The sequence below is a fragment of the Eretmochelys imbricata genome, chromosome 7 (genome assembly GCF_965152235.1).
Source record: "Eretmochelys imbricata isolate rEreImb1 chromosome 7, rEreImb1.hap1, whole genome shotgun sequence".
NCBI lineage: Eukaryota > Metazoa > Chordata > Testudines > Cheloniidae > Eretmochelys > Eretmochelys imbricata.
The window spans coordinates 33336969-33476835 of record NC_135578.1 but is presented as its reverse complement, the minus strand read 5'-3'; the positions used below and the strand labels follow the sequence as shown (position 1 = coordinate 33476835).

The window sequence follows — 139867 nt, the reverse complement described above, 5'->3', positions numbered from 1 at the left end:
AAAAGTGCTAATGGAGTTGTGTAACCCACTGGCAAAGTGTATGCAAAGCCCTACTCTAGAGGCTAATTCATGCAGCAATTACTCCTATAGCTCAGGTGGCGAAGGTCTATGCTCAAGTCAGAAAGTTATGGGGTCAAGCTCTGTTCATGACTTATGGGGGAATGTGATGGTTGCAAGCAACAGGGGATTATTTTTCTTTTTAAACAGCTGGTTTGGGTAATTCACAAAATTAGGGCTTTTACAGGGATCCTTCACCCAGTGCTAAAATGCGGCTGCCTCTGGGATGGGACAGAGGGGGATGTTTATGCAGAGATCCCTCACCTGTCTCTGAGTTGTAGGCACCTCTGGGGTAGTGTGCAATGCTGTTTATACAGGGATCCAATGCCTAGCATTGAGATACCTGGGGGTTGGGGTGTGGGGGCTGTTTATACACCCTCACCCAGCACTCAGGTGCAGCTGCTTCTAGGGTGAGTAATTCCCACAGCGAGGAGTCCTTTCAAATAGGCTTTATAGTGAAAAGCTCTTCTAACGTGTAAGATATGGTGCAAGTTATCATTAAACACAGGTTTGCATTCCGAACATCTGCAGGTGTGTCGGTTGCAAGGGATCTTTTATCCTGTGTCCCATAGCGGTGGGGATGCAGCGAATAGCCAGTGTGCACTGCACCGCATCCATACACTGGGGTGGGGGGCTAGGAGCCCTATTACCAGATGCTCCCTTCAAGGGGAGTGGGAGTCTTAGGGGGCCATTCGCACCCACCTTAAGCCCCCTTTTGTGTTGTGCAGCTGAGGACACTCATTGAATACACGGAGGGGTTCTCAGACTTCATTGCACTGCGACCCCCTTCTGACAACAAAAATTACTACATGACCCCAGGAGAGGGGACCAAAGTGTAAGCCTGCCCAAACCCAGCCTCCCCGGGTGGAGTGGGGAGCAAAGTCAAAGCCCAAGGGCTTCAGCCCTAGGTGGGGGGCCTGTAACCTGAGCCCCGACACCCAGGGCTGATGCCATCGAGCTTTGGCCCTGGGTGGTAGGGGTTGGGCAGTGGGGCTCAGGCTTTGGCTTGGACCCTTAAGTCTAATGCCAGCCCTGGCGACCCCATTAAAACAGGTTCGCGACCCACTTTGCGGTCCTGACCCACAATTTGAGAACCGCTGGTGTACAGAGAGCAGTGTGCTCCAGGAGGGGGCGTTCTGAGTCGATACCATAGACTATGGTGCTAGGAGTGAGCTGGCTGTGATTGTGGCCTTTAGGTAGGAGTGGGAGACCATGTGGGAGGGGGGGCTTGGGGACGTCGACTGGAGCAAGGATCTATTTAAGATCATTACAGATACCAAGGACTGAGGGTGTCACTGTCCCTGGGATCCTCCCCTTTCACCCTTGTCCTAAACAGCTGTATAACATTACTACACTACTGTATATTGTTAAAAAGCCCTTCTCCCAACCCAAAAACAGCTGCATCTAGGGCTGGGGTGAAAAATTCCTGTATAAACAGGCCCTGCTCCCAGCCCAGAGGTGGCTTCATCTCAGCACTGGGGCAATGGATCCCTGTATAAATAGCCCCCACTCCCTACCCCTGGGGCAGCTGCAGCTCAGGGCCAGGCAATGGATTCCTGTATAAACAGCCCCCCACACCTCACCCCAGAGGTGGCTGCATCCGGGTGCTGGATGAGCACCACATGGCTTTTACCCATCCCTGTCTAGGCCCCATGTCCAGCCTTTCCTCCCCGCTCCCTCCCACTGTGCAGCTGGGAAAAGCCCCTTCCTTTTGTCCTCTCCCCCAACCCCCCGACCCCGCCGTGGCAGGACCAGCTGGCTGGCTGGGGAGGGCTGGCAGAGTCCTGCGGGAGCCCCGGTGGGCGCCAGAGGATGCTATTGTGATTTTTTTTTTCCTGCCGGCTCCCTATTGCGGGTGACGCGCGCTCACACACGCAGATCCATGCGCTCACAGCACCGCAGCCAGCAGCCACAGCCAGCCCTTCCCCGCCGGTCCCCGAGCTTGCCCGCGTGGTGCTGGGGGCCTCCCTGGCTGTGGAATCTGGACGCGAGCGAGGGGAAGGAGCCCTGGGTGTCCCCCGGAGGGAGGTGAGCCGGGCTCCTGGGAGATGGAGGGGCTTGCTATTGTCTCTGCATCCCTGGCAGCAGGAGGAGGAGAGGGGTTCCCGGCTGCTCCTGGCGCTTCGGGGTGGGGAAAAGAGGCGGGCTGGGGATGCCCAGGTGGGGCAGGGATGTGGGGGCACCCGGATGCAGGCACCTGGGAAGTGAGGGGCATGTAGGCTAGAGCCGGTCTCTGCGCCTGACGCGAGGCCGGGCTGTGGGGGAGGGAGAGGCAGGCCAGCATGCTCCTCGGGGAATGGCAGGGGGAGCAGCCGGTCTGAGATGCCGGGTGTGCGCGCACATTGAGCTGGATTCCCTCTGGTGTGTGCATGGCTCTTTGTGTGTCTCTGGGTGCCTTTGTTTGGCAATAGCTCTCTGTGTTTGCACCTCTGTGTATCTGGGTGCGTGAACCTGTCTCCCTATTTGTTGGAGTATGTGTCTCTGCCTGCATGCATATCTGGCTGTGAGTGTTTGTATGTGTGTGTGGATGTGGAGCTGGCTGTGTGTGCAGCTCTGCTGGGGTGTTTCAGTGTGCATACATAAATTTGTGTCTCTATCCCTGCCTATCTGTCTTGGTGTGTGCCTCTCTCTGTACGTGTGGGCTTGTTTTTGGCCGTGCTGTGCCCCGGCACTGGGCGGCCATTGCCAACACTGGGAGCTGCTGGGTACAAGTTCTTTTGGAAGTCTGGCCACCTGACTCAGGAACTGAAATCTGCACTGTGGGGCAGAACTGGAAGCCCCTGTTTTGAAATGTTTGGCATGTGTGTGCGTGCAAGATGGCTCTGCCAGCTAGTGCCACATGGCAGGGCCCTGCGCTGCATTTAGGGTCCGGGTTGAGCTGGCTAGTAGGTCAATAGTGGGATCTGAGTTTTATTCAGAAAGAACTGATGCAAGTGGTGCAATGGGAACAATCTGGTTAGCCCTGTCTGCAGCATGGAGAGGGGGCTGGCAGGGGAAAGTCAAGAATAGCTTGATTGGGCTGAATAGTTTTCCAATCCCTGATACAGGGGGTGCAAGCCGCCCAGCTTCTGGGGCGGCGGTGTCATAAGTTGGGTGCACAATTCAAATGTGTGTTGGGAAGAACTCCACAGTGCAGGGAGCCCCGGGGTGGGGATGAGTATCTTGGGGGCTGAATCCAGATTATCAGGCCTGCCTGGGACTGAGTGGTTCAAAGCCTTTATGGTGGCATTAGTGATACGCAGGTGCCATTGTGCTAATGCAGTGATCACACTTCCCCATGGAGATCTGGGCATGTTAACACAGAACATGGGGCAAATAGTGAGGCTTCCAATTCAGCCCAGAGGTGCTGGGCTGGGTGGTACCAACCTATTCCTGAATGTAGGGATGCAAGCCATGGTATTTCGGTCACAGATCCAGGGGAGCAGAGCCAATACAGTACTGGGGTGGTTTGCAGTGAGGGGAGTGGGAGTTCAGTAGGCGGTACTTTTCTCTCACAGTCAGTGCTGACCCTGGTGCCCCAGTTCAGCACTACAGGGCACTGTACTGCAGGGGACAGGGTGGGGGCTCAGTAAGGAATGCTCGCCCTGTGGAGTCAGTGCTGGCTCCGGTGCCTTGATGCAGTGCTGGGTGTGTGTGTATGTTATGCAGTGGTGTAGGAGCTGAATAGGTGGTCCTTTTCTTTGATAGTATTGGCACCAGTGCCTCAGTATAGCAGTAGGGGGCCTATGATGGGGTGAGGTAAGGCTTGGGCTACTGCAGGGGAGTGGGAGCAGCTGTCTGGTTAGACCCATCTCCTCTCTACTTGCACTCCCTCCCCTCCTACCCTCTGTCTGGGGAATGAGGGAGCAGAGGACCCCAATGGTTTTGAGATCAGAAGTCATGGGGAGCAGGGGCTGGGCCTGCTGGGGGAGAGGGTTCACAAGTCACAGGGGAGGGATGGCTAAAGATGACGGTGTGTGTGGGGGGAAGTGGAGCAAAGAGAGGACATTGTGTGGGAGTGAGGGGGCTGGTAAGAGACATTGGTCTCAGGGTTAAAGAACCCACCTCACAGACAGCTGCATCTCAGTGCAAGGCGAGGCAGTGCACCACCCCAGAGATGGTTGCATCTCAGGTCTGAGTGAGGGATCATCGGTACTATTAAAGTAGTACCCAGCATCCCCAGCTGAGATCAAAGCCCCCCATTGTGCAAGGCACAGCAGACACACAGTGGAAGTCCCCGCCTTGAAGAACATACAATCTCACTAGGCCAAGGATGGGAGGGAAAACTGAGGTACAGAGTGTGCAGTACCTGGCATAACAGGCCCACTGCTATATTTATACTACAAAACTATACAGCAGGGCTGTGGAAGAGCCTGGAATAGAACCCAGGAGTCCTGACCTTCTCCAACTACCCTGGCTTTAAGCCATGAGGCCCCACTCCTCTCCCAGAGCTGGGGAACCTAGAAGTCCTGGTTCTCAGGCTAGTGCTCTATCCACTGGCCCATGCTTCCTCCCCTACAAACATCCTCCTTGAGGTCTCTTTATCCAGCACAGAGGAGGCCCAATTCCTGTCTCCCCTCATTTGTTTCTGGAAAGGCTGGTCCCTGAGTGCCAGCAATGGCAGTGCTGATTGGATTTTGCAGGAACACTTGCTGGCATAATTACCTCAGTCTGGCATTGGCGCCGGCTGTGGGGGGAGGATGCCGTTATCGGGGAGGTGGCCTGGCTGCTGTCAGGGAGTTGGGCTATTTATCCTTCGGCCTTAAGAGCATAAGCCTCCTTGGGGCTGTGCAGCTAAGAATAAGATGCCCAATCAGCAGTGTAATCTGGGGATGATCTGCAGTGAGATGCCGGCCTTTGGCATGGGTCCTCTGTGTGGGCGGGTGGGGCTGCCGCAATGTGGCACTGGGACCTGTACGGTCAGAGCCGGTCGCTTGCTAGGCCAGGGCCTGTGTGGGAGGCTGGGCCCAGCCGGGCTGTGCTGGGGATTCCCCCCAGATACTCGCTAGGCCAGGGCCTGTGAGGGAAGCTGGATCAAGCCAGGTGGGCAGCACCAGGGGTTCCCCTCAGACACTTACTAGGCCAGGGCCCACTGGGGAGGTTGGGCCCAACTGGGCAGCGCCAGGGGTTCCTCCCAGATGCTCGCTAGGCCAGGACTCACTGGGGAGGCTGGGCCCAGCTGGGCAGCATCAGAGGTTCCCCCCAGACACTCGCTAGGCCAGGGCCCACAGAGGAGGCTGGGCACAGGAGGTGGCTGGGTTTTACCTCATGCCCCATCCCTGGTTTCCCCTCTACAGCCTTGTGGTAGGCCAGGGTCCAGTCCTCTCAGCTCATGGAGAGAGGAAGCAGCCCAGAACCGCACTCCCCCTCAGAGTCCTTTCACTCTGTCTCATCTCCTCCCTCTGTGCCTTACACCCCTCTAACCCACTCCTCATTGCCCAGCTCTCCCAGTTAGGTCCCCCTCTCCTCAGGGGTTCCTGACATTGGGGTCACCCTGCCAGCCAGGCTAGGTTTCCTTGTCAGCTGCCTGTGCCCCAAAATCCCCATTGTCCCCAATTCTGGATACCCCCAAATCTGCATCAGCCCAATCCCCCAAATCTACATCACCCTTGAACCCAATTGCCCCAAATCCTCATTACCACCAATCCCAAATCACCAGTCCTCAAAATCCCCTTTGTTGAATTCCAAATTGCCCTAGTCCCTTATTACCCCAAGATTAATGTCACCCCAACCCCCAAAATACACCCATCCTGAAACCACATCACCACATCCCTCAAATCCCAATCGCCCCACATCTACATCACCACCAATCTAAATCCTTTTCACCCCTCTGATCCCAAACACCCACAAATATGCATGGCTCCAATCCTCCAAAAACACATTGTTCCAATCCCCCAATTACCTGACCTCCCAAAATCCCTGTTACCCCAATTGCCCCAAATTCTCCATTACTCCGAATCGTCACCCAATTCCCAGTTACCTCAACCTCACTATCTATTTTACCCACCCCAATTGCCAGACTGAATCTGTTTGTGCTGTCACTCTTACCTGGCCCTCATGTAAATCTGTGCATGCACTGCCCTTGTGCTGGAGGTAATTTGCATGTTGGCGGTCACACTAGCCAGTCCCTAGTCCCAGCACTCATGGCAGAGAGAATGTCTGTGTGATTGCACTAACTCACCCCTCATGTGAGCGGGAACCTGTGCATGTGTGACTGCACTAACCCAATCCTTGTGTCAATGGGAATCCGTGCACACACAATGGCACTAACCAACCCCTAGTGTCAGTAGGAATTTGTGTGTGCAGTTGCACTAATCCAGCCCTCATGCTGAAGTGATCTTGCTTGTGATTGTACAAGCCTGTCCATGCAGTTGCCTCCCCCCTGCTGGGCAGCAAAGTGGCATCACTCAGTCACCTGCCACCATCCACTGGCTCTCCTGCATGGCTGTCATTTGTCTGGGGCCCATATACACCTTGTAGAGGGTGCCGTCTCTGTGGGAGCAGCTGTTGATGTTAGATGGGAGTTGGTCTGGGATGCCCATGGACTTCAATGGCCTCCTGCCAGTGTTCCAGTGACTCCTGCCAAGTCAGCTGTGGTGGCCATTTGACATGGATTTGGTGCCATGTTGCTGGTGTCTTTCTGCATCTAAAGGATCAGCAGCCCTGTGACCCCAGTCTTACCCTGGGCATGCTGGCTGGCCATCTTGGCAACTTGCAGAGCTGGGTTAATGCCTCCCACTGCACTGGTCAACCCTCCCCTGCCCCCGTCACTTGGCACCAGGAGTGTTCTGGGCTTTATATCATGTAATCCTGTGCCCCTGCTCAGCTGTGCACATCGCTTTACAAACACTAACCCTGCATGCCCTCTCAGCTTCTGTTGTGGAAATTAGAGGGAAACTGAGGCACGAGTGAGTGAGTAAAATAGCTGAGAATAGCACTGAGGAGTCCTGGCTTTCGGCCCTCTTTCTCTAAGCTCTAGACCAGGGGTGGCCAACCTGTGGCTCCAGAGCCGCATGTGGCTCTTCAGAAGTTAATATCTGGCTCCTTGCTTAGGCACCAACTCTGGGGCTGGAGCTACAGACGCCAGCTTTCCAATGTGCCGGGGGAGGGTGCTCACTGCTCAACCCCTGACTCTGCCACAGGCCCTACCCCTTCACCCCTTCGCCCAAGGCCCCCACTCCTTCCTGCCCCCTTCCCTGAGCCTGCCATGCCCTCACTCCTCCCCCTCCCCCCAGAGCCTCCTGCATGCTGCAGGAGGCATGGGGAAGGAGGGGGAGGTGCTGATCATCAGGGCTGCTGGTAGGCATGGGAGAGCTGATGTGGGGCTGCTGAGGTATTACTGTGGCTCTTTGGCAATGTACATAGGTAAATTCTGGCTCCTTCTCAGGTGTAGGTTGGCCACCCCTGCTCTAGACCCTACTTCCCTCTCAGACCCAAGGATAGAATCCAGGAGTCCTCGCTCCCAGCCCTCCCTGATATAACTCACTGAACCCCACTTTCCTTCAAGGGACTGGGAGAGAATCCAGCATTCCCAACTCCAGGCCTCACTCTCCTCTAACCACTAGACCCCACTCCCTTTCTGTCAGGGCATACTTGTCAGCTGATACTCCAGTATCATGCAGTTGGAGCTACGCTTGTGTAGGTGGTGGTAGATGCATGTATGAATTATTTGACAGCATGGCTGTGCATATGCAGTGTGATTAGGCAGCAGTAAATATACATGCAGTGGGGAAGGGTGGTTTAGTGGGGAGGGCACTTGAGTGGGATGCAGGGTACCTGGATTCTATTCCTAGGACTGCCACTGATTCCTTGCGTGAGTCATGTCCATTGCCTCAGTTGTGAAATAGGACTGATGCTTCGCTGCCTCATAAAGCTAAGATCCATTGATTGTGAGGCACTTGGATACTATGGTGACAAGGGGAGCATAAGCTCTTTGTAGCAGAGCATTTTCATTGACCATGTGCCTGTACATCACCGATCATAGTGGGGCCCGGAGCCCAGTCATCTCTAGGAGTTACCTCACTGCAACAATTATTTTATATCCCAGAACACTACATCCAAAGAACTATGTTAAGATTTTAAAATACGGCCCTCAGAGTGCAACGTTAATTTGCACCCCCTTGTGTTTATGCATTATGATACGGTCTTTAATTACATGATCACATGTTGGTTTTTTTCCACAGGACCCCTGCCTTGTTCAATGCACAGGACGGACAGTAACATAAACTAGGTGTGGCGCCATGCATTATTCACTGCACACTATCCAAACCCCACACTTCATACAGAATTAGTAATTTCCCCCTGGGCTTTTCAGTATTGCTCTTATTGTACTATCTTAGTGCTTTACAGATGTGAATGAATTTATCTTTGCAACTTTCCTATGAGATGACTTGGCGGTTTATCCCCATTTTACAGATGGGAAACAGAGATTAAGGCCAAAAGTGTCAAAAGGGTCAGTTAATTTTGGGTGCCCAGTATGCATAGGGCCTTCTGTTTCAGGGAATTTAGCATTATATGGCACTTTTTATGGTCAGAGCACAGCTCCCCTTGACTTCAGTTACAGTTGTGAGTGCTCAGCACTTCTGCAAATCAGAACCCAAGATCTCAAATGGAATGCTCAGAAAATGAGGCCCACACAGTTAGTGCCCACCTGTGAAAAGTTTGATGTAAGTGATTTGCCCAGCATCACACAGGAACTTTGTAGCAGAGTCCAGTTCTATAGGGCAGCATTCAGCTGCCTTAACCATGCCAGACCTTCCTTTTTCTTCCTGCAGTCCCCTGCCTCATTCACTGCCCACCTTCCAGCTTCTACAACAAATGAAGGAGGGGTCTGACAATAGCTTTCTTCACTACCCTACCTTGATCCATGTCCAGAACATGTCTGTTCTGTACACTGACAAAGCAGAGGTCCTGTGAAAAAATAGTATGTGATCATGTAATTAAAGACTATATCATAATGGATACGCACAGGGGGACAAACTGAGGTTGCACAGGCAAAAAATGTCATCATGAGGAACCATACTCATCCCCCAGTTTGAGTCATCAGCAGTGCTGCAACCTTTAATTCTCTACCACTTGAGCTAACAGCATAACAGGTAGGAGTAGTAGGCTATTATCCTCTGTGGATTAGGCTCTAGAAGGAGTAAGGTACATACTTTTCAAGTGGGTTTTACGACTATTTGCTGTCAGCAGAGGAATGCAGAGACTCAGGATTCCTGGGTTCAGTTCCAGGTTTTATAGGTGATGTTTGCTAGTGGTTACAGACCATTCTGTCCCTTTCATCCTGCTCCCTAACTCCCCCAGTCGTCTCCCACTCCTGTCTCCCTGTATGTAGCTCCTGTCGCCAGCCCCTTCTGCTCTTTTCCCATCGTGGGGATGCCCACCCCAATGCCCCCCACCTGGCTCCTGCCCCCATTATCTTCCCTCTGTCCCTGTCTCCCCCACATCTCTTCCCCACATCTATTCTGCTCCCCTCTGCACTCTAGTGAGGCTGCATTCTCCTTCTTCTCCAGCATGGGGGAGCATTGAGAGCACAGGAGAGACCATTTTCCTGCTCTCACTTCTGATGTGAAGGTCTGGAGCATGCTCAGCGCAGTGGAATCTTTAGAAAATTTAGCTGCCAAACTTTAACAAGTCTCTACTTAGCATGTGAAAACTGAATTTTTTTCCCCCTGAGGCTCATAAATAGGCCAGATTTGGGTGGATCTTCATGGAAACAGCAAAAGGCATCTTCCTGACCCCAGAGTGGTCCCCCTGCCAAATTTCAACTCCCTGCTCCAATGGATTGAGGCCCTAGAGGAGGGGTAATCAATTATTTTTTGGCAAGGTCAAAATTTCTTGGTCAAGGTATGGTCAAGGTCCAGACTCCAGAGAAAATAATACAAAAACAATAACCAAAAACAACTACAACATTTGCTCAAGAAACTTCCTGAAAAAGCACAAGATCAAATCCGCACAGACACACCCCTGGAACCCCGACCTGGGATATTCTATCTACTACCCAAGATCCATAAACCTGGAAATCCTGGGCGCCCCATCGTCTCAGGCATTGGCACCCTGACAGCAGGATTGTCTGGCTATGTAGACTCCCTCCTCAGGCCCTACGCTACCAGCACTCCCAGCTACCTTCGAGACACCACTGACTTCCTGAGGAAACTACAATCCATCGGTGATCTTCCTGATAACACCATCTTGGCCACTATGGATGTAGAAGCCCTCTACACCAACATTCCACACAAAGATGGACTACAAGCCGTCAAGAACACTATCCCCGATAATGTCACGGCTAACCTGATGGCTGAACTTTGTGACTTTGTCCTTACCCATAACTATTTTACATTTGGGGACAATGTATACCTTCAGATCAGCGGCACTGCTATGCGTACCCACATGGCCCCACAGTATGCCAACATTTTTATGGCTGACTTAGAACAATGCTTCCTCAGCTCTCGTCCCCTAACGCCCCTACTCTACTTGCGCTATATTGATGACATCTTCATCATCTGGACCCATGGAAAAGAAGCCCTTGAGGAATTCCACCATGATTTCAACAATTTCCATCCACCATCAACCTCAGCCTGGTCCAGTCCACACAAGAGATCCACTTCCTGGACACTACAGTGCTAATAAACAATGGTCACATAAACACCACCCTATACCGGAAACCTACTGACTGCTATTCCTACCTACATGCCTCCAGCTTTCACCCTGACCACACCACACGATCCATCGTCTACAGCCAAGCTCTGCGATACGACCGCATTTGCTCCAACCCCTCAGACAGAGGCAAACACCTACAAGATCTCTATCAAGCATTCTTACAACTACAATACCCACCTGCGGAAGTGAAGAAACAGATTGATAGAGCCAGAAGAGTTCCCAGAAGTCACCTACTACAGGACAGGCCTAACAAAGAAAATAACAGAACGCCACTAGCCGTCACCTTCAGCCCCCAACTAAAACCCCTCCAACGCATTATTAAGGATCTACAACCTATCCTGAAGGATGACCCAACACTCTCACAAATCTTGGGAGACAGGCCAGTCCTTGCCTACAGACAGCCCCCCAACCTGAAGCAAATACTCACCAACAACCACATACCACACAACAGAACCACTAACCCAGGAACCTATCCTTGCAACAAAGCCCGCTGCCAACTGTGCCCACATATCTATTCAGGGGACACCATCACAGGGCCTAATAACATCAGCCACACTATCAGAGGCTCGTTCACCTGCACATCCACCAATGTGATATATGCCATCATGTGCCAGCAATGCCCCTCTGCCATGTACATTGGTCAAACTGGACAATCTCTACGTAAAAGAATAAATGGACACAAATCAGATGTCAAGAATTCTAACATTCATAAACCAGTTGGAGAACACTTCAATCTCTCTGGTCACGCAATCACAGACATGAAGGTCGCTATCTTACAACAAAAAAACTTCAAATCCAGACTCCAGCGAGAAACTGCTGAATTGGAATTCATTTGCAAATTGGATACTATTAATTTAGGCTTAAATAGAGACTGGGAGTGGCTAAGTCATTATGCAAGGTAGCCTATTTCCCCTTGTTTTTTTCTAAACCCCCCCCCCCCCCCCCCCACGTTCTGGTTAAACTTGGATTTATGCTGGAAATGGCCCACCTTGATTATCATGCACATTGTAAGGAGAGTGGTCAGTTTGGATGAGCTATTGCCAGCAGGAGAGTGAGTTTGTGTGTGTGTGTGGGGGGGGATAAAACCTGTATTTGTGCTGGAAATAGCCCACCTTGATTATCATGCACATTGTAGGGAGAGTGGTCGCTTTGGATAAGCTATTACCAGCAGGAGAGTGAGTTTGTGTGTGTGGTTTTTGGAGGGGGGTGGAGGGGTGAGAAAACCTGGATTTGTGCTGGAAATGGCCCACCTTGATTATCATACACATTTTAAAGAGAGGTTTCAGAGTAACAGCCGTGTTAGTCTGTACTCGCAAAAAGAAAAGGAGTTCTTGTGGCACCTTAGAGACTAACCAATTTATTTGAGCATGAGCTTTCGTGAGCTACAGCTCACTTCAAAGAGAGTGGTCACTTTGGATGGCTATTACCAGCAGGAGAGTGAGTTTGTGTGGGGGGGGGGGCGGAGGGTGAGAAAACCTGGATTTGTGCTGGAAATGGCCCAACTTGATGATCACTTTAGATAAGCTATTACCAGCAGGACAGTGGGGTGGGAGGAGGTATTGTTTCATGGTCTCTGTGTATATAATGTCTTCTGCAGTTTCCACGGTATGCATCCGATGAAGTGAGCTGTAGCTCACGAAAGCTCATGCTCAAATAAATTGGTTAGTCTCTAAGGTGCCACAAGTACTCCTTTTCTAATAACAATACTGATAATAATAAGTAAATAAAAAGATGTCACGGTCCATTCAAAAGCATCTGGCTGTCCAAATTTGGCCCGTGGTCTACGTATTGACTACCCCTGCCCTAGAGCTTCTCAGCAAAATGGATCTGAGATTTTTTTTAACATGGGCAAAACAGTTTTTCCCTAGTTTCGTCTTTGGAAACAGGTGAACCATTTTTGCTGAAACTTCCCAGAAAGTTTCAGCCTGAGGCAGAGTCCTGACCGGGAAAATTTCAGGACTGGACAACTGAAGTTTGGCAAAGTTATAAATAACCAAAACCAGGGTCTTCTAATGGCAACCTTACTTATAGATCAGTGGTTTTCAAACTTTTTAGGCTGTGTACCCTTTCCAAATAAGGTAGTCTGCCATGCACCCGGTCTGAGATAGGCAGAGGTGACACATGGGGGGTAGCAGGCGGGGTCATATGTCTCTTCCCCCCCCCCCCGATTTCTGCCTTTCATTTAGCAACAGCTTCTAGAGGTTTTCCAGCTGTGGGGTGCACCCCCTTAGGAACATTTGGAGAGGTGAGCGGTGACACCAAGCGGCTCAGGCCAGTCCCGCATGGCAGGGCTTGGGAAAGGAGCACCGCCTCCACGCCCTGACTCACCTCAGCGGGCCACCCAGTTTGAAAACCTCTCATTCTGAGTTGCACAGCAGAAAGAGAACGTACACCAATGCAGCTGCTGTTTTAATTGAAAGGAGATTAAATGCTGATTAGATTGCCAAGTCTTACTAAATGAAATGCGTTGTCTGGCGTTACAGGATTTTTCTTGCGTACACCCTTACGAGAGCTTGCATACCCCAGTCTGAAAACCACTGGGTGGTGCTGCCAGCTCTGTGTATAACCAGCAGTTAACACTGAGCTCCCGGGGTACCTGGGCCCTGAATTGCCCGGCCCTCACCCCCCAGAGATGTGTGGGCTGGACAGGGATTCTTTGTGAGCATTTTCCTGACTCTCCTTTTGGTCTGTAGGACAGAGTGATGCCCATGAAGGGAATCCAGCTATAGGAATAGAGACCATAGAGCCGAGCAATCCTGACCACGTGGCACTGCAGCAAGACACCCAGTTCAGCAGCAGCAGGTGGCCTTTAGCATTCATAGGGTGTGGTGTGTTGGCCAGAACACTGGGCTGGGAGTCAGGACTCCTGGGTTGTATTCCCAGCTGTGGGAAGGAAATGGGGTCTAACAGTTAGAAAAGTGGGGCTGGGAGTGAGAACTGCTGGGGTCTAAATCCTGGCTCTGGGCTAGGACCTGGGTCTAGTGGCCTAGAGAGAGGCGAGGCTGAGAGTCAGGACTCTTGGTTTCTATTCCTGGCTTTTCTCTTGGCCTCGAGCTAACCCCTTCCCCTTTCAATGCCTCTGTTTCTCCTCCCACCCCTTGTCTCTTTAGATTTTAAGCTCTTTGGGGCAGGGATTGTCTTTATGTATCTGTGCAGCACCTCACACAATGAGGCCCTGATCTTGGCCGGGCTGTGTACTGCGCTCAGCGCAATGGTGCCCTGATCTCAGTCTGTGCAGTGCCTCGCACGATGGGCCCTGATCTTGGTTAGGGTCTGTGCAGACAGGGCATCTGATACCATGGTGATGGGCCACACGTAAGAACCAGACAAAGCCATATGAGGAGCTGTCCTGGGATCCACTGCTGTCTGAATTCCACCCAGTTCTTGGGCCTAAGGGCCCAGAGCTGCATGTGGGGTACCAATGGAGTGAGGGGATAGAGTGGAGCTTTGCTCTCCCTGTTCTGGTATGGGATGCCTCTGGGACTCAGGGCTGGATCTGCTCAGCTGTTTCCTGCTTTTAGCTGCTGTTAGCACTTGGGGCTGGGTGGGGAATGTAGTGCACCAGCAGGGAGATGCAGAGGCCGGCTCTATTAGGAGGCCCAGCAGACTGAGATGAGGATATGCTCAGTTCCAGGCATTGCTGTGTTGATACAGCCATGGGCCTAGCTCTCAATCACTCTGAGCAAGAGCAGGACAGGAACCAAGATGGCGCTCGTACCCCCCCCACAACTCGGCAACAGCGTAAACAAAGGGCGCCAAGCGTCCTGGGGAAGGGAGATGATAGATGGGCCCTGTCAGCAGGCACCAGGCGGGGCAGGTTAGACACAGAACAGGGCAGGGACTGGTGGAGGCTGGAGGGGGAGAGAAACCAGCCCAAGGCTTGGACAACTTAGAGCAGCCCACCCCGAAGGCTCCCCTCAGTGCCACAGCGCCCCTTAGAGCCCTTTGCAGGTAGCCATTCATTTACCACAACCCTCTGTGATCGGGGGTAGACTGGTGTTGTTATCCCTCATAGAAAGATAGTGAAGACTGAGGTGCACAGAGGGCCTAAGGAAACATAGTGACCTGGGGCAAAACCCAGGTGGCCTGGTTGTCACCACCAGCCCACACTCTCCTACCGCAGCCAGGGATAGAACCCAGGAGTCCTAACCCCAGCCCTCCCTGTTCTAAACCACTAGACCCCACTCCTCTGCCAGAACTGTGACAGGACCCAGGAGTTCTGACTCCCAGCCCCCCTGCTCTGACCCCTAGACCTCCTCCCACCCTTGCTGAGGAACAGGACTGTGTCTCTGGGGCAGGAGCAGAGACAGGAGTGCTGGAACAATTTTTATAGTGGGGGTGCTGCTGATGGAAACCCTGTATTTGGTGTTTTGTTATTACCACTTCCAGCCAGGGGGAGTGACAGCACTCCCAGCAGCCCTAGTTCCAGCACCACTGGGCAGACCAGTGGGTTGTCAGGGTTCAGCTTTGGGCTGGAGGTCCCCATGGTCTCAAGGGCCATCATTTGGCTAGAGAAGGCTGCTTGTTACCAGATTCCAGCCTCTAATAGCAATGAGCCCAGCACAATGGGTCTCCCTCCCTAATGCCAGTGAGTGCTGACAGCCCCAGCCAGGTGTGACATGGACTGGATGTGTGCGCTAGCCTAGCCTGCATTGTTCTAATGCAATTACAGCCACTGCCATAGAGACACAGGCAGGCTGTGCTCCCAGCCCATCCCTAGGGCCCTGCTGCAAGCCTGGAGCATGAGGGAGCGTGTGGAATGGCTGGAGAAACATTGGGCCTGTAACTGGCTTCACAACAGTGCAGTCATGGAGCCTGGATGGTTCGTTACCCTGCCTAGAAATACAGGTCGTGCCCACACTGCTTTTCCTGGAAGACTATGGCCAGTGGACGAGCTAGCCAAAAGCAGCATGGTCCAGTGGGTAAGGCACGGCATGGGGAGTCAGGACACTTGGGTTCTCTTCCTGCCTCTGCTGTTGACCTGCTGTGTGATCTTGGACAAGTCTCTTCCCCTCTCAGTACCTCTGTTTCCCCTCCCACAACTTTGTCTATTTAGCTTATGAGCTCTTGGGGCAGGGACTGTGTCTGTGCAGTGCCTGGTGTGACAGGGCCCTGGTCTCAGACCCAGCTTTGTCTGGGAGCCAGAACTCCTGAGTTTTATTACTGGCTGTAGGAGGGTAGTTGGTCTAGTGGTTAGAGCCCAGGATTGGGGGCCAAGACTCCTGGGTTCTATCCCCAGCTCTGAGAGGGGAGTTGGGTCTTGTGGATTACAGTGGGTGTGGGGCTGGGAACAGGACTCCTGGGTTCTATCCCTGGGCCTGGGAGAGGAGTGGGCTCTAGCAGCTAGAGAACAGCCCCTTTATGGCTCTGGAGTTCCAGCCCTCCTGTAGTCACTGCTCATCTCAGAATCAGCAGCTTGAGAGTTTGGCTGCTCTTTGGCTCAGTCTCTCTTGCTCCTGTCCTCCAGGCTCAGTCCAGTGCTAAACCCTCTTGCCCTAGCTGATGGGGGTGGTGAGTGGGTCAGGAGTATCACAGCTCAGGTGGGAACGGGGCCTCCCTTGTAGCTGGGAGCACAGAGCAGTCGAGGGACCTGCAATGAGCCCAGCGAGGGATTGGCTCTGTGGGCATGGCTGGGGTACCCAGAGCCTGAGGGTGAGCCATGCTATGTACTGCCATGCACCAAGGACAGATGTGGCCTCCTGATTCAGTCAGTGTACTATACTAAAGGGCCGAGGGGGCACCACCCATCCACAGCAGCACCTGTCACCATGCACTGCAACCCTAATAACAGCCAGGAGGGTAGGAGGCTAAGGGTGGGGGCTGGTGAGTGAGCCCACCCCCTACTAACCCCACAGCGGCAGCTCCTGTCCTGCAGGGCTGGGCTCATGCAGCCTGGCATGTCGAATCGCAGCACCACGCAGCACCACGCTCTCAAATTTGGCCTGGCTGCCTCTCTCTGTCAGGGAGGGAGCAGCAGGAGGCCCCTCCCCCCAACCTGGCTGCCTCCATCCAGGGGAAAGTTGACCCAGGAGAGACCATTTGCCTTTGGTGGGTCCCAAGGCAGCGGTGGAGGTGTGGCCCTGGGGAAGGGACATGGCTGCAGTCCCCATGCCCAGAAGCACTGATAGCTCGGGCTGTGTGGGGAGTGGCCAGGGCAAGATCTATTGAGGAGTGGGCTGCCCTGGGTGCCAGGGGGTTGGATTGCACTGGGAGTGTGGGGTCATCCTGCTGCAGGGTGGGGGAAGCATTTCTTGCCTGTCTGGGGTCCTGGGGGTTGATGCAAGATGCAGACTCTCCCCTGGGGTGCTGCTGGGAGTGGGGTCCCCGCCGGGAGGCTCACATTGCTACCTCTTTGCTTTCAGGTTCTCGGGGGGAGAGTGGGCCATGCTGTAGCTCAGCAGAGGATTTGGCAGACAGAGCCCTGGCCACACAGGTAGGTACGCAGCCCCTGGGGGTGGGGACTGGGATGCAGGGCCCTTCCCCTCTAGGGGGCGCCGACTCTAATCCGGCCCCAGGGTAGGGGGATGTGTTGGCTGTGGGGTGGGGAACCGGCTGGAGGGGGGTCAGAGGATACTCACGGCTCTCTGGTCTTCCATAGGTGGATGCAGAGACCCTGTGGTAGGCACCATGAGCAGCACCCTATCCCCCACGGACTACGACAGCTTGGAGATCCAGCAACAGTACAACGACATCAACAACCGGTGGGAGCTGGCAGATGAGGACTGGGACAATGAGAACAGCTCAGCACGCCTCTTTGAGCGCTCCCGCATCAAGGCGCTGGCAGGTGAGGGGCACCATGTGGAGTGGTGTGGGTGTATCCTCCCGGTGTGGGCTGGGGGCTGGGTGCAGGAGACAGCACTGACTCTGGAAGGGGATGTGTAATTCAAAGGATGGCAGTGGTAGGGAATATGGGTGCCGGGTGTGGCTCCAGCAGGGAATTTGGAGTGCGGGGGACAGTTTGTTCCTGTCTCTGAGATGGGTGAAAGGTCTGAATGCCAATGGATACAGCGAGTTGAGTCCAAGCAGGGCTCTCTCATGCCCTGCTGCCCCGGGCATGCTGAGAGGCTCTGGACATCCTTGGGGAAGCTGCAGGCCAGGCATCCAGAGTGCAGGCTCCTGTCCTTGGCGTGGAGCTTTCCCTGTGAAGCTACAGGAGATGCCAGCTGGCCTGTGTGTCCACATCCACCCTCCCCACAAAAGGCAGGGCCAGCCCTGACTTGGACTGCCCTGGGGTGACCCTGCTGGGAGCAGAGAATGGGGTTCTCAGATGTCCCGCCTATTCCACCGCTCCCATTCAGCCGGTCCCCAATGCTCCTGTGGAATCCACCCCCACCAAGATCACAGTCACAAGAAGGGGCTGCAACTGGCCACAAGAGAGCAGCACAGGCCTGCAGAGGCAGCAGGTGCCCTGCCCAGCTGAGCCCCGCCCAGCCCCCTGTGCTCAGCTACCTTGTAGTGGGAGGGGGATATCCAGGTGGGGAATTCGGGGCAGCACAGGAAAGGGGCATTGCAGGAGGGCAGACTGATCCTCCTGAGACTCTGAACCCCAGAGATCCAAAGCCTCTGTCCGTCCATCCATCCCATACACACCCTACTCTCTGCCCCTGCCTTCTCCACCCCCCCCCCCCAACAGCACAAACAAACCAGTCTAACTGCGTTCCAGCCTGATAGCTCCCATAGCAACGCTTGCCTGGCAGCCACCTGACACCAGGGATGGGCTGGACTAGGCTCCCCTCCCCGTCCTGGGGATCCTCCCTCCCCAGCCCAGCCCCACTATCCCTTCCTGTCCTGGGGATCCTCCCTTCCCTTCCTAGCCCAGTCCAGTCCAGCCCCACTGTCCCTCCTGTCCTGCGGATCCTCCCTCCCCAGCCCAGCCCAGCCCAGCCCAGCTGTCCTTCCCCCTCCTGGGGATCCTCCCTCCAGCCTCTCTGTCCCAGGATCCTCCCCCCACCCCCCGCCCCCCATATAGCCCAGCCCTGCTGTCCCTCACCATTCCATGGATCCTCCCCTTCCCTCCCCTCTGCAGTCCCAGCCCATCTGGACCTACCATTAGGAGGCAGGGGGCATCCGTACGAAAACTGGGGCTGATAAACCCTCCCCTGTCCCATCCCACTTGGACACTACAACCCCAAGGCATAGTTCCCTTCCCTCCCTGCTCTGGGGGCCTTTGGGATTGAGGGGTACTAGGGGGAGTCTCGCCCCAGCCCTGCCCCTGCCCAGGTGGCTTTAGTCACACTGGTTCCTGCGGGGGGAGAGGGGTCAACAGTGGCTGGATCTGATCTTGGTGGGCAGCCAAGGCAGGACAGTAAACAGCTCCCCACACGCCCTTCACAGGCCAAACAGATCAATGCTTCAGGAGTAAACAGGGAGCGGGGACAGTGGGGCCCCAGGCAGTTCATGGATGGACAAAGTCCAATTGGCCTGGAGTCAGGGAAGATAATACAGCTAAAGCACATGCAAGTTGTGTGGGGTGGATGATCCCAGGAGGCTGGGAGCCAGGGGGCACCAGGACAGAAAGGTACTGGGTGCGGGGAGGGCAGGAGGAAGGTCAGTGAGATGAGGATCAGGCTGCAAAGCTGAGAGACACAGTGTAGTTTTGTGGGTAAAGCCCTGGGCTTAGAGTCTGGACTCCAGTGGTCTATCCCAGCTCTGGGAGGGGAGTAGGGGCTCATGTATTTGGGGGGGCTAGGAGCCAGGACTCCTGGATTCTATCGTGTGCTCTGCCACTGATCTTGGGCAAATCCCTTGCACTCTTGATGCCTTTCCCCTCCCCTCCTTTGTCTGTTTAGATTGTGAGCTCCTGGGACAAGGCGTGTGTCTCAGTGTGAGTCTATGCAGTGCCCAGAGCGATCGGGTCTGTCTCAGCCAGGGTCTCCTGGAATTACCATCTCACGCACTATCTCCAAACCCGCCAGTTCTGGCTCCATCCTGTACTTAGTCTTGACATCAAAGCCCTGATTCTTTCCCAGCAGGAAGCACTGTCTGCTGAAATAGCAGGAAAATAGCAGCTGCCAGTGCAGTGCTCCTGTAACCAGCCTTCACTGGGAAGGATCTGTAGGCTGAGCATGGTAGCATAGCTATTGGCATGTGTCCTACAGTTGAGTAAAGAGACTGACCAAGACTCAGGCTCCCGGTGTGCTGCACAGACCCCGACTGAGATTGGGGTCCCCATCATGCTAGGCGCCACACAGACACAGTCGCTGCCCCAAGGAACTCACTGTCTAAACCCATTCTACAGTTGGGGGAAACTGAGGTCTGGAGAGATTCAGTGGTAGAGCTAGGAATTGACCACCAGGCCTCCCAAGCAGGAGGTTAGTGGCTGTGTGTGGCAGGCGCACGGCAGTGCCATGGTATACCTACTCACTTGCAAAATCCTGCCTGTGGTAGAAATTTGGTTTGGCGGAGCTCTGGGAGTGGGCAACGGGCCCTGCCCAGCACAGCAGGGTCTCTGGGCCGGGCTGGAATACCAGTAGGGGAGACACAGCTAACAGCATGTAATGACATGATACCAGCATGGAGGAGTCACATCTAAGCCCTGGCAGGGGGTCAGGTAGTGAGACAGGGGCTTGCAGTGGGGCACCACATGGTGAAGGGCCAGCATCCAGACTGGGGGAGATATGGGAGGATGAAACACATAGAAATCACCCCGACGGACCTGGTCCTACCCACTGGGGAGGGGTGGGAGCTCCAGAGCTGGGCCTGCCTGAATCCAGGCAGAACAAAGCCCAGGGCTCTGTACAATAGGGTGTAAATCCTCCGTTGTCAGGGCGATGTGCTGCATGAGCTAATGGGCTTTATCCATGGCTGTGGCTCTAAGGGGGGGCAGGGGCCTCAGCTGCCGGGGACCCAGCTCAGAGCCTCCCTGCCTCCACCAGTGCAAATACCGTCTCCTGGCCCTGAGCACACACCCCTCCCTCGCAGGAAAGGGCTCCTGCTGCCCCGCGCCCAGTGAGAGGCACCCTTGCAGAGTGCAGTGCAAGTCCGAATGCATCCTCTAGGGGTCGGCACAAGGGGACCAGGAGTCAGAATCTTGCTCCAGAGGGGAGGGGAACCCCTCGTCATTGTTTGTATTGCCACCACACGTAGACACCTGCACTGAGATCAGGGCTCCATTGCGTTAGGCTCTGCTCAGATAAACAGTCCTGGATCCCAGCTGCCACTGCTCTAACCCACCAGACCCCACTCCCTCCCAGGGCTGGCAGTACAACCCAGGAGTCCTGGCTCCCAGCCTCTGACCCACCGGCCCCCACACCCCTCCCAGAGCTGGGAGTAGAACCCAGGAGTCCTGGCTCCCAGCCTCCCCAGCTCTAACCCACCAGACCGCAGAGTGGGATAGACCCCAGAAGTCCTGGCTTCAGTGTAATGCCCTATGCACTGAGTCGCTGCCACCTTTCCACTCGGCGTCGCCTTGGCCTGATCCCAGCTCTGGGATTTGTCCGCTCAGGCCTCTAACGCTGGAGCTGTTGCTCCCCTGGGCAGGCTGCCTGCACACTCACACACACACACACACACACACACCTTTCACAATAGAGCGGCCCAACCTGTTTTTATGTAAATTGCCCAGGACCGCCCTCCCATCCTGGCTGGGAGGAGGGCAGAGCCTCTGCACACTCAGCGCTGAGCTGATTCCCCCCCAGCACCTGGGCCCAGCTGTGCCTGCCGGCCTCCACTCCCCTAGGGAGAGAGAGGTGCCTTCCCCGCACTCCTCCCCAGGATGTTCCAGCATGAGCTGGGGCAGATGGAGGTACCCTGTGCCCCTCCATCGCCTGTGCTCTCCCCTGCCGCCTTCATCAATGCCGCGCAATACTCCAATGTGCTGGAAGGCAGGTTCAAGCAGCTGCAAGGTAAGATTGCAGGGGGCAGCGACCCCTGCAGTCTGGGGTTAAGGGGTGTTGGGAGCTGCCCAGGAGCCTGGCCAGCTCGCCTGGGGCGGGGCTGATCCAGGGAGTGACTGCAATAGGTAAAAGTTGAGGGGGATCAGGCGCCCTGAAATCTCCCTGCTTTATCCTGCTCAAGCGGCCACATCAAGGACCCTGAGCCCTAATCTCCAAGGTGCTGCTGGGAATTAGCTTCCCGCTCCACAGGGATTTGCAGGGGGGAAAGCGGCTGCATGTTTGAGATTCTTTTGTGCCTGCCCCATTCTCTTCAGTGATAGCCCCTTGCCCCCATAGGCGTCTCCAGGCCCCCCCAGCACTTGCTGCTCCTGTTTTTCCCCTTTAGATCTGGACTGAGGCGCGTTGACAGACAGTGACAGCTTGTGCCCCAATGAGGGCCACATGCTGGGGACAGGGGGATGAGGCACTGCACCCCAGATCTGACACTGAACTCCAACACTTCCCTCCTTGTCACCCCTAAACTCTGTCTAGGCACCTCCTCTCAAACTGTCACCCCAAGACTCTTAACCCCCCAAATATCCAGCCAACTTCACCCCAAGTCCCACTGACTCCCAACTATCAGCCCAAAACTCAATCCATCTTTGTCATCACCCCACAACTCCACTGATCCCACAATTACCTCAGACTCTGACCCCCTCATCTATCACTGCAGAAGCCTCCACCCAAACTTCACCCTGCCCCCTGAAACCATCACCCCAAACTGAAAACAACCCTCCAAACTCTCATCCCCAAACGGACTCCACCAGCCTTTCCACTCAATTTTCTATCCCCCACCCAAAACTGGGGCCTCATACTCCAGCTGACCCCTCCCATCTCCCCCAGTCCTTCCCCGTAAATTCCATGCAGGGGAGAGATCCAGGGCCACTCTGTGTGCTGGGGCTCAGGAACTACTCCTTTGCACAAGGGGTCGGCTGGCATGGGGTGGGTTTGGATGCCTGTGTCTGGGAAGGTTCTGCAGGTGGGCTGAGATGTAGCAGGACTTGGGATGCGTAGCTGCAATCTTGGCCTAGAATATGACTTACTCCAGGGGTCTTTTGTTGTATTGGGCCTCAGGGTGTTCTGGAGACTAGCAGCCAGGACTCCTGGGTTCTATCCCAGCTCTGGGAAGGGTGCAGGGTTGAGTGGGTTAGTTTAGGGAGAGCTGGGAGCCAGGACTAGATACCTGGCTGTGCTACTGCTCTGCTATGTGACCTTGGTTCCTCAGTTTCCCTTTCCGTAACAGGGGACCAGTGGCACTGCAACCTGAGGCTGTGGGGCTTGGATCATTGATGTCACTTTAGTGCAGTGGGGAAGAGCTCTCTGGAAATTCATACTGCCCTTATTGCCCAGCTATGGGTCCGGTTCAGAGCAGGGATGGCTTTGGGATACCACATCCAGGGTTGGCTGTGTTTTAGAGAAACCCCTCAGATTGAGAAATGGGAGTTGAAGCGGGGCCATATGTCCAGGTGCAATGAGGAGAGCAGCTCAGGTTCAGGAAGGGGATGGAGTGCGTCCCCGGGCACTGTGGCTCCACTCCCCGATCTGCCCTGCATGGGGCCAAGGGCTATGGGCCTTGGCAGAGGCAGCAGGACCAGAAATGGGTAAATACCAGGCACACGGGAGGCTGTGTAAATACCACACTGGGATGACAACATCCCCAAGATCGCACTCGGCCCAGTGGGCCTGCGACAAAGCAATGCCGGCCTGCCAGGGTAAAACCTTGGAACTATCCCTCATCCGAAAACAGCAGCAGAGGGTGGGGAATAGGTCACAGGGCCTTTCTCCTCTAAGGGGCCCAGCTCCAGTCAAGCCCCACAGCAGGGGACTGGCTGGCTCAGGGCGGCGGGGAACAGAACACTGGGCTTTCCCCATCTAGTGGGCGCTGGCTCTGCTCTGGCCAGGTCAATCCTGGTTGCCCCCATCACTTGCTTATTAATGGCAGGTATGGAATGAGCAGTGTTTGCCACTGGCCAGGTTCATTGTCCCAAGGAACAATGACAGCAGATGGCTGGGCTAGGTTTGGCTGGCTGCTCTCTGTGGGGCCTGGGCATCCAGGGTCTGCTGGGAGGGTCTGGGGGGCGCATGAGCCCTGTGTTGAGGGAGTGATGACAGGCTGTGGAGAGGAGTCCGTGTCAGGGGTAGCAGTGGGAGGCAGAGGGGATGTGTGGGTATTGGGCAAGGGGCAGTAGGAGAAAAGCTTTGGGCTTCCTACCCTGACCATCCCCTAATTTAGTGCCATGTGGGTCACCTTGCCCCCACCGGTGTCCATAGCAGGGACAGCAACAGCTGTGTTTCTGGGCAAAGCCCATGGGGCTCGGAGGGTGTTCTTCACAGGAGGGGACAGCAGCTGAAGATGGGGTGGGGATGTCTTGGGGTTTGCTGGTGGGAGCTGGGTGAGAGCTTCTGGATGCGGGGTTCTGGCAGCAGTGTTGGGGTGGCACGTCCCTGGTGGATGTGTCTGGATGGGGGAGCCAGTTGAAACATCTGTGGGTGGAGACCCGCAGGGGAGCTGTCAAGAGGGTCAAATGGGGACCTTGATGGTCAGAGTGAGACAGAGCTGGGAGGGATGCAGGGGGGCAAGAGGCAGGGATGAGACAGGCCCTGGAGCCTGCAATCCCTGTGGCCTTGCCCCCTTCTCATTGGGATTCAGGCTCCAGTCAGACCTTAACCATCCCCACTTCCCTCCTCAGGGTCCTACATTGCCCTGTGCAGGCAGCTCCTGGGGAACAGGTGAACCTCTTTTGCTGGTCGTCTCTGCACGTGGCCCCGCCTGCAGCCAGGAGAGCCCACAGGCTGAGGCTGCAGTCAGCACTGTTGGGGTTCAGGGTTTGGAGCAGAGGAGTGAATGAGGGGAAGGGACTGGGCTCAGAGGCAGAGCTGGGACTAGACCCAGGAGTCCTGACTCCCAGACCCCCTCGTCTAACCCATTAGGCCCCACTCCCCTCGCAGAACTGGAATAGAATCTAGGAGTCCTAGCACCCAGCCCCCTTCCTCTAACCAGTCTCGGGTGCTCCCCTCCCAGCCTGGCTGTGGATGGGTGACTCAGTCTGGCGCTCTCCCCCAGAGTGCTTTCTTGGAGCCTCCCTCCCCCAGCCTCCGGACTAAGACACCTGTTGTTTAGGTAGGTACAGCCCAGATCGCACATGCAAATAGGCTGAGTGTTGTGATCTGCAGCTGGGTGGGGGTGAGGGGATTCCCTAAACTCCTGTGCTCTCTCCACAGCTCCGGGAGGGGAGAGGGGGCTCATGGTTAAAGTGAGGGGGGTGCCAGAACTCTTGGGGTGTATTGCTGGCTCTGGGAGGGGAAATGGATCTAGTGGTTATAGATGGCGGGTGGGTTTGTCAGGACTCTGCCCTGACTTAACAGAGTGCCATGGGGGCGAGTCCCTCCCCTGATCCGTGGCTTGGTTTCGCCTTTGTAATGGAGTGGTTGCTGTGAACCTGCCTGCAGGTAGCATTTATAAGGTGCTTTCTGCCCTGAGATCTGGTCTCAGACTGTTCCGAAAGGAAAACGTCTCCATCCCTCACCCTCCTCGCCACCCAGTAACTGTGGGGCACCTGTCCAGGAGCCACCCCTCCTCCAATTACTGACGCTACCCTTCCCCCAGCCCAGATTATCTCACAGTCAGCCCTGACCCTTCCCAAGGCTGTGCTCTCAGACGGGATCCCCCACTCCTCTTCTTAAGGAGTCCCACCAGGCTCCGCCCGCACGAGACACTCTGTTTGCAGGGCAGAGGTTTCCTCATTGCCAGGACCCGCCCCCCCAGTATGAACCAGCCCCAGACCAGAAGCCAGCGGGGTAGGGTGGAGCACAGCCCAGAGCAGGAGTTCACAGCACTTTGCAGACAAACCCCATAGCAGGAGAAACAGGCACAGAGCGGGGAAGGGGCTCCCTGAGGCCACCCAGCCCAGTTGTGGGCAGGGCCAGGAATAGAACCCAGGAGTCCAGACTCCTTCCCTGCCTGCTCTAACCCACTAGACCCCACTTCTCTCCCAGAGCAGGAGATAGAACCCAGGAGTCCTGGCTCCCAGATCCCCCCCCCCCTTTGCTCTAACTACTAGACCCCATTCCCCTTCCAGAGCGAGGGATACAACCCAGGAGTCCCTCCCCAACAATGCAAAGGGATTCCCTGCAGCCAGCTTCTCTCATGCACCCTTAATCTTCACCCCCAATCTCCAGCCAATCCCCAGAACTGCCCCCACAAACACATCCACATGAGGCTAGAGCTCAGTGAGGGGAAAGGGCCTTTTAACATGACAGCGTTCAAGGCAACAAACAGAATCATGGCTGGAGATATGCTGCCTCCTGGACATAGACCTCCCATTCCCAAGTGTAAATGGGAGCAGCCCCAGGGCTTCTCTGCCTCCCAGCAGCATCCTTGGGTCCCCATGCAGTTCTAGGTGCAATGGCCCCATGCTTTACACTGGGGCCTGTGGGGTGAGGAGGTGGTGGAAGGCAGCTGATGCTTGCCCTGTGCTGTGCTTGCCCTAGGAAAAGGTCCCTCCCACTCCAGATCCCCCCATTTTCCCTTTTCTGGAGTTTTTCCCTGGGAAAACACTGAATAGTAAATGCAACAAACTCAGTGAATGTGGCACTAAGAGAGAGTTTCTGGTGGATTTCCCCCACCGTCTCCCAACCCAGGCCAAGTCCAGGGGAAAGTGGGGATGCCCCCACCCTAGGTGACTTGCTGAGTACCTGTGTGGGCTACTGGCCATCACTGTGGTCCTGGAAATGGGAGAGTTGGGCTCCTGGCTTTGAACATGCAGCTTCAAACAGGAAATGCTGGCACTTGCTTCTGGCTTAGGTGTGGGGTGGGTGGGCTCTGGCATCTGCCAGAACCTGGGGTGATAAACTAACATCCCACAGGCAGGCTCTGCCCACAGTGCCCAGCAAACGGCACAGGATTAAGCACTAAAGGGATTCTCAGAGGCAACAGAGAGAGAGAGACAGGCTTTGCAGCCGGGGTTAGGGCTGAGGGTCAGGATTGAGGGGCATTGGCAGAGCTGGGGACTGCAGACTGGGACTGAGGGTCATTGGCAGAGCCGGAGGACTGTGGGTTTTGAGTGAGGGACGCAGACAGGGCAGGGAGAGGAGCAGGAACTGGTGGAGGTGGGGGTTGGGGGGCAAGAGATCAGGGTGGGGTGGGGGCTGGAGTGAGGACCTGCAGTAGGTCTGGCCTGTTACACAAGGGCCCTGACAGGAGCAGCTGCTGACAAGTTGGGGCTGGAACCTGCATCCAAAGAAATGAGACTGATGAGACGCCTGAGGGGGGTCTGAGGGTTGCTCAGATGAGGGCAAAAACACACTGGAGAGCGCACGTGAACGCACCCGCCCCCCCCCCCCCCGCACTGTCCCCAGCAGGCATGCACCAGGACGCACTGCCTCTCGCCCTTGCACAAACACACTCTCCTCTCGCCTCAGTACATGACAACCCCCACCCCACCCCCACCCCCCCCACACACATGCTCCTGTGGCCGGTGCAGTCAGGGCAGGAGGGAGCTGGGCTTGGCTGGGCTGCCCAAGGCTGGGTCCGTGTTTGCTCAGAGCAGCAGCCCTGACAAGGAGTCATCAGACCAAATGGTGGCGGTGGGGGGTAATGTGCATTTCAGGGACAAACAGAGACACACCCCTCCAGAGAGGCTGGGATGCACAAACCCATCAGTAAATGCAGCCAGAGTCAAGCAAGGCTGTCTGGCTGGCTCTGGGAGGAGAGTGGTGTCTAGTAGTTAGAGCAAGGGGGCTGGGAGTCAGGACTCCTGGGTTCTATCCCCAGCTCAGTCACAGACTCCCTGTTTGACCTGCCCAGCTCAGTGCCTCAGTTTCCCAGTCTGTGGCTGACCATGCTGCTCCCCAGCCTCTGGTGGTGAATAGCTCAGTTAACATTTGGAGAAGCTTCTAATGATTGTCATTCGCTGGGCTGCCTGAGGGGAGCAGGGAATCCCCTTCTGGAGCAGGCAAGTCCCTCCTTGCCCTGCTGTCCTGGTGCCTCAGTGCTCTGTGGGGCTGGGGGCTCCTAGCCTCCATTTCCCCCCCGCTCCCAGACACTGGTCCATCACCATCCCATCACTGCGGGCATTGGCACCCACTGCCCACTGAGCCAGGCTGTGCAGAGCCGCCCACAAGTATGGCCTGGCCTTTCCCTGAACTGCACAGTCACTCTGGAGCCCAGCTGGGAGTGGGAGTCCCTAAGATCGCCCTACCCTCATGCTGCCTGCACTCCCAGCTAGGGCAGCTCCTCCCAGATTTCCTGGGCCACAGCCCTCCCTGGCCTGGACCAACTGAAACACCCAGTATCATATGCAAACAGTACTCCCCTACATCCCCTTCCCAGATCTCTGGTAGATACAAGCAGGACAGGGCCCAGCCTCATGGCACCTGCATTTCCCATTGTTGTTACGTGTATGACGGGGCTCAGATGAGACTGGGGTCCCCACTGGGCTTGGTGCTGCACAGACGTCCCCAACTGTGATCAGGGCCCCCTCGGGCTGGGCGCTGCCGAGACACAGTCTCTGTCTCAAATTGCTCACAGTCTAACAGTCAAAGGGCAGGAGGGAAAACAGAAGCACTAGGGGAGGACCTTGGGGTGGCTTGGAGCTGGTGCCCCTTAGAGGGGAAAGTTGCCCTGTCCCATCCCCCTCAGCTGATTCAAGGTGAAGGTAAATCCGGTTGTGCCTGGTGTGGGATGCCTGCAGGGAGCTCTGGCTCAGCCCGGTTCCCTCGCCATATTCCTGGCTTACGTCAGGTCTGGAAGAACAGATAGTATTGTGCCATCCCCGGGCTTCTGCCAGGACGACCCACCCAGCCGGGGCTGTGGATAAATAGGAGCCTTGGGAATAAGTATGCGGTTAGGGAGTGGAGTTATTCACAGGGCGGGGGAACCCCCAGGGCCTGTCAGCTGAGGAGGGGCTCAGGGCGCTTCTCCCAGACGCCTCTCATGGCACCTGGGGCTGGGAAGCTGTCAGCTACACCCTGCACTGTGCTGCAGGAAGCAGGCTGGGGCTCAGCAGGGGGCGCTCTCCCCTTGCAGACAGTGCTGACCCCATGCCCCCGTGCCTCCTGCCCCTTAGAATCAGACCTACTCCTCCCCTGCTGGTATCTCCCTCCCCAGCCCCAATGTTATTACAGGGGAGGAAGAAGGCATGTGTTGTAGTGGTGCTTGTTATTGTAGGGTCTTCTGTGAGCATTGTTGCTGGGCAAACTGGTTATTATTGTATTGTGTCTTGGGCAAACTGGGGCTGTACAGACCTGTTTGTTATTGTAGGATCTCTTGAGGCACTAGAGCTGAGTAGGGTGGATTGTTATTGTAGGGTCTCCCAGGAACTCGGGACTGCAGGTACTGTTTTATTACTGTAGGGTAGAGCTGACTGGTGTGAGCTGGCTGGGGAAGGAGGCAGTGGGGTTGGGGATCCAGTACTGAGTTGTGGGGGAGTGGAAGCATTGAGTATTAGGGGGCTAGGCTGGGATTGGATCCAGAATTGTAGGCATTGGTTGGGTCGATCCTGGTTTGGGGAGCCCCCACTCCGGTAATGGCGTGTTCTGTGGAGAGCAGGATTGGGGATAGACGCCAGGGCACCCGTTTCTAAGGAGCCTTCTGGTGGCTGCTTCTCTTGCAGATGAGCGCGAGGCCGTGCAGAAGAAAACCTTCACCAAATGGGTGAACTCTCACCTGGCACGTGTGACCTGCCGCATCGCAGACCTGTACAATGACCTGCGCGATGGGCGCATGCTCATCCGCCTGCTGGAGGTGCTGTCGGGTGAGCAGCTGGTGAGTGTGGGGCTGGGGGATGGGGCACCCTGGGAGCAGTGCCATGGGATATTTGGGCTCCTTCACCTCTGCTGGAGGCTTCTTATACCAGTGCGGTTAGGGCCGAATTCAGATCTTAATTACCTCAGGGAGAATCTGGAGTCACCTCAGTAGGCCCCACTCCCCTTCCAGAGCAAGGAGTGAACCCAGGAGTCCTGACCTCCAGCCAGCCTGCTCTGACCCACTACCCTCATCTGCAAGAGAAGTGGCCACCGGAGGGCACCTCAGAAACGGGCAGCCATGGTGCCTATCCCCAATTCTGCTCCCCCACAGAACATGCCACTACAGGGACGCTCCCCAAGCCAGGATTGACCCAACTGATGCCTACAGTTCTGAAGCCAGGAGTCCCAGCTCCCAGCCTCCTCTAGCCCACTGGACCCCACTTCTTTCCCAGAGCCAGCGTAAAACTCAGGAGTTTTGACTGCCAGCCCCCCTCTGCTGTAACCACTATGCTCTGCTCCCTCTCTGGTCGTCCCCACCTATGTGCAGACTTGAACCCAATAGTACCACAGCTCCCTGTGCCTGGCTTTGTAGCCCATTCTGTGTCTTCCTCTGTCAGGCTGGGCTTCTCCTGGTTCTGTGACTCATGCCCTGGCTGCCCTCTGAGCTCAGCACCTGCTCCCAGCGTGCAGTGCAGCTCCTTGCCTACATGCCAGGTGCTGGGCTGGGTGGGGCAGGCTGGCTACACGCCCAGCCCTGCTCTGGTGGTTTTTCTGGTTCTTGGGCAGGTCAGGTGCTGGAGCCACCTGGCTGTGTCTGTCTGAGCTGCCCCTGGCCCACCACCCTGTCTTCAGGGGGCACATCACTCCCTACGCCCCTGCCCTCACTGCCACAGGTGCTGCGGTCCAGGTCCTCTCTGCTTTGGAGCCCTGGCTTCCTGGCACCAGGGAGATGGCTCCCGCAGCACCCAGCCCCAGGGGGGGCGAGGGCAGCCAGAATCCTGGGGAGGGCAGGCATGGAAATTCCATGCTGAAGGGTGGACTCCAGTATGGCCCAGGGTGTAGGACACTGGGCTGGGAGCCAGGACTCCTGGTTTCTTTTGACAGCTCTGGGAGGGGAGTGGTGTGTAGTGTCTAGAACATTGGGCTGGGAGCCAGGATTCCTAACTTCTATTCCTGGCTCTGGGAAGAGCAGTGTCTAGGGACTCCAACCAAGATCACCACCCCATTGTGCTGGGTGCTGCGCAGACACAGAGTGAGACATGGTCTGGGCCCTGAAGACCTCAGTCTGAATAGAGATGGGAGGAAAAACAGAGGCACTGAGAGGGGAAGGGACTTGCCCAACATCAGAGGCAGAGCGGGAAATAGAACCCAGGCATCCTGGCTCCCAGTGCAGCATGCAAAGTGGTGGTCAGTGCCCCATGCTGTGCTCAGTTATCCTAACTCCCCCCTGTGTCAGGCTCCTGCGCCAAACCCTGCGGCAACTTCAGCTTCTCCCCTGTGTCGGGGACAAGAGCAGACTGTTCCCAGGGCTGGGCTGAGCTGCCTCGTTGGTCTCAGAGCTGTAAGGGCCTTGGGCCAAGACTCCAGCATGCTCTGGTCTGTGTGGGTGACCTGTTAAACCGGCTTCCCAGCCAGAGCTAGCTGGTGCATCCGGCCCAGCATCTGGATTGTTGCCTGCTGCGAGCAGCATGGATGCTGAACCAGCAGTGAGGAGTGCAGGTCAGGGAAGGGGGTCCTGGCAGAGGGGGAGTCAGGCAGTGTGGGGCCCACAGGCCAGTAGGGGATTGAGGTGGGATCCTGGGAGCAGGGAAGCAGGCAGCGTGGGGAGTGCAGGCCGGAGGGGGGCTGGGGCGGGATCCCAGTAGTAGAGGAGGATGGCATGCGGAGAGCAGTCTGGGGGAAATACTGAAGAGGGGTGCTGGCAGCAGGGTAGGTGGGTGGCAGGGGGATCCCCTTCCTGTTACTCCCACCTTCCAGCCCAAGCCCACCAAAGGGCGAATGCGGATCCACTGCCTGGAGAACGTAGACAAGGCCCTGCAGTTCCTCAAGGAGCAGAAGGTGCATCTGGAGAATATGGGCTCCCATGACATCGTCGATGGCAACCACCGCCTCACGCTGGGCCTCATCTGGACCATCATCCTCCGCTTCCAGGTACCTGGAGCAGCTCAGTCTCCACCCCTTTCCCCACCCTGGACCTGAATCCCTCTATCCCTCTGCAGTCTCAGAGCTCCCCAACCTCTCCCCCTCATGGAGAGCCAACCCTGGTGAGAGTTGGTGACAACGGAACAATTGTCCCTGCTGGCATGGTGGAGTGGTCATGCCCCTAACGGCTGCAGGCCACTGCCCTATGGCTGCCTGTGTTATGCCAGTACTCGAGTGGCTGCTTGGGGACCACTTGGATCCCTGGTTCAAATTGCCCACGGGGAAAGAGCCCCTCCCAATCGTGTGATGTTAGAAAAAATGGGCCAGGGAGCATGGAGCCTTCTCTCCATGGCCCGGGAGGCTTGGTGCTGGTGGGACTAACCTGCACCTGCCTCTGTATCTGCTCCCCAGATCCAGGATATCAGCGTGGAGACTGAGGATAACAAGGAGAAGAAATCGGCCAAGGATGCCCTGCTGCTCTGGTGCCAGATGAAGACGGCAGGGTAAGGGGTAAAGGGTAGCTATCGGGGGATAGAGTATCAGGTCTTTCCTCTCTAGGGGATGCTGGTTCGGATGCAGCCCCATGGTGAGAGGACTGGCTGGCTTGGGGGGGGGGTCGGGAATGGGACATGGGCCCTTTCCCCTGTAAGGGGCTCCAGCTCCATCCCCCTCACTGCTGTGTCTGTATGTTACAGGTACCAGAATGTTAACGTTCACAATTTCACCACCAGCTGGAGGGATGGCCTGGCCTTCAATGCGATTGTCCACAAGCACAGGTCAGTGTGGGCCACGTCTGGGTGCGCAGGGGACACCAGGATCTCAGGGACCCGTCGCGTGCTGCCACTGTCCTCCAGCATTGGCCTAGGGTGGGGCATTAGGATGGGGTTGATGGGGGTCAGCGAGACATGGGGGAGTGGGGGTGGAGCCTCCGGGCTGGCATTCACTGAATGCCCTTTGGTGCCCCCTGCAGGCCGGACCTTATAGATATTGACACGCTGAAGAAATGCAATGCCCACTACAACCTGCAGAATGCGTTTAACGTAGCGGAGAAGGAGCTGGGGCTGACCAAGCTTTTGGACCCCGAAGGTGGGTGTCAGGCTGTGCGGGCCTAGAGGAAGGAGGGCTGGGGTGAGCCGGGGTCTCAGTCCAATGGTCGTCCATTCTTGGTATGGGGGAAAATGCCTTTCTCATATGCGTTCATCCAGGTTGGAGGTCGGGGCGGAGTTTGTGGCTGGCTAATGCTGCTGGGAAACACTGTTACAAGGGGGACAGACTCCTCTCCCATCCTGCCTCTGTGCTGCTGAAAGCAGAGGGGTCTTTTTCCATGGTACAGTGCATTTTGGGAAAATCCAGACCACTTTCCCATCCTGCACTCATATACACGAAGAGGGAGGTTCATGGCTGGAAGTAGGGGCTCTGGGATAGCTCAGTGGTTTGAGCATTGGCCTGCAAATCCCTGGGTTGTGAGTTCAATCCTTGAGGGGGCCATTTAGGGATCTGGGGCAAAAATTGGGGATTGGTCCTGCTTTGAGCAGGGGGTTGGACTAGATGACCTCCTAAGGTCCCTTCCAACCCTGATATTCTATGATTCTATGACACCACTGGGTTAATCCCCACCCACTGAAGAGAAATTACTGCTGCTTCCCATTCACCCCCACACCTGTGCCCTCCCTCACAGTGAGGAGGCAATGGGAGATGCGGCTCCCTCAGTGACATACATGGCTCTTGCCCCCAGATGTCAACGTGGACCAACCAGATGAGAAGTCCATCATCACATATGTGGCCACCTACTACCACTACTTCTCCAAAATGAAAGCACTGGCTGTGGAGGGAAAGCGCATTGGAAAGGTACCATGGGCAGAAACCAAGGGCAGGGAGTGCTGTCACTGCATGGGGTGTGCTAGGTGGGTGGGTTGGGAGGGTGGATGGATTGGGTTGGGTGGATTAGAAGCAGTGGTTCTCAAACTTTTGTACTCAAACTTTTTTTTATATTTAATAGTATTATAAATGCTGGATGTGAAACAGAGTTTGGGGGTGCAGGCTGACAACTCATGACCCCCCACATAATAACCTCGCAACCCCTGAGGGGTCACAACCTCCAATTTGAGAACCCTTGGATTAGATGAATAGATTGGGAGGATGAGTTGTTGGGATAAATGGATGGATGGAGAGAGAGGAAGCGTTGATAGGGTGGATGGATGGATGGAGTGGGAGAAAGGGTTGATGCGGTGGATGGATGGATGAGTGGGAGAAAGGGTTGAAGGGGAGGATGGATGGATGGAGTGGGAGGAAGCGTTGGTGGCGAGGATAGATGGAGTGGGAGAAAGCCTTGATGGGATGGATGGATGGATGGAGTGGGAGAAAGGGTTGATGGGGAGGAAGGATGGAGTAGGAGAAAGGGTTGATGAGATGGATGGATAGAGTAGGAGAAAGGGTTGATGGGGTGGATGGATGGATGGAATGGGAGAAAGGGTTGATGGGGTGGATGGATGGATGGAATGGGAGAAAGGGTCGATGGGGTGGGTGGATGGATGGATGGAATGGGAGAAAGGGTTGATGGGGTGGATGGATGGATGGATGGAATGGGAGAAAGGGTTGATGGGGTGGATGGATGGATGGATGGAATGGGAGAAAGGGTTGATGGGGTGGATGGATGGATGGAAGGAATGGGAGAAAGGGTTGATGGGGTGGATGGATGGATGGAATGGGAGAAAGGGTTGATGGGGTGGATGGATGGATTGGGAGAAAGGGTTGATGGGATGGATGGATGGAATGGGAGAAAGGGTTGATGGGGTGGATGGATGGATGGAATGGGAGAAAGCATTGATGGGGTGGATGGATGGATGAAGTGGGAGAAAGGGTTGATGGGGTGGATGGATAGAGTAGGAGAAAGGGTTGAAGGGGAGGATGAGTGGATGGAGTGGGAGAAAGGGTTGATGGGGTGGATGGATGGATTGGGAGAAAGGGTTGATGGGATGGATGGATAGAGTAGGCGAAAGGGTTGATGGGGTGGATGGATGGATGGAATGGGAGAAAGCATTGATGGGGTGGATGGATGGATGAAGTGGGAGAAAGGGTTGATGGGTTGGATGGATGAAGTGGGAGAAAGGGTTAATGGGGTGGATGGATGGATGGAGTGGGAGCAAAGGTTGATGGGGTGTATAGATGGAGTGGGAGAAAGGGTTGATGGCGAGGATGGATGGAGTGGGAGAAAGCCTTGATGGGATGGATGGATGGATGGAGTGGGAGAAAGGGTTGATGGGGAGGAAGGATGGAGTAGGAGAAAGGGTTGATGGGGTGGATGGATGAATGGAGTGGGAGAAAGGGTTAATAGGTAGGATGGATGGATGGAGTGGGAGGAAGCGTTGATGGGGTGGGTGGATGGATGGATTCGGACAAAGAGTTGATGGGATGGCTGGATGAAGTGGGAGAAAGGGTTGACGGGGTGGATGGATGGAGTGGGAGAAAGGGTTGATGGGGTGGATGGAAGGATGGAGTGGGAGAAAGGGTTGATGAGGTTAATGGATGGATGGAATGGGAGAAAGCGTTGATGGGGTGGATGAATGGATGGTGTGGGAGAAAGCGTTGATGGGATGGATGGATGGAGTGGGAGAAAGGGTTGATGGGGTGGATGGATGAATGTAGTGGAAGAAGGGGTTGATGTGGTGGATGGATGAATGTAGTTGGAGAAAGGGTTGATGGGATGGATGGATGGAGGGGGAGAAAGGGTTGATGGGAGGGAAGGATGGATGGATGGATGGATGGATGGAGTGGGAGCAACGGTTGATGGGGTGGATGGATGGAGTGTGAGAAAACGTTGATGGGGTGGATGGATGGATGGAGTGGGAGAAAGAGTTGATGGGGTGGATGGATGGATGGTGTGGGAGGAAGGTTTCCTTACTGGATGTTAAATTCTGAGTCACTGGTGGGCATTGGCTCTTATGGAGCCCAAGGATGGGCTGCTGGGACCATAGGTGCTGACTTCTGCTCACGTCGGTGGGTGCTTGACCCCCCCCCTCTGCTCCCGGCCCTGCCCTGACTCCGCCCCTGCCTTGACCCCATTCCAACCCGTTACCCAAAGTCCCCACTCCAACTCCGCCGCCTCCCTGCCCCTATTCTGACTCCTTCCCCAAATCCCCGCCCTGCCTCTTCCCCTGAGCACGCCACATTCCCACTCCTCCTCGCTCCCTCCCGGAGCTTGCTATGCTGCCAAACAGCTGTTTGGTGGCAGCAAGCAGTGGGAGGTAGGCAGAAGAGCGGGGACACGGTGTGCTCAGGGGACGAGGTGAGGTGGGGGGAGGGGAGGTTTGGTTGCTGGTGAGTGCAGAGCACCCACTAATTTTTCCCCGTTGGTGCTCCAACCCTGGAGCACCCACAAAGTTGGTACCTATGGCTGGGGCCTCTTGGGTTCTTGAGGCTGCCATCCATCTCGGAGGGGGCTGTCAGCCAACAGGCTTGACCCATGCTGGCTTGGTGGTGAGTGACTCCTTCCCTCCTTTCCCCTCCCCTCCTGGCCAGGTGCTGGACTATGCCATTGAGGCTGACAAGCTGATCGAGAAGTACGAGACGCTGGCTTCTGACCTGCTGCAGTGGATCGAGCAGACCATCCTGACACTCAACGACCGTAAGCTGGCCAACTCCCTGAGCGGGGTGCAGAACCAGCTGCAGGCTTTCAACACCTATCGCACTGTCGAGAAGCCCCCCAAGTGAGTCCCTTACCCACCTCTGAGTCGGCCCTGGGCCACCACTTGGCAGCCCTGGCACAGCTAACACGGCACAGGGAACCCCCAGGACTGTAATCAGCGCCTGGATTGGTGCACTCTGAGAGATCTGTGCCACTCTGCTATCCTGCCCCACCTCTGGCATGAGCAGAGGATTGTGGGTGTTTTTCCCAGGGCGCAGTGCACTCTGGGATGCCTTGCTACAGACAGACTGGCTACACTGGTTACTCAGCTGCCGCCTACACAACATGGGAAGAGTGCTCACATCATGTCCAGCTACCCACGCTGGCGGCACTGCCCTCACAGGTGCCCACCATGCTGTGTGTGACCAGGGAGCCTACCCCATTCCAGCCTGTGGGAGAGGGACCTTGTATGAGCTGATCACTTCCCAATCTTGGTGTGTTCCAGTGCCCTGGCACTGCCTGCTGGCTGGCTCACGGGGGTGGGGAATGGCACGTGGGGCCTTGCCCCTCTAGGGGGCATTGGCTCCACTTTAACCCCAAGGTGGAGGGACTGACTCAGGTTCCCTCCCAGTCCATGTGGGGACTAAAGCATGTGGTGGTCTCCAGCCTGTCTGGGGAGTTAGAGCAGAAGAATGGCACTGGGGGAGGTAGCAGTGTGTTGGGTTCTCCATCAGAGTATGTAAAAGTTTGAAACAAGGTAAATTGTTCTCATTAACCTCTGAGGTTAGGACAAGAAGCAATGGGCTTAAATTGCAGCAAGGACGGTTTAGGTTGGAAATTAGGAAAAACTTCCTGTTTGGGTAGTTAAGCACTGAAACAAATTGCCAAGGGAGGTTGTGGAATCTCCATCATTGGAGGCCTTTAAGAGCAGTTAGACAAACACCTGTCACGGATGGTCTAGTTATTACTTAGTCCTGCTTGGACTGCAGGGGACTGGACTAGATGACCTAGTGAGGACCCTGACTGGGGAGCCTCTGGCATGACATGAGCTCCCCCTGGTGGCAGATTGAAGAGAACCACAAGGAGGGAAGGGATGTGGATATGTGTTCTGGGTTCAGGAACTGCTGCTCCTGCCCCTGTCCCCTGGGCTCTGATGGGCTCCTGCTCCCCCGCCCAGGTTCTGTGACCAGCCCGCCTGGATCAGCTCCCAGCCTCTGAGACACATACCCCTGGCACTCTGTCTGACCCTTTACCCTATCCCCACCCCTCAGGTTCACAGAGAAGGGGAACCTGGAGGTGCTGCTCTTCACCATCCAGAGCAAGATGCGCGCCAACAACCAGAAGGTGTATATACCGCGTGAGGGCAAGCTAATCTCTGACATCAACAAGGTGAGCAGCAGAGGGCAGGACAAGGACTCAGTAGGGGGTGCTTTCCCCTTACAGCCAGTGCTGGCCCCCCTCCCTCAACTCAGTGCTGGGGGGCTTTGCTTCTGGAGGTGTCATATTTTGGATGTGATAGAAAACATCTCAGCCCTGAGCGAGGATCCCTGTACAAACAGCCCCCACGTCCCACCTCAGAGGCAGCTGCATCTCAGCACCAGGCGAGGGATCCCTGTATAAACAGTCCCTGCCCCCCCACCTCAGAGGTGGCTGCATCTCAATGTCAGGAGAGAGATCCCTGGGAGATGGTCATTGGTGCTGTCATTAATTGTTGGCCTGTGTTAGATGTTGACTCCCTGCTGTAATTAACCCCCTCCCCCCTGCAGGCCTGGGAGCGGCTGGAGAAGGCGGAGCACGAGCGGGAGCTGGCATTGCGCAACGAGCTGATCCGCCAGGAAAAGCTGGAGCAGCTGGCGGCGCGATTTGACCGCAAGGCAGCCATGCGGGAGACGTGGCTGAGTGAGAACCAGCGCCTGGTGTCCCAGGTGAGTCCCAAACCCACAAACCATGTGATTAGAGCCAAGGACTCCTGACTCCCAGCCCCCACCCAACACACTACACCCCACTTCCCTCCAGAGCTGGGGATAGAACCACGAGTCCTGGCTCCCAGCCCAGTGCTCTCTCCGGTAGAGCACGCTGCATCTCGAGGCGGCTGGTTCCATGACCTGTAGGTGGGAGGAGCTGTGCAGTGACCCCCTCGGCCAGCCCTGCCCCGGCATGATGCCTGCCCTCCCCCGCAGGATAACTTTGGCGTGGACATCTCGGCAGTGGAGGCGGCGGTGCGGAAGCATGAGGCCATTGAGACAGACATCGTGGCCTACAGTGAGCGCGTGCAGGCCGTGAATGCTGTGGCCACCGAGCTGGAGGCGGAGCGCTACCACGACATCAAGCGCGTGCTGGCCCGTAAGAACAACGTGGTGCGGCTGTGGGACTATCTGCGGGAGCTGGTGGCCTCACGCCGTGAGCGCCTGCTCCTCAACCTGGACCTGCAGAAGATGCTCCAGGACCTGGCTTACCTTATGGACTGGATGGAGGAGATGAAGGTATGTGGGGGCAGTGGGGCTGGGAGCAGCCTGCCCAGCCTGGGCCGCCACCATCTGCCACCACCGAGGGGCCCAGCTGTCTGGGGTAGGTGTCCCAGGTGCTCTCTGCCAGCCCCATCACCAGGAGCTCCAGCAGGGGGAGGCGGAGTGGCAGGCTGGCCTTCCTCTTGGAAAGGATAAGGGGGTAAAGCTGGGGGCACTGCCAGCTCAGACATGGGGGTCAGTGGGGCAGATGGCTTTGAATGTCTGTAATGGAGGGGAGGGAGCAGGGGATAGCGATGCCCTGGCGCAAAGGGGAGTTCAGATGCCCTGGGTGCTATATCCTGTGCTGCAGGGGGCAGGGAGCTGGGACTGTGCCCACACACCCCAGTGCAGCCTGCTGCTGTGTCTGTCCTCCTGGCTGGGGCAGAGTGTGGGAGGGTGCCTGGCTCTGTCTGTAGGCGTGCCCCTCCCCTGACAGGGCCAAGGTATGGGCACTGGTGGGTGGGATCTGGGAGGGCTCCCCATGCAGTCAGCAGCTGCCCGTCCCTCCGCAGGGCCGCCTGCAGTCCCAGGACTTTGGGAAGCACCTGCACGGTGTGGAAGACCTGCTGCAGATCCATGCGCTGGTGGAGGCCGACATCGCCGTGCAGGCCGAGCGCATCAAGGCTGTTGGCACTGCTGCACAGAGATTCGCCACCCCTGGAGAAGGTAACAGCTCCACCCACACCACAGCCAACCCGCACCCTCCGTGCGCATCCCAGGCCCCTACCTCATCCCCGCCCTGCCATGTCCCAGCCCATTCTATGTTTGCTCCTCCATGTGCTTGTCCTGCCATGCCCCAGCCCCCACATCCCAGCCCTCAAGAGAACAGCTCAGAGCCCAGCTGAGTTTGGGGTGGCCACATCTGCAGGGGGCAATGCCATATCTTAAGCCACCCTGTGAGCTTCTCACCCCTCTGCGTCTCTGTGGAGGTTCCCTGCCTGGTGTGAGCCCTGCTCTGTGCCTAGCCCTGACTCTATAGCCTGAGCAAAAGGGCCTTCCCTCCCCTATTACTCCCTGTGGGCCCCCTATTTGTCCCCCCTGCCTCATGGGCACCAGTGCCAGTGACCCTGGCCCCCTTTTGCCCCCAGGACCCAAGGGTCAGGAGCCCCATGGCTCTTCCTGTGGGGCAAATGGCAGGGGGAGGAGGGGTTGTAAGCAGGGATCCCATGTTGTTGCCTGATGTATTGATTATGTGGCTGATTTCATTTCCCCAGTTAGCACTCTGCAATCTGGTAGGTTCTTGTCCCAAGATCAGGCCCAGTATCTCCAGAATTATTATTTGTTTGGGAGCCCCATGGCAGTAGCAGCAACACTCGCACTCAGGGATGACTTTTGGTAATTGTAGGAGTTTTATTACCACAATGATCAGTCCAATAAATAAAATTATTCAAACAAGTAAAGTGAGATAATACAATGCTGTAAGTATGACCCACCCCAGTACCTGGGTGTACTCAGTGATGAGCTGCCAAAATCTTAACAACCGGTTCCCTCCTCACCCCACGAGGGAGTCGTGGCCCGCCCCCGCCCCCCAGGATCCTGCCCCATCCACCCCCCTCCCCTGTCCCCTGACTGCCCCTGGAACCAGGCAGGAGGGTCTTGTGGACCACTATAGTGGGTGCCCACCCCATCCTGCCCCTAAGAGCCAGAGGGACCTGCCAGGGGGTGAGGTGGGGAGTCCTGGCGGTGCTTACCTGGGTCGGCTCCCGGGAAGCATTTGGCAGGTCCCTCTGGCTCCTAAGGGCGGATGAGTGTAGCTAGGCAGTGTAGCTGCCTCTCCCCCCACTGATCACATCAAGAGTGGTGCCTTAGGCACCAACTCTGTGGGTGCTCCAGGGCTGAAGCAGAGCACCCACTGGCAGCTCCCTGCCCCGCGCCCGGCTGCAGCTTACCTCCACTCTACCTCCGCCTCCCCCCCCGGACGCGCCGCCCTGTTCTGCTTCTCCACCCCTCCCCTGCTTCCCGCGAATCAGCTGTTCGAGCGGGAAGCCTGGGCGGGCTGAGAAGCAAGCGGCGGCTTCACGCTCAGGCCCAGGGAGGGGGAGACGAGCTGGGGCAGGGAGCAGTCGTCCCCCCGCAGCTCACCTCTGCTCCGCCTCCCTGGGCCAGAGCACTGCCGCCTGCTTCTCAGCCCTCCCTGGCTTCTCTCGCGAACAGCTGATTTGCGGGAAGTGGGGGGGGGGGGGAAGGTGAGGGGGGAGTGGAGAAGCAGAGTGGGGCGGAGGGTAACTCAGGGGCGGAGGCGGAGCGGAGGTGAGCTGGGGCCGGGGTCGGGGTGGGGAGCTGCCGGTGGGTGCTCTGCACCCACCAAATTTTCCCCGTGGGTGCTCCAGCACCGGTGAGTACACCCAGTGGTGAGCTGGAGCCGGCTTGCACCGGTTCGCTAGAACTGGTTGTTAAATTTAGAAGCCCTTTTAGAACCGGTTGCCCCTCGCGGGACAGCTGGTTCTAAAAGGGCTTCTAAATTTAACAACCGGTTCCAGCGAACTGGTGCAAACCGGCTCCAGCTCACCACTGGGTGTACTCACTGTATCCTTGGGGAGAGCTCAGAAAGTTGAGACGGATCCTAGTGTGACTCTGGCATGCCAATGGAGAACTCCAGTGGCTCTCCTTAAGACCAGATGTTTTATAGGCCTTTGGTGCATATGTATAAATAGCTCCGCCCTCTTTTACTATCTTGACTTTCTCACCCTCGTAATGTTGGGGTGTCCTTATCCCATAAGTGACTATATTAATTAGTTCAAACTAATGGGATAAGTAGCATACATGTCAATTAAATTACCATGGTTACTTGTGGTTAGGCATCTACTCATGTTTCCCTCCAAAAATACCCTAAACTTGTGCAAACTGCCTTCTTGCAGGTACCTGTCAGAAGTTTTCAACACTTGTGATTATTACAAAACAAGTAAAACAAAAGCTTATGCCATCTTGGGACTTAAGGTCCCTGTTGATTTACTTACTTATGCTAACCTAAGCAACTGCTCCTATGCAGGCCTTATAGCTGTGGTAACAGCTTAAGTTATTCTTATAGGTCTATGCCGCTAAGTCTCTTGCATTTCTGCATTGCTATTCTTATCCTTTACCGTAAAATCAACCTGTGGGCTACAACATCCACATCCCCCCACAGGATACAAGCCGTGTGACCCCCAGCTGGTGCAGGAGAGGGTGGACATGCTAGAGCTGTGCTACCAGGAGCTGGTTGAGCTGGCAGGCAAGCGCCGGGCCAAGCTGGAGGAGTCACGTCGGCTGTGGAAGTTCTTCTGGGACATGGGTGAGGAGGAGGCCTGGATCCGGGAGCAGGAGCAGATCCTGTCGTCGGATGATTTCGGCAAGGACCTGACCAGCGTGCTGCGCCTCATCAGCAAGCACAATGCCTTCCGTGATGAGATGAGCGGCCGCTATGGACCCCTGCAGCACACCACGGCCCAGGGCCACTGCCTGGTGCGTGAGGGGCACTTTGGGGCACGCGAGGTGGCCGAGCGCATCCGGGAGATCGAGGAGCAGTGGCAACACCTGGAGGCGCTGGCAGGCGAGCGGGAGCGGCGCCTGCATGAAGCCTCCAGCCTCTACCAGTTCCAGGCTGATGCCGACGACATGGAGGCCTGGCTCATGGATGCCCTGCGGCTGGTGTCCAGCCCGGAGGTGGGCCATGACGAGTACTCTACCCAGAGCCTGGTTAAGAAGCACAAGGACGTGGAAGAGGAGATCCAGAACCACCGGCCCGCCATCGCTGCACTACATGAGCAGGCCCAGAGCCTGCCACCCGCCTTTGCCCGTACACCCGAGGTGGCAGGGCGCCTGCCCGCTGTGGAACAGCGCTACCAGGAGCTGGCCGCTCTGGCTGAGCGCCGCAAGCAGGATCTGCAGGATGCCCTCAACCTCTACAAGATGTTCAGCGAGGCTGATGCCTGTGGGCTGTGGATTGGTGAGAAGGAGCAATGGCTGCATGCCATGGAGATCCCTGAGAAACTGGAGGACCTGGAGGTGGTGCAGCAGAGGTGAGTGGGGGCTGACCAGGCCCGCATGCACCACCTGGCCCAGCCTCGTTAGGCCCACACCCCGCTGCCCCTTGCAGCCAACGAGTAACTGTGGCCCTAGCCCCCTTCCCTGTCTCCCAGCTCTCTGTGTGGTGGGACATCCCAGAATGCATTGCTCCCCCCTTTATGCTGCTCTGTCTGTCCCGACTTAGGCACCATGGGAGAGCAACCTGGATTTTTCCAGCATGCACTGGGGCACATATGCTCTGGCAGCCCCTTGTAGCCAGTCAGTAGCCTGGCTGTCTCTAGCTATGTGTGCCCTTGGCAGTGGCCTAGCTTGCCCCTGCAGCCTCTCCCTGGAACCAGGATGTTGGTGGGGAAGGAGCCCCTAATGGGTCAGTGGAACTGGCATTGCCGATCCCCTTCCCTCCCCTTGGGCATGTGGTGGGGCATCCTAGAATGCATTGCTCCCCCATGATGCTCTGGCTGCTATATCCATGCTGAGGCCCTATGGGAAAGGTTTTCCCAGTAGGCACTAGGGCAGATGCGTGATCAGCAGCAGCTGGTGCTGTGCTGGGGGAAACATGAGGGGTTGGCTCGCCAGGGCAAGAGGGGGGTTGAGTGCATTGTTGGCTGAGCCTGTATCTCCGGGCCTGCAGGTTTGAGACACTGGAGCCCGAGATGAATAACCTGGCTTTGCGCATTGCGGCCATCAACCAGATTGCTGGGCAGCTGCTGAGCACTGACCACCGCAACAAAGAGAGCATCCAGGCCACGCAGGAGCAGCTCAACACCAGGTCTGAGCGGGAGGACAGGCGGCTCAGTGCCAGGGGGAGATGGGGAGGGCAGTTGGCTCGGCGCCAGGGGGAGATGGGGCGGGCAGGCAGCTCGGTGCTGGGGGGAGATGGGGAGAGCAGGCGGCTTGGCACCAGGGAGGTTGGGGGGAGAGCAGGCTGCTTGGTTCTGGGAGTGGGGGCAGGCAGCTCAGCGTCAGAGGCTGTGTGTGGGGTTCTGACTGACCCATGGGGATGAGGAGGACTCTTGGGGGATCTGCATCCAGCGACAGGCATCAGGGCTCTGGGGAGGTCTGCCTTTGGCAGCGCCAACGTGGGCTCGGCAGCTCCAGGGTGGTCAGTGGGAACAGGCCCCGCACCTACCTCCCTGTCCCTTCTCCAGGTGGGAGCGGTTCCGCACTCTGGCCGACCAGAAGAAGGCCGCGCTGACTTCGGCCCTGAACATCCAGAACTACTACCTGGAGTGCAACGAGACCAAGTCCTGGATGAGGGAGAAGACCAAGGTGATTGAGTCGACGCAGGAGCTGGGCAACGACCTGGCGGGCGTCATGGCGCTGCAGAGGAAGCTGACGGGCATGGAGCGGGACCTGGAGGCTATCCAGGGCAAGGTGTTGGACCTGCAGGGGGAGGCGGCCACGCTGGCAGCCGAGCACCCGGGCCAGGCGACGCCCATCCTAGACCAGCTGGCGGACATCAAGGCTGTGTGGGCCGAGCTGCGTGAGACCATGCGGCGGCGCGAGGAGTCGCTGGGGGAGGCCAGCAAGCTGCAGGGCTTCCTGCGTGACCTCGACGACTTCCAGGCTTGGCTGTCACGGACACAGACGGCTGTGGCCTCTGAGGACGTGCCAGCCACCCTGGCTGAGGCTGAGCAGCTGCTGAGCCAGCACGAGAGCATCCGTAATGAGATCGAGCACTACAAGGACGACTACCAGAGCATGCGGGCCATGGGCCAGGAGGTGACCCAGGGCCAGACCGATGCCCAGTACATGTTCCTGCAGCAACGCCTGGAGGCCCTGGACACTGGCTGGAAGGAGCTGGGCCAGATGTGGGAAAATAGGCATCACCTGCTTTCCCAGGCCTATAGCTTCCAGCTCTTCCTGCGGGACACCAAGCAGGTGGAGGGCGTGCTCAGCAACCAGGTGAGGCTGGGGCGACCAGCATGTCTGGGGGAGGCTGGTTCCTGTGCTAGAGATAGGACAGGCCCATGCAGCCCAGTATGCCACCCCCTTCTCTGGCCCGGATCAGACCCATCTGCCCATCCAGTCCAGTATTCCCCCGACACCTGATCAGTCTCCTGGACCCATCCAGCTTGGTTTTCCCCTCCATCCCCCCATTCCAGTTGCCCCAGACTCCCACCCAAATCCCTGTCACTGTATTAGTCCCCCAGGACCCACAATCACCCCATCCCCACCCACCCTTAGCAGTTTCAGTACCTCTCCATCCCACTGGCCCCTAGTTTCCTCCCTTGGGATCTCCATCTCACTCAGGGCAGGGGCCTGGAACATGGGCCAAGCTGTGCCCAGTGCCATGGCTCTGTGTGGCTCGCCCCTGCAGGAGTACGTACTGTCCCACACTGAGATGCCCAGCACCCTGCAAGGGGCAGAGGCCTCCATTAAGAAACATGAAGATTTCATGACCACCATGGAGGCCAATGGGGAGAAGATCAAGGGGCTGGTGGACGCCGGGCGGAAGCTGATTGTGGGGGACAGTGTCCATGCAGACAAAGTCCAGGAGAAGGTTGACTCCATTGATGGCAGGTGAGAGCCCAGCCCCACAAGGGCTTCTGGGAGTGGGAACCCTGTTGTGTCATTGTTGTCTGGGTTCTATCCCCACTCTAGGAAGGGATGGGGGGGTCGAGTGGGTTAGAGCAGGGAGGGCTGGGAGTCAGGACTCCTGGGTTCTATCCCCAGTTCTGTGATTTAGGACAGGTCCCTTCCACCTGGAGTTAAACAGGGAGGACAATAGTGAGATTAACGATTGTGAAGAGCTAGGAGCTCCTCCCTGGCCAGAGCCAGGCAAACCTGGCCCAGGAGGTCAGAGCAGCCTGTGGGACGGATCTCAGCTTGCCCTGTTCAGAGAGCACAAGTTGCTAGTGCCCGAGGTAGCGGAGAGTCCTCACGAGCAAAGGCAGTGCCGGCTCTATGACATACAGAGGACAGGCCCCGATCTCACCCTGCAGGTGAATATCACATGAGTCTCTGCTTTCCTTCCCCAGGCACAAGCGGAATCGGGATGCTGCCAACGAGCTGCTTCGGCGGCTGCGGGATAACCGGGAGTTGCAGCACTTCCTGCAGGACTGCCAGGAGGTGAGTGGAGGGGGGGCTGTGGGGGAGGGGCAAGGGGGCCATGGGTCTGGGGATCCTCACTCTGTCCTCTGCCTCCCCACCAGCTCACCCTGTGGATCAATGAGAAGATGCTGACAGCCCAGGACATGTCCTATGACGAGGCCCGCAACTTGCACACCAAGTGGCAGAAGCACCAGGCCTTCACGGCCGAGCTGGCTTCCAACAAGGACTGGCTGGACAAGATCGAGAAGGTGGGGGCGGTTAGGGTATAGCAAATTGGGGACCCCCCCACATGGCTGCACCCGAATACCGTGGCCCTGTTCCCTTGCCATGGACTTACCATCATGGCCATGCACCAGCATCAGAGACTTGCCCCTTCATGGTGGACTTGCCACAGCATCATGGACCTGACTCCATGGCCACTTCCCAGTGCCATGGACCTGCCCCATAGCTCTGCCCCCTCTCCATGGACTCATTACCACAGCCTCACCCTAAGACCATGGCCCTGCCCCCACAGTCCCACCCCTTACCATGGACCCTCTCACCCATGGACCCCCTGCTGCAGACCATGGACCCTCCCACTTCTGGTCCCAGAGATGCTGGGATGTCAGCAGGGCCCCCAGGACTTGTCCCACCAGTCGGGTTGTCTGTGCATGACTGAGGGGGGAGCTGGGCCCACTGGACTCTGCTGCTCCTGCCTCATACTGAGCCCCCTGCTGGGATAGAGCTGGCCAGGCCCCTGGAGAAGTGGGGCTGGGTGTTAATACCCCACTGAGATGCATGGGGCAGGTCCCCCCTCTCAGAGCCATTGTCTCAGGATTCCTGCAGACTCTGGTGTGACTGTGATCACATGACTCCAGGAGGCAGGGCACAGGGCTGTAGCAACTTGGCTTTCATCTGGGCTTGGCCAGGCCTGCTGGGGCCTGAAGACCCTGCAGCTCATGCAGGGCCTCGTCCCCCTAACCAGTGCTCTGGGTCCCTGACAGGAGGGGCAGCAGCTAATGGCGGAGAAGCCGGAGCTGGAGCTCGTGGTGAAGGAGAAGCTGGACAGCCTCCACCGGCTATGGGATGAGCTGGAGTCCACCACCAAGACCAAGGCTCAGTGCCTCTTCGATGCCAACCGGGCTGAGCTCTTCACCCAGAGCTGCTCTGCCCTGGAGGCCTGGCTGGCCGGGCTGCAGGCCCAGCTCCAGTCTGATGACTACGGCAAGGATCTGACCAGCGTCAACATCCTGCTGAAGAAGCAACAGGTCTGGGGTGGCAGGTGCAATAGAGGGGAGGGCAGCCTAGATTCTTGGGGTGAGGGATGATGGGACTCCAAGATGACCCAAAATTCCAGGTCCTAAAGGCCCGTGAGATATGGGAGATCCTGGCCCTCTGACCCTCTCAATCCCAGAGCCCATTCTCCCATTTCCAAGGCCTTGGGTATCCCCTGGCAGAGGGAGCCTGCTCCATTGGCCACCGCACTGGAGAACCCTAGACTGGCCTCATCCCTGACACCACCCCCTCCATGCACCACGGCTCAAAGGTGGAACTGGTTGCCTGCAGGATCCCCAAGCACCATGGGGAAGCAGAGGGGGACCCATGGCTGCATCACACCAGTGGGGAGAAGGGCCAGACTCCCTGCTCTCCCTGGGCTGGGGTTCTCTGCTGGGGTCCCTAAGGCTGTAATGCTGTCCTCTGCCCCTCAGATGCTGGAGAATCAGATGGACGTGCGGGAGAAGGAGGTGGAGGCCATCCAGTCGCAGGCACTAGCCCTGAGCCAGGAGGACGCCAACACAGCTGAGGTGGAAGGCAAGTTCCGGGCAGTGGAGGAGAAGTTCCTGGACCTGCGGGGCCCTCTGGAGGAGCGCTGCCACAAGCTGCTGGCCTCCAAGGAGGAGCACCAGTTCAACCGTGACCTGGAGGACGAGATCGTGAGTCCCAGGCAGTGCAGGTGGTGCTGCCGTGTGGGGAGAGGATGGGAAATGGGGCCTGGAGAGGGGAGACAGGAATGAGATCCAGCCCCAGAGACTGCTGCCTTTTACTCCATGGGCCTCAGCCTAGAATTACAGGAGTGCAGAGCCCCACCGCTGCGCCCAGCACTCCCCCATGCCAGGGGGCAGGGTAGGGGGCATTTAGGCTGGGTTTCTCCTGCAGGCCACTGTGCCCCCTGGACAGTATTGGGGCTGAATGATGGGTCCCTATTAGGGGCTAGCACTAAGCCCTGGGTCTCTAATGGGGCAGATCTGAGTCTCAGTTATGGAGCCACACTGCTTTTCAGAATGAATGTGCTAGATCCTTGGGCTTGGCTGTGCTGCACCGCCTCACACGTCCTTCCAGAACCAGAGACAGAGCCCAGCCCCCCTGTTCCAGCCCAGTAGATCCCACGCCCCTCCCAGAGCCGGGGGGAGAACCCAGGAGTCCTGACTCCCAGCCCCAAGCCACTAGGCCCTGCGCCCCTCCCAGAGCCAGGGGGAAAACCCAGGAGTCCTGACTCCTAGCCCCCTGCTCTAACCCACTAGGCCCTGCACCCCTCCCAGAGCTGGTGGGAGAACTTGAGTCCTGACTCCCAGTGTCCTAGTGTTCTTGAACAAATAGAGCCCTCACTGGCTAAGTGTGAGTCTCCGTCCCCCTCCAGTGGCCAGTCCCTGCTTCACCTGCCGGTGATGCCCTTTAGCTTCAGCAGTGGGGCTCTATGCAGCATGTGTGGAGGTCCCACCCTGGCTGGTGACAAGTGGATGGGGTGGGGGGTCAGGCTGGGTCCACGGGCTGGACTTTTGCGTGGGAGGGGAAAAAAATTTAAACTGGGACATTCCATTAATCTCCCACCCTGATATTCAGACTGCAGTGTTGAGTGGAGGGGCTGCCAGGTTTGAGGCTGCCCATGCATGGACCCCCTTGCAGTTCCTGTCCCATGCAACATCCCCCACTCTGTGCAGTGCCCGTGCAGCCCCCATGCATCCCCCTACCCTGTGTACTCCCCTGTGCATCCTCTACCTTGCGCACCCACCTGTGCAGCCCTACATGCATCCCCCATCCTGTGCACCCCCGTTCAGCCCCCCATATATCCCCCACCCTGTGCAGCCCCCCATGAAGCCTCCATGCATCCCCCCCACCCTGCACAGTTCTCCCTGCATCCCTCACTGTGAAGCTCCCCCATACAGTCCCCCCATGTGCCCCTCATGTGCCCCTGACCCTGCTCCACGTTGTGCTTTCAGCTGTGGGTGAGGGAGCGGATGCCGATGGCCATCTCCACCGACCATGGCAAGGACCTGCCCACCGTCCAGCTGCTGATAAAGAAGAACCAGGTGTGGTGCCAGGCTGGGGAGGGACTGGGGGGCTGGAGTCTGCTCACCCCACTCAGTGGCAGAGGTGCTCCCTACCTCACGCAGGGTTGACAAGGCAGGAGTAGGGGGTTGGGGGCAGGGGGAATATGAAAGGAGGAGGGGGTGGGCGAGGGTTGATGGGGGATGGAGATGAGGGAGGGGTGAATTGGGGGGAGGGTCAAAAGAGTGGTGAGGCCTGGGGGTGAACGTACCATGACCCCCCCCTTCCTCTCTGCTCCCAGACTCTACTGAAAGAGCACTCTGAAGGCTGAGGTTGGGGGGTGGGGAGGGTCAGGAGCAGGGGGCTCAGCATAGGGGAGAGGGTGAATGCCACACTCTGACCCCCCTCGCCCATGCTCCCTGCCCCAGACCCTGCAGAAGGAGATCCAGGGCCATGAGCCGCGCGTGGAGGAGCTGCTGGGGCGGCGGGCAGGGCTCGCGCGCTGCGGGCCCGTGGAGCGGGTGGAAGAGCTGCAGGAGGCCTGGCGGGAGCTGGGGCACCAGGCGGAGCTGCGGCACCAGCGCCTGGAGCGGGCACACGCTGCCCAGCAGTTCTACTTCGACGTGGCTGAAGCTGAGGCCTGGATGGGCGAGCAAGAGCTGCACATGATGTCCCAGGAGAAGGCCAAGGTCTGGGGGAAAGGGAGTGGAGGCCCCGCCCCCACCCCTCCATGGGAACCAGGTGTACCCCTCCACCCACTGGGTGCCCCCCCTCTGCAACTGTTGTGCACGATGTCCCAAGAGAAGGCAAAGGTGTACGGGGGGCACAGAGCCCAGCCTGCCCCAACCCCTCTCTGCCTCTGAGAGCCCCCTTGTTCCCTGATACCCACGGGAGCTGGGGTGCCTCTCACTCGCTGGGTGCCACCCCCCCGGCCACAGAAGCTGCACATGATGTCGCAGGAGAAGGCTGCTCTTGGATGTCTTGCATCCACCCTGACCCCCCACCTATGAAAGCCAGTGGACCTGTGAGAGCTGAGTGACCCTCAGCCTGACCACCATCCTAGGAGCTGGGGACAGCCCTGCCCACCCGCTCCCTTTGCCCCTGCATCATGGCACCCCCGCCCCTCCCCCCCTTTGCCCCTGCATCGTGGCACCCTCCATCCTTCTCTGTCCGGCACCCACAGGACGAGCTGATTGCCCAGGCCATGGTGAAGAAGCACCTGGTGATGGAGCAAGCGCTGGACGACTACGCCCAGACCATCCACCAGCTCTCCAACCAGAGCCGCGACATGGTGGCCAGTGAGCACCCAGAGAGGTGAGACCCCCCCGTGCCCCTTCCCCCCCCCCCCAACAGTGGGCACAGATCCAGGTCCCATGGCCCTGTGCTACTGGGGGGCAGTGAGTCCATAGCCTCCCATGGGTTGCCAGGAGCCCAGTCGAAAGCCCCGTCCCTCCGCCCCGCTGAGCCCAAGTTGTCCCCTCAGCAGGGCCTGAGCCCGGCTGGATGCTGCTTGTGCCTGCATCACAGACCTTGTGGCCCGATGCTCTGTGCCCAGACACCATTCGCCATGGCTGTGCGTGGAGAGAGGGGCACCGCGGCTGTCCAGGGGAGATCAGACCTGGAACCTACAGTCCCTCTCGCTTGGGATAGAGGTGGAGACTCCCTTAGCAACATGCCCCCCTTCTTCCTGTTTGCCGTGGTCCGCCCCAAGCCTGGCACAGCCCTGTCGAGCGTGGCATGGCCCATGCCAGCGCAGCCCCCACAGCATGGGAACCCGCAGCCTCTTGGGCAGCGCATTAGCCCCAGGGCTTTCGCAGGTCTTCGGCCCCCGCTCCCCGGCAGTGCTGCCACTTCCAGTCGGCGAGGGGCAGGCACCGCTCTGTGGCTCAAGTGGCTCTTCCCCCTGCAGTGAGCGGCTCACCCTGCGCCAGGGCCAGGTGGACAAGCTGTACGCCAGCCTGAAGGACCTGGCAGAGGAGCGGCGGGGGAAGCTGCAGGAGCACCAGCGCCTCTGCCAGCTTAAGCGCGACGTGGATGACCTGGAGCAGTGGATCTCGGAGCGCGAGGTGGTGGCTGCCTCCCACGAGCTGGGGCAGGACTACGAGCATGTCACTGTGAGTGCCCGGTGCAGAGCAGGGGGAGCTAGACTGGTCCCTGCTGGGCCATGTCAGTCTGAAGTGGGCTAGACTGGTCCATGCTGAGCTATCCTGCTCTGTACTGGGTGATACTGGTCAGTCTGGACTGAGATAGACTGGTCCATGCTGAACCATCCCAGTCTCCGCCAGGCTGGGCTCCTGTGCAGGCTGGTGCCAGAGCCCGGCTGGCTATGCAGTGTGGCGTAGCCTCTCTGCAGCACTAGCCGAGGTAGCCCTACGTGGAGCCCAGCTGAGGCAGCCTCATGCGCCTGGAGCCCATCACCTCCCCCGGTGCACCTCCCATCCCTCAAGCCCATCCCTTCTCCTGTCGACCCTTTCCTGACCTCCCCTCCAGACCCCCTCTCCCACTCCCCCCAGACCTGGGTCCCATCACTGCCCTCAGCAGGGCCCGTGGTCCTCCCTGACTCTTCTCTTTCCCCAGATGCTGCGGGACAAGTTCCGGGAGTTCTCCCGTGACACCAGTAACATCGGGCAGGAGCGCGTGGACGCCGTGAACCTGCTGGCGGACGAGCTGATCTCATCAGGGCACTCGGAGAACGCCACCATTGCCGAGTGGAAGGACGGGCTCAACGATGCCTGGGCCGACCTGCTGGAGCTCATCGACACCCGCAGCCAGATGCTGGCGGCTTCCTACGAGCTGCATCGCTTCTACCACGACGCCCGCCAGGCTCTGGCCCAGGTGCAGCACAAGCAGAAGCAGCTGCCTGACGAGGTGGGGCGCGACCTGAACACAGCCGAGGCCATGCAGCGCATGCACACAGCCTACGAGCATGACATCCAGGCGCTCAGTGCACAGGTACTGCCAGCTGCAGGGTGGGATTGGGCAGGGTCTGGGGATGGGGAGGGGGGTGGCGGCAGGGTCTGTGGCAGCGGGAGGGGAGTGGGGTGGGATGGGGGGACAGGGTGTGGGGTAGGATGTGGGGGAGGGAAGAGGAGCCGTGTGGGATGGGGAGGGGGTGTGGGGTAGGATCTGGGGTTGGGTGGGGGAGCAGGGTAGGCTGGAGACAGGGTCTGGGGCAGGGGAAGAAGAGCAGAGTGGGATGGGGGGACAGGGTGTGGGGTAGGATGTGGGGGAGGGGATGGGAGCAGTGTGGGATGGGAAGGGAGTGTGGGGTAGGATCTGGGGTGGGGAAGGGGAGGGGAGCAGGGTAGGATGGGGGCAAGATCTGGGGGGTCTGGGGCATGGAGAGGAGAGCAGGATGGGACAGGGGACAGGGCATGGGGTAAGGAAAGGGAGATGGGCAGGATGGAGCGTGGGGCAGTGTCAGGGATTCCTCTCTCTACATACACTTCCCCTACGAGTGGGAAGGGTGGCATGGGGTGGGGGCGGGATGCCACTCTGACCCCCGGCTCCCCAGGTGAAACAGGTGCAGGAGGACGCTACGCGGCTGCAGAAGGCTTACGCGGGTGAGAAGGCCGACGACATCCGGCGGCATGAGCAGGCCGTGAGCGAGGCCTGGGCCGAGCTGCTGAGCAGCAGCCAAGGCCGCCGGCAGCTGCTGCTTGACACCGTGGACAAGTTCCGCTTCTTCAAGATGGTGCGAGACCTGATGCTGTGGATGGACGGGGTGCACCTGCAGATAGACGCCCAGGAGAAGCCCAGGTGAGCAGGGAGCCCCCAGGGCACGGACTGGAATAGCCCAGCCCAGACAGGCATGGCCCAGTGTAGGTCAATATAGCCCAACATAGCTCACCCAACCTAGCAGAGACTGGGATGGCTCAATGTGGACCAGACTGACCAGTATCGCCCAGTACAGACCAATAGAGCTCAGCGTGGCCCAGTCTATCCCAGTTCAGCCTGACATGGCCCAGCACAGACCAGTATAGCTCAGGACAGACTGGCCAGGCCTCCACCCCAGCTAGCATGGCCCAGCTGGGATCAGAACAGCATGTGCCAGTGGACACAAGTCTGGAGACTGGAGGGAATCGCCTGGGCCCAGCCAGCCAGTGGGGAGTGGGGGGCTGTTGCTAGCTCAGCCATGCTGAAGGGTACCTCCTTATCCTCCTTCCCCAGGGACGTGTCCTCGGCTGACCTGGTCATCAAGAACCACCAAGGGATCAAGGCCGAGGTGGAGGCCCGGACGGACAGCTTCAATTCCTGCATAGCCATGGGCACTGCACTGCTGGACAAGGGCCACTACGCTTCTGACAAGGTGAGACCCCCAGGTGACAGCCCTCCATGCCCCTGCCATCCCAGCACTGCCCCCTGACACTACCCCCAGGTGTTGTGTGGACTGGGTGTCTTGGGTCCCCTCTAGTTCGTACCCGCACCCCTATGCTGGGATCCAGGTCAGGATCTCCTCCAGTCTGTTCCCAAGTCATCCCCTGAAAGGCCCCTCTCCTGCGTAGGGTTTACACATCGCGATCCATTCCTCACCGCCAATCATTTGACTGGGCCCTAGTTCCTAGCAGTGGGACCATGTGACCAACACAACTGTGATTCCTCCAGGGTGGGCTGGGCCCCCCACTTTCCTGAGCCAGCGCCTCTGCTCAGATTTCAGAGAAGCTGTCCCAGCTGCAGGAGCGGCGCAAGGAGATCGGAGACCGGTGGCAGGAGAAGATGGACTGGCTGCAGATTGGTTAGTGAGGAGAAGGGGCAGGGAAGAGAGGGGGCTCTATGTGTCGGGAGGACACCAAGGAGGGAAAGGGGCAGCAGCACAGCTGTAGGGTTGAATCTGATGTGGTATGGTGCAGAGGGGTGCAGTGGGGAGGTTAGTACTCCTGGGTTCTATCCCCAGCACCATGAGGGGAGTGTGGTCTAGTGGGTTGCTGGGGGATGGCAGCTTGGTATTCTGGGTTCCTGTCCCCGGCAATGCCCCACCCATCTGGTCTGTCCCCCTGCAGTTATGGAGGTACTGATGTTTGGGCGCGATGCCAGCATGGCTGAGGCCTGGCTGTCCAGCCAGGAGCCCATTGTGCGCTCAGCCGAGCTGGGCGGGAACGTAGACGAGGTGGAGAACCTCATCAAGAGGCACGAGGGCTTCCAGAAGTTGGCCGCTGCCTGGGAAGAGCGCTTCCTGGCACTGGAAAAGCTCACCACGGTGAGAGGCCTGCCTGAGGTTCGGGGGCCCTTGGTGTGTGCCCGGGGCGGGGATGCTGCACGCCCATACACACATCCCTGCTGGTCTGCCCCGGGGCGGGGGGTGGCTGTTGAGCCGTTGGTGTATGCCTGGGTTGGGGATGCTGCAGTCCCACACATGGCCCCCTGAGTCCCTTGGCTGTGCCTTGGTGTGACACTGCCAGCCCACACAGTTTCCTGTGCTCTACTCTAGCCCTGGCCCAGGGTTAGGATGTCTCCATGGGCCAGAGGTAGCGCTGGGTTTGCCACAGAGGCCACCAATTGGAACTAAGGCCTGAGACCCACCCAACTCGGTGAATGGAGCCTCCAATGGGTGTGTCTGTGTTGAGTCTGTATGATGGATCAGAACCAGAACCCTGGATCTGGACTCCTACCCTGGAGCAGGTCTGATCTGCATGGTGCCCCTTAGGCCTGTTTCTGCCAGGCCAATCAGAGCTGCAGTCCCAATTCTGGAGCACCCTTCACTCTGAGGAGGTGTCGATCCCAGCTCTGCCCCTCATGGTCTATCTCGTATGGGTCAGAACCAGAACCCCTGGACCCTCTTGAGTTGTGGACAGCTCTGCCACTACAGCTCGTCTCTTGCCAAACGGATCGGAACTGGAACCCCAGTTCGGAATGCCTTGGGACTGGGGGCAGGTTCCCAGCTCTGCCTCTGGCCGTCCACCTTGATATGGATCAGAACCAGACCCCTATGGAACTGCCGCTCCCCACCCCAAGCCCTGCACTGTGCCATGTGGAGACATGCCCCTGGCCTGTGTTCCCAGCCCGAGGGCCTTGTCAGGAGGGACTAGGCTGTTCCATCTCTGTGTGCCCCTCTCCCCCGCAGCTGGAGGAGAAGGAGCGGCTGCGGCACGAAGAGGAGGAGAGGAGGAAGAGGCGGCCCCCAACACCACCCGAGCCAGAGCCCGAGGTCACGGTGCAGCCAGTGCTGCCCCCTGACAGCCAGCAGGGGCCAGGACTGAGCATTGCTGATGGGTGAGAGCAGGGCCTGGCCTAGAGCACCAGCTGTGTAGGGGGTTGGCATCTAGGGGAGGACAGCATGGGGAGTACAGCCTGGGGGGAGAATGGGAAGGAGTCCTGGCATCAGGGGAGGAGGGTGGCATGGGGAGCACAGGCTGGCGGGGATGGGGGGGAAGTCCCAGTAATGTGGGGTACATCCTGGAGTGGCAGCGAGGTTGGTGGCAGTCCTTCTCATGGGTCTCCACCAGCCCCTAATGCTTGTTCTTGTCCCATCCCCCCATACCCCCCACAGGACTTCCACTCTGCAGAGCCGTCTCCCGGAGCTGCCTGCTGTGAATGGGATCTACCCTGACTCCGAGTCCCCACAGGTAATGCAGCTCCCCCAGACGCAGCCCCCCAGCCAGGGCTACCTTGGAACCAGGAGGGCCCACAAACAGCAGCTGGGCTAAGGTGCCCAATTCTGGAACGGGGTGTGTGTGTGAGGGGTGTGTGTGTGAGGGGAGCCTCTGCCACCTTCAGCCCCATCCACTCCATGTTGCAGCTCTGACTCCTGGGTTCTATCCCCAGCTCTGGGAGGAGAGTGGGGTCTGGAGGGGGTCAGCTGGGCTGGTGGGGCAGAGCCTGGAGAGGCAGACGGCTCCCCCAGGCAGGAGGAATCTAGGAGCTGTGCTCCCTGTCACAGACCTGTTCTGTCCCTCCAGATGTCCAAGATGGCGGAGGTGACAAGCGGCGCCCGGACGGATGCCCTGGCCGAGGAGAAGGAGCACAGCCCTGCCCCCTCGCCCAAGGCCCGCACCAAGCTGCCGGCACTCACCCCTGAGCCTGCCCATTCGGCCACGCTGCCACTCCGGTCACCAGACCCCACTGCCCAGGAGCACATGGAGGGGGCGCTGTGCCGCAAGCAGGAGATGGAAGCCCAGGGCAAGAAGGCAGCCAACAGGTGAGAGAAGCTCTGCCCCTTACTGGACTGGGGAAGCTTGGGGACCAGCTGCCACTGTGGTGGGCAGGGCCTTGGAGGTGGAGCTGGGGAGCTGTGTGCTCCACCTCCTGCCCCTCCCGCCTGCACTGATGGCTATATCCTACCCCTGGTCCCCTTGTGGTGATGGTTCTGTGCTCCCCTGCCAGCTGTGCTGATGGCTCTGAGCTCTTCCCTCTCCCCGTGGCTGTTCTGACGGCTCTGTGCTTCCTCCCAAGGTCCTGGCAGAATGTGTACTGTGTCCTGCACAAAGGCAGCCTAGGCTTCTACAAAGACGCCAAGAACGCCAGCCATGGTGTCCCCTATCATGGCGAGGTGCCCATCAGCCTGCAGGGGGCACAGTGCAACGTGGCACTGGACTACAAGAAACGCAAGCATGTCTTCAAGCTGGGGTAGGAGCGGCCTCTGTGGCAGACACACAGGGTGGGCAGTGGTGGGATGGTATCCGTATGAGAAGGAGGGGACCTGGTGAAGGGGATAGGATGAAGGGAATAGGGAACAAGACAGGGTTTGGCTTAGCCATGGGGAGGTGACGTAACCTGTGTTTTTTTTCTCTCTGCAGGTTGAGTGACGGCAAAGAGTATTTATTCCAGGCCAAGGACGAGGTGAGTCTCTTACGCACGAGGGCACTGCTTGCCCTGTCCACATGGGGGCACCCCTGCACATTGGCCTCTGAGCTCCTCGTGGCCCCTCCTAGTGCTCCTAGGTTTACGTGTGTGCACACATGTAACCCATACACCTCCTGGGTGTGGTGCTGGCACCAAGATTAGAGATTAATGAGTCTGCTACAGCCTTAGCTAACAGCCATGTAGCTTTTAGCTCATGGAGTAGAGGCTCATGTACTAAGCTCCAGAGGTCCCAGGTTGGATCCCGACTAAGGTCTGTCGGTGTTACATGCGCACACCGCCACCCGCTCGGGGATCCAAGTCTGCTATGCTGCAATGTCTCTTTCTCTAGTGGGGGAGGTCTGTAGGGGGCAGAGAGGGCTAACCGCACAGCCTCTCCTCCATGCACCTGGGGCCAGTAGCCAAACACCTGGGTTACAGGTTACAGGATTCTCCCAGTCCTTCTGCCATGCTCACTCATGTTCTGGACCCTCTGCCTTGCCCCATTCCAGCCCTCCCCCAGATATCCCTCCCCACTCTGCCCTACCCCCTACCATCCTGAGTTGCATGCTTCCTGTGCTGCACCCTCTCTCAGTCCCTTTGCCTCATCAGTTCTGAATCCTGGGCCTTACCCCAGAGCTCTGCCCAATTCTGTTCCCTCCCAGACCCACCCTGTCTGTGCCCCAAAGTCCCACCCCTCTGCCTTGCCAACCCCTCTTGGTGCCCTGTCTCCTCCCAGAGCCAGTGCCCTGCCCTCTCTGTGCTCCAGTTCCCTGCCCCAACCCACGGCTGACAGCTCCTTCTCTTTCCGCCAGGCTGAGATGAGCACCTGGATGCGAGTGATCAATGCCTCAGTGGCCTGCACCCTGACGCCCCAGAAGGACACGGAGGATCCGCCCTCACTCACTGGCAAGGGAATGACACGGGCCGTGAGCATGCCACCCGTGTCCCCCAACAGCACCACTGAGGTCTCCGTGGCCCTGCGCAGCAAGGACGGCAAGGAGAAGGACCGAGAAAAGAGATTCAGCTTCTTCAAGAAGAAGCAATAGGGTCTGGGGGGCTTGCTACTGGAGGGGCTGCTGGAGGGGCACTGCCCGGCTATTTAATCCATGGAACTGATGGAAGGACACAGGATGGGACAAGGGGCTCTGCACAGGGGGGGCAGACTCTGGGCTCCAGATGGATCGGAGCAGGGAGTGGAACTCTGGGTCCTGGATGGGGATGCTGCATTTTAGATTGGTAGCTGTGCTAATGTGACAGTTTCAACCAACCCTCCCACCCTGGGAGCCGCTGGGGAGATCCCTGCTGACTCCCCCATACACTGGGGAATGCTGGAGTTGCTGGAGTGCATCAGCCATGAAGCCAAGCTGGGAAAAAAACTCCCTGTGACCTTCTGCACCAGTGCAGGGGAGGAGCAGCATTAGGGTTACCAGGCTGTGTGGGGAAGGGTATTTAGGTTGCCAGGACCCAGGCATGGTGGGGGAGGGGCATTTGGGCTGATGCACATTTGGGGACATGTTTGACTTGCCTTGTCCCCTCCTGTCTCTCTGATCCATGAACCTTCTCTCCTTGCTTCCCCCCATCTCCTGGAGCTGCCCTAGTATGGAGTGGTACATCTTCCCCCACCCCTTTTCTACAGCTGCTCTACATTAGCAGATCCTGTGGCAGGGTCCATGGTGCATCCGTACCATAGTGAGGCCCCCACTCCGTGCCCCCTGCTTTGCAGACAGCCACACCCTCACAGGGAAGCTGCGGCTGAGCTGGACAGGATGGGGATGGGATCAGGTTCCCAGGGCTGGGGCTCTGTCTTTGGAGTGGGGTTATTTTTGCTTGCAAACAGCAGCAGTACCAGGGATTCCCTGCATGAGGATGCAGACAGCTGTGGCGGGCAGTTCTCTCACCGCCCTTCTCACACTGAGGGCTTTGCTGTCCAAAGGGGGCATGGGATTCCCAGAGGGGCTGAGCTCCCCCAAACAATGGACTTCAGAGCAGGGGGACTCAGTGCTTCTGGCAATCCAGCACCTAAGAGCTGGAGAAATTACAAAGGGGGAGCCCTTATCCTCCTTGAAAATTGAGGGGGCTGGGCTCCTGGTGTCTCTGGAAATCTCCCTGCTGTGTGGGGCCTTTGAATTGAGACAGAGTGTCTCTCACCAAGCAACCCCTCTCGGCTAGCAGAATCACTGGGTGGGATCCTCTAGCCAGGGTTACCCGGGGGTGGGCAGAGGTCAGGCTGGATGCTCAGAATTGTCTCCTCTGGCTGTCAAACAGTTGAGCTGAAAATCCATCCCCTGTTCAGTAGGTGGCTGCCCCTTTGACTTTCCCAATGTCCTAACCCCACTGGTCTCCAGTCGTCCATAGGATTTCCTGGGGTGAACTGGGGGAAAGATTCCCTCCTCCCCACCAGTGCCCAATCTGGTGTCTTTTTCCACCCACCCCTCCCAAGCCCTGGCTGGTTTTCTTTGCCTTTATCTCCCAGTCTGTGGCCCAGAAATGATTTGTGCCTTCCTGCTATGAGTGGTTGCTCTCTGCCTCCCCTGGTCTTCCCTGTCTAAGGAGAAACCGTATCCCTGCCAGGGTAGGGCACCATGGCTCCCTCGCCCCTATGACTGTGAAATGAGCCAAGTCTCCTCCCTCTTCTGGGGCCCTGGGGACAGGCAGCTTGGAGCTCGAGGGGTGGGCAGGATTGCAGAACTGGATGGTGGCGGGGCCTGCTTCCTGCAGCGGGAAGCCTGGAAACAAGATGTCGCTGCTGCATTTGGACCATGACTTCGCTCCTCGCACCCCCTGGCTGGGACATCCCCTGAGCGCATCCTGGTGATCTTTCTGTGCTTGTGGGAAACATTATTCATGTGTTTGCAGTGGCATCTGTTCCAATTTTTGACAGAAACTCTGAAATAAAGGAGTCTGTGTAGAGACCAAGAGGCTTTGTTTCCCAGCAGGAACGGGGACGAGAGCATGTCTGCTCACACAACTTCCCTGGGGGCTGATGGGCATGGTGGGTGCAGTTAATGCAGGAATATCACACATGCAGCCACCTAGTGTCACAGTGCCAGTGCAACTGGCTCCCAGGATTGTTGCAACACAAATCACCGATGACAATAATGGCAGAGTGGCCTGTTGCTAGCTGGAGCATGCCCAGCTTCCAACCACCGGGTCATATGTGGCCACCACTGGCCATTTACAAATAGGCTTGGCAGGTGGGTGTTGGTTTTTTTTAATAATTTTGGAGGATAATATCGATGTTTATTTTAAGCATTTTTTTCAGTTTTTATCCATTTAAATATTCACAGTTGCGGGAGATGATGGAGGGTCAGACATGGGGGTTGGTCAATTATTTAGTGGCAATGGAGGCTGGGATTCAAAAAGCTTTAGAACACTTCACGCTCCTTGTCAGCAGGGCGTATGGAAGTGCGGCAGTAACTATCCTTCCACCTGCTCCCACAGCATCTTTCCTACTGTGCGGGGGGGGGGGGAGAGATTTCCAGTATTAGGATGGAATTTTGCGGGGGAGGGGGGCAAACCCACCTTTGCCAATAAGAATCGACCCCTTCCCTGCCTTGACACCTCCCTGCAGCTGGGGGCGACCCACGGGAAGAGAGGGAGGAGGGGTAGCAGAGCCCTGTGTGTGCTACCCCGACCCCCACCGCACCGGATCTGTAGAGCAGGGAAGGGGAAGCGGCTAGTTTGAACCCGTCTTTTGGTTCCAGCCCAATGCACTTCTGCACTCCCCACTCCCGCATCCAGAGCCGCAATGGCACAACCTTGTATTGACCCTCCCACGGAGAGGCACAATGGAACAATCCATTTTCACTGCTCTCCCTATAAAGAGCAAATTTATTTGAGCGTAAATTTATTTGATGCATTCCTGAGCTGTAGCCCACGAAAGCTGATGCTCAAATAAATGTGTTCGTCTGTAAGGTGCCCCAAGTCCTCCTGTTCTTTTTGTGGATACAGACTAACACAGCTCCTACTCTGAAACGTATAAAGAGCAGCATTGGAATAATCAATGCTCCCCCTCGGATTGGCACAATAGAACAATCCACGATCACGGCTCCCCCATGGAGAGCTGCAATGGACCATTATCACCGCTCCCTCCCCCGTGCAGATCCACAATAGGACATTCCATCATAACAGCTTACCCCCGCCCCCCATGCACAACAGCGCCACATTCCGCCCCTTCCACGCAGAGGCACAATAGAACAATGTTATCACTTGTCCCCCCCCTTCCCTAAAACAACAATGGTGCAATCCACCTCTCCGGCGGTGTGATTGGCTCTAGAGAAGTGGGGGGACGGGTTCACCCTTGGAACGCTCGATCGCGATTGGTGAATCTCCTCCCTCCCTTCCCCCCCAACCCAGGAGCCCCACTCCCTATCCTTGGGCTCTGCATGGCTCTCCAGTTGATTGACAGCCAGCGCTGCCCAGTAGGCGCGCGGGACACTCGGCTGGCCAATGAGGAAGCGGAGGGACGGGTGAGTGGGTGGGACTGGGCCTCGCGCCGCTGCAGCCGACATTTTGTGTGCTTCGCGGGGAAAGGAGGTGCGGTCCCTGGCGAGGTTGGTCTTGGTTTGGGGCCGGCTTGTTGCTGCGCTGGGGCGCTACTGTGTGGGCCCACGAGGGAAGGAGTATGTGGAGGGATCTGTGGGGAGGGCGAGGGCCCAGGCTGTGTCGGTGGGTTGGGGCGGGGTCTGTGGAGCTGAGGGCCGGGATGCGGCTATGGAGGGGGTGGGGCTTATCCAGACCCTGCGGCTCTGTGCGTGGGGGGGATGGGGGGCAGGGCCTGCGTAGGGCCAAGGTTGGAGGTGGGGGGGTTATACAGCAAAGGGCACTATGAGGACGTGAGGGTTCTAGGGCAGGCGTCAGCATGAGCGACTGGTCTGTGTTGTGGGGGGGAGGTACCGAGGTGGGCTGTGTTTGGGGGCGGGAGGGAGGTACTGAGGTGGGCTGTGTGTGTGTAGCGGCGGGGTGGGGGATTGTGGGATGGGAGAGGTCCCAGTGGGGGCTCTGGATGTGTATGGGGGAGGAACTGGGGATGGGGAATGGATGCCGTCAGGCCTTTGAGCTGCCTGTGTAGGGAGGGTTACAGAAGTGGGAGTTGGAGGGCAGCTGAGGAAAATGAGGGCCATTGATAGTGTGTATAAGGAGGGGTATATGGGAAACGGGAATATATGGGGCACCAATGAAGGCTTTGCTGTACATGGTGGAGTCAGGGCAGGAGAGGCGGTGAGGGCGTTGGCTTTATGTATAGGGGATACAGGGCAAAGGGGGATATGAGATGGGGTGGAGGTGGCATGGATGCAGATGATCAGGTAGCTCAGGGTCTGGGGATGTGGAAGGAAGGGGTGAACCTGGGTTAAAGTGTTGATGGCAGAGCAGGTGTTGTACTCAGAATGAATGTAAGATGCTGCAGTCCTGAGACAAGGTTGTTTGCACATGCGCACGCTCTTAATTCATCTGTCCTCGTTGAGCACCTTCAAAATCAGAGTATTGCACCTTCTCCCCAGCAGCTAAATCACCACAGCAGTGCAGGAAGCCCATATCATACTTTCACTCTGTCCAATGTGGATAAAATTGTGAGGTTGTTGAAATAGAGGCATTGTGTCCAAACTATGCTCAGCCCTTTAGTAAATGACAAATGTTTATTGAAGGTGCAAGGAGAGGATTTAGGCAGCAGAGTGCAATTATCTGAGTTAGGACTTGACCCAGAGACTGCAGTTACCATCTTTGTTTATACAAAATGTAGCATAGGATCTTAGTGAATTATGCTGGTCCCGGCCTTAGTTCTGTCTTTCGTACAAAAGATGCATCTCCAACAGCAAAGCGCCTAGAACTCCATTCGAAGCCACTGATACCAAACTTCCTACTTAATTGTCAAGAACAATTTTAATGGGACATAGGGTCGTCTCTCCTGATTGTACTTAGCTTTCATGTAAATAGACTACGTGGATAGGACCCTATCACTGAAGAGTATTAGTAAAGCTTATATAGGAAGGATGGGACACTGGATTGGAACTCTGGAGACCTGGGTTCAATTCCCAGATCAGCTATACTCTCTGCATGACCCTGGGCGAGTCATTTAATCTACCCTATGCCTCAGCTCCTGCATCTATAAAATGGGGGCAATACTGTGGTGAAGAGGGCCATATAAGTACAGAGATGTAAAAGAGCATTGCACTTGGATGGGTGCTTCTTCTTAAACCACTTTCTTCTTCCCCCAGGCTCTGCCAAGATGGTGAAACTCTTCATTGGGAATCTACCCCGGGAGGCAACGGAGCAAGAGATCCGGTCGCTCTTTGAGCAGTATGGGAAGGTGCTGGAATGTGACATCATCAAAAACTATGGCTTTGTGCACATTGAAGACAAGACAGCGGCCGAAGATGCCATCCGTAACCTGCATCACCACAAGCTGCATGGTGTCTGCATCAACGTGGAAGCCAGCAAGAACAAGAGCAAGGCATCCACCAAGCTGCATGTGGGCAACATCAGCACCACCTGCACGAACCTGGAGCTGCGGGCCAAGTTTGAAGAGTATGGCCCGGTAATCGAGTGCGACATAGTGAAGGACTATGCCTTTGTGCACATGGAGCGGGCTGAGGATGCGGTGGAGGCCATCAGGGGCCTAGACAACACAGAGTTCCAAGGTGAAACATGAACCAGGGAAAGTGCAGCCTTCGCTAGGACTAGGTAGCGCCAGGTTCTGTCCAGAAGATCAGGTCAGGTGGAAATCTGTTGGTGATGGGGTCATAATTGTGCTGAATGAATAATGGCGTTCAGACTGATCATGTTGTCTGGATGAGTTTTTCAGTGTAGATGAACACAAGAAGTGCAGAGTTCTTGGGGAGGTGTTTAGGAATTGGATAAACCATAGTTTTTGTTCAAGTTAGAAAAGTGCTTTCATTGGATTTGAGAAATACTTTCAGTTAAGTACATGTCTAGCTAATGAACTAGGTAATTCAGTGCTGCTCCTCTGGAGAACTGTTTGTTGTACATTTAATAGTCCTGTGGCTGCAACTATGGTTGCAAAAAGTGTTACAGGAGATTGAAGGGTATTGACATAGCTGTGGGGAGACCAGGACTGGAATAGCAGGGTGCATTGTGGGTCATGATTGAGTTTCATGGGCAGAACTGTGTGTTTGCAGAAGCCCAGGACTTGAATAGCAGGGTTGAGATTGTGGGGCATGACAGAAATGTGGAGGAAGCTTGCATGAGACCAGACATGTCTGTCCCTCATCTTTAGGAGTATTTAAAGCTTTGTGCAGTTTTTAAAAGGTGTTAAACAAGAGATCGAAAACACGTTAAAGGTGACCTGCAAGGAGGGGTGGGGTGGAAATGGGCTTGTCTGCTTTTTTTATGATACATAAAGTTGATCTGAACAGATTTATTAAATTAAAACTCTGCTTGTTTTTTTTTACATCAGAAATTTGGGTTTTGTTTATGGTGTGAGTTTAGTTCTCTAATCATGAGACAGAGATGACCTCACAAAAGTGAAGAGTGAAAGCTGAGGTATCAACAGGAGAAGGGATTTTTAGTTAGACAATAACTTTCTTTCTCTGTGTTAACTCCTAATGAACTTTGGTTACCAATCAACCTTTTGAATAAGGAAGCCTTTATTAATTTCTCCTTTAAATTGTTAGAGCTTTGAGATCTCCCAGTAGTCCTACAAAACCAAAGAAGATCAGATCCTTGCATTCCTGATCTTTCTAAGGTTAAGACCAGTGTTAGACATTAGACTGGTCCACAAAAAACTGTCTATTTTTTTTTAAACCACCAATTTATTAGACAGGAACAAACAAGCATAAGATGTTACGGCCTCCAATAGGTTTAGCTTTAGACTGTTAGCCTAATTACAAAAATACAAGTTACTTAACTGAGTTACTTTAACTCAGAAGAATGTGAAAAAACATGAAATGAAGATTACTCCTGGGGGGATTCTGCGTGACTGGGCCCCCCCCATCCCCGAATACCTGTGCTTCCCTGCAAACAGGGAAGTAAAAGGGGGGGGGGGAGCGACCATGGGTGCAGTTTTTTGCGGGGGATTGCTCCCCTTGAAACAGAGGTGAGGCATGGGGTGACACATAGGGTTACAAGCCAGTGAGCTTTCCCCTCCTCCCCATTTCTGCAAGCACAGAGTTATCCAGCTGAATGAGGCTGTCTTCCGACTCTGCAGCTGAACACCACCTCCTGGGTCCTAGTGCCAGTCCTGCTCTGCTTCTGTGTGCTAGGAGCCTTCCTGTTTTCTGTGCAACAGTGAGTGCCTGCAATGGGGTGGGTAAGGGGGGTGGGGGAAATGAGGGTGCGGGGAAGAGGCAGTGGGGAAGGAAGGGGAGTGGAATAGGGCAAGGGGAGGGGAATGTGGGAGTGAGATGGATAAGAAAAGAGGATAGGGGAATTGCAGGGGGAGCAGGAGACGGGCATGCAGCATTCCCTTGGCCGCAGCTCGGGCTCCCCCATTAAGCAGGCCCATGGAACCCTCACTCTGACAAGCCCTTCCCCGCTACACCTGGACCCCTCTGATGAGCCCCCCAGACTGCCACCCCACTGATTCCCCAAGCAGCTGCACCGGGACCCCCCACCCCATCAAGCCCCACTCCTCTGGCGTTTGGAGCCCCCCCTGAGCCCCATGTCCCCACACCCAGACCTCCCTGCTGAACCCCATTCACCTTCACCCAGATCTCCTGCAGAGTCCCATTGCCCTTGAACTGGAACCCCCCAACGAACCTCTGTGCACCCAGATTGTCCCACACCTGTTCCCCCCCCCCCCAAAGCCCCTCCACACTTAGATCCTGCTGGGCTGAGCCTGCCCACCCACCCACATCTGGTGCACCTGGCACAGAGGGGCAGGGCCCCAGGGTGTTTCTGGGGCAGGCCCAGACCTTGCATTGTATCAGGTCAGGTGCAGCCTCACTGTGGAGTCCCTGTTCCCAGGGGAGGTGGGGGCTTCAGGGTGATCTCCCACCTCAGTGCAGCCAGTGGGTGGCCTGTGCTCCCCACTGCCATGCTGGAGATACATTTATTTATTGATAAATACAATTTGCAGAATTTTAAAATATTGTGCGCTTATTTAATTTTTTGGTGCAGATTTCCCTCAGGAGTAGAAGGTCTAAAAAATGAAAGAATGGACCATAATGGAATCAGAATGGCAATCTTGCTGGAGTATTTGACTGAATAGGGGATCAATTGACATTATTTGACCAGTCAGTTGACTGACTTACCAAGCCTAGTTAAAACCTCCCTGGCTGCCTTAAGTATTTAAAAGAGGCTGAAAGAGAACCAGCTGAATTTTTAAAATGTCATTTGTCTGGTGTCTTGAAGATTGTACCTTCAAACTTAGCTTGAGACAAATTGACTTAATCAACTAAAAAGTGGGAGTTCAAGGTAGAGGATGAATTGATATTGACGTGTTCTGTTGGAACTCTGAGCTGTGGAGCATGGGAATTGCCAAAGTGGATCAGAGATGTGGTCTTTCTGGTCCGGTATTCTGTCTCTGACAGCAGCCAATACCAACTGCTTCAGCGTAAGGTTCAGGGGACCCTGTAATAGCATTGATGGGATAACTAGACCCCAGCAGAGATTAGCTCTTGCCCTGAAGCAGGAGAATTTAAATCTCTTCCAAAACTTACATCTGTTTATATTACTTACTATTCTTGTTCTGGCTATCCTTATCCATGTAAATGGTCAATACTCTTTGAATCCGGCTTAGTTTTTGATCTTGGTGATACCTTGAGGCAGTGAGTTCCACGTGTGAATTGTGCTCAGTGTGGAAATAGTGTTTCCTTTTACCTGTTTTAATGTTGCTCCTATCAGTGTTGTGGAATATCCCCATGTTTTTGTATGATGAAAGGGTAAATAGTAGCGCCCAGTCTACTGCCTCTATTCCATTAGTTTTTTTATGTATTCCTATCACATTCTCTCATTTGTCTCTAAGATAAACGGCCCTATTCATTTAATCTCTTCATATGAGAGTTTTTTCAGACTCATAATTCTCATCACCTGTCTTTTGCCCTCATCTGTTTCTGATACATACTTTACGGAGCTGGGGCAACCAAAATAGAACACAGTACTCTAGGTGGAGATGTCCCATTGATTTATAGAAATGTATTATATCTTCAGGATTCTCCATCCCATCCCTTATGGTACTTTGGAACTTTGCTACTGCACATTGCACAGAGGTTTCCATTGACCTGCCCAGAGTGGTGCCCAGACCTCTTACAGAGTTGATCCCGATAATTTAGGAATTCAGTAGGCGTTCAGATTAATGCACATAGCAGGGAATACTTTCCATTTATCAACATTGAGCAGTGGCAACAAAGCAGACATGCAGTTTTTGTTGTTTCCAATGTTTTGGTTGCACAAGCTGTCTTCTGCTCTAGCAGTACAAAAGCCATCTGTTAGTGCAATGTGGAAAGCAAGTGGATTTGTAGACTGTAGTGTTACACCTGTGCACAGATCTTTGGGTCCTACAATGGATAAGCCCTATCTAGTCTTGGGAGTTAGGCTGTGAAGCTCTACCTCAGAGAGGGCAGCTAAGGGGCGTGTCTGGTATCACCATTGAAAGTGATGCTGCATCTCTCAACACGTCATCCCAAAAGTTAACCTGGTTGGGGTTTGTAGAAATAATCTCTAGTAAAAAAAAAACAGCTGCTCTTCTGTTTAGAACAGAATATTTGTCTTCTCTTAGAAGTAGCAGCTAGGTGTATCTTTAGGCAACTCTGTAAAAGAAAGGATGTGTGCCTGGAGGCCTGACTGTCTTGGGTCTATAACGCAGCATTGCATACACCCATACGGCCTACATAGAAATTAATCGGCTCTTAGGGAGTTAGCCATTTGAAGCTTGTGGCAGTGCTGATATTCATGCATGAGAGCTTGTTTCATGTTTCTACTAATAAACTTCCCTGAACTGTATGTAGGCTAAGACATTTGGTTTCCATTTTCTAGCGACAAGCAGAAATAGAACTCTCTCACTGATGATATTCAACAAAGGGTGTTGAGAGAGAGAGAGAGGCAGATTAATACTAGGGTATTTTGCACCTTGCCACTAATTCTTCTGTCCCAGGCTCAGTGACCAAAAGCTGTTAACACCCCAAGCTAGGCCTGGCAGAATATTATTTTTATTTTTATAAAATGTTGGTGGATAATATTATTTTTAAACATTTTTTTTTAGATTTTTGTTGATTTGAATGTTCACAGTTGTGTGAAATTAAGGGAGGGAGGGTCAGACAATAGTTATTTAATGACAGTAGACATTGAGATTCAAAACATTAAAGATTTATAACAGTTAAAACACAAATTGTCAACGTCACATATCAAATTATACAAAGTAAATATCCTTCAATCAAACTCTTTAAGTTCTCAAGCAGCATTTTTCTTATGTTGCCTATTTGTAAAGTTTAATAATAATAATAATAATTTTAATCGATGGAAATATTTTTTCCACTGGTTAGTGTATGTACAGTAGGTGTTCTCAAACTGGGGGTTGGGACCCCTCACGGAGTCACAAGGTTGTTACATGGGGGGTCGCGAGCTGCCAGCTTCCACCCCAAACCCCACTTTGCCTCCAGCATTTATAATGGTGTTAAATATATAAAAAAGTGTTTTTTTAATTTATAAGGGGGCTTGCTATGTGAAAGGGGTGACCAGTACAAAAGTTTGAGAACCACTGGTGTACAGTGAAATAGATGTTTTCTGATTAAAAATCAAATTCTTCCAAACCTACTCATTGCACTTCCATAATTCCCATGAAATAAGCTGGTGGGTCCCAGCCCAGTTCCTGTTGAACAACTGTACACCTCTCATAAACACTGCATTCAGGTGCTTTATGGAAAAATCCAAAGATTGAACTGGCCATAGAGGATGAACCCGCTTCTCTTCAAAGTGGCCTTCCAGGTCAGGATTGAGACATGTTGGCTAGGTGAGGGTGCTGGCACATTGTGTGGGCACTGGTAGTGCCAAACCTGTTTTATAGATAAGTGACTTCAGTTTTCAGAGCTGCCAATATCGTATACTACACCATAGTGTGTGTGGGAAATCTAGAATATATAAAAGATGAAGTTACTTGTGTTTTTTTTCTGAGAGCAACTTTATTACTTCTGAAAACACAAGCACCACTAGGGGTAACATTTTCAAAAATGCCCAAGTCACTTAACCTCTTAAGACCTATTTTCAAAAGTGACACGGGTAGCTTGCTATAGTCAAGTATCGTATAAATAGTTTTTCCAGCCCTGAGCCTACAGCACTTTCCTACCTGTTTAGTATCAGTCTCAAACACTTGAAGCACAGTAGAGGGCGAATGCCATGGTGTCCTTCTCTGTCAGGTAAGTCCCATAGTGGTAAGTTGCTTTGCTACCGTAAATAGTGGCTATATCTCTGTAATTTAAGGTAAGTCAGGTTGGCAAGAGGTCACCCATCAACTTGTGCAGTTAAACTGGGACTGTTTTATGGACTTTCTGGCTAAAGGATTACTGGATTCTCTTGTGATTTATGTTCTGTAACATCTAAATGAAATGGTGTCTTGATGTAGAATATAATCTGGGCTCTGACTCTCTGAATGCTGCTGAGGGCTGGATTCTATGTCAGAGATAGACGTCGCATGTTATGGTTACAATGCTTTTTTCTCTTCCAGCTTTATGTGCAGAAGCTCCTCCAGTGTCACCCGGTTGGAGAGATCTTCTCACCTCTGCTTTTGTACATTGCAAAGCACAAGAATGGTGATCAATAAATAGCTTTAATTCACTGAAAGTAGCAAGTAACTCAGTAATTCAAACAATTAAATATTTTTCAGTTTAGCCGGCAAAAGTGCTATGCTTAAATCTGCACTTAATACCAAAGCCACAAGGATTCCTACATTATGCTCCTTGAAGTATTGGCTGTTTCACACCAAGAACTCCTTTGTAGTGTCTATATTCAGTCTCTTGTCCTACAGTCAAAACTTTGAGTGACAAGTAGACAGTTTCTGGTCTGAAATGCTCCTTTGCTTTGGGCTAACTGGCAAATCCACTTTCTTTGTCGTACATCATCTACATCTAGCACGCAGCTACAGCATTCTTGCTGTTCTAAGGTGCATGGTATAAGAATCTAAATAGAATAGATTGCGTCCTCTGCAAGGAGAAGCTCACCTGCTGTATGCAATCACCTGAGACATCTTGGCAAAGAAAACTGCCAAAGAAAAATCTAGCACTGAGTTCTGCAGGACTCACTGATACTGAAAACCGTTCTAGGTTAGGTTCACAGACTAAACATGCAGCCAAAGTGCTTGCAGTGTGAGAAATTTCGTGTGTGTGTAGCTTTTTCATTTGAGGTGGAAGAGCAAATTGCTCTTACAAAACTGTTAATGATCCAGAGGCTTATAGCTAACTTTAATGGCAAGATTGCCTGACAGTTTGGTTAGTGCTTTCAAACTTGACGGTCTAAACTTACATATCAAGATTGCTATAAAGGCATCTAAATAAGTGGCCTGACATTCAGAGCAGCTCCCACTGACTTCAGTGTCAGAGGAAAATGTTTTTCCACAAACCTGACCATAAGCAATGGAAACCCACAAGCACATGCAATAGTCGTACAATGCTTTGTCCACAGAGCCCATGACGTCTATATACATCCTGCTACTTTTTCCCATCAGGTGCTGCAGGCTTTGTGTTTTAAAAAGGGGGTTAAAGATCTCTTTGGACATTGCTAGGAGCCATCCCAATGTAACCAGTGCCCTTTCTGCCAGTTAACATCTCCTGGTCTCCCTTGTGGCCTGGATGATCGGCATGTGGCTCCTTTTTGTTTAGCTTCTCTGCAAATCGCCTGCCATAAGATTGCTGTGGTGTGAGCTTATTGTACATCTCTGCTAATGCCCAGCCTTCACCAGGCCTGGAAGCAGAAGCCAGAGATTGTAGGCCATTTTGAATTGTACATAGGCTAACAATGTATGTAACTTTCTTGAACTTGAACCCTCTTGCTAAGTATGGTAGTTCATGTTGTAGTGTTCCTGGTCTGCTCTGACAATCATTATATGGATACCTTCTGAAAAGTCATCTTGGGATTTGTCAGGATGTTTCCTTCCAGAGTTCCATCAATAACCATTCCAAGTCAGATACAATCACTGGAGATCTTGGGAGTTCTGTCTGTTCTTGGGGCTCTGTACCACTTCACGTGGGTAAATCTTAGTAGACAGTGAGGAGCCAGTATCCCGTAAAAGCTGACGGGTAAAGTTGTTGGTTTGACTCCTGGGCAGAATGTTCAATAGTTGTAGCTATCTGGTTAGATGTACTGAGGGGGTGAATCGATCAGCTTGTCTTGATACGTTTTTAGATCAAGATTTAATATGCTTTGTTTTGTTACAAATCTTGTGGTTTTCCATGTGGCATCAGTTTATTATAGCAACCATTCTTGCGTCTGTTTCTTAAAGGCAAGCGGATGCACGTGCAGTTGTCCACCAGTCGGCTCAGGACCGCGCCCGGGATGGGAGACAAGAGTGGCTGCTATCGGTGCGGGAAAGAAGGGCACTGGTCTAAAGAGTGTCCGGTAGATCGCACGGGGCAAGTGCCTGACTTTACCGAAACCTATAATGAGCAGTACGGAGCGGTGCGCACTCCCTACCCCGCGGGCTATGGGGAGACCATGTATTACGATGATGGGTATGGAGCAATGGTCGACTACTACAAAAGATACCGCGTGAGGCCCTATGCTACGGCATCTGCATACGACGCCTATGCAGAGCAAACAATGGCCCAGTATTCGCAGTACGCGCAATACTCCCAAGTACAAACCACAGCCATGGCCGCCACCACAGCCATGGCCGCCACCACAGCCATGGCCAATCGCCTCACTACTACCCTAGACCCTTACGATAGAGCGCTGCTGCCAACCCCAGGAGCAGCCGCAGCGGCAGTAGCTGCAGCTGCAACTGCTGCTGCAGCAGCCGCATCCTCCACCTATTACACCCGGGATAGAAGCCCCCTGCGTCGCACGGCAACCGCGGCCACCACCGTCGGAGAGGCGTACGGTTATGAACGTTGTCAGCTGTCTCCAGTCTCGTCGGTCGCTCGGGCCTCCCTCTACGACGTTCAGCGGTTCGGGCGGGAGTCGTATGCGGACAGGGCGCGGTACTCTGCGTTTTGAGTCGGAGGTGAGAGCACTTTCCGGTCTAGTTCATAGGTTTTTGTCCGGATACTTTGAGGACCTGGGGATCCTCTTCCTAGGTTCTAAGTACTTAACATATATGGTGCTACAGGGGCACATTTGACCCTGTATCACTGGATGGTAGCAAAAAGTGCCTTATACCTATTAAACTCTGAATTTCACTTGTCAGGCATTTGGCAAAGCTTTGACCCTTGTTAGGACTTTACATTAATAATACATCAGGCCTTTCACCTGGAAGTAGACACTTTCCAAAGCCAGGATCTAAAAATGAAATGTAAACTGAGTCAAATCTAGACATACTGCATGTTTTTCAGAGGTATCTGTCACCAGAGTATCTAGTGCATTGTGCATATAACTGAAACAGGTGTACATGTAGGGCTTGGAACATTTCCCCCAAATAGAGCATGTTTTATATTACCAATGCTGCTACTGTACAGCTACATTAATAAGGCCAGAAATGGAATTATGGGGATACAGCCAGGGGATTAATTGTCAAGGGGATTCAAATTCCTGCAGTTAAAGGCTAGAGCATGATTACAGTTGTCACTGTACTCTAAGAATAGCCAATTTCAGCCTTATGATGAGAGGGTTTTTGAGAGCTCTTTCCCCCCCCTTTGCGGTGGTGATCCTTCAAACTCATGCACTGGGACATGATGTTGTGGGGAGCTATTTAGGACCCAGAATATCTAGGGCATTGTAAATTGCAGTAAGCACGAATTTCCAGGTGAAACGACTTACAACTATTGTGTGGAGCATGGGTGTAGTTTCCTCTGATCAATCTCTTCTGCAGTAGATGAAACTTCCCAATGGCCTTGTGGGAGCCCCCACAGAGAGGGAGCTGTAGTAGTCTAATTTAGGAAGTGGGAGGGCACATGTGCTGAATGAGTCAAAGATGAAAGAAGTTACTGGCACATGTCTGCTCCTCTTGGGACTTCAGGAGCAGAGATGAGTCAGGGAGTTAAGGCCTTGAGGGCAGGGACACTGTCTTACTTGTCTGAACTATCACAAATACTGTTCACAAAATAATATTTGGAGCTTGTAAGTTGCCTGAGAGTCAGGAGAGTGTCTTACATTGAAGACAATGGTCACTGTCTCGTTCATTCCTGCCAGTGAGCATCCTGTTTACCATAATGCCTGCTCCCAAGGAACAGGAGCATTCACCCACAACTGCTTTAACTTGCCTCAGTTTAAACAGTTGGAAGCTTGTGGCATGGCCTCCAGTGATACTAGGTGACCTAGGAGGGGCCAGAGGATTTGACAGGTGATGGAGGATTAGAATTCTCATCTTAAATCTGAGCCCCCTCTTACACATCTGGTGTAGCTGGTGTGTCCAGTTCTGCTCCCAGTCTGTTGTCATGGGAGGGACTTCACTTTACAGGGTTGGATTCTTCACTCAGCTCACCTTGCATAAAGGTTCTTGCCTTGTCATTGCACCACGCCTAGTGGGAAGGACCTGGGAATCTGCCAGGGCTCCTGTTGCATGTGGCCAGGGTTCAAATGTAAAAGTAATGAGAGAGATCAGAAGTTTGACTCAAATAACAGCATTGTACGCTGAGCTGAGCTTAGCCCAGGTAGTAGCATATTGTTCTTCAATGACTTCTTTGACTACAGCAGAAGAGGCCCAGGTAGTGCATTTCCAGGGGTTGCTTTTGTTGCAGTGCATTGGGGAGTTATCTACTGATTCCCCCACTGAGTACGCCATTCTGCATCCTCTCTCAAAAGTGCATTAGCTGTCAGGTTCATGTAGGGTTGCAATGAATCTTGTAATAGGTTTCAGTTTCAGTGCAAGAAGACACCAAGCTGAATACAAGACACCATGTCTGTTGGGATTTAGGATTCTAAATCACTTAGGCACTTTGGAACATTTTACCCTTAATCCCTAAAGTCAGCTGCTGAGAGTCTGTGTTCAGGAAGCAGTTTCTGCAAGTAAGCAGGGTCCTCAGGCACTTTAAACTTAAAAGAAACCTTGTGTAAAGTAAATGGGGTTTTTAAACCTAAATTTCTTGGCCATTGTCTAAAGGCCAAAAGGCAAAATTTTCAAAAGTGCCTAACCCCTGTTGACTTGGGTTCCTGTGTCATTTTGGTGCTTTTGAAGACTTCACCCAAAATCTTCTGGAGACTGAGTTATCAGAGTTCTTAATTCTTTCTCTTCTTGTTTAATTCAAGCTGTCTTTGAATTGTGAGCAAGAACATCCTCAACCCTGGGAGCTATTTTTAGTCCATGTTCTGGAAACTTAGATCCATGGCAAGAAGATGAGCTTCTAAATGGGCTGGAGGTCTTGATGCTCCTGCATTTCAGAGAAGATATTTGAACAGGGTTTTGTTAATGCCATAACTTGAATGCTACACTTAACTATTAAACTACAGTGATTCTTTAATTGGCCCAGTCATACCAATAGCTACAGCACAGCAGATGCCTTCTCTAAAACTTTCTGTTTAGGCACATTCTAAGAAGCAGAACTACTCTCTGTCCTTGGAAAAATCTTCCCTGCAACCTAGAAGTAGGTCTGGTGGAGCGGGCCTATTGTAAAGGACCAGGTCAGTGTACTGATGGAAGCCCTCTGTGCTCCTCTTGTCACCCCAGTAGTGGGGGTGAGCACAGGGATTTTAATCAGGATGTCCATCCTGGGCCCCATGTGAACATTTGGTCTTCGGTATCAGGCTCTGGCTATTAGAGGTCCAGTTGGCTTGGAGTGCCATTGCCCTCTAACTACTGGAAAAAGGAGCTTTCTCTTCTTCCCACACCAGCTGGCTGTTGGTAGGGAAGGGCCAGGATGAGGATTCTGCTGCTCCAGCCCCTGCTGGTGGTGTTTGCTTTGCCAAGCAGCTATAAAGTGAAACTGACTTGGTTGTTGGCTTCCTAGCTCTGCGTAAGGAGTTCTAAACAGCAGCAATGAACAGAATTGGTTTAGTTAATTTTGTTTTGCTGCTTGGCAAAATGATGAGCATCAGCAGAAGCACTAGATCTGCCTGCGGACTCAGAGATGTGCTGTACTGGTCAGGTTAGGAAGACAGTCTAAAGACTAGAAACTTAATCTTTTAACTGAAAGAACTTGAAATGGACTCCAGTGTGGGAGGGCTGCCTGCACATGCTGTGGAGTAACTTTTTTCAAAACTCAGTCGTTGATCATTAAGGACCCTTCCCGTACAAATATAACCTTAGTTTTTTTTCAGTGTTTGGAGCTCAGTTTACATACAGTTGCCTCTAACAGGAAATAAATGGAGTATAATTACACATGAAGTAGTTTTCTCTATAAATGCAATGAATTCTATAAACGAGCAGCTCTTCGTGGTAAAACAAAAGCCTGGACTTGTTTGACCAAACCACAGCCAAGACCAAGGAGTAAACATGAAGCTCAATTTTATGTCTTTGGTTTTGGACCCAATTAACACAGAGCTTGGAAACAGGAACCTCATTAATACCATAACCATTAAGGATTTCTCATGTTGATTTTTGTGGCTTTCAGGAACAAATAGGTTGACTTCTTCTCTAGGAAATGCGCCTCTTCTTTGTACAGGAGACTCAAGGTGGCCTGAGTGTATTTGAGGGCAGAAATCTGTCTTCAGGCCTTTGAATGAATTGTGCTTTTTATCTTTCAGGTAGGATATGTGCGGCTGGACGTCGGGTTCCTGTTGCACGTGAAATCTATATCGTACGTGTCAAACTGTGCTGGGCTTCAAAGCATACTGATCGCAGCTAATGCATTTACTCATAATGGACATTTGTCTCTCGTCAAAGTGTAGTGAAAAGTAACTTAACTTCCTTTTCTTTTTTTATTTTTCAGAAAATGCTTTGAATAATTTTTTGGCCTTTTATTTTCCAATGACCCTAGAGCCATTATTCTCTGCTGCTCTTTGGGACGTTAGTACCCTTTACCCAATCTAAGCCCAGCTTTTGAGCTAGAGTAGTTGCAATGCCAGTTAACTCTTTTTTGGAGACGTGCTTGGGATTACTGTCTTCCTCTTGCAGTTCAGTTTGTAGCTTGCCTATTTAATAGTATGTTTGTTTTTTAAAGGTGAATAACCAGTCTTAGTTAAGTATGAAATATTATATCTTAAAGTAGTAGTGCAAAGCCTGCTCCCCTTAGTTCTAGCCTGCACTCTGGAGTCATCTCTTCTGCCCCAACATTATTTTTGGAATATAACCTGTAACTCTCCTTCTCTCTGAAGTTTAGCATCGTTTGACCACCTCTCTTTTTCCAGCAAAATAAACACTTATAACAGATGAGAGTATACTTGTGTCTTGTGTAAATCAGAACCATGCATGGTGCACTGGTCTAAGCTTGTGGGAGTGATTTTATGGAACGAAACAGTTCAAGACAGAGTACTTAAGCCACTATTTATAGTAGTGCCTGGAACTTCAAAGGAGAGTGGGGGGTCCCATTGTGGTAGGCACTGTAAATACATATAGCTATCACAAAGATTACAATCTAAATAGACAAGACAAGGGGCAGGAGCAGGGACTCAGTAACACTAGGAAAAAATTGTAGCTCAATTGGCAATTGAACTCAGGTCCCCAGAGTCCTCAGCCATTGCATTATGCACTAGTCCTTTCTAGTTCACCTCTGAGCATTGTCTAGGTCTAAGCTATACCCTTTGAGAGGCAACAGTAGGCAGGAATTTCTCAGTGGTCAGCTGTTGCAGGACTTAACAGCCTTATTCATGCTACTTTGATGTGGAACTCCCTCTTCAGGGTATATAGGGTCCATGCTGCATGGGGAGAGAGCCACAGGCTCATGTCACTGCTTCTCAGTAGTTTCCTCTTGTGAAGAAGTTGCAGCTTGAAAAAGATATAAGGAGGTAAGTAGATCTCTGCAGCAGCAACCCTGCTGCGGTCAGCCCAGCTCTTGTCAAATCCCTCTGAAGAGAGCTGCTATATGTCTCTCTTGATAAACTTGAAGGGCATGAGCCAAGTTCAGAGTTGGAGGTGCCTGAACAAATCTATTTCCATCTAGTTTAGTCTACTCTGACTGTCTCACTACCACCATTCTCTAATCAGATCTGTAGTCCGCAAGGAAAGCAGGGTGAGGTGGCTAGTGGCAGTTTATGATTTAGTTGCAAAAGAGGAAAAGCTCCTGAGCTGAGTGAGATCCTGCACAAAAAGTGTGGATACAAGAAATGCTTCTGACGTGCATTCCCAGATGAGTACATGGAGGTACACTCACAGCAGTTGCCTTCTCAGTCAGGTACCTTGCCTGTTAACTTCAGCAGTCTCAAGGTGACATACAAAGGCCTTATCTGCTCAGTGAAGAAACAGCAGTTGAGCTGGTGTAGGTTTAGAACGAGGAGGGGTTTTTTTTCCATGGCATTGATATTCCCAACCACTGCTCCCCTTGTACTTTGTTAGCTTTTTGAACCTATCCAAAGCTGTCTCATAGCCATCCTGCTATTAAGTCTTGCTTCCTTGTGGCCTCCTTAGTAGGCCATTGTAGTTGGTTCTCTTCCTGGGGGTGGGGTTTCCTGCTGCTGCCGCCCCTGTCTCAAGATCCCTGATGTCCTCAAATCTAGCTACCTAATATAGTCTAGTGAATAAATGAGTAGGAAAACAGAAATAGTGTAAGAAGCCTCAACAGGTCCCATCTGATCAGCTGAGGCCATTTTCTACACTCCTCCACTCTCTTGTGTTTTAAATACCCTCTCTCACACACCACCTTTCTGCATTGTCCTATGCTGCCTTTTTCCTGTGGGGAAAAGCTCCCTATCCAAATCTGGAAAGCCATCATCCCCTTATCCTCCAACTAACACATCCTGAAAACTTCCTTCTTATGCAGCTGGTGATCACTGCCTTTCTGGCTACATTAGGGCAACAAAAATAAGGTGTGGATCTTCAAATACTGTTGATGTGTGAACCTAAGCTCTTTGGGCATTTTCTATAAACATTCAACACCTATGTCATCTTTCACATCCCTTCCTTAAAACTCTCCTCTACCATGCAATCTACAAAAAGCTCAACATTCGGCACATGTGATGCTGTGACTGCTGCTTATCATGCCACCTTCTGTTTGCCATGTCTCCTTGTAGGTCCTTTGCTGCAGGGTCTCTCTTTACGCTGTGTGTTTATACAGTGCTTACTATGCTGCGGTTTCTAGGCTTCTACAATATGCAATTGTTTGCCCAGTGTCTAGCATGGTGAGACTGAGCTGGTTAGCCTCTAGCTGCTCTTGCAATGTGTTTTATTATTAATAATGCTGCTTGCTTTCAAGAAAGACTCCACCCTTACAGAAAACACACACCTTGGGGTACAAGGTTGCTCAGTAGACAATAGCCCTTCTCCTCCCTGTGAAACATCATTTTTTCCAATTGAATTTGTTCGTGGTGGCTACATGGGCATCTTGAGATTGAAGTCTTACTTGTGTCCCTACAAATACACTGTAGGCAGCAGCAATATGAGTTACAGATGTTGGTTACTGTCAAATAGCTGGAGTGTGGGGGGGGAGCCCCTCATTACTGCATTCAGAGTACTCTAAATACTAGTCAGCCTTTGGGCTAAGAGACTGACAAGTGAGTGACAATTGTGTTGGTTTTGTTCATGCAGGCACCTGCTCAGTCATGAAAGTTCAAAGTGGAGGTGGCTACTCTGATCACCTCATTTGGCCGGCATTTCACAATCCAGAGAACCCCACCCAGTGATTTCTACATCAAGCCCAATTGCTTAGGGTTGAGCTAAAGCATAGCTTTTAAAAAGATATGTCCAATTTCTATTTGCAGATTTAAATGATGGGGGACTGAATTCCACCACAGTTCACTTCTTGCAAGCCACCAGATGATGTAGAACTAGCTTATGTAACTCATTGCCACATGACATCATTGAGGCCATAAGCTCTGCAGGATATCAGACACATAGTTAACGAGAATAATCAGAGTTAGAAGAGACATTAAAAATAAGCAGGTGTTTGGAAGTACTGAGGGCACAAGCCAACTTCTAACTACAGGGAGAGGCAGTTATCCCGTCACTGCCTACTGCAGATTTCCTTTCCCTGAACTATCTGGTGTTGGCTGCTCTTGGAGACAAGAAACTGGAGTAAATGAACCCTAAGTGTGATCCATTCTTCCTCTTCCTGTTTTGGCAGAAGCTTGTACCCAAAGCAGATACGCCCACTGAAAATCTGCATGGCTGACAAAGGAGCAGACTTGATGTAAGCTCATTTCTAACCCTTTGCAGGCAAGAGAGGGCAGTTTGTGGTTTCTTGTGCATAGTCTGGTTGTTTTGAGCCAAAAGAAGAGCTGTTTTTATCTCAAGTGTTGATGCCCTCTCATGATTGCTAGGCTGGGTGGTGGTGGATTAAGATTCACTTTCTCAGCAGATGGAGCTAAAATCTTTATTAAGGCAAAACACTCAGCAGGTAGTGATCAATTACAAGTGGGAAGATCATCAGGTTGATCTCATCACAGTCGCCTTCAGCAGTGGACAATACAGTTTCAACTTCCCTCTATTACACAAACATAAATAAGTTTTTATTTTTTCTTATACATCTGTGTTAGGCTCTCATTTCCATGTGAACTCCCTTCCCCTGTCAGTACAAGTTTAGTTTCGTTCAAACTGATCTTTTTGGTTACTTTATCTTTTCTTGTTCTTACAAACGCTATTATTCTGCAATTTCTTACACATGTGCAACACTAAACACGATTATTTTACAATTTCTTACACATACATAGTTGTACTTATTCTGTTAAATGTTATCAGAACAGACATTTAAAATCCACAGCAGGCTTCTCTCAGTCCTAAATATGCCTTCACTCCCACCAGGCAGCTGTCTCGCAAAAGATGCACCATCTTCCCCTTGCTTGGATCTCCTTTTCTTAATGTGTTTAAATGCTGGGAGGCAAATTTTAAGGTGTTTGATAGTGACTGGCAGGCAGGTTTTTTTTCTAAAGCACTCAGCTCCCATTTAGACACAAAAAATAAGCAGCCAGACTTGATGTGAAAATCCGCCTTTCTCAATTGATACAACACAGGGGCATTGTTCCTACCATCCACTCTTTGGAGAAAGAGGGGGGCTTGTGTGGTCTCTGACACCAGTACCAGTGGTGTGCAGAATGCTGCTGCTGTGATGTGCTAGGACTTTGCGCTGGTGTAATTGACTGAAGTGCAGGGTCCCAGGTCTACATGCTCTCCTTTCCCCCAAAGGCTCGGGCTTTAATCACTCCAACATTATAGGCAGCCATTCAGACCGTGGCCCTTACAGTCATTGCTTCCTGTGCAGCTGGTGGGGCTTTTAATTAACTTCTCCTTGGGCTGAACCACCACAGTGGTGGGAGGTTTAGAGAGTATGGAGGGGCCACTGAGTGGACTTGTATGGTGGAGGGAAACTCAATCCTGAGGAGTATTAAGGTTAAACTAGGTATTCATCCCCTCCAAGGAATACCAGTGATAACAGAGGGACGGTTGACCTCTCATCTTCCCACTAGCGGTTTGCTGGATGAAAAGTTCTCTCTCAGGAACCCACCATTTCCCTCCTTTTTCAGACGCACTCAGGTTTTCAATCCAAGGCCTGCTTTGGGAATGGGATTATAACCCTAATGCTCTTGTTATTGGCATGGGAAATCAGAGTTCACTGGGAAGTTGCAATTTCACCTGGTTATGGAGACCTCTCTGTGCTAAATGGGCCATACAGGTGCATTGAGGAGGGGGGAATCTGAGCTAATGGTGCAGGGGGGATTCTGTGCTGAATGGGGAAAGGTAGCTGTGTCCCAGGTTTGGAGCTGTGAAGAGCAGACTAGGCCCATGTATGCCAAGCTCCCTCTGCCTCTAAAAGTGTGCAGGCAGGCTGGAGTATTTGGCTCTGGTGGAACAGAAATATTCAGGTGGGCAGTTACATCAGTGCTTTCTGAGGGGCATGGATTAGTGTTCACATTGTACTTCCCGTCAGTACCTGGCCCAGTTAATGATCCAACCCCCAGATCAAATTTGGTGATGAATCCTGGTCACATGCCACCTGAGGCATGTTGTGCATACACTAAGATTTGCTCTCTCAGCCTGGGTCTGTTTCTGTTGTTGTGTGCCACCAAGCCCCGGGTAGGGGTAGGAATAGGAATGGAATCTGTATATGCTGTCCTAATATCCCAGTCTCCCCCTGCACCTCAGTCACTTTGAGAGTCTGGACAGTTACCTTTGCCAAAAGCAGTCCCATTGCCCCATCCACCTACTATACTCTTCACACCTCTCGGGGAGAGGGGGTTTTGCTTCTGTGCCACTCCTCACCCACCAGAGTGGAGCCAGTGTTTGGGGGCAAGTCATGTGACACACCCTGAGGGTTTAGGACGCACCCAACACATCTGTCCATCTACCCACTCAAACTGGGTCCTGCATGCTACGCTCCATCTGCTGACCCACTTGGGCATGCTTTCCAGCTTGGAGGGATATGTTGACACACCTTCCTGATACATAGATCTCCATAGCTGGAAGGGTGAGAGCATCAGCCCATGTAAACATCAAGTCTCTTACTGAACTCTGCTCTCAGCAACACTGTCCTGTAGCAATGAGTTTCACTGGCCAATGGATGCAGAGTGTTTGTGTGAAAAAGTATTTCCCTTTATCAGCTTTGAATTTGCCACCTTTCAGTTTTGATTGTCCTCTTGTCCTTGTGTTAGTAAAATAGAAGTTTCTGATCTCTTTTCAATGCCAGTCATTTATTTGTATAATTTTATCATGTCTCACTAAACAATCTCAATCTTTTAAGTCTCTCTTCATATGTATTTTTCCCAGTATCTTAATCAGTCTCCTTCCTTGTCTCTGAATCCCCTCTAATTCTGCTCTCTCTCTGGAGATGAGATGAGAGCCAATACCACCCTGTAGTTCAGATGAGGATGACCCATTTATAATGGCAATAGAATATGTTCTGTCACATTCCTTAAGCATTCTACATTTTGTTTGCTTATTTGACTGCTGCTATTCATTCATCAGTGGTTTTTAGTGTCCACAGTGATGCCCTGGGCTTTCCCTAGAGTGGATACAGTTAATTTACAATCCAGTAAGGTATATAAGTAGTTTAAAGAACTCCCTCCTAACATGCATTACTTTGCATCAGGTTACCCTCTCCCTTAGCATAGTTAGGGCTCTCTGCAGTTCCTCAGAGTCTTCTCTGATCTTTACTGACCTAAAAACATTGTGGCATATGTAAATTTTGCCACTTGGCTGCTCGCTTCCTTTTCCCAATCATTTACAAATATATTACCACCACCCATCTTAATACAGAACCTCAGATCACAACACTGTCAACTTCTGGCCATGCTACCATTTATTTCTACTCTAAACCAGTTTTTGATTCAGGATGGTACTTTACATCTCACATCATCAGTAGTTTCTTTATTAGCCTCTACAGAGGGCCTTTGTCAACAGCCTTTTGAAAACAAAGTATATCACCCACTTCTCTTTCAATGACAGTCTTATTGACACATTCAAATAATTTTTATAGCTGGGTGAGACAGTTTTTCTTTGGAGAAGCTCTGTTGGTTGGAGTCTATCTTAATATGATATAGGTATTTTAGTAAGTTATCCTTTCAACTAATTTACCAGACGGAAATGAGACTGACTGATTGGTAATTCCCTAGATCATGCCTAGAGTCTTTTTTTCAAACATAGGTACACTATTTTAATATTCTCCAATCCAAAAACTGATTTTAATAAAGCATTATACTGGGGTGGCCAAACTGGCTCACCAGACCCATATGGCTCTTTTACAGTTAAAGTGAAGCTCACAGACAACCCCCATTCTCCACCTACCAGACTTTGGGGGGAGAGGAGCTTGGGACCTCTGCCTTGCAGCAGGGTGGTGGGATAGGGGCTTCTGCCCAGCGGGAAGGGGGGTCTTAGGGCTTCAGCTCCACTCCTGCTGAAGCCCTGAGCCCCAGCAGGTGCCTCCCGCCCCGGCTCTTGAACTTCTGAAGATTGTCGTATGTGGCTCGAAGGGTCAGTAAGTTTGGCCATCCCTGCATTATACATTTTTCCTAGCAGCTCAGCCACTTCATTCCTAAATCCCCACAGGTTTCCAGCTTTGGCTTTCGTTAATTGTCTTAAACAACAAAAACACCCTTTAGTTATTTGTTCAAATTCATAGTCCTAATTTCATTCTTGCACATTGCCTGCCACCATTTATGTTCTATTGCCTTCCTGTTTCCTGAAAGGTAACTGTTTTGCTCCCTTAGCTGGACCCAAGCTGGGTAGCCTGACTGATCACTTGTTACTTTCTGATTTTTCTTGTGTACTTATGAAGTATTAACTCTGCTTTATTGGAACAGATTTAGCCTAATGGTAGTGAGTGGAAATGCCTGCTGCTTAATTGGCACAATATTAGCATAAAGGTAGCAGTTAGTAGCAGGCTGTTTCATGCTAATTGGCCCAATGCTAAATAGGGTAAAATTTGGAGTTGCAGATGTAGTTCCATTTGTTTACAGTTTGTGGCGTATCTATGACAACTCAACTGCCAGTAAGCCAGGTTTTGGTTTGTGCTTAGTGAGGAAGGAGTGCTAGGTACTTGTACTACTTCTTAGAGTATAAAATGACGCAGTCTAAATTAGCGGTTACCACTCAAGAAAGAGATCATAGAGTCATTGTGATTAGTTCTCTGAAAACATCCACTCACTGTGATGGGGCAGTCAAAAAACTAACAAGAATGTTGGGAATCATTGGGAAAGGGATATATATAAGACGCCAGAAAATATTACCGTTATATAAATCTGTGGTACACCCACATCTTGAATACTGCATGCAGACCCAGTTGCCTCATCTCAAAAAAGGATATATTGGACTGGAAAAAGTACAGAAATGGGCAACAAAAATGATTAGGGGTATGGAACAGCTTCTGTATGGTGAGAGATTAAGGACTGGGACTTTTCAGCTTGGAAAAGAGATGACTAAAGGGCCATATAATTGAGGTCTCTAAAATCATGACTGGTGTGGAGAAAGTAAGGAAGTGTTATTTACTCCTTCTTGTAACACAAGAACTAGGGGTCACCCAATGAAATTAATAGGCAGCAGGTTTAAAACAAACAAAAGGAAGTATTTCTTCACACAGCACACAGGTAACCTGTGGAATTCTTTGCCAGAGAATGTTGTGAAGGCCAAGACCATCACAGGATTCAAAAAAGAACTAACTACGCTCATGGAGGAGGTCTATCAATGGCTATTAACCAAGATGGGCAGGGATGGTGTCCCTAGCCTCTGTTTGCCAGAAGCTGGGAATGGGCGACAGGCGATGGATCACTTGATGATTACCTGTCCTGTTCATTCCTTCTAAAGCACCTGGCATTGGCAATCACTGTTGGAAAACAGGATACTAAGCTAGATAGACCTATGATTTGACCCAGTATGGCCGGTCTTAGGTGTACTTAGTGCATGGGGTGTTCTTAAAACTATTTTCCTTAACTTAATTCTAGCTGGATTTCCATGAAGATTGAACTGAATTCTACTCCATATACTGTCTTCAGGCAGGGTAATTATAGTGGGAAAATAGTTAATTTTTTAAAAATATTTTAATTCAGTCACTTAAGAGTTATAGCCTTCAGCTCAGGTGGAGGGGCAGTAGTGATTTTTGGCTGAAGGTGGTTGCCTTTGGTCCTGCACGACAGTATTCCATGGCATACAGCAGCATAGAACTTTCCTTCTCTAGTTGAAAAACTGACAACCTGTTTTTCTTCTTTCCTCTCCTTGAATGTAAGAAACTACCTTTGCATCATTGCAGAATAACGAAAAAGTGCCAGCCTGGTAGTGGTTTAGAATTACATTGCAGCATTACTTCTTTCAGTCACAGCACTTGCTGTAGTGTGTCATTAATACATCTACTATAAATACACAACTCCTGGCCCCTGGAAGCACATATAGATTTGGTTATCAGGTTTTGTAAATGCTGAATCAAGTATTGATAAAACTTTCAAATTGGTTACATACTCATCTACATTAGTTCCACAAACCTCACTGGAAGAGGAGATTTAAAGGAAGAGTTTAACCTTTTACAGAAATTGTATCCTATATTCAAACAGAATAAGGTGTACATAAAGTACAAGAGAAATTTCTGCACAAAAGGGCCACAGTCCAACGAGTAATCAAGACCCTAGTACTTTTCTAGTAATTTCCTAGACAGTTTGTAAAAAATTCCACCAGTAAGTTTCTGTTCAGAAGTACATTCTTTCCCTTTGGACACCATTTAAAAGGATGCTGATGGAATTAAAATTCATACATAGGGTGCAATGATAACATTTTTATAAGGTAGTTTCTGTTGGTCCACGGGCTGGGAGGAACTATGAAAATGCAGTAGCAGGCTAGTGTTGGTGTAGGGCCAAGACCAGCACAGAGAGTAACAAACCTTTATATTGTCAAAGGTAATTGCTAAGAAGTTACTTTTGCGTGTACTTGATAGTATTTATCTAGTGCACATTCTTACCTTTGTTTAATGGAAAATCTTTGGTCTCTTACTGCAAGATGTGCAAATGCACAAGGCTTTCTGAAACCATGGACTGAAAATACACTTCTCAGCTCAGCTTAGGTCTTCACAGAGCCACATCAGGCAGAGTTCATGGTACTAGGTTAGCAATGTGTTTTGTCTATTCCAGTTATGATGAGCTTAGCTCTTGAGGAGAGGGAGTTATTTAAGGCAGTAGTGAGCAGATCCAGAGAAAGGTCTAGGTCCCATCTTCTTGGGGGTTAAGGGTAAAAGGACAATTACCCTGAACCAGTGACAAAGGGAAAGATATATAGCAAGGATACTTGAGATTCCTTTGAGCTGTGAGATATTAGCCCAGAACTCACCACTTTGTGAAAAAGTCTGTCTTTAAGGTGTATCATTTTCAATACAACCAGCATGTAGCGTTGCCAGTTAGTTACACACAATCAGTTTCAATTTCATATGTTTATTTTGCTTCCCTAACCTTCTGCTGTGAAGCTTGCTCTCTTACAAGCTCTTTGGATAGCACTAGATGCTCTCTGCAAACCATAAGCAGACTTGGGCCATGATTATGCTACATAATTAAGTCAACCTAGTTTACATTGGCACACAGCCACAACAGTAATTATATTGCTTGTGCGTGTCTACACTTTGCTCATTATGTCAGTAGTGTTCATCCTCACCAGAAGTGCTTGTATTGGTTGTACTGTCAGTGTGGGGCATTGTGGGACAGCTCCTGAAAGCTAGTAACAGTCAACATAAGCAATGCAGTATCTACACTGACACTGTGTCGACCTAACTACATTGACCTTGACTCTTATGCTGCTCGTGAAGTTGGCATTGCATGGCAGTTATGTCAGCTGGTGCAAAATTTAAGTGTTGACACTTCTATAGTTAGGTCAACATGAACTGCCTTGTTTCAATCTATAGTCCAGACCTCAGTCTTTGTCTACACAAGCAATTTATCCTGGAATAACTATGTCACTCAGGGGCATGGAAAATCCACACAGACCTAACTCCCTAACTCTGTAGTGTCGATACAGCTACAATGATGGGAGAAGCTCTCCCATCAGCATAGATAGCATCTTTGCCACAGCAGTGCAGCTGCAGCATTTTAAGTGTAGACAAGCCCTTAGAGATAAGAGGAAGTTTCCCCTGGAGAAGTTTCCTCCTGAGTCCTAATGTTTAAAGATTGGTTTATGTCCCAATTGAAGCAGGTTAGCTTGTATCCCTCAAATGTTTAATTGCATTTTTAAAATGAATATTATTGCCATAAGTGTCAAATCCCTTTTTAAAGCCTCGAACTCTTGCTCTTAATACTGCCTTGGGACAATTAGGGATGGTCTATGCTCAAAACTTAACACTGGCATAGCTATATCTCTCAGGGGTGTGAAAAAAAAATCCAGTTTCCCTTAGAGATGTAGGTATGCCAACCTAACACCCAGTGTAGACAGCTCTAGGTCAAAGGATGAATTCTTCTGTTGATCTAGCTACCACCTCTCAGGGGAGGTGGATTAACTTCAGCACCAGATTACCTCCCGTTACTGTAGTGAGTGTCTACATTGAATCGCTACAGTGGCACAGCTGTGCTGTTGTACCATTTTAAGTGTAGACATAGCTGGAGTTCCACAGGCTTACTGTGGGAAAAATATTGTCTTTTACCACACTCCAGTTTTGAATTTGTCACCTTATTTTGACATCCAGCTTATCAGTTTTCCCCCCCTTAAAAAATAATCATTTAAACAGAATTAAAATTTAACCCCCCACCCCCACAAAAATTTAGGATTAGAAGACACAATAATTGACTTTAAAAATTAATGAGCTTCTACTGAATTTCACAATTCAAAGGCAAACAGAACAATACAAAGAAAACAAACATTCTAGACATTTTAATAAACACACCAGCAATGAAAAAAACCTCAAACTTTGGCATAAGATCAAAAGTCAACCATGTGTTACCAGTTACATAAAAACACACAAAAATCAGTTACAATCAGTACAAAGCTACTTACTCTCATGTAGTAAGTGTTTATAAAACTGTTGAGAAAGATTTTTGGCCTGATGACAAAAAAGCATTTAAACACAAGTTGAGCTAGATTCAGAACAGAGGTATAATACCTAATTGTAACACCATTTTCTACATGCATGAGTGACAGCTAAATTACCTACAGTTAAAAAATACTTCTAATCTGTAACATGTTTAACTTAAATTTCCATGTCCAACCCAGACTTTCAATAACAGCTACAGGACAGCAAGAGTACTAGGGACTGAATATTTGAGATGGGGTAGAGAATATTCAAAATTTACCTTAAAAAAAAAAAATGCAAAAAGTTCACACCCACAGCTATATTTTCACCAATTCCAGTAACTACAGAATTTCACAAAGTTTTCTGGGTACAAAATCATTGAACCATAATGTAAGTTTTCCAACTGAAACGGTTTTCTTACTCAAGTTTAATCATTTACCTGTCTGTATTTATTTTTAAGTGCATTTTAAGAAGTTAAACAGGTTCAGTGGCAAGTCTAAAGATTTGTGGATGTAGTTAGTGAAGCAAAATCTGAACAACCCAATAGAGAAGGCAACTGCATATCACATCAATTTCAAAATCAGATATAAATGACTGAAATGTACAAAAATATATATCTTCTAGAAAAAAGTTGAGGTAGCTCCTGCATTTGTCAATTTGGAGAGAATCAGTCTGGTGAGGTGGCTACAGCTCATGGACTACACAAAGGAAGCTTGATGAGGAGTCACATTATCAGTCCTCTTAGGTTTAGGACTGGGGACAGAGTAAATACAAAGGTGAATTATTCACTACCATCCAGGAGACACCTGTAGCAGGAAAGAAGCCCTCACCAATAGAGAACACAATATAGAGTAAGGTTTAAAATGTCTCGCATCCTAAAGAAGGAAATTAATGAGTCATCGCTTTGGCTGGCCTGTGACAAAGAGGCCCATCAAAATCACTCCACCTCAAACAGCTTCTAGAAAGAGCAGCAACATTATTGCTACTAATAAAAAAAAAACACCCCACTGGTGTTGCCATCAGGAGGGAGCAAGCAGATTCTAACCCCAGCAGCTGCCATCATTGTCATGTTGTAGGTGCAGCCAGATGGAACACCGGGAAGAGTCCAGTAAGCAAGTTGGGATTTTGAACATCCTTAATCCTTGCAGATGTAACATCCCCCCTAAAGTCCAGCAAGCCACAATCTGATCATCTTTTCTAACATTCATCAAATCCACTCCCACCCCAATCCACTTGAAGGTGGGTCTCCTCCTTGATCCTTGCACTCTCAGCTCACCTCTTCCCCCGTCTCTTGCTAACCTCACCTCTGTGATTCCACACTAGTCTTCATGCAGAGAGACATCCTTTTCCAGTCCCCAGTGTTTTCAGTCCTTCAGAAATCATTCCTTTAGTCTGCCCTTACATGCCTAGGTCACTTGCTTCTTCCTAGCTACTCTGCCCTAATTAGAAAATTCAGATCATTCTCTCAAGGCAAGACATTTCTTTAGCCCTTGTCCTTCCCTTCTCTACACCTGTCCTTTATCAATTTATGCTGTAACAAATTCAGGGCAGGGACTGGAAGTTCAATTCTGGCATCGTATAGATGGTGAACACCGAAGACCTTCAAATTGCAGGTTTAAATGCCCAGAAGAGCTGATGGAGAGCTCCACGCTGCAGAGGTAGATGAACCTGGTACCAGGCAGTGTCCTGGGGAGAGGTACTTTGGAATGAGAATTAACATGAGGTGTTGACCCACTTTAAGAAATGAAGTCACCCACTGCTCTTCTCCCAAGCACATTTTCTGTTTAAACTATAAGCTCTCAGAGACCTCCGACATGTCTGTTAAGGGGCACACCTATGATGCAACAACAAATCTTACAGCACATCTTAAGAACAGAGATCTGGACTGCTCTTGGCCAATACTCCAGCTCTCTGTTGTGCACCAGCTGGCTACCACATTTCTTCTTCCCTAGAGCTGGCTGCCTTGCAGTGGTACTGTATGTATGCACTCATTAAAGTCCTTTGATTTACCTTTAGGATGAAAGGAAGAGAGTTAAAGAACATGGGACATTAGTCCTGAAACCAATTAAACTAGAAGAAAAAATACACCAGACAACTTTCTAAACTGTAAATAGCCTGCATTTTATTTACAGTCAATACAAAAACTAACTCATTTCAGATGTATAGATTCGAACATCACACCTACTGCAAACTTAACACCGGTGTAAAAAGAAAAAAGGATTTTCACGTTACATAAAAGAGCATTTGCTCTTCCATTCAGAGAAAGCAATTGCTCGGGTTATAAAAACAATACTGAGCAACAGTCATTGTGAATTGCATTTATTAGGAATCCTGCATGAGCAACTTATGTCTTACTAATGGAGACATTAGCATCAGGAGTTGCAAACAAAAACCAATGCCATATGCTATGGCATTCTTAGCCCTACTGGAGCATGAAGGAACTCGAGTCTTCAACTTTCAAAGACACAATGTGCAGCAGTCGTTTACATCATTCCTGGGGTTGCAGCACAGGTTCTTCTTGAGATCATAAATTCAGATCATTCTAAAAACGCAACAAAAAAGGCAGCTGAAAACAAAATCCCCCAAAGTAAAGACCAGGAGAATGCTATTTGTGTTGGATGTAGTAGCATGTCTCAGAGATGCCTCATACTATCGCCTCAAATAATTCTTTGATCAAGTGACATTAAGGAACAGAGCCAAAACAACAGGCTGTAATGACACCTGAGATAGCATGGGAGGGAAGGAAATTTAGTAACTCAGAATCTGCAGAGAACTGAATGAGGAAGCCAGCCTAGTAAAGACGCAGATTGGCTTTATGCTAAGAAAGCGTGTCCCAGTGGGGAACATGTAATCAATGATACTGCCCCCATCTGGAACAGGAACCCCAACCCCACCTACAGGCGGCGCTGGTAATTAGAATGTAGCCGAGCAGTATGCATATAATCGCCATAGGCGCCCGAATAACGGGCATAGTCGGAATGCGCTTCTGGAAGACGGCGATAATCCAGCGGGGACTTTGTCGGCGAATGACGGTACACAAGTGGCGAGTCTGCTAAACGACGGTAATCTGAGAGGTCAGATAAACGGCGGTCGGAACTGTACCTGGTCAAGAAAAGAGACATTTAATGAATAAAACAAAAGGGTCTGTGATAATGGCCTAACAGCGCTCTGGTTAAGCAATATATTTGGGGAGACCCTCATGAGAGATCAGAATCTCTCCAGTGAAAACAATACCCACAGAGCAACACTATTAGTACACGTCTCACTAAGGCAAACCAGAGGAACTTGTGGGTTAATTAGTTCTTTTCAGAACAGTTCCTTAGCTATCTTTTACCTCCTTTGGTGTATACCTCAAATATACATGTTAAATTTCCCCCAACTCTTAGGCAAGTAAATAGCACATGGGAAACAAGAGCTGGATATGCCTGCCATTTCTCTTTACAAATGCAGCCCATTTACTTATTAAACACTGAAAATAGGGAGGACTGGTCTGACGACTTATGGGGTTGAGGACATTGGTTAAAATCCAATCCAGGTCAGTAACAGTGGTCTCAGTCCAGTTCCTAGAAAGCAGGCACCTACAACACAGCACCACCACAACTGACAGTAGTTGAATCTTTCATTCGCAGTGTAAGCAGAGGTGCCAACCTGTGAGAGAAACTGAACTCCCCATCTTAGCCCTAAGGGTTGTAGTTCCAAGTGAGGGATAAGGCATACTGTCTGTGGTAGAGTGCAAGAAATCTGCAGTGCCATTGTCTGGGGTATACACGCCCTAGGTAGAAGTTTCCAGTCCCCGGGGCTGCCAATCTTGCAATTTTCACACAAAACTGTAAGAAAACACTAAATAAATATCCAGTAGAATCTGCAGACCGGAAAGAGGGGCACGCCAGCCTATTATCCCACCCTTAACCCTAGACAGACGCACCAGAAGCAAAGAAATTGGAAGGGGGAACTATGTAAGGATCTGTATTAGTGCCAGAGTGGGAAACCATTTTAATAATGCATCGAGTTTCACCTCCCACCCTGTCAATGCTTCCAAAACAGTAAGTTAGTGTAATGTATTAGCAGGGGAATTTCCACCTTTTGGTGAAGCAGAACCAAGTTTATAAAGGCGAAGACCAATAGACTTGTATTGAGTCTGAATGCCTCTAGTCCCTTGGACAGCACATCGAGATCCTTGGATGAGAGGTTCTATTTATGTGCAAAGTACTATCACTGGCTTAGCAGCATACCTTTTAGCCAAAGCAGATGATTTTTTGAAAGGATCGTCATAGCCAGCACTCCGTGGAGGAGAGAGGCGGGTGCGTTCGTATGGTGGTGCGATGGCAGCAGCAGCAGAAGACTGAGACAGTCCCAAATACGGGGTTGCTTGTTGTCCAAGCTGGGTTGGCCCATCATATGCAGTCACAGGCTGAGCTCTGAAAGTGACTGCCAAGGGAACAGAGGAGGGCTGCTGTGCTGTATATGAAGCTGACATTGAGTTTGAAGACTGTGTTCTATAGGGTGTGGTCAGTGGAGCAGAGACCTGTGATTTGTAGGAAGCTGCTGCAGACTGATTGCTATAAGATGCAGCCAGAGTGGATGCAGGCTGGGCACCATAGGTTGCTGAGAGCACAGCTGTAGGCTGGGCGCCATACGAGGCTGAATGGCCGGCCACAGGCTGGGCGCCATACGAGGCTGAATGGCCGGCCACAGGCTGGGCGCCATACGAGGCTGCGAGAGCAGCTGCAGGCTGAGCACCATACGAGGCTGAATGGACAGCCACAGGCTGAGCACCATACGAGGCTGAGAGAGTAGCTGCAGGCTGGGCTCCATAAGAGGTTGAGTGGCTGTCCACAGGCTGGGCTCCATAAGAAGCCAAGTGGCTGGCTGCAGGCTGGGCTCCATAGGCGGCTGCATGCGTGGCCACAGGCTGGGCTCCATAGGTGGCTGTGTGACCAGCCGCAGGCTGAGCTGCATAGGCAGCAGCTGCATGTGTGGCTGTTGGCTGAGCTCCATAGGAGGCTGAGTAACCAGCCACAGGCTGAGTACCATAAGAGGCTGCATGTGTGGCTGAAGGCTGAGCTCCATAGGATGACGCTAGTGTTGCTGTGGACTGGACCCCATAAGAGGCTAACTGGGAAGCTGCAGCCTGGGTGTTGTAAGAAGCAGCAGCCTGGGCGCTGTAGGAATTTAGTGATGAGGCTGCAGGCTGGGTATTAGAAGCTCCTAGTGAAACAGAGGACTGGGTTCTGTAAGTATTTCCAAGTGAGGTCGAGGGCTGGGCCCTGTAAGATGCTGCCTGTCCCGTTGTTGGCTGGGGTCTGTAAGACATTCCGAGTGATGCAGAGGGCTGGGCTCTGTAGGTTGCACCCAGTGAGGTTGATGGCTGAGCTCTGTAGGATGCTGGTTGTGCTGTCATGGGTAGCGACACAGTGGCAAAGCCGATTCTTGTTGGTGATCGTCGAATTGGGCTTCTGTCCCTTCCAAAATATGAGGGAGATGCTTGCCTTGTCTGAGTATCAAATGAGTTGTATTTGCTTGAAGTGTTGGTGCCACCGAAGCGCTGCTGATAATCGTAGAGTGAGGATGCAGTATATCCTGCAGAGACTGATGCATACGTAGAGTCTGTAGGCCTAAGCTGCTCATAACCATCGATCTTGGGTTGATATTTTTCTCTATAGTCCACACTTGCTCTCTTGCTCTTGTCAGCATTGGGGCCTGCCTGGGCATTTTGTCCTGCCCCCTTTTTCTGAACATTAGTAGAGAGTTCCACATTGACTCTTCTTCCTTTCACTTCCTTTCCGTTAAGATTTTCGATGGCAACTTTTGCATCTGCTTCTTTCTCCATGTGAACAAATGCATAGTCTGATAAAGTAGACAGAGGGTTATCAGTGAAGAAGACAAGACATTTTATTACAGGATCGAACACTTAACAGATGCACGCATCTCTCTGCTATTGCTTAAATGCAGTTTGGGTATAAACAGAGTTTGTATTGTAACCTAATACACTGCTGGCTGGCAGCTAAATTACCCCAATTTACCATAGCTGCTATGTTATGAAAACTGCAGTCTATTCTAACAAAAATGTAGAAAAAACCCACCAGTATCTAATCATGGCACAGAAAGAAATCCATGTGCTCAGTAGGTTTGTATACAAATACACTCAAATAGTTCCCAAAACCTTAAATTCTGCAATATTGTCTCATTCAGTCCTGAACACACTGAGCCAAATTGAAGTTTATGGAGTCATACCAGAGTAGAATTTGGCCCATTCTGTGCCATTAAAGAACATGTAACCAATACAGTTTTCTTGAAATTTCAGGAAGGAAACTATCACTAGCTATCCATAAACTGGAGATTCTTCCAGCAGGTCATGCTAATCTTGCAAAAACATCCAAACTAATCTGCTTTGGAACGCTCTAGTTTGTCAAAGATATTACGCTATAGAAGACAAACTTAAACAGGGTTAGAAGGACTGTATTTAATATCTATAAAAGGATCTTCCTTTAATAAAGTATATTTAGTCTGTGGAGTGAGCAATCAGTTTAAGTATTTGTGAAAATCAAGTATGTCAGAACATCTAGAACCAAGACTGGGCGCCTTTTATATTTTAAAAAGCCAAATAAGTAGAAAAAGTAGCAGCCCCACGACTACTCTGACTTTAATAATCCTGAAATTCAGTAGGGTGTAAGCTTTACAATTACACTGAAAAATTCAGTATTTCAAAAGGATTTACCTCTAGTTTCTCAATTTATTTTTAATTCAAAAAGGCACATTTTCTGTGCTGCATCATCCTTGACAACCAAATCCACTATCATTTCCTCCCTGCATGGCAAGTGTAGTTAGTTTAAAGTCTACATATATTAATAATTTGGAATCTTTACCTCTGACTTACAGAAACTGTATGGTTTCCCTTAGTTTTTTCAAAAAATAATGAAGTTTTAGTCTGTGGAAGGATCTCAGGTTGAACATAATAGCTATACTAAATTCAAAGCTACCGCGACTGAGATAACTATCTTACACACGGAAATCTAGAATGATATTTTCTTGTAGGCATAATTCTAGTCTATACCAGCAAAATACTTGAAGTGACTATTACACTTATGACACTACAGGAGCTAGGGAATGTTCCAACAGCAGTAATTCTAAAGCAGTTTAGAAAAAACACACTTACAAGAAACTAGAATTTTACTGAACACAAAGCACATGCCTAATCCAATACTTCATAATTTAGATCCCTATGCTCTAGATGAGTGGTTCTCAAAGCCAGTCCGCCGCTTGTTCAGGGAAAGCCCCTGGTGGGCCAGACCGGTTTGTTTACCTGCCGTGTCTGCAGGTTCAGCCGATCACAGCTCCCACTGGCCACGGTTCGCCGCTCCAGGCCAATGAGGGCTGCGGGAAGCAGCGCGGGCCAAGGGACATGCTGGCCGCCCTTCCCGCAGCCCCCATTGGCCTGAAGCGGCGAACCACAGCCAGTGGGAGCCGCGATTGGCCGAAGCTGCAGATGCAGCAGGTTAACAAACTGGTCCGGCCTGCCAGGGGCTTTCCCTGAACAAGTGGCGGACCGGCTTTGAGAACCACTACTCTAGATGACAGAGCCAGCCCCTAAACGCAGAGGACACGATGGGAATTAACGGCTCAAGGGATGAAAATCAGCCCACCCAAGCCCCACTGCTCAACCTCCCTGCTACGATGCAGAATCCAGACCATGCTATTTCTCCACTCCTATATTGAGGGCTATGGCAAGTCATTTCAATTTATTTGCCTCTACAGAGAGTCCAGCTCTTTTATAATGAACAAAAAGGAGAATGGAACTGGCCACTCATGGACTGGACATTCTTAGCAGGCAGAGCATAGCTCACAAATTCATTGTTCCAGAAACTCCTATCTGCCACATTTTTGGGGACCCTGAAGCAACAGGAGCCTTTTCCAATGTACTGAATCCCAGTTTGCAAGGGCTGACTTGGGACCAGCAACATGGGAAGCTGCACTGTCCCTGGTGGGCACCCTCTCCAGGGGTTCTGTAGGCTTAGGAACTCAGAAGTGCCATGGTAAGGATTCTTAGTGTTCAAACATGGCTTCTGCTGGCCTACTTCACAAATAGGCCATCTTTCTCAACCAACAAGACAGAATGGAAATACTAAATTTAATCTGGAAATGAAGGAATTGGAGCCATGCTGTACTCCCAACCCCATCCCTCTTTCCCAAGGGCTCACTTGGCCCAATAGAGCCCTACCAGCAAGGCTGGCTTCCAGCGATTCAAACAGTTGTGCTAGAAAAACATCCAACTGTATAGGCAAGCAAGATCTGCCTGTGTCCAAAGTCATCAGACGCACCAGTGCCTCACAGGCTCTCTTTAAGTGCCTCCAACCATCCTTCTGCTATTACCAGCAGGGCCAAATGAAACCTTGGGATTTCTCAAGGTCAGCAAGGCCTTATATACATCAAGGAGTTGTAGAGATCTTGCCTGCTCTTGTTACTGGCCTTCATGTTTGGTGAATGGTGAGAAGCTGGTGTTTTTTGGACACCAGTAATGCTATAGCTGATTTCTGCCTATAGAAGCAGGTGGTCCCAAAGACTCTGCACTAGAAAAATGGTTTTCAGCAATACTATTATGCTGCAGTCTTTTAGTAAGTGGGCATGACAATCTGTTGTTCATGTGTGATGGTCAGGTCTATGAAAATAGATTCACAGATTACATTTGTAGATTTTAAAGCCAGAAGGGATCATGATAATCATGTAATCTGACCTCCTGCATAACATGGGCAAGATAATCTCGTCCAGTGACTGCTGAATCCAGCCTGTTTTGGGCAGAAATAGAATGTATCTGAAAAAGAGGCACACACAATTTCAACACAGAGACTCCAACTGATGAAGAATTTTCCACATCCCTAGTCCAAATAGAGTAGTGCTATACGAATCACAGTGACTTGCTCAGATCTAGGCAGCTAAAAAAAGTTGAAAAATAAATCTCTCAAAGTATCTCAAGAAGTCAGCAAACATCTCAACACACTTGAGTTGGCTGTGCAGATTACACCATATTGGACTGTTATCAACCACCTGCAAGTGAAGATAAGGGCATTAAAGCAAGTCAGGTGAAACACTCAGGATTCGTTTTCTCCCAGTAATTACAGAAGAGCCATCACCACTATTTATGGTTTGGTTCTTTCATTCTCTTCCTGAATTAAAACAGATCCCAAAGCTCAGCATTTTCTGAGCACATTAGAACCCTGAGAAAAGGGCTCCCTATTGCACAATAAACAAAGCATATGGAAGCATCTGTGCTGGTCAGTTCCTATATGGTGAACAAGTGGCATGTGGTATAAATGATCTAAATTGCATGACAGAAGGCAGGCTGAATACTCTTGGTCAGTTCAAGTGATGATTGGTAGAGGAAAAAGCAGTAACATTGGTACACAACCTTTGAAGGTAAGACACTCAGCAACAGTATTAGCAGATCAGCATGAAAATGCAAAGGGCCACAGCAAAGGGTTCTCATGCTAAATGGGGGACTTGGGCTTAGGCCTGAGCCCAAAACATCAAACCCTAGGCCAAAGCTTTGGGCAGAAGGGCTGGTGAGATCCTTTGAAGGGAAAAACCGCAGCTGGCAACACCAAAATTGAGATCCCGCTCCATCCTCAAATCCATACAGGCCGTGCAAGGCATGGCACAGGGAAGGGATTGTTATTTACAGTGAAGAAAAAGTTACTTAATAGGCCATGCCTCCAGTGGCACTAGTACACACAGGTTCTGTGGGTTGCAGTTAACCAGGTCACAATCAATGGCGAGTCTAGGTCACTCAAATCTAGCCCATACAACAGGTGACACTTGGAATTTTTTCTTGGGACTCATGTGTAAGAGGCCTTATTTACTTAAACAGGAAGGGGAAATAACTATGCAATTAGAGATGCTACTGTTCTGCACTACCACACTCTGAAACGAGTCCATGGCAAACTCAGGCACTGCAAAGCTGAGCTGGGCCCTGTGGAGAGAAGGGTAGCCCAACCGCAGCAACAGGCAGCACGCAGTATGGGGAGAGCATGTTGTATTTAATATTAGGTCCAGGAAATGCTGCGTTTCATCACCTTGCCCTGGATGAAGAACTTTATAACATTCAGAAGGAACACACAGCTCATGTGCAGACACGACTCTGAGTGCATTGTGCTCATTTGGTGAGTCAGGAAGCTGGGAAGTCTGCCACGGAATATTTGAATATAGTGGATGAAAAGCTAGGAGTATTTGCTCTGGGAGAGGGGGCCCTTTTTAGCCATAATATGTGGATTAGGAAAATTATTTTCTCCCAAGACACCATGCTGGAAGTGAGAGGCAGTTAAACCCCTCTGAGGAAAGGCAAGGGGTCTATTTAGATTGTACACTTCATGACACAGGCATTTGGAGGAAAGGGAGGCTGCATGGAGCTCTTTGCAAATAGACAAACAAAAAGGCAGGAAAAAAGTGATAAAGGAAAATAACATAGCATCAAAAGAGAAGGATAGCTAAAAGGAAATGAGAGGAAACGGAGAAGAACCGACACAGAAAGCTACTGCTATCCCCCTGCTAGGCTCTGGGGATGGAGCTGCTCCCAAGCCTTTGAGGCAAGGAAGTCTGTTACCTTTCATTACACTGGATTTTGGGCTTTGGCCAGCCCTTCAAAGTTGTGTAGTCCCCTGGAAGTGCTGGGATGATACAGGTGTATATAGGCCCCAAAATAACTGTAGTTGATTGGCTGTTATGATATTGTTTTTGAGAACAGCTGCATGGGCACAGAGGTTGGGCCTGGAAGGGGTATTTACACTGGTGAAGGAGAAATGGTTACCCATGTTGCATTTGGTGGCAGGTCCATATCACTTGAAACAGCTCTGCAGGTGCAAGAGAAAGGAGTATCAACCCCTGCTCCATGATTGTGTCTCCTGGAGAGCAGAGTAATTACCTTTGATTACACTACAAGTAATGAGAGGAATGAGGCATTCAAAGGTGGCACGAAGCTGAAAAGAGTGCAGTATTGGTTACTGGCCCTGAGATACCATAGCTGATGGGAGCACCAGGGCTCTCAATGTACAATTCCTATATGAGGGAAAGGGGTGGTGGTGATTTGTCCATTAAATGGTCCCATATAAGTGTCACACATGACGGCGGCTCCGGGACACTAGAAAATGGCGCAGGATATAAAGGGAATTTTTATGCAGGGAAGAAGTAGGGTGGTTGGCTCAAAAGTACTTCACTCAGTCACTGGCCTACATCACTGGTAATCCAGGACAAGTAGAGAGGTGTTGGCAATTTTGAAATGATGCATTTGACAATAGGCTCATGAACTGCCTGATGGGGCAGGGTGCGCTTTGAGAATATATCCACCTTTGAGGACATTATCTAAGGCTTAGAGAAATGTACCTGACAGGTACTAACCCTACATCTAAGCCTAATAGCTAGAGAGAAATGCCTGTGCTACCATAATATTTCAATATAAAGCAACAGTAATTGTTTGTGTTATGTTTAGCTCCAGAACTTAAATCATCATTTTATGTAATAATTGTGTTACTGGAGCTGATGGAGTAGCAGATAATTTCAGATATATTGTTCAATGAATTTCAGCAGCATTCATCAGACAGTAGTCAAACAGCTGACTATAACGACTATAAAGTCTGCCAAATTCCAGTGAAGCTGGAATAATAATTATGAATACTGTTCACTCATCTCTCCTGCTTCATTAGACCTTCTTTCTTGCCCTGCAACCTAAATCCTCAGACTGTATTTGTCTTGTTCAATTTACACCATTAATCTCCTGCCTATCCACTCCCATGTTCATTTGAAAATGTTACCAGACTCCCAAGAGCTAGAGGATTAAACATATTGGTCAGACTGATATAAAAGGAAGGGGATTCCACTGTTCACTGGCAATACCCAGTGAAAAAATAACCCACTCTTCCCCACCCCACCCCAAGCTGCTGGGGTTCTTTCAACTGTCCCTTAAACTCTGCCTGATGGCCCCATCATTCAAAATGTAACCCCAGATTTCCTCCTTTGGTTGCTATCCTTCCTCTATCCATATCTCCCTCTGATTCTCCTGGCTGTGATCAGGTTGGGTGAGGTCTCTGCTCCTTTACTCTTCCCCTCAACCTTCTGGCTGCTGCAATGGTTGTGCCCTTCTCCCAACCTATTTTTGCATTCTCCTCCCCTTGGAAGGGCACCTCCACACACCCGCAAAGACCACACTGTCACAGTGAAGGACTGGGGGGGGGGGGTAGTTAGATGCTGTTGGCACCTTTGATATCACACTTCATCACACGCCTGTACCAACTGAAGAGACCTCACAGGTCCAGCAGGTATAGGAGCTGAATTGAGGGGGGACATTCTCCTTGAAGAGGTGAGGTGGGATGGTGAGTAGTTTTGTCAATGTACTCTTCCATGCATCCATACTGCTGGAAGAGGCCTCACACATCTTGCTGGGGCAGAAGAGTATGGATTAAGGCAGTATCTGCCCCAGTGAAGTTTAGAGTGGATGTTACCCACTTGCTGGTGGAAGAAAGTAAATGCTCCGTGAAAGTGGGGGGTGGGAGCAGTCAGTACTTTTGTTGATGTTGCGCTCTGCCACGGTACCTGGAACAACCCCTTCATCTCTCCACTGGTGTGTGTCTGGGGGGGCAGGAGGTTATGGGGAGTATCTGCCCCATGTGGAGTAAGGATTAATGCGGTCAGCACCTTTTAGGTCACATGGACTCATACTTCCAAAAGAACTCCAGTAATTCCCTGCTGGTGCAAAGACAGGGAATTTTGGGGGCATTATTTGCTCCATAAGGGATTAGAAGGGGTCTCTGCCCCCAGATAGGATTAGTACTTTTGGCAATTTCTATACCTCAGTTGCTGAAAAAGCCTCTGCCACTCCCCACTAGTACAGGTCAGAGATTGGGTGCAATATCTGCTCCACGGGAAGACTGGTACTTTTTTGATGTTACATGCTCTGATGTCGGCTTGCTTTGCTAAAGAAGCCCCACAGTCCCCCACTGATGCAGGGAGGAGTTGGGGGTAGTATATGCCCCCCCATAAATGTGAGGCAATCAGTACCTATGGTAACATCTCACTTCACCAGGTGCATACTGCTGGATTGATATTGGTGGGGGTCTCCACCTCATGAGGATGTTGGTACCTTGGACTACGTGGCACTCCACTACAGGCCCACATTGCTGGAAAGAAAGAAAGATGTAGGGAGGGCGTGTCTGCCCATAAGCAAGTGGTCAATATCTTTAACCATGTGGCACTCCACCACAGGCTGGAATTGCTTGGGTGAAGGAAGATATTGGACTTAGTCTTGTGGCATGGGCCCTGCTCCACTGAGAGGACTGGTATCTTCGACTGTTACATTCTATAAGCTTGGGGGAGCGTCCTGTTAACTCCCATATTCCTGATTTTTATATAATCAGGATCTTACATATAAAGCATGCCTTGTAAGGTATCTGTGGAAAAGTTATCATCATCTACTGAAAGTCATTTCTCTATCCATATATGTATATCATTAACACATATGAAGTTATGAGAATTGTGTTGTATGGTTGTCACTAAAACATTCTGTAAGTTGGGGAATCTGTCAGATATTAGCTCCCCAGAGGCAACAGCAAGGAAAGTAACCAAACGACCCATCAACCACCACTGTCCAGCAAGGGAGCTACAATTCAAAGACTAACCTACATGAAGCCATACCAGGGGAATTGCTCAATCTTAGCTGGAGACTGAGCAATGCCCCCAGATATGCCTGGACTGGTGATCCCCAAGCACATGGGACTGAGGGAATAAAACAGAACACAGTGGCCACATACTGGGCCTTTCTCCTTCACCCACCTACACTGCAAGCAACAAGGACACCGAAGACTCCAACTGAGGGGACTGGCCCAGATTTCAAGTGTGAAATCTGTGTACTATGAACTACAATATCCAATGCATTGGAAAAAAACACTTAATCTAGATGTTGCCCAGTCTAATAGGGTTGAGAGTTTAGACTGCATGCTTATATTTTATTTACTTTTAGTAACTAACTGACTTTTTGCCTAACATTCATAGTCACTTAAAATCTATCTTTTGTAGTCAGTAAATGTGTTTTACTGTTTATCTTTACCAGTGAGTTTTGCTCAGGTTTTGCAAAGGCTGGTGTATATCCACTTTCTGTTGATGAAGTGGTGAACCAATTAATAAATCTGTATTGCTCATCTTGAACAGTGCCTGAGATGCAAGGCTGGGGGGATTGGGCTGGTGCCTTTCCCTCTGTGATTCATGAGTGGCTCTGGGAGCATTCATGCAATCTAGCTGGGTGTGGAGCTCCACGTGCAGTTGTGCCGAGTGATGACAGCACCTGGTATTGTGAGAGACAGCCCAGGCTTGACAGTTCAGGGGGCACAGCGATCCCACAGTCCCAGGCTGCACCCCGAGGATCCCATCACACACTCCATCATGATTAGGGCTCCATGTTTGTCACACACTGAGGTTGCAGAAGTCACAGATACCGTGACTTCCTGTGACCTCTGCAGCAGACAGTGTGGCTGTCTCCGGGGCCAGCTGCTCAGATGACCCTGGAGACAACCATACCCATGGCTGCTGGAGCGGCCCCACAGCCAGCCTCACCAGAGCAGCTGTCCCAGGGCAGCAGGAGCTGCTGCAGATCAGCAGCTCCTAGCATCAGTGCCAGGGCAGCTGGAGCAGCCGCTGGCCCTCCAGGGCTCCCCCCATCCCCAGCAGTGCCCCCCCTGCAGCTGGTGCCACGGGCTTTCCCCTACACCTAAGATTCAATCAGGGGTATTAATGGTATAAGTCATGGACAGGCCACAATTTTTTGTTTCTGTCCATGACTTTTACTAAAAATACCCATGATTCAAAACTGTAGCCTTAATCATGACTCATGGGTCCATATTGCTGGGGGAGGAGATTCCATTCCCAGGGAGAGGTTGGTTGAAGGGATTCCTACCCCATGGGGGAGAAGAGAGTTGATATCTTTTCCCACATCACATTCCATCTCAGGCCTGTACTGAGGGTGGGGAGAGCTGGGAAACCTCTGACCACATCATACTCCACCATGGGTCTGTGGGGGAGGAGAGAAATGAGCCCAGGGGTTTATACCTTTCACCATATTGCACTCCACTGTGGGTTGGTACCAGGGTTTGGTACTAACCCAGCAGAGGAAACCTTTCACCACAGGTTGGTACCAGGTGCTCACGGAACCTAGAAGTCGGTATCTTTCACCACATCACACTCCATCATGGGCCAGTACTAGGAGTAGAGAGTCCCTATCCTAGGGGAAGGGGGAGATCCCAGGGGTTGGTTCCTTTGACCACCTTGCACTCCACCTCAGGCTAGTACCAGGGCTGTGGGGCTTGAGGATCCTGGGGGCCACTACCTTTGGCTACATTATACTCCACCACAGGCCGGTACCAGGGGTGGACCAGAGAACCCAGAGATTGGTATCTTTCACCATGTCGCACTCCTCCATGGGCTGGTAGTGGAGGTGTAAAGTCCCTGTCCAGGGAGAGCAATATCTCAGAGGTCAGTCTCTGACCAGATCACACTCCACTACCTGCCGGTACCAAGGGTGAGAGGGCTCCATGTCGCACTCCACTATGGGCAGGGAACCTAGGACTCGGTCCCTTTGACCACGTTACACTCCACCATGAACTGGTATGGGGGAAGGTGCCCCTGTCCCAGCCGGTGGATAACTTTCATGACACCACACTCCACCACGGGCCGGTACTGGGGAGGGGGGATGTTGGTGAACTCGAGAGTCGGTACCTTTCCCCACCTCGAACTCCACCACAGGCCAGTATATGGGGGGGGAGGGGAGAGAAAATACCACGTCGCACTCCACCACAGGCCGGTGGGGGGAGGGACATCCTGGGGGCACCACGTCGCACTCCACCACGGGTCCGTACCGGGAAAGGGGGATGTTAGGAAACCCGAGGGTCGGTACTTTCCCCCACGTTGCACTCCACCACGGGTCCGTACCGGGAAAGGGGATGTTAGGGAACCCGAGGGTCGGTACTTTTCCCCACGTCGCACTCCATCACGGGCCGGTACCGGGGAAGGGGGATGTTAGTGAACTCGGGGGGGTCGGTACCTTTCACCACGTCGCACTCCACCACGGGCCCGTACTGCTGGAAGAGCGCACGCAGCTCTCCACTGGTGCAGGCCGCCGAAACGTTACCCACGAAGATCTTGCAAGTGTTGGTGGGCCGCGGGCGGGACGGCTCTACCACGATGCGGCGGCCGTGCAGCTGGTGCCCGTTGAGCTGGGCAATGGCGCGGACAGCGGCCGCCTCATCCCGCAGGTGCACGAAGGCGAACTGCTTCATGAGGGCCACGCCGAGCACCGGGCCTACCGCGCCCGTGAACAGTTCGCCCAGCTCCTCGGCCGTGGCCTCCTCGGGCACGTTCCCCACGAACAGCTTCACTCCAGGACGCATGGCCGCGGCCGAGCTGGCACCGGGACTCCTGACAAAATGGCGGCAGCACCTCACACCCTCCGAACGCTGAGATAGGAAGGAAAGAGGAAGGAACCACCCGCCCCTCGACACGCCTGCGCAGCGCGCTGCCTACCACCGCCTACGAGCAACTGCGCCTGCGAAGAGAGACGCTTGGCTAATGCCGCGCCTGCGTACTACTGTTGTCTTGCGCACTCCTGCTTCTCTATCCGCGCCTCCGCTCTTCTCCTAGCAACGTCGTTGCGCCTGCGCACTTGAGCCCCAACCGCCTGTAACCTTTGTTTTGCATCCGTCACAATCCGCGAGACCGGCCCTAGCGCGCCTCCGTATTTCCGGCGTCTCCCTTCCAGAGCAGCCCGGCGCTTGCGTAGTGACGAATGCACCTATTCGGGTTTCCTGGCGCATGCGCCACGCCCAAGGTTGTGTTAACTCGGCAGTAAACAAAATGGGGCAACCGCCACCCATGTGGAGAGTGCGCCCTCAGGCAACGGCACCGTCATAGGCAAGCTCTGCCCACACCCAGTGACCGCATCATGTTGTTTTTCTGCCATGGGAACTGCTCCTACTCCATCCCCAACCCCTTCCCACTCTCCTGCTGGAGGCTTAGGGATCCCCCATTCCCAAATCCCCCTCCTCCAGGGCAACTGCCGCCCACCCGCGGAACCTATCCCAGAGGGGTTGTGCCTCTGCATTTATACAGCATCTTGCACAGTAGGTGCCTGACAAAGGACTGGGCACCACCACAATTCAAGCTGATCACCTTGGGCAGCAAGACAGCAGGGCAAGCTAGGAAAATAATATTTAATGGCAGATTCAGTGCACATGAAAGATACTTAAAGTCATCTCAGCCTCCACAATTGATTTTAAATTGAAAACAGGCTGCAACCTAACCCAGGCCCTCCTCTGTGGCTGCCTATGCTCAGGCTGGAGCCATCTAGAAACATTTGTCAGGTCTAGGTAGCTCAGTACCTTTTCTTCTGCAATGCATGCAATCCAGGGCACTGACAGATTTCCCAAAACAGTCTGGGCAGAGCAGCATGGGACTTTGATCCTGAGCTCAAAGAAACCTTTGCAGGTTTCCTGTAGATACTCATGTAACTCCAGTCACTAATGATCTCTATGGACAATTTTCAGAGTAGCAGCCGTGTTAGTCTGTATTCACAAAAAGAAAAGGAGTACTTGTGACACCTTAGAGACTAACCAATTTATTTGAGCATAAGCTTTCATGAGCTATAGCATGCATCTGATGAAGTGAGCTGTAGCTCATGAAAGCTTATGCTCAAATAAATTGGTTAGTCTCTAAAGGTGCCACAAGTACTCCTTTTCTTTCTATGGACAATGTCCTATCTGTTTACGTGGCTTAGTAGAAAGAGCACTGGTTTGGGAAACCTCAGTTCTAAACCCAGCTCTGCCACTGGCCTGCTAGGTGACCTTGGGCAAATCACTTCCCCCCCGCCTCAGTTTCCTCATATGTAAAATGCAGATGATACTAAACTCCTTTGTAAAGTGCTTGGTGGTATGCTGGTTCAGAGTGCTAGATATAAACTAATTATTAATATTTTATTATTCAAGATTCAACCCCCAACCAATCTACTTAGTGCAAAAGTGATCATGAGAACTCCCAAGCTCCCTGCCTCCCCATTTCTAATTCCCGCAGCAAAACCACCCTTGATATCCCTGCTGTTTAAAAAGGAACAAATAAGCAAGGGGGAAAAAATTAAGATGCTTTTTTCACTGCCTTTACAAATTCCAAAGCAGCAAAAAACTTCAAAGCCTATTTACAGCTCCCCTATAAAATGAGACATCATCTGCAGCGAGTTTAGCAGCACCCAGCTGGGGAAGGGTCAGGACACAAAGCTGCTCAGAGGTTGACAATAGAAGAACAAGACTGTGCTATGAGAGGGAGATGCTGTGGAGAAGTCCAGTCCCCACCTAAAGGTCACGTCAGAGCTCCCATACCGCAGGCCCAAAGCGCCACCCATTTGATGCTAGAACCACACTGAGCCCTGGCATAGAGCAACAACCAGTAGGCACAACGTGGAGAAAGGAAGGCTGTAATCCTACAGGTGAGGGGCAGGCTGGCCAAGCACCCTCCTGCCTGGCCCTGCCACTGGCTTCTCCCGCTCCTCCCACAGCGTCACGCCATCGCAGGTGCAGATTTGCTTGGGGTTCTCGAACAGCCCAGCAGATCGGGCAATGATCCCACAGGCCAGCCTGGAAGGGAGGGAGGGAGGATTAGCCAATGCTGTGCTGCCAGGGGCTCCAGCCATTGCAGACTGAATGGGCAGCCCCATGGCCTGGCCATTTGCCCAGTCAGAAGTCAGGCAAGGCCAGACACATCTTACTCCTTACAGTGCAAGAGGCAAGCTGTACCAAGACAATAAAGAGGAGTTAACCCCTTCTTTGACCACTCTTGTGTCATGCCCCTTGGGCAAGGGGGAGAGACTGACCCCCCTCAACTTCCTATAGCTCCCTTAGGCCAAGCCATCCTTCCTCCCATGCTCACAGTTGATCCCACCCCTCCATACTGTTGACTGGTCTGACAGTCAGCTTGACCCCCAAGTATTTGTGCCAGCAAGATGCTGCCTTGAGCTACTTCCCTGGCCCTTGCTTCTTCCCCCTAGCTCCTCACCTCTCACCCGAGTTCCCACAGACTTCAGAGAGTGGGTGACCCCCATGGCCAAGGTCGTCCTCACCAGAATCCACCACCAGAGAGCGGCCGATGATGTCCCAGACCTAGGAAGGATCACAGCCTTTTGGCCATCCCTGTTGCACGTGTGGATCCCCAGTTTCCCTGACAGAGGCCAGTACAGTCCTGGGAAGGGACTTCTGCATGATGAGAGCCAGTGCATCCAGGCACAGCTTGGAGAAGGGTTTGTTCCCTGGAGCCAGGGAAAGTGCAATCAGCTCTAAAGGAACTCTAAGAGAACAATGCCCCACCCCTGCGCCCTAGCTTCCCTTCTCCTGCTGCCATCTCAGCCTCTGCCTCCTCCCCAGAGCTCGGCTCCCTGTCCCACTGCACCATGTGGGTGGTCCATCAGCTGGACGGGGGCTGAGTTTGGAGGGAAGACAAGACTCCCACTCCTGCAGTTCACAGGAGAGCAGCCGACGGAAGGTTTTGACTAGAGGAGTGGAAAACAGAGGCAACCCCAAGCTGCTACATGCTCTTTTTGCTCCCTCCTTCCCACCTGGGATACTACACCTACTGCTTCAGGGTTCTGACTAGTTTAACTATTAAGAGACCAGGGTGAGACCTAGTGCTTGGGGACAGAATATCCCACACCTGGTACTGGAGGCAGACCTTCCTCGGAAGCACCTGGTGCTGGGCCCTGTGGAGGAAGAGATCCTGAGCAACATGACCCTGGGGTCTGAGCTACTCAGGCAGTGCCTCATTCCTATGATATCCTTAAGACCAAAAGTGCTTGGTAAAGTGTCCAGAGTTATAATATTAGAGAACCTGGAGCCAAGGAAGGGAGTTATCCCTCCTGCTTCACAGCAGGAAGACTCCTGCTGTGAAGCAGGAGGGATAACTCCCTTCCTTGGCTCCAGGTTCTCTAATATTATAACTCTGGACACTTTACCAAGCACTTTTGGTCTTAAGGATATCATAGGAATGAGGCACTGCCTGAGTAGCTCAGACCCCAGGGTCATGTTGCTCAGGATCTCTTCCTCCACAGGGCCCAGCACCAGGTGCTTCCGAGGAAGGTCTGCCTCCAGTACCAGGTGTGGGATATTCTGTCCCCAAGCACTAGGTCTCACCCTGGTCTCTTAATAGTTAAACTAGTCAGAACCCTGAAGCAGTAGGTGTAGTATCCCAGGTGGGAAGGAGGGAGCAAAAAGAGCATGTAGCAGCTTGGGGTTGCCTCTGTTTTCCACTCCTCTAGTCAAAACCTTCCGTCGGCTGCTCTCCTGTGAACTGCAGGAGTGGGAGTCTTGTCTTCCCTCCAAACTCAGCCCCCGTCCAGCTGATGGACCACCCACATGGTGCAGTGGGACAGGGAGCCGAGCTCTGGGGAGGAGGCAGAGGCTGAGATGGCAGCAGGAGAAGGGAAGCTAGGGCGCAGGGGTGGGGCATTGTTCTCTTAGAGTTCCTTTAGAGCTGATTGCACTTTCCCTGGCAAATGGAGTCAGGAGGAATGCTGTCAGTGCTGGAATGTTTCTCAGGGTGAGATTATCCCATCAAAGCCTAACGGAGGGTTGAGAGCCCCTTCCCCTGAAGCAGCTGTGGAACAGCTGGATGAGCTTACTGTTCTGATCCACTGTAATGATGCCTTTCTGAAAGGAACAATAGGATCCCTCAACATGCCCCAGTCTGACACAGCTCCCACTGGTGTCTCCCCAGTGATCCCTTGTGTAGATCAGGAGACCTCACCTTTAGCTGGCTGTCCTCCATCCGGAAGTCTGCTCTTCCATCACTGCCAGCCAGCACGTTGCCAAGGTCTCCGAGATGCTGGAACAGAGCATCCACCCACACAGTCAGACACTAAGAACTTTGACTTGAACCACAAACACAGCAAGAGCAGAGCGAATTTTCTTCACTCAAATTCTTCTGTGGCTGAAAAAAACCCAGCTTTTCAATGAAAACCAATATCTGGGTTGAAAATTTCTGGAATTTTGACAAAGAAATGACCCCAAAACCTGACATTTAACCAAAAACGGTTTTTGAAAACCAAAATTTTTTACGTTTTCATGGAAAGATTTTGGGGGAAAATGTTTGTTTTTCAAAATTTCAAAGAAAACAACAATTGGCATTTTCCAAGGAGGTGGATAACGACTCTGTGGGCTGTGATCAGGTTGTGTTGGACAAGTATTTCAGTTTAGTTTGTTTCAAAGCCAGGCTGTGTCTGGCCCCACGTGGCAAAGTGAGAGCCAACTAATGTGGGCGTGCAAATGGGGACCTCTGAGCAATGGTCTCCAAGAGCAGCAGAGGCAGGAATGTGGCAGCCTGAGGACTGGGAAAGGTGCCTTTTCTTGGAGAACTACAATGTTTGAAGTCTTTGCTGTCTCTAGACAGGTGACTGACTTTGTTTCTTTCTGGCTTGCCCTCTATTGTGTTAACCCCTCAGCACCACACTGGGGTCAGCACTGACTGCCAAAGAAGAGCACCCCCATCAAGTCACTCACTCTCCCCCAGTCATTCCCAGAACTGATTCAGAGGAGACTGCCCTACCGAGCCCCCAGCTCCATGCAGCACAGCCACCCCTTCCATCACACGGGGGTGAGCATTGATGGCACCCCCTCCCGAGTCACTCACTCCTCTCCCTGCAGCACCACGCCCGCTAGCGCCACCAAATGGCACTGGAGACAGCACTGACCGTGAGGGCAGAAAGGGTGAACATGACCAGAACTCACCCTGTGCGCATCCTGCGGGCCCCCGTGACGCTCCCCATTTGGGTTGAAATGATCTCCACAACTGTTTGGGGAAAAAACGGAAGCCAGTGTGACCTAGTGCAGAGGCCTCACACCACAGCCTCCAGAGAGATCTAGCCTGCTACTTGCTCCACACTACATTTCAACACAGGGCTGGAATGTGCACTGGCCAAAGGGGAAGGAGCTGAACAGGGAAACAGACCTCACCCCCTCCCTCACAGCTCGTGTCCTCTTGCTGTGTCTGTCTACATGCCTCCCCCAGACGCTCCGCAAGAGAAGGCCAATCTCACTGAACTAGTGCCATTTGCTGCACTCTTCACAGTTGCTGAAAAATGGAGGGCCTAATGGAGAGGGCACTGGGTTGGGAGCCCTAGGTTCTATTACAGGCCCTACGCTTAGGAAGGTCCCTCCCTTTGTCGCTCAGTGCCTCAGTTTCCCCATCTGTTAAATGAGAATCTTGACACTAAATGCCATTAAGCTGGAAGGCACTCAGTTCCCTGAAGTACCTTTGCAAACCCCAGCCTGCTATACTGGACAGCAACACCTCCATGCAGGGGAGAGGTCTCTTACCTGTCGCAGGAGTTCGTGACATCCCCAAATTCATGGACGTGCAGCCCATGCAACCCTGGCTCCAAGCCATCAATAGTCCCTTCAATGAGACACTTCTCTGGCGAGACCTGAAGGAATCTCACCACCCCTTGGACCAGGCTGGGGCCTGACATCATGGCCACAGCTGCACCGAGGTTCTCTAAGCAGGAGGGCAAAGTCAGGTGGACACAGACAGTCACAGCTGCCCGCATTCCCCTCCCCAACCAAGATGTAGGGGAGCCCCTGCTGCCAGACAGCATAGCAAGCAGAGCAGCACCAGTGCCCAAGAACTCCCTGAGGAAGAGCTGAAAAGATGAAGCACAGGCTGTTTAGGGAAGGGGAAGATATTGGCCACTCAGCACAATAGAACTGTGTATTATGGTATGGCCCAGGGCACTAGCTTAGGTTTGAGAGATCCAGGTTCAAGTCCTTGCTCTGCCCCAGTCTCCCTGTGTGACACTGGGAAAGTCCCTTAGCCTTTCTGTATCTCAGTTTCCCAATAATAGCACTGCCCTGCCTCCCAGGGAAGCTGTGAGGGTAGATACAGTAAAGACTGTGAAGCACCCAAATACTACAGTGATGAAGGTCATAAAACTACCTTACACAGATAGATCATATAGAGGCACCTATCTGATATCGGGTCCGCTGCTGTACCAGACACCACATGCTCTTCCCCCTTTCAGGTGCAGCATAGACACACGGTGTGAAACAGTCCCTGCTCTGAAGAGCTCACAGCATAAACAAACACACACAGGTGCCAAGCGGGGAAGGGATTTGCCCAACGTCAGCAGCAGAGCCAGGAATAGAATCCACAGCAATAAACTGGGACTCCTAGCTGCTACCCCATGCTACCCCCTGTTCCTTTCAGGCTATAACCCAGGGACTCCATACTCACGTGGCGCAGTGCTCCCCATGCCCTTCAGCACAGCCCGGCGGCCTGTGCTCTCCAGCAGGCCCTTCACCTTCCCAGCACTCATGCTGGTCTCCACCAGCACACTCTGAGAGTCTAGCCGAATGTCCAGTACCCGGAGCCCTGCAGGAAAAGCCCTAGCATCGTGAGAACAGCAGGAGCCCACAGCAGCTGTTATGGGGAATGGGAGGGCTGGAGTGTCTCTCACCTGTTGCTCCTTGCAGAGAGGCCTGCACGGCATCCACGCATTCCTGGCAGTTCATCTGCACGGCGAACTCCAGCTGGTTGATTTTAGGAGACATGTGAGACACAGTTTGTCATGGAAACCAACCCAACTCCCCACCGTGGGGGTCTTCATCCATCAGCCCTACCCCTCCCCTGGCCCAGAACTGCATCACCTCTTTTGAACATGGTTCAAAAAAGAACTATGTAAGTTCATGGAGGAAAGGTCCATCAATGGCTCTTAGCCAGGATGGGCAGGGATGTGTCCCTAGCCTCTTGTTTGCCAGAAGCTAGGAATGGGCGGCAGGGGATGATCAGTTGATGATGACCTTTTCTGTTCATTCCCTCTGAAGCACCTGGCATTGGCCACTGTCAGAAGACAGGATACCGAGCTAGACAGACCTTTGGTTTGACCCAGTATGTTCACTCCAGCAGACAAGGGTTTCCTGTCCTTTCCAGAATTGCCCCCCATCCAGAGAAAGCTAAACTAACCACCCTACAGCTGTACAATCCTCCCTATATTGGGCAAATTGGATTGCTAATCTCCAGCAGCTTCCCCTTTCTCAATCCCTCTGATGCAGAGATTCTGCATTTTGTGCCCCACATACTCATACATAAGGTGACTTTGCCCCCACGTTCATCGACCCACCCACAATGTGTTCTACCCCATTCATCCCTCTCCTTGCTACCCCTTACACAGGGGACTTTGCCCCAGAGGTATATGTCCTCCAGAAAGAGACGGTCTCTCATTCCCTCCACCACGGCACACAATTTCTTTCTCCTCCAGGCACATACACAGGGGATTTAGCCCTAGAGACGTGAGCCTCCCCCACCAGGCTCCCGAGACTCACCCTATCCTCCCCAAACACACACAGGGCGCTATGTTCCCCCACCCACAAGGGTTGACAACTCCGAGGACAGATCTTATCATGAGTCTCATGGTGTCTGACGTGCCCCGGGCTCCTGGTAGTAGGACAATCCCAGCCCAGCTTTGATGAAGCTCGGAAGAGCTTTGCAGTGCAAACAAATACAGGCACCAAGAGGGGAGGGGACTTGCCCAACAGGATCAGCAGCAGAGCCAGGAACAGAACGCTGCCCCCGAGAGGCACAACCCAGCTTCCCCGCTGCGGAGTCTCCTTACCCGGCAGCTAGAGCCGCCTGCTTCTCCGGGCCCCGGCGTCGCCTCCATCGCTGGATCCCTCGGCTGCGTCCGCCCGCACTGGCCTCGCTTCCAGGAAACGCGCCTGTAGCAACACTTCCGGCCGCCAGCCTGATGGGCGGAAGCTGGGCCCCACCAGAAGCAACTCGCAGTGCAGGCACGAGCTATTTCCGGTGCGCTGTTACCATGGAGACTCTGCTTGCTGAGACGCCCTCCCAGCTCTGAGCCGGGAAGCGGCAAGCGGGCGCCGCGCTGAGCCCTGGGGTTAGCGCGCAGCGGCTGGGGGTTGTTGTGAGCCCCGGGGCCTGGTCCCCCGCCCGGGGACGAGGGGCTGCTTGGAGGCCGAGGGTCAGAGTCCTCAGTGGGCCCCTGGGCGGGCGGGTCCGCCATGCCCGGGTTCGATGGCGCCAGGCCCCGCGCTGACTCCTCCTGGGATCTCTATGCCTTGGAGGAGACGGAGGAAGTGACCCAGACGCTGCACCAAGTCTACCAGGGCATCCTGGCCCCGCTCTCCCTCTTCCAGCCTCCGTCAAAGGGGCCCCCAGGAGCCTCACAGCCCACCCTAGCCCCGGCCGCACCCAGCCGCCAGCTCCATGGTACACAGGAGACTAGTTCTGCCGAGCCTCCTGGCACCCCGGAGACCAGCCACACGCTACCATCTGGCTCCCCAAAGACTCCAGTGCCTGCATTCTCTATCCCCATTTCCCTAGCTGCTCTGACCCAGTTGATCGAAGGGCGTCTTTCTTTGGGTAGTGATTCGTTGCCCATTTCCAGCCAGGCAGGACAGGTCTTCAAGGAGATCATCCTGGCAGAAGTAAAATTCGCCTGGGAGGATGCCAGTCACTCACTCTCCAACCCAGCCCTCAGCAGCTGGCAGAACAAGGACCTATACCAGCATCTGGTGTCATACATCACACTTGTCTCTGAACACCTCTTCTTCCACTATCTCTGCCTGATGGAGCTCCACCGGGACATGGCTGTCTTCACTGACTATGCTAACCTCACCCGCTTCGCAGCCCAGCTCTCTCTGGACTGCTGCAGTCTCCTCAACATGGCTGCCGTCCAGCACCATCTCATTGCAGAGCTGAAGACCCCACAGAACCACTTATTTCTTGACAGCAAGACAGCTCGGCCAGGGCGAAAACGGCCACCGCAGAGAGGCTGGCACTCAGCCAGAAGCACTATGGGCTGCCGCCTCGGCCTCACCATCACTCACTTTATCAAACTGACCAGGCCCCACATCAAGACATGCAGGCAGAAAATAGCAAAGGATATCAAAGAGCTTGAGGAGATACCCCCACTGGACTTAAGCAGAGTCTATCATTTGATCCCTAATGTAGAGACTTTTGGCAGCTGCTTTAGCAACCTGCCATGTCTAGCAGTGAGAACCCCCTGCTCCTGTACCCCTGCTTCAGAAGATCGGGAAGACACAAAGTGGGTCATGCATGAGGCTGGCTCCGTTTCCAAGAAAAGTCATTCATTGCCCAATATGAGAGCCGGGCAACTCCTCTCAGATGAACTTGGGATCCATCTTCCCCCTCGCCCCCTCACACCGATAATGCCCAGTCACTACACTGAGTCAGCAACAGATGGCAATCTCCAAGAGTCCACAGCCATAGCTGAGGACCTCCGCAAGCTAATTCAAGGCTCCCTCCTCAGAAGTGGTTGCAGAAGAGACGACAGTGAGGACGCAGAGCTGCCTCCCCTCATTGGAGCACTGACACGACGCAGAGCCAATGTAACCAAACTCCAGCAGCTTCAGGAGACACTTAGATGCCTCCAAGAAGAGGAGACGGCTGAGCAACAGCTGAGAGATATGGTAGTTTTTGCACCACCCACTCACCCTCAAGCTGCCACGGTGAATCTTCAAATACACCATGGCATGGTAGCAAAGGCGGCTGACCTACAAGTGTCTGACAGAGTACTTGTTGATTCTGTGGCTATTCAGAGATACCCCCCCTTGTATAATGATTTTCTGGGAGAGATTGATGCTGCTACAGTGAGTTATCTGGATGCAAACCTTTCAGCTGGCGAAAAGATCCGGGAAATTTACAAGGAACTGATAAAAATCATCCCCACAGAGTATCTGAAATTTGACCAAGGGACCTTGATAGAGCCTGCAGCTGTGAACGTGGATTTATCCAACAGCCTGGCGTCCTCCATTCTGACCAAAAGGAAAAATGAGCAGGTGATCAATACAGAATTGAATAAGCTGCTGCCTGCTGGACCATTCAGCACCCAGAAAGTGACTACACCAGTACAATCAAGTTTGCCCCTCATGATTGCCCATCAACAAAAAACCACTTGGTATCAGTGGTGGAAATCCGCCCTTAACGTTGATGAGTACCTGAAATATGTCTCCAGCAAGGAGTCTGATTACCTGCATGTGATATTTCATTTGTACAATGAGGAGGAGCAGCCACTTTTCATAGATGAAGCCCAAAAGAAACAGCTGGAGGAAGCACAGAGGGAGGTAAAACAGAAAGTGGCAGAGGTCCGCTCAAAGAGAGAGAAGTACATGCCTGGGATGTGGAACACAAACACCATCATGCTTGGTGGGCTTGGGACTTTTGAGGACCAGGACCATAAGCCTGAAGATCTCAGACTGCTGCAGAAGCGACTGGAGAGACTCTGGGCAGTTCTTCATTTCCCTGGTAGGGAGAGGCTTGATATGGCGATTAAGTACAGCTCCAACCAGTCTTTCACTCAGCTCCCAGCTGTGCTCGAAGTCTGGGAGAAAGCTGCAAAGAGTATCCAGGAACGGGAGCTCTTGCTGGTAGAGCTGGAGAAGTTTGAGCAAGCTGCCTCTGACCCAAACCGCTTCTTTGAAAGGAGCCTTGAGTCTTTCCCCACACGCACATGGGAGTCGAGGACCAGAGGCCGTCTATATGCAGCAATCGCCAAGTACGACACGGACCTCTACATCATTCTGCATCAGATCAAGGAGAGATTCCATGACACTGTAACTTTCAAGGGCCGCCCATACTTGGAGAAGATGCAGTGGGACAAAGTGGAGATGCTGTACTGGCTGCAGCAGGAACGCCGTGCTGGTGTCCTGGCAAAAGAAACGGGGAGAGAGGCAAGGCTTTGGAAGCTACCTCCACTGGCTCCGGTAGGCAGCAGTGCAGGATTCTCTCCCCCATCCCAGTAATATGCAAAGGAAAACAGATCAGCTGGGCCAATGACTCAATGGGGACAGTTCTCTGATCTTGCCAGGCCAAAGTAAGGATCTTCTGTACAGTCACCCTGTGATGGAGAATCATCAGAAGAGGGTAAGGGAAGTGCCAAACAAGAGCAATAAATACATTACAATACCAGAGCAGTAAATTATTCCCTGGATCCATTACTGGCTGGTGCATCTGTTCCGGACTCAGTGTACACAGCTTAGAGCAGCATCATTCACATGCCTAGCCTTGTAGAAAATCCAGGGAGCAAAGCTGAGCTAAGGGTGGCAGATGCCAGTGTTTGGAGCACCCAAGGTGGAATGCAGCAGCTAGAAGAGGGTAGGGGAGACAGAGCACTCCTTCGGGGAAGGTGGGGAGGAAAATGTGAGGAAGTTTGAAACACCATTCAGGAAGGAATGGAACTGGGACGGGGGGGGGGGGGGGAGAGGATTCATTGGAGTAGGGGACAAATAGGGGGAAGGAGTGATGCAGGGAGAGAAAACAAACCAAGTCATTTTGGGCCATAAACCCCCTAGAGATGGGGTGCAAAACACTCAGCGTCGGCCTAACTCTGCTCCCACTGCCATCAGTGGGATTTTAGCGCTCACTGTAATGGGAGCAGAGTCAGGCTTTGCAAAGCCTAGCTCTAGAGGGCTGATGTTCTCTGAAGGGCCAGTGTTCTCTAAAAGGCCCAGAGTGGGCAGGAGGAGTTTGGTCAGCGTAATGGCAGGAACAAGCGATGAGGTGGCTGAGATTCTTCAGCCTACGTTATACAAGGAGTTGGACTGTATGATTCAACTGGGCATATCAATTAACCCAATGGGCCTGGGACCCCTAACACAGCTATAAAAATGGTACCCACATCTCCTCAGTGCTGGGGGGGATTGGAACTGGCAATTCCTTGGAGAAAGAAGAGTTGGAAGTTAGTCCAGATACCACAGCTCAGCAGGGCTTTGAAGGAAGATTGAGCTACAGCAAACTAAGGCCACTTCACTTCTGAATATGAGCATCTACAGGGCTTAATGCCCATAACTTTACTCCTTTAGTTAATTCAGCTGTCCAGAGTGTCCCTGTGTGGATCAAGCCTCACAGGCAGCCAAAACCAGACTGCTTGAATACTTGGAAGTCACTCTAACCCAATGTCCTCTGCCCCAAGAACATGCTCTGCAGTGAGGGTTCTTCCCAGACCCAATGTCATCTTCCCAGTGTCAGCTGAAGGGGACCTTTCCAACATAGGGAGCAAGAATATTTTATTATGGGAAATATCTATTAACCCCTCCATACCCTATTCAAAATGGCACAACCACATCAGCTGCAAACTATTAAAGTCAGCTGCAGGGATAGATTGAGCTTGAAAAATTACACCCCCAAAAATGAATTTGTCCAACTTAAAACAGAGACCATCCTTCAGCTTTAATGACAGCAATCCCTAGCTCTTACACAGTACTATTCATCTGTAGATCTCAGTGCACTTTGCAAAGATCAGTATTATCCCCATTTTACAGAAGGGAAAACAGGCACAGAGAGAGGAAGTGATTTGCCCAATGTCACCCAGCAGGCCAGTGACTGAACTGGGACTAGAACCAGCTCTCCCAAGTCCCAGTCCCCTGCTGTATCCACTAGGCTATGCAGCCTTGCCCCAGTGAGACATCCACTGTCGCAGAGAATCAGCACACAGCATCCACAGCTGACTTTGCTAGAGAAGATTCCTACTGGCTAAATGAGCTGGATGGGACCCTGGCTGGACGAGGACAGGGATAGGCTGCAGTGTTCCCTCATGTCAGAGGCACCTGGGTCCCTTCTCATATGGCATTAGTAAGGGAGACACCACTTCTATATCCCACAGTGCAGGGAAAGCTGTCTCCTCTCCACAGCCAGAAAAACCTGTGGGTAGCACTTAATAACTGTCTATTTCTCACAGCTGGCCATAGGAGCACCTCACATTTACAGACCAGGCTGCAAGCTCCAGCTGTTGGCCAGGCTATCCAACTGCTTGAGCGCTCAGCTCAGCTGCAGGTGCACACATGGGCCACCATACAGTCCAGCCAATGGCCATTCCTATACCCTAGCCTGTGGAACTCAATGCCACAATACATCAAGACAAACAGCTTAGCAGCATTCATAAAGGGGTTGGACAGTATATGGCCAAAGGGAATCTCCAAGAGTTCCAGAAGGGATCCAAACCATCCTGCATTGGGGCATTTATCAACCACTAACTCCTGAGGTCAAGCGAGAATGGCTCAGGACAAGTTATGCCATCACTGCAGGATTTCTTGGCCCTCCTTTTGTGTACTAATCACTATCAGACGCAGGATACTGGGCTAGAGGGATTCACTCATCTGATATATTGTAGCTGTTCTTATGTTCCTCCAGAGTAACCACACGGAGACAGGCAGGGGAAATATATATATACACAAGGGAAGGATAGAGTGGTGGAAATGGACACATGGGGTGTGCCTGGGTGCGAACTCCACCAAGAAAGTTAGTCTGCATTTATATAGCAACATGGATGGAGCATCCAGCTTCTGAGGATAGTCAGTTTTACCAATTGGCAAGCAGAGATTAAGCAAGCAGGTGCAGTGACTCACTGTCAGAGCCAGGCACAGAATGCAGGATCTGGCCTCGCCCCTCTCTCCTCCAGACACTCCTTTAAACAAGAACAATCCAAACAAACATCTCTAAGAAAATACTTTTATTTTCCCCCTCACAAAAAAATAGTTTCCTTCCCCATGCGACAGGGAGCATCACCTGCAACAGGGACTGGATCACAGAGAGCAGGTGCTTTGCATGCTAAACTGGAGAACAAAGTAGCCAGTTTTGAGAGTGAGAGAACTCTGGCTTCCATAATCTGATTTGGGCCCGTCAGTACATCTAGTTTCTGCTCCCCTGGGGGTGAAATAAAGCAGAAGAGCTTAAGTTGGGCACAGAAACATGAACATGTCCTCCACTGCCTTCTGCGCTCTCCAATGTCACTCTAATCGTTCCCAGCTCTAGCTGTCTCCCATTGCCTGCACCCACTTGATCCACAAGCTGACCTACAGTGGCATGGGCAGTGTCAGGACAATCCTATGGGCACACCAATCTCTTGGCAATCAGTACTTTAGCACTGGAAAGCGGGTGAGGAACAGTTAACCTTTAGAATGCTGAAGACCAATGTTGTTATGCCTTTGCCTCTCCCTTGCAGGGAGCCACCATGCCTCCACTCAGAGACCATTCTCCCCAACCCACTGCTCACCACTCCCCCTTAGATTCCCAGCTTCATGGACCAGAGCGCAGGGAGCATCCAACAGAGCAGAGGGGGTGTAGTTAGGCCTCTGCCATCTAAGAGCCAGAACCCCTTCCTCATGCCAGCATACAGCACCCTACCCTGGAAATGAAGGCATTAGCCAGGGCCCACAAACATGACAAGGCAGGAGCAGGATGGTCTGTGACATCGAGAAGGGGGTCCTTAACTTAGAGTGTAGTAGGCTGCAGGCATGCACTTTTCCAAGCTGGAACTTGGACATTTTCAGAACATGGACTAACCTGTCCTCACTACATCCCTGTCTGGAGAAGTCACTACTACTAGAACCCCAATCTACAGAGGCAACTTGGCCAAGACTGCCGAGCACCTCAGGGATAGAACAGGGATGAAATTTGGGGAGTTCCAATCCCCAGCTTTGCTCAGGATAGGAGGAAACACTGCCTCTCAATAAAGGCCACTTCCATTCATTACCCTCCTTTCGTTGGAGCGGTTCAGTTCACTCCGCGCTGCCAGTTTCAGCCAAGCAGCAATCTGTGAGCAGCTAAGTATTTTATCTCACCCACAGCTAGACTAAAAGAGCAACATGTGAGAGTGATGTACAGTTTGGCTTCAGGAACAGCCAGTCCACAACCCAGTAACGGCTCTGGGGCACGAAAGTGGTAGCTTCTTCCAGGCCCATAGAACCATCCTCACAGTCACTACCCTATGGAAAAAATTAGACAGAGGTTTTTAAACAGAATGCAATCCCCACAGTGAAATCCAGTGTCAGAAGCTGGAATTGCTGGCAGCTCTTCCTAGGACAGGTCAGTGTTGGGAATGCCACTAGCTCCAGGATAAGATATGTTGCAGCTGCTTATAGAGAGGGTGAAGTGCGGGGCTTGTATCAGATGCTGAGGGGAAAAACTTAGCATGCAAGGTCCTTTTCCCCACCAAGAGCTGTTTCAGAAGCAGCTGGTGCAACACAAGGATGCTGCTCTAGGTCAGGCTCTCTCTGAATCGCTGCACAATCCGCGCTCTCACTGCCCGGGCCTCACTGGAGATCTGAACAAAGGGGGTTTGCACTGGGAGCTCTGGGTCAGCATCCGACCCCTCTACCAGCTCCTCCCCCTCTGCCAGGTCTAAGGGCATCCTGCGGCTCAGGGCGATGTTGTGCAGTATACAGCAGGCCAGGAAGATCTGGCAGACTTTCTGGGGGGTGTACTGCAAGGAGCCACTTGATTTATCCAGGCAGCGGAAACGCATTTTCAAGAGGGTGCATGTCTGCTTGAGCACTGAAAGGGCCTCCTGGTGCATGGCATTGTACTTCTCCTCCCCCGGACTACATGGGAATAAAATTGGAGTCATGAGCCATGTTTTCAGTGGGTAACTTCGGTCTCCTGCAGACACAGAAGGAGGATAGAAGACATATGTTAGCAGACTCCCTCAGGCCTTTGGAAGCTGGGCTCCCACCCTTCTTTGGGGGAAATTAAACAAAAGCACTCCCTGCCCCCCCGCCCCATAATGCGCTGTTAAAGACTACACATAGTTTAAGGGTATGCGAAGATGAAGATCTAAACACATAACTAGTCCCACTGCAGTCAATGGACTGTTCATAGACTGAAAGATACCCGCGTGCTAAGTACTTACCAGGGTCTAAGTCTGCTCCTTATTCACACTGGGAATAGTTACAGTTCTTATTTTTCTAGATGAGCCTTGCCAGTGGAGTGTCCACGCAACTCACCATTTTACCCTCATACCCCCATGAGGCAGAGAAGTTCCTTTTACAGGCACAGGGTGGGATTAAGTGACTTGCTGAAGGTCAAACAGCAGGTAAGTGGCAGAGTGGTGAACTGAACTCAGCACCCTATTCCCTGGGCCATCCTTCTTACCTATTGTCAGTCATGCGGGGATACAGATCATCCCACCAGGTGCCGGGCGTGAGGGATCACTACGTTTGGTGAACTAGGTCAGGGGGCTGCTCCATCATGGAGAGGCCTCTCTGGTTGCCCACCCCCCAGAGCATCATTGTCTGTCCTGACTCACCCAGCAGCCACAGCCCGTCAAGCCGGGCTCCATCAAGCAGCCGAGCCAGGGCAGAGTTCTCCAGCACGGCGGCGTTGGGGCAAGAGCCAGGGTACTTGGCCACTACATTGATGATGGTACCATGGGAATCACACACCACCTGCATGTTCATGGAGTGGTAGTTGCGGACATTGCGGTAGGCAAGCTCGTTTTCCGAGGGGGCCCGCAGTGCCACATGCATGCTGCCTAGCAGGCCCAGCACCCCAGGGAAGCGGCCCTCAGCATGCCCTGCCGTGGGGCCTGGGACCGGGAAGGTAATGTAGCGGGCAGCCCGGCGCTGCAGTGCCTCCAGGAATTGGGCCAGGCAGTTGGACATGGCTGACTGGCTGATGCCTGTAGTGTCCCGTGTGGCTGTCTGGAAGGAGCCCGAAGCCAGGAAGGTGAGGGCCGAGGTCACCTTGACGGCCACCGGCAGGGCGTGACTGCGACCTGTCAGGCTCTCCAAGTCAGAGCCCAGCTCGCTGCAGAGCCCCGCAATAGCTGCCTTGTCCAGACGATAGCGCCGCAGCACCTGTTCCTCGCTGAGGTCCAGGAAGGAGCTGCGGGCCCGATACACCCGGTGCTCGGGGTAGAAACGGCGCCGCCTGCTCCGCTTCCTCCGGGCCCCCGTGGCCCCCTCACTGCTGCGCTCCCGCACCCGCCGCAACAGCAGCACTGCCTCGGACATCTTTCCCACACCTAGCGCGGCCCCGGGGCAGAGCAGACAGGAGCCACCCCACGCCTACCGGGCCCCGGGGCCCCCAACCCCTACCGTAGTTAAGGGAGAGAGACGAGGAGACCCACCCCCATGCCCGCAGGGCGGGAGAAGAGTTGGCAGCGCAGCCCGGGAGGCAGGGAGCCCCTCAGGCAGGAGCCCTACCCCCAGCAGGGGTGGGAGGTGCGAGCGAGGCGTGTCAGGAGAGCCCCATCTACCCACCGCCTATGGGGTACTGATGCCGCCAGCAGGCGCCTCCCACACCCCCAGAAAAGGGGAGCAGGAGACACCCGGGAAGGGGGCAGGGGACGAGCAGGGAGAGGGACCCGCGCGCGGGCAGCACGAAGCCGCTGTCCCCCGTCGGCAACTAAATTCTTCCCACAGTCTCGCGGCAGCTCCAGCGGCCCAGACGCCGGAGCGAGCACGGCGCGAAGAGACTCCGCCCTTTCCCCGCCAGCCCTAATTGGCTGCAGTCCCCTCATGTGACCGGAACCCGCCCCTATCGGAATGCCATTGGCTGGGAAGCCCGCGGTACAGAAGGCCGGTCGTCCACACAACTCATTGTTGTGACGTAAACGCCTACTTGTCCAATAACGGCTCGTTGATGGCGATCAGCAGCCAATAGGAGCGTGGCGTTGGAAGAATGGGGCGGGGCCAGACGAGGTCAATGGCCGGGCGGAGCGGGTAGGAGGCTCCGCCATTTTGTTATCGTCATCGAGACAAGACCGCGGTCTGAGGAAGAGGTGCTGTTGGTGGTGAGAGAGCCGGGCCTCAGTCCCCCGCTTTCCCCCTCGCAAATGGGACTGGGCAGGGATAGAACCCAGGAGTCCCCCCCCCCCCCCCGACCCACTAGGTTCCACCTCTCCCTAGCGCTGGGAAAGAACCTCGGAGTCCTGGCTCCCAGGCCCCTTTCATCTATTTTAACCACTATACCCCACCCCCTCGCATAGCTGGGCTAGAATTCAGGAGGCCTGGCGCCCAGCCCCCTCCCCGTTTTGACTGGACCCTCGACCTACTAGACCTGATCCCCTCCCAGAGCAGGGCTGGAAAGAACACAGGAGTGCTGGGAATAACTACTCGATGATTGCAAATTACTTTATCTTGAGTTACAATTAAAGAGCAACTAGCTGAATAAAAAGTGGGCCTCTTAAGTCTGACAATATAACTCGAGAGCTGATATTTGAAAGCAGGAGGTTTCTGTTACACAAATATAATGTTGCCTTTAAAAACAAGTCTTTCCACATTGTGTTGCCTTCCCCCCAGCTGATGTCTTTTGGCCAGGGACACTGGCAACTAAGTCAAACTGTTCCTTGTGCTAGTGCCTCATCTTCAACTATTCCACCCACAGGCTCTGCTGAGATGGTGAAACTCTTCATTGGGAATCTGCCCCGGGAGGCAACGGAGCAAGAGATCCGGTCGCTCTTTGAGCAGTATGGGAAGGTGCTGGAATGTGACATTATCAAAAACTATGGTTTTGTGCACATCGAAGACAAGACAGCGGCCGAAGATGCCATCCGTAACCTGCATCACCACAAGCTGCATGGTGTCTGCATCAACGTGGAAGCCAGCAAGAACAAGAGCAAGGCGTCCACCAAGTTGCATGTGGGCAACATCAGCACCACCTGCACGAACCTGGAGCTGCGGGCCAAGTTTGAAGAGTATGGCCCGGTAATCGAGTGCGACATAGTGAAGGACTATGCCTTTGTGCACATGGAGCGGGCTGAGGATGCGGTGGAGGCCATCAGGGGCCTAGACAACACAGAGTTCCAAGGTGAAACATGAACCAGGGAAAGTGCAGCCTTCGCTAAGACTAGGTAGCGCCAGGTTCTGTCCAGAAGAGCAGGTCAGGTGGGAATGCAGGATGGCGAGGCTGTATCTCTGAGTATGAAGCCAAGGTATGGGGAGGGTCTGCTCGAGATGTGAGCTCTCACTCCTGACGTTAAGTGTTACAAGGTAACTGTGCAAACCAGATTCTGTGTTAGAGAGTCTGCGAAGGACGTGTTTGAGTCTGTGCACTGTTCAACCAAGTTAACTCCATTATTTCTCAGAGGACTTTGCATTTGTTTCTTCTACAATATGTAAGCAACTCAGGGTAGAATGTTTAGGCCGCTAGTTCTAGATTTCACTGCAGGACCAGCCCCCTGTGTGGTTGGCAGGGGAGGGGATGAGAAATCCACAGGTGGAGGAGGATAGGAGACTCCTGTGGGGTGTGGGGAGCGGATGGGAGACACCCTATCTCTTGTTCCATCCCTGTTCTGGGAGGGTCTTACTCCTCGCTCTCCCTCTGTTTCGCTCCTGTCCAGTCTTTTTCCCATTATTGAAAGAAGATGGAAATGTTGGGCCAGGTGGCAATGTGGACTCAGTGTTGTCTAAGGAGTTGATGTATCTTATAAAGTGGCATTACCCTCTGTGGGGCTTTAAGTTGCCTGCTCAGTTACAGAGCATTGCAGTAGCATACCTGGAGGCTTCAGCCCCATTGTGCTAGGCTCTGTGCAAATCCATAGCAAGATAGTCCTTGTCCCAAAGAGCTTACGGTCTAAAACAAGACACAGCAGGAGGATACAGTACCGCGATGTAACAGTGAAATAAGCAGCTGCCCCAGCACGGAAGCCTCTTAACCATTCTTATGTCTTGTAGGCATCACAGCAGAGGATAGTCTTAAGGAGGACAATGCGTGTGGCTTTGTGGGTTTTGAATGGGGAGTTTCTTGTGTGCACCATCATAAACCCTTAAAGCAGCCCAAACTGAAGTCAGCATAGTACAGGGTCATATGGGTCTTCCCTGCCTCAGCTTGGTTGCTGGCACTGGAACCTGGAGGAAGTGAGTTGTTGAACCTACCTTCCCTGCCATCCCTGTAGCTGTTCCAGGGAAACAGGAAGAACCAGACATGCTGAGCAGGATCCTTCTCTCCTGAAGGGGTAGGGGGGGTGTGTGTGTGTGTGTGTGTGTGTGTGTCAGTCAGTCCTTGCTTTCCCTAGTAGGCTCTGAACTTTACCTCACTCAGCTGTTGACTTCTGAGGCCATTGACTGGAGAAACTTGGCTCCATCATCGCTACAACAAAGCTTTTTTTAGTTGTGGGAGCATGTGTGCAGTGGGGTTGAAGGAGTTAGGGCAGTAAGGGAAGTGGGACCAAATCTAACCTCTGAGGACAAGAGGAGAAAGATGGAAGTGATTTGCTTGGGATGAGGGGATTGTCTCTCTTGATCCCCAGTCTTACTAATTGAATTACTACCAAAAAATCTCATCTTTCCCTGTGAGTTGTCAGTTTTCCTCACATTGAATGCGTGCGTATGTGAAATGTAACTGCCTCAACACGTGGAAATGAGCTCTGTGATTGCCATGCTTCTCTTACTGGTGGAATCAGCGCCTCCATGTGGAACCATAGGGTTAAAAACCACAGTTCAAGGTTGTATTTGCTCCCCTTGTGCCCAGCAATCCCATGGTTAGTAAGATACAAGGCACATCAATCTCCTTTATTACCATTATTCATTCTGTTTGCTTTTGGACAATGAAAATAGACTAGCCCAACGTTTCTCAAATGTGGCCACCAGGGGCTTTTCGTGCGGCCACAACAGCCTCCTGGGCGGTAATGGCGGGGGCAAAGCATTGGCCTCTCCCACTCCCTCTTTGTTGCTCCTGGATGTGCTGCCCTGCACCGTCTCTGGAGAGAGGTGGGGCACAACGCTGCAGAAGTGAGGTGCGTTCTTGACCCACCTTGGGGGGGGTGGGCGGGGGAAGGGGTTTGGGCAGCGGGCTCCTGTGGTGGAACTTCAGGAGCCGGGCTATTCGGCCCCGGGCTCCAACCGCAGGGCAGCGGGTACTGACCCCTGCCCCAGCTCTGGCCATTCAGCCCTGGCCTCCAGCTGCGGGGTTCAGCCTCCTGCCCCTGGTTCCAGCTGTGTGACAGCAGGCGCGGAGCTTCTGTCGGCCTCTCGCCCCCAGTTCTGGCCATGTAGTGGTGGGCGCTGGCCTGGGCTCCAGCCATGCAGCCCTAGCCTCTGGTGCTGATCCCCCTGCCGCAGCTGCATGGCAGCAGGTGCTGACCCACAGCTCTATTTCCAGGCTCCAGCTACACAGTGGTGGGAGCTGGCCCTGGCTGCAGACCCCTGGCCACACAGTAGCGGGCGCTGGCTCCTGCCACGCAGCGGCGGGCGCTGACTCCTGACTCCAGCCATGCACTCTTGGGCTCCAGTTCCGGGTTCTGGCCATGCAGCAGCAGGCACTAATTCTGGGCACTGACCCACACCTCTGGCTGCGGGGCAGCAGGCTCCAATCCCTGGCTCCAGCCATGCAGTTTCTGTCTCCAGCTCTGGGTTCTGGCCGGGGGCTGCATGGCAGAAGACACCAGGTCCTGGCTGTGGCCACGCAACAGTGGGGCTCATCACCCACTCCCATCACCCATGGCGCCTGCTGCCTCCCACAGCCCTGTATCCTTCCCCCCCGAGGACCCTGCTGCCTTACTGGCCTCGCATCCATTCCGCCCCCCCCCCCATTGCCTTGGGCCCCCACTACCTCCCCCTTTGCCCCACCCCCATCCAGGGTTTAATGGGTTCTGGGGCTTGCTGAGAAAAGTGATATTAACAAACATGCAAATATCACTTTTCACAGCATACTTACTAGGTATCTGTGAAAAATAATACTTGTATGTTTGTTAATACCACTTAGCTACCTGGGAGGCTATGAAAAGTGTTACTAAGTGTGCTGTGATAGTAACAAATATACAAATATCACTTTTCACAGCAAGCCCCAGGACCCACTAAGCCTTGGATGCAGGAGCCAAAGGGGGAGGCAGCATTGTTTTTGTTGTTGAGTCTGCCAAAAAACCCTACAAATACACATCCAAATCACTGTAATGTATATCTGTGCATATTTAATTGCTTTTCCTAAAGTATTTTAGGAAAAAAGTGTCAGTGCGTCCACCAGTGAGAGTTGGTGACCACGTTCTGGGGTCACCAAAAAATTCGTTGCGAGAACCCGTGGACTAGTCTGTGTTGGTGCTTCAGATGCTGGCCTGATCACTGAAATCAAGACCAAAATATTGGCTTATATGGGACAGGAGCAGGCCCACCTGAGAGGAATGGCTGGCCTAGAGTTATGCTGTTATGGACAGTACCAGAGATTCTGAGTTCAAATGCTAGAGAAGCCTTGGAGGTAGAAGAGCAAATTATTGGACCTTGCATTTTAAGTCTTTAAATCAAGACTGGATGTCTTTCTAAAAGATCTCAAACAGAACCTCTGGGCTGGATGCAGGGATGACTGGGTGAAGTTCTCTGGCCTGTGTTAGGCAGGAGTCGGACTCGGTGGTCAAAATGGTCCCTTCAGGCCTTAATCTATGATGGTCAAATCCAAACACACTTTCCACTAAAATATAGCAGAAATGTTTCCTCTGGGGTTTTGTAAAACTGTTTTTAGCCCAGCCAGAGTCCTTGGCTTGAGCTACCTGACATTCTAATTCTGGGGTGGGATTATGCTGGTGTAGCCTTCTTTCTCGGGTAAGGTAGTAGGTAGGGGAGGGTTTATGAGTGAGGTTTTTAAAATAACAGCAAAATCCTTCAAAAGGCAGAAGCATCTTCTCAATGCCACCTCCTAGCCGCTGCTTTGGGGATTTTCAAGTTTAAGTTTTCCAGAAGGGTGGTCTTGTTCTGCACCAGGTCAGGTATGACGTCAGTGAGTTCTCATTAGAACTTGGAGCTCCTTAAGGAAATATTTTTGTGGAGCGCGGTTGGTAAGTGAGTAGCATTTGGGGAGTGGGAGTGGTGGTGGGAGGAATAGCATGTATTCAGAAAATTTCATGTAACTTTCCTTGATTTTTGCACTGTCACCCATTGCAACTTGACAAAGGATGGTGCTTGCTCTTTCTTGCTTCAGAGTAGAATGTCTTTGGTTGCATAATTTGGTCTGGATTTAGTGGGCTGATCGAAGATGGGTCCATGTAGTTAAGGGACATTTGCATGGCCTTCCTGGTACATGCATGGCTGCTTCTGTCTGTGCTCAAACAAGTATCTTCACACACACACCCCCTGTGTTTTAAGAGGCTGTTTGAGGCACATATCCTCAGCTCGGCTACCTCCAGCTTCTTCAGGCCTTTCCATGGCTATCATTTGCAATAGGGGAGATTTACTTTATAGACATTAAGAAAAACTTCCTAATTTTCAGGGTAGTTAAGCACTCGAACAAATTACCTAGGGACATTGTGGAATCTCCATCATTGGAGGTTTTTAAGAACAGATATGGGTCACACCTATCAGGGATGGTCCAGATGATGCTTAGTCCTGCTTCAATGCAGGGGACTGGAGTAGATGACCTATCGAGGTCCTTTTGAGTCCAACATCTCTATTTTTGAGAGAGAGTTTTTCTTTGCTGTCCTCTTTCCCGCACGTGGCATATGGGATCCTGCCTCTTTTCTGGAAGGAAGGCCTCTCTTGTGTACTGCTAAAAGTGTCTGGCTGCCTACTTCCCTGACAAACTGCCAGTAACTTCACAGAGCAATTGGCCCTTCTGCCTAGTGCTGCAGCCCACAGCTGGCCTGGTCAGCTGTTCACCTAGGGCCATCTTCTGCAGCTCCATTGGAGTGTTAAGGGGCTTCTACCCCTGAACACAGGTTGTCAGCAGGCAAAGTGGCATTGTCCAGACTGCCGGGGACCGAACCACCATGTTCTTGTAGGAAGGGGAGCGTTCCACAACAAGGCCAGCAGGCTTCAGAAGAAGAATACCTGCTGCTGTCAAGCCCACCAGCCTATGGGTGTCCTCCAAGACCAGGGTCCCCCATCCCATTGTAGCCCTCCTAGTGACAGAGAAAAGCTTCAGAATTTGAATCGTAAAGGCTCCAACCAGAGATTGGTAAAAAGAACCCAAAATGAACCCAAAATGTATTAGATTTAAATGCATGATTCTTTCTAAACCATCTCATGATTTGGGGTGAGCTAGACTCTGCTTGTGCCTAGAGGTGAGCGAGGCCCTGGCGCGGCTGCTGCCTGTGGATCTGGCGCTGTTTTAACGCTGTTTCTCTGAAGTTGCATTTGTCCTTGGTTCTTTTTATTGAAATGAAGCTGCGGTTTGGGGGCTGGCGTGGGGGGCTGGCATGAGCGGCTGCTCTTCCCCCAGCCCTGTGGTGCCTGGCTGGGCTCGCTGCACTGAGTGTGTCTAGTGGCTACGCCACGGGCTCGTTCTGAGGCTATGCAATAAACAACCTGTACCCCTTCCCCTCCCCCCCAAAAATACCCCAAAAGAGCAATAAACACGTAAAGCAGAATTGCCCATAGTGCTGATTCTCAACACCACTTACTAGAAGAAAAGTCCACTGCCTTTTGTCATGGAGTCACAGCGTCTGATCTATGCGAGCCTGTTACCAGTTTCCTGGGAGTGACCCCTTTAATGTGCCAGGCCCCAAGGACCCACACAGTTCCACAGGGGCAAGCCTGTGGCTTCCAGGACTGAGACCAGGCTTTTGGCACTGCAAACCTGCCTGCCTCTCTCTCTCTCTGCCTCCTTGCAGTGAATCCAGCCAATCGCAACTCCTACTGGAGGCTTGTACTGTAACCCTTCAGGGCACAGTGCTTTCTGTGAGTATTCATAGTGACACAGGCAGCCTTTTCAAAACAAGGTAATCATCTGGCTACTGAATCTGAAAATTCTTGGGTCAGCAAAGTGAGGCAGAAGTTAAGCTATAGTCCATCCTGGCCGAGCCAATGCCATGATGAGCCAGCCAAGCTGTGATGGACTCCACTCCTCTCCCTCCCCTCAGGGCAAAGCTTAGAGCTCCAAAAGGGTAGCACTTATTCCAGTCCCCTGGCACCTTGTTCTCCAGCTCTGTTCACATGTCGCTCCTGCAGGGGTTTCCTGCTGTTAGGTGATGGTTCCTCAGTTGTTGGGGAGTCTTTGTCTTGCTGGGCCCTCTTGATTTGGGTCAGTTTCTTTAATGACTTTTATAGTTCTACCCAGACAGCAAGGTCACACACACACCCCTCTTGTCCCCTGCACTGTTCCAGGAGCAATGTTAATCCTTGTGCACTCACTGGGTAGCATGGCAGTATAGAGAGGGAAACTGAGACATGCCTAGGATTCATGAAAACGTTACAGAAAATTCCCACTTCGTCACCCACTTGCGTGAGCAAAGGAAAAGAGTGGGCACTTATCTATGTTTGGTAGGTTTGAATCTCTCTGCAATTTCATAAGTGTCCCCTGGAATGTCTGTATTCAGCCTCTGCTGGTGCAGTGGTTAGAGACGTTTTTGTCTGAAGTCCTCACTTACACGATTCCCCCACCCCAAGCAAGTACACTTGTAGGAACTTAAGCAGTAAATCTTACCACCTTTTCAGGCTTAATATGTTGGAGGCTTGGTCTGTTGGTAAGAGGTGTATTGTAGCTTAGCACCAAGCATGTTACCTGAAAGAGGTGGTTGGTGTCCAGTCGGTACCACAGTGTTTTCTTCCAAGTGTCCTGGAGGAGTAGTTCTCAACCTCTTCCAGATCTGAATCCCCCCTCCAGTCAGTAATGTGGGATGGCAGTATGGCTGTGATTCTCTGACACCTGTTGGCTTTCCCCACATTGAGAATCCCTTCTCTAGAGGCACCAGAGTCTAGCAGCCAATATATACTGATATGGCTATCAGGCGACCAGAACCATTTTCATTCAAGTTGTTGGGCAGATCCATTCGGGCTGTTGAAGTGGCCCAGTACTAGGACACTGTGCTGGGAGCCAGGACACCTGGGTTCTATTCCCAGCTCAGCTGAGTGACCTTGGGCGAGTCCCTTCTCCTTTCTGTGCCACTTTCTCCCTCTGCATAGTAGGAATACTGTTACCTACAAATGAGGTGAAGTAAAAGGTAGAAAGCTCCACTGAAGAGAGAGATATTGTTAAACAATACCCAGGCCCCTTGATTTGTGGGACAGATGCCATTAGTAGTAACTTCATATTGTGATAGTTCCCAAGGTCCCAATTGGGGTTGTGCTGTGTACTGTTCAATGGCTCTGCTCTATACATTAAAATATACTTGATTTCTCTGTCAAATAAAAATCCACATAATCTGAGAAGCTAATTTTGGCAGTATGGTATTAGGAAGATAGATGTCCTCTTTCCCCAAAACAGTCTCTGAGGAGCTAGAGATGTGTTGGTGACACTCTCACATTGTCTTCTCCAAATGGATAGCTTTTCATGAGCCATGATTTCATGATCTGACCCACTTTCCCTGCTAGATGGCCAGCTCTACTCAGCCTACTACACTCCACCTTTAGAAATTAAAAAGATTGCTACGGTTATTTGTATTGCAATAGCACAGAGAGATCCTTACTCAGGTCATGGCCATATTTTGCTAGACACTGTACAAACATTGCAAGTCACAGTGTCTCCCCTGAATAGCCAAAAGATGGAAAAGGAGGTGCAGAAAGAGGAAGGGGCTTGCCTGGGGTCACCCAGCTAGTCAGTAAAAGAGCTGGGAACAGACCTCAGGTCTCCTGATTGGCAGTCTGCCCACTAGACCCACAGTGCCTCCTTGTCACTATGATGGTAGTTCAGCTGCTTAAAATTGCTGGAATGTAGCTAGTCAAATGTTTCTTTTTGAAAATCTTTTTTTGTTTTACATTCCTCAATGGTAAAGTGGCCACAAGGTGTCCAGATGCTGCTTTTCCTGGGTGTTATATGACTGGCCATCCAGACAAAAATTCACACTGAGATTTAACTGCCCCACAAAAAGCCAAACTGAAAATTCAAAAGAGAACATATAGCTCTTATGATGAGTTCTCCAGCAGTAGAGGAGAGGGCTTTTAATTCCTAGTTCAGTTAACCTGCAAGAGTAGCTTTGTCTTCAAACAGCTGATCTGAGCTGTAAGCTAGGTGGGAGGCCAGGTGGCATACAACTGCACCTGGATCAGAATCCATTCCTCCCTACCAGGCTGCGGTTCTTGACCTTCCCCAATTGCTGTCACGCTCTTTGCCTTGTGTATCCCTTACTCTGAATCCAGTCTCCCATAAAGCCATTGGGACTGTGTCGCAAGTAGTGTTATCATGATTACCCTATCCTTGTTCGCTTTCAGAGGCTTTTCTTTTGTCTGATACAACTTGCTGATCCCAACACTGCGTGCTGCCCTTGGCTACCATTATTCCAATCCACCTTGGGAGAGCTGAGCAGGTGGCTTTTTCCCCACCCTCTGTTTGATATTACTTCTTGGAGAAGTTGGACTTTGAGCCCAATTGTTTAACCATGTTGACTGGGATTTTCAAAGGAGCCCAGAGGAGTTAGACTCCCATCTGCCTTCTCCTTTAGCTAGGACCTAAGTGTGTTGAAAATTCCAACCTCCTGGGTGCAGAACGCAGCTGCTGACTCATCCGAGTTTCATGCTTGTGGGGTGTGGCTTCTGAACTAGGCCAGTTGAGTGCAGAGATAATAATCTGGTTCAGTTTCCTCTGTTGCACAGGTTCCCCCTTGTTGGACCCTGACGATGCTAGGAAGGGTTTAGGAGTGCAGCCTCTCCAAATGGAAAAGCTCCGTACAAGCGACAGTTGGCTTGACTAGCTGAAAGTGCATTGCGTAGAACTGAGGTTCTGCACAGCCAAAGCTGTAGCATACGGGCCTAGAGAGAGTGAGCTACAGCATGAGTTACAGTAATAGGCCACTTGTCATTGCAAGCTCTATGGGGTCAAGGGAGGGGGTAATCTCAAGAGTGTGTGAAAGCTAATGTAAGGTTCTGGAAATCCACTCTTGAGCCTGATATCCCCTACAGTTACCTCCCTATCCCAAAAGGCAGAGACTGGATTAGAGAATTGTCTAGAGCCAGGTTATGAATTGGATAGTCACCTTGGGGAGCACTTACTCATGAGAGCAGACCCAGTTATTTCCCCAGGGTAGTAAGGATGGCCTAATAGGCCTCTGGCTTAGGACTTGGGAGCCTTAGGTTCAATTCCTGGCTCACTCACAGACTCCTTGTGTGGTCCTGGGAAAGTCGCTGCATGTACCCTGTGCCTCAGTCCCTATACAATGATGACACCACTTTCCTATCTTATACAGTGGTGGTGTGAAGATGCTAATGCTTGTGAAGCGCTCGGACCCTACAGGAGCCGTATAGGTCCCTAGATAGACATGTAGCTGCTCACTAGTGTGAAGAAGCAGTTGACAGTCTGGTCTTGGAGCAGACTTAGGTCCAGATCAAGATAGGAATTAGGGAAATGTCTAACTTTAAGCACATGAATAGCGTCACAGGGCTAAAGGTTCACATCTGTCAAGTAGCTATCTGGATCAGGACCTAAGTACCTTCCTGAAGCAGGCCTTAATGCCACTCAAATGTTACTTTTCAGGAGAAGTTGCTTTTTATTCATGGCAGGATTCTTACCGTAAAACCATTTAGCTTGGCCAATTGGGATTCCTCCCTATTGTGAAAAGAACAGGAGTACTTGTGGCACCTTAGAGACTAACCAATTTATTTGAGCATAAGCTTTCATGGGCTACAGCCCACTTCGTCAGATGCATAGAGTGGAACATGTAGTAAGAAGATATATGTACATACAGAGAACATGAAAAGGTGGAAGTTGACTTCACACCTTCTTGTCAACTGTCTGAAATGGGCCATCTTGATTATCACTACAAAAGTTTTTTTTCTCCTGCTGATAATAGCTCATCGTAATTAATTAGCCTCTTAGAGTTGGTATGGCTTCTTCCACCTTTTCATGTTCTCTGTATGTATATATATCTTCTTACTATATGTTCCACTCTATGCATCTGATGAAGTGGGCTGTAGCCCACGAAAGCTTATGCTCAAATAAATTTGTTAATCTCTAAGGTGCCACAAGTACTCCTGTTCTTTTTGCGGATACAGACTAACACTGCTGCTATTTTGAAACCTGTCCCTATTGTGAATGATGCGGAAGGTTGTGGAAAGGCTAGGTTTTGATTGGCTGCTCCGGGAATGAGATGGTTGAGTTACTTGGTTCTTGCACACTGCAAATCTTGTGGTTTTCCATGTGGCATCAGTTATTATAGCAACCATTCTTGCGTCTGTTTCTTAAAGGCAAGCGGATGCGCGTGCAGTTGTCCACCAGTCGGCTTCGGACGATACCTGGGATGGGAGACAAGAGCGGCTGCTATCGGTGCGGGAAAGAAGGGCACTGGTCTAAAGAGTGTCCGGTAGATCGCACGGGGCAAGTGCCTGACTTTACCGAAACCTATAATGAGCAGTACGGAGCGGTGCGCACTCCCTACCCCGCGGGCTATGGGGAGACCATGTATTACGATGATGGGTATGGAGCAATGGTCGACTACTACAAAAGATACCGCGTGAGGCCCTATGCTACGGCATCTGCATACGACGCCTATGCAGAGCAAACAATGGCCCAGTATTCGCAGTACGCGCAATACTCCCAAGTACAAACCACAGCCATGGCCGCCACCACAGCCATGGCCGCCACCACAGCCATGGCCAATCGCCTCACTACTACCCTAGACCCTTACGATAGAGCGCTGCTGCCAACCCCAGGAGCAGCAGCAGCAGTCGCTGCAGCTGCAACTGCTGCTGCGGCAGCCGCATCCTCCACCTATTACACCCGGGATAGAAGCCCCCTGCGTCGCACGGCAACCGCGGCCACCACCGTCGGAGAGGCGTATGCTTACGAACGTTGTCAGCTGTCTCCAGTCTCGTCGGTCGCTCGGGCCTCCCTCTACGATGTGCAGCGGTTCGAGCGGGAGTCATACGCAGACAGGGCGCGGTACTCTGCGTTTTGAGTCGGAGGTGAGAGCTTTGTGAGTGGCAGGACGTGTGTGCTGCTGGAGTATAAATTGGGCTTGATGCACAGTAAGATTTACCAGGGTTTCCACTAGCATCTTTCTGTGATCTACCAACTTTAGCCGAGTGAAAGGATATTGTTAGTGTTGCTGGTAAAAGCCTGACACCTTTACCACATTAATGGAGTACTTGCACTTCAGTGAACTAGCTACATCGTGAAGCAGCCAGAACAAGTGTGCATTCACATGGGACGGGCATGGAGTCTTTTAGAGTAATCTTTACCACCAGTGTTGAGTGGGCCCAGCTGTTTTTTGTCCTATCCTAACTCATTCATCATGTTTTTGAGTGAAGATGATTTGTGATAGGCAGTATGCACTCAGACAGTTGGTATGGGGTCAGTGTCAACCTTGCTTTGCTATTTTAGTACAGGGTCTAAATCTGGACTTTAAAGCAACTCCAGATTTAAAGCTATGTTTATCAGTCACTTACTATAATGGCTCTAGGTCAGTAAGGAATATGTCACTGTTTCCCCTGTTGGAAAGCTGACAAGATCCATATCTCCATGCTGGATCTGAAGTGTTGTCTATGTGCCTTTTTTTTTTTATAGGCCTTGAAATCACCCAGCAATTTATTCTTGAGAAGAGGATAGAATTATTTTTGCACACTTATTTCTGCCATGCAAATGCTGCTCTAAAAGCATACTCTAAAACTGGCAGAGATTTTGATCTTCCTGTTTAAGGGCCTTATAAAATAGACTTTCTTTTTCTGTCCCTGAGCAACATTTAAAAATACAGTGTCAAGTCAGATTTGGCCCCAACAAGTCTTAATTTTAAAACAAGCCTTTGCAATTCTCCATTGCTTGAAATCTTTAAATCAAGGTTATAAATCTTTCTAAAAGCCACACTTCAGCTCAGCTGCAATTTATTGAACAGGATCCGGGCATGATAGGATGAAATTCCCTGGCCTGTTGTACAGGCCTGACTACAGGAGGTCCCTTGTGGCATGAAAACCTCTAAAATGCTTGGGTCAGTAGAGATGTTTGTTAGTAAGATTTATGAAAGAAATCTTTCCCTATGTTGTTTGCAGCATCTGAGAGCCAATAGATACTTACTAAACAAAGTCTAGTTAACCAATCTGTTTTCATTGTTTCAGTGAAATGCAACAAGAGTAAACTCCATGTTTTAAAAAGTCTATCAGCTTTAATCTTAAAAGTACATTTCACATGGGCAGGAACCTCTGTATTGCTGAGTCTCTCAACTGTATCACAAGTCTCACAATAGTTGGTGTTAAAGCCCCAGCAGTCATGTGATTGTGTGAGAATCTGTTTGTTTAAGTTGTTAGGCCTTGTGGTTGCAAAGCAAATCTTTAAAACATGAAGTGAGTTCACCCTGGCACCAACTGTAACTCAGGAGTGTTCTCAGGGTTTTTGTCTTGTCCAGTTCCAACTCAAACACCTGGATTCCTGCTTCTTTTGGGATGTTATCCCTCAGTTTTCTCCTGCTATTTCCTTTAACTCCATCCTATTACTCCTGACTAATTCCCCTTTGTGTAACTCTGAACCATCTCTCGCCCCCATTGCCACCACAGCCTTCATATACTCTGCTGACACTTGGTGCTGTCCAGGGCCCTTCTAATGCTATGGACACGCTGGTGGTTGTTCTCCTTCCTACAGGTCCATAGCTGTGCTGTCCAGCCTGACCATGTCTTCATAAATCAGTCGCTCTGGACTGACCTGTTGTCCTGCTCCAAACTCCTGGCTTGGGGTTACAGGTTTTAGGGGTCTGTTTCCCAATCCCTGCTCATCTTCTCCTGTCTCCCCTGCCCCTCCCGTGCTCCTGGCTTCTTTTAATCTTCATTCTTTACCCCTACATTTGGGGGCAGTGGCAGAAATCGCAAATGGAAAGAAAATTCTGGGAGCTTTCTACTGCCTTTTCTGTCATCCTAGTCTCATTCCTTATGTCTCCCCAAACCAGGTCCTGCTCAACAGGTGACTTGATTACAATGTATAAGTGTTTTCAGTGGAGAAAATCCTGGCTACTAACGGGCTTTTACATCTAGCAGAGACAGAACAAGAACCAATGGCTGAGAGTTAAAGCCAGACAAACTCAAATTAGAAATGAGGCACAAATTTTCCACAGTGAGGTTGATTAACCATTGGAATAAACTCCCAGGGGAAGTGGTGCATTTTCCATCTCATGAAGCCTCCAGTCCAGCCTGACTGTCTTTCTGGAAAGTGCTTTATTCAAATACAAAATATTGGGCTGAGTGGCATTCTCTCACCTGTGTTATATGGGAGTGGCAGCACATATATACTAATGGTCCTGTCTGGCTTTACATTTATAAATCATCATCATGCACGGGCTTTCAAGTTTGCGAGACTACTAGAATGCACATGCTGCACTGGAATATCAAAATCCTTCTAAAAACATACCTCTGATTCAGTTCCCTCAGGTTTTAACAGTGATCAGAGCAGATAGTTTGTGCTGTGTTGTTTTAGCTTGAAGGAATCTTGAGTACAGCAGAGCAAAACAATGCACATTAATGTGGACAACTGTGTTCAACCAGTGGAGTGGCTGAATCGGCAAATGCATTTTGCCTCTGACATGAGCTCTTATGCCAGCTTCACCACTGTCTTGTAAAAGCCCATAAAGTATTCCACAGGGGCAGTGGTGGGAATTTGGCTGTGAATGGCAGTTTGTAAATGCACCAGCTCTATAACCTGTCAGTACGTGTTGGATGGGCAAAACTGGGCATTGTCCAAGATTGTGGTAGCCGGTGTGGGGAGTGACACTTGGAGGCAACGAAACCCCAAAGTAGTGATTAGCTAAAACTTTAACTCGTTCATTCTGTTTGATAACCTCTTACTGTAACTTACTCAGCACTCTGGCTGCCAAGTCATTGCAAGAGCAAAGGGCCTCCCAAAATGCCATTGGCTCCTGTTGTCAGCAGAATATATGTGATAGAAGATAGTGGCCCTAGTTCAGCCAGACAGTGAACCACATGCTTAAAACTGAGCTCATACTTTGAGTCAATGGAACTTAAGCATGTGCTTTGCTGAATGGTGATGGATGTAAGCACAGGCTTTGCTGAATGGGAACCAGAGTGAGAGCACAGAACGGACTTCACTTAGCATTAAAATTAAACTCCAGGGACTTCAAAGTCATCTTAAGCTAACTTGGACCCACTGCTGAATATTTGCAGTAAGTGCTGCACAGTCAGAAGCAGATGTAGCTCCATTGGCTTCTGCGGGTGAGACCTGTGGCAGCAGCAGTGTGGTCTACACTAGAGAAAGAAGTGCAGCACTGGGAGGCAGTTAGGCCTGAGATCTAATTTTCTCTCTAACTGTGAGGTCTAGTCTACAGGGGAACACTTTGGGGAGTTAAGACTAATTAACTCAAGGTGTGAAGTTAAAGCACATCAAACCCCTATGTGGACACTGTCATTCAGAGTTGAAGTGTCCTTAGTTGGCTGTAGTGAGGGTTAAGCTACAGCAAACTAAGGGTTTGTCTACACGGGGATACTTGGGGCTTGGCTACACTTGTGAGTTACAGTGCAATAAAGGAGCCCCAGGCGTACTAGCTCACTACCCATCCACGCTGGCAAGGCACAAAGAGCGCTCTGACTCCGCGGCTCCAGCACTGCTGGTACTCCACCTCGGCGAGTGGAATGACTTTGCTGCACCCCCACTGGAGTGCTGCGGCGCCAGTGTGAACGAGGTGTTGCTTTACTGCGCTCTGATCAGCCTCCAGAAAGGTCCCATAATCCCCTTAAGTCAAGTGGCCACTCTTGTCATTGTTTGGAACCGGCTGTAGGAATGCAGAAATGCCCGTTGAAAGTTCATGTTCTGACAGCAGGCTGCTTATCTCTTATGAGACAAAGCAACCATTACTGTGGAATGCTGTATGAGAGAGAGACAGGGGTGGGAGAGGGGGGTCTGCTGCTGTCTGAACTTACAAGACCACATGTTGACATGCTCTCAGCCCCCCAAAAACCCACTCTGTCTCCCCCCACATACACACTCCCAGTCACACTCCACCCCACCCATCCCTATTTGAAAAGCACATTGCAGCCACTTGCATGCTGGGATAGCTGCCCATAATGCACTGCTCCCAATGCTGCTGCAAGTGCAGCAAATGTGGCCACACCAATGTGCTTGAAGCTGTCAGTGTGGACAGACTGCAGCGCTTTCCCTACTGCGCTTTACGAAGGCTGGTTTAACTCAAAGCGCTCTACATCTGCAAGTGTAGCCATGCCCGTGAGAAAATTGTGACTTAGCTTTAAAAGTGGATTAGTTAAACTGCATTAAATCCTTGTGTGGACATTCTTATTCAGGACTACAGTGGCCTCCGTTCAGTTTAGTTTAATTCACTTTGGAAGTGAATTATGCTAACCAAAGTAAGGCCATTTTAATTCTGAATAAGAGCATTCACACAGGGGCTTAATGCAGTTTAATCCACTTAAAATTCACACCGTTACTTAATTCATCTTCACTTTCCAGAGTGTCCCTGTGTAGACAAGCTGTGAGTCACTTCACCATTGTCATCTTACCACCCAGGGGCTGTTGTGGAGATTCGTCAGTGTCTATACAGCTAAAGTGTTAGCAATTTGGCCCAGTCAGCCTAGTGTTATGGTAGCACATAGGGTCCCCCATTAAGATCAGAGTCCCACTGTACTCTGCAGACAAAGATAGTCCCTGCCCTGAAGAACTTGCAGTCTAAATAGACCCAGGTTGGGAGGGGGACCACAGGTGCAGAGGGGAGAGAAGACTTGACCAGGTGTCTCAGCAGCTCAATGACAGATCCAGGAATAGAATCAGTTGTTCTGCAGGCTCCTCCTTGCTCCAGCCACCACTCCTCACCCAGAGACAGGAACAGATCACTGGTCTCCTTATTCTCAATCTAGTTTCCTATCAACTGGACCACACTTCATGTATCGTGTTAGGCAAGGTGCTCCTTTCGTTTTGGAGCTACCTTGCGGTAAAGTTGAGCTAACTCCTAGGGAGATTTAGCATTACCTACACTTGAAAGTTGCACGAATTTTCACTTAAGGCATGATTTTTAAACTGGTTGACAGAAACCAGTGCAAGAAAGACCTGTGGGTGGGCTTTAAACCAGGCTTATTTCATTTCAGTGTAAATTGTTTATGGACTGGTTTAAAGTTCTTCAGAATAGGAGCGTCCACCCAGGGCTTTGCACCAGTTTAAAGCCAACTTTCAGTCAGCATGGGTTCTGTGTGTGGACAGTGCGAGGGCTTGGGGTGGGCATGAGATCTCTGGGCTTTTTGCCACCGTGGCTACTTCTGACATAAGCCTTTGAAACTGTATTGTGCTTTCTTTCAGGTAGCGTATTCTCGGGCGGACCCTCGGGCTCCCATTACACGGGAAAGTTTGTCCTACTTCCCCCACCATCCCGCTGCCTGCGACGGGTATTGGCTGCCTCTAGTGTGTTTATTTTTAATGGAGGTTCTTGTGTTTCAGTAAAGTTGTGACCCACTGTATCTTTTTTTCTTAATTTTTCAGTCCTTGAGCACTTCCCCACACTTGCAAGCATAGTTCCTTTCTTCCCCTAACTCCACATTGGCCCTTTCTGGGCTCAGGTTCTGCATGGGTTGGGGTGGGGATTCACTGTCTTCCAGGTAACTTACTCATAGAGTTCACGTCATTATTTCCTTTCTCTTCTCAGCGTTGTGGATGGAGAATCCCAAGTCTCCTCTTTATTTATTTGTTGTTTTTGTCTTGGGAGTTGATCTGAATCCCAGTTCAAACCCACCTCCTCTGAGACTAGACTGTGGCTGAGGTGTTTCCAAAGCAGCTAGTGCTTGCATAGAAGCTTATCTGTTAGAATCTGTTGTGGAGTTTTGACCACGGCTTTTCCAGCAAAATAAAAATTTCCAACAGAGGGCCCTGGCTGTTCTTTCTTCCAGGAAAAAAACCTTAGCCCCTGATGGGTTCATCTCCTACCCCCAGCAGGGCCCAGAGCATTTGTCTGCTGCAACCTCATTGTTCAGCTTGAGCAGTAGAGGTTTATGCTTCAGGGCCAAGCTCTTTGCTTCAATCCATGCAGGGGCACAATCCAGTCATGCAGGAGCTGGCTTGAGGGAGTGGTATTCTACT

General features: G+C 52.0%; 6 protein-coding genes across 20 annotated transcripts; 4 read left to right on the top strand and 2 right to left on the bottom strand.

Moving 5' to 3' along the window:
• Window positions 1–17322: 17322 nt before the first annotated feature.
• SPTBN2 (spectrin beta, non-erythrocytic 2) lies at window positions 17323–57715 on the top strand. The gene is made up of 35 exons (XM_077821522.1): window positions 17323–17479; window positions 29183–29334; window positions 31293–31466; window positions 31869–31960; window positions 32153–32233; window positions 32428–32543; window positions 33193–33305; window positions 35976–36163; window positions 37353–37470; window positions 37848–38006; window positions 38262–38564; window positions 39101–39254; window positions 41713–42583; window positions 43222–43359; window positions 43739–44495; window positions 44911–45113; window positions 45572–45662; window positions 45746–45892; window positions 46628–46891; window positions 47333–47557; window positions 48842–48931; window positions 49319–49579; window positions 50074–50204; window positions 50800–51004; window positions 51468–51842; window positions 52405–52649; window positions 53061–53199; window positions 53541–53625; window positions 53891–54087; window positions 54952–55100; window positions 55378–55453; window positions 55787–56025; window positions 56280–56453; window positions 56624–56666; window positions 57482–57715. Exons 1-35 carry the CDS (start codon window positions 17323–17325, stop codon window positions 57713–57715), a joined length of 7146 nt encoding a protein of 2381 aa, XP_077677648.1.
• Window positions 57716–61151: 3436 nt separating this feature from the next.
• LOC144267512 (RNA-binding protein 4B) lies at window positions 61152–76014 on the top strand. 8 transcript variants are annotated; one of them, XM_077821533.1, is made up of 6 exons: window positions 61152–61222; window positions 62885–63307; window positions 64834–64913; window positions 69286–69370; window positions 71056–71775; window positions 75390–75521. In XM_077821533.1, the coding sequence occupies exons 2-5, from the start codon at window positions 62896–62898 to the stop codon at window positions 71766–71768; spliced, it is 1290 nt and encodes a 429-aa protein (XP_077677659.1). In that variant the 5' UTR covers window positions 61152–61222; window positions 62885–62895; the 3' UTR covers window positions 71769–71775; window positions 75390–75521. The 8 variants fall into 8 exon arrangements, with proteins under 8 accessions (XP_077677659.1, XP_077677661.1, XP_077677660.1 ...); XM_077821535.1 differs by lacking the exons at window positions 69286–69370; window positions 71056–71775 and having other exon boundaries at window positions 75390–76014; XM_077821534.1 differs by lacking the exons at window positions 64834–64913; window positions 69286–69370.
• A 3080-nt stretch (window positions 76015–79094) lies between these two features.
• On the bottom strand, window positions 79095–103885 carry RBM14 (RNA binding motif protein 14). 5 transcript variants are annotated; one of them, XM_077821525.1, is made up of 3 exons: window positions 103269–103867; window positions 91429–93043; window positions 79095–90298 (listed from the first exon to the last, which is right to left on the bottom strand). In XM_077821525.1, the coding sequence occupies exons 1-3, from the start codon at window positions 103612–103614 to the stop codon at window positions 90091–90093; spliced, it is 2169 nt and encodes a 722-aa protein (XP_077677651.1). In that variant the 5' UTR covers window positions 103615–103867; the 3' UTR covers window positions 79095–90090. The 5 variants fall into 5 exon arrangements, 4 of the variants coding, with proteins under 4 accessions (XP_077677651.1, XP_077677654.1, XP_077677653.1 ...); XR_013346622.1 differs by having other exon boundaries at window positions 90168–90298; window positions 91277–93043; window positions 103269–103871; XM_077821528.1 differs by lacking the exon at window positions 91429–93043 and having other exon boundaries at window positions 79095–89738; window positions 103269–103878.
• A 1459-nt stretch (window positions 103886–105344) lies between these two features.
• CCS (copper chaperone for superoxide dismutase) lies at window positions 105345–112069 on the bottom strand. The gene is given in 9 exon segments (XM_077821546.1): window positions 105345–105846; window positions 106265–106368; window positions 108005–108082; window positions 108985–109045; window positions 109573–109750; window positions 110486–110623; window positions 110709–110781; window positions 111864–112012; window positions 112015–112069. Coding segments are annotated over 9 exon segments (990 nt in total). The 3' UTR covers window positions 105345–105692.
• Window positions 112070–112131: 62 nt separating this feature from the next.
• CCDC87 (coiled-coil domain containing 87) lies at window positions 112132–115169 on the top strand. The gene has a single exon (XM_077821524.1). The coding sequence runs from the start codon at window positions 112270–112272 to the stop codon at window positions 115030–115032; it is 2763 nt and encodes a 920-aa protein (XP_077677650.1). The 5' UTR covers window positions 112132–112269; the 3' UTR covers window positions 115033–115169.
• A 6533-nt stretch (window positions 115170–121702) lies between these two features.
• Window positions 121703–139653, top strand: LOC144267513 (RNA-binding protein 4-like). Of its 4 annotated transcripts, none has more exons than XM_077821543.1 (4): window positions 121703–121799; window positions 122393–122815; window positions 133045–133761; window positions 139094–139251. In XM_077821543.1, exons 2-3 carry the CDS (start codon window positions 122404–122406, stop codon window positions 133752–133754), a joined length of 1122 nt encoding a protein of 373 aa, XP_077677669.1. In that variant the 5' UTR covers window positions 121703–121799; window positions 122393–122403; the 3' UTR covers window positions 133755–133761; window positions 139094–139251. The 4 variants fall into 4 exon arrangements, with proteins under 4 accessions (XP_077677669.1, XP_077677670.1, XP_077677671.1 ...); XM_077821544.1 differs by having other exon boundaries at window positions 121767–121787; XM_077821541.1 differs by having other exon boundaries at window positions 121784–121851.
• The last annotated feature ends 214 nt before the right edge of the window (window positions 139654–139867 follow it).

Excerpts from the sequence above, each read along its gene's own strand:
- SPTBN2 (XM_077821522.1), top strand. The coding sequence starts at position 17,323 with ATGAGCAGCACCCTATCCCCCACGGACTACGACAGCTTGGAGATCCAG. Across the intron at positions 33,306-35,975 it reads AGGGAAAGCGCATTGGAAAG|GTGCTGGACTATGCCATTGA; the intron begins GTACCATGGGCA and ends CCTCCTGGCCAG. Across the intron at positions 56,454-56,623 it reads AAGCATGTCTTCAAGCTGGG|GTTGAGTGACGGCAAAGAGT; the intron begins GTAGGAGCGGCC and ends TTCTCTCTGCAG.
- LOC144267512 (XM_077821533.1), top strand. The coding sequence starts at position 62,896 with ATGGTGAAACTCTTCATTGGGAATCTACCCCGGGAGGCAACGGAGCAA. Across the intron at positions 63,308-64,833 it reads AGACAACACAGAGTTCCAAG|CTGAACACCACCTCCTGGGT; the intron begins GTGAAACATGAA and ends CCGACTCTGCAG. Across the intron at positions 64,914-69,285 it reads TTCCTGTTTTCTGTGCAACA|CTTTATGTGCAGAAGCTCCT; the intron begins GTGAGTGCCTGC and ends TTTCTCTTCCAG.
- RBM14 (XM_077821525.1), bottom strand. The coding sequence starts at position 103,614 with ATGCGTCCTGGAGTGAAGCTGTTCGTGGGGAACGTGCCCGAGGAGGCC. Across the intron at positions 93,044-103,268 it reads GGAGTGCGACGTGGTGAAAG|ACTATGCATTTGTTCACATG; the intron begins GTACCGACCCCC and ends CTACTTTATCAG. Across the intron at positions 90,299-91,428 it reads TCATCTGCTTTGGCTAAAAG|GTACAGTTCCGACCGCCGTT; the intron begins GTATGCTGCTAA and ends TTTCTTGACCAG.
- CCDC87 (XM_077821524.1), top strand. The coding sequence starts at position 112,270 with ATGCCCGGGTTCGATGGCGCCAGGCCCCGCGCTGACTCCTCCTGGGAT.
- LOC144267513 (XM_077821541.1), top strand. Across the intron at positions 122,816-133,044 it reads AGACAACACAGAGTTCCAAG|GCAAGCGGATGCGCGTGCAG; the intron begins GTGAAACATGAA and ends TGTTTCTTAAAG.